Genomic DNA, 141333 nt, shown 5'->3' with positions numbered 1-141333 from the left:
AGTCCCCTCTACGGGTGTGTTTTGGATTGGATTTGGAGATTTTTTGGACCAAATTCGCCCTGCCCTTTTGTCGGGCTCATAACTCTGCCTAGGAAGCCCCCAGAGGCCCCAAACTTGGCCTAGTCTATTCATCAGAGTCCCCTCTGCGGGCGTGTTTTGGATTGGATTTGGAGATTTTTGGGACCAAATTCGCCCTCCCCTTTTGTCGGGCCCATAACTCTGCCTAGGAAGGCCCCAGAGGCCTCAAACTTGGCCTGGCATGTTCATCAGAGTCCCCTCTACGGGCGTGTTTTGGATTGGATTTGGAGATTTTTGGGACCAAATTCGCCCTCCCCTTTTGTCGGGCTCATAACTCTGCCTAGGAAGCCCCCAGAGGCCCCAAACTTGGCCTGGCCTGTTCATCAGAGTCCCCTCTACGTGCGTGTTTTGAATTGGATTTGGAGATTTTTTGGACCAAATTCGCCCTGCCCTTTTGTCGGGCCCATAACTCTGCTTAGGAAGTCCCAAACTTGGCCTGGCCTGTTCATCAGAGTCCCCTCTACGGGCGTGTTTTGGATTGGATTTGGAGATTTTTTGGACCAAATTCATCCTCCCCCTTTGTCGGGCCCATAACTCTGCTTAGGAAGCCCCCAGAGGCCCCAAACTTGGCCTGGCCTGTTCATCAGAGTCCCCTCTACGGGCGTGTTTTGGATTGGTTTGGAGATTTTTTGGACCAAATTCGCCCTGCCTTTTTGTCGGGCCCATAACTCTGCTTAGGAAGTCCCAAACTTGGCCTGGCCTGTTCATCAGAGTCCCCTCTAAGAGCATATTTTGAATTGGATTTTGAGATTTTTTGGACCAAATTCGCCCTGCCCTTTTGTCGGGCCCATAACTCTGCCTAGGAAGACCCCAGAGGCCCCAAACTTGGCCTGGCCTGTTCATCAGAGTCCCCTCTAGGGGCGTGTTTTGGATTGGTTTGGAGATTTTTTGGACCAAATTCGCCCTGCCCTTTTGTCGGGCCCATAACTCTGCCTAGGAAGCCCCCAGAGGCCCCAAACTTGGCCTGACTTGTTCGTTAGAGTCCCCTCTACGTGCATGTTTTGAATTGGATTTTGAGATTTTTTGGACCAAATTCGCCCTGCCCTTTTGTCGGGCCCATAACTCTGCCTAGGAAGACCCCAGAGGCCCCAAACTTGGCCTGGCCTGTTCATCAGAGTCCCCTCTATGGGCGTAATTTGGATAGGATTTGGAGATTTTTTGGACCAAATTCACCCTGCCGTTTTGTTGGGCCCATAACTCTGCCTAGGAAGCCCCCAGAGGCCCCAAACTTGGCCTGGTCTATTCATCAGAGTCCCCTCTACGGGCATGTTTTGGACTGGATTTTGAGATTTCTTGGACCAAATTCGCCCTCCCCTTTTGTCGGGCCCATTACTCTGCCTAGGAAGCCCCCAGAGGCCCCAAACTTGACCTGGCCTGTTCATAACAGTCCCCTCTACGGGCGTGTTTTGGATTGCATTTTGAGATTTTTTGGACCAAATTCGCCCTGCCCTTTTGTCGGGCCCATTACTCTGCTTAGGAAGCCCCTAGAAGCCCCAAACTTGACCTGGCCTGTTCATCAGAGTCCCCTCTACGGGCGTGTTTTGGATTGCATTTTGAGATTTTTTGGACCAAATTCGCCCTGCCCTTTTGTCGGGCCCATAACTCTGCTTAGGAAGCCCCTAGAAGCCCCAAACTTGGCCTGGCCTGTTCATCAGAGTCCCCTCTACGGGCATGTTTTGGATTGCATTTTGAGATTTTTTGGACCAAATTCGCCCTGCCCTTTTGTCTGGCTCATAACTCTGCCTAGGAAGCCCCCAGAGGCCCCAAACTTGGCCTGGCCTGTTCATCAGAGTCCCCTCTACGGGCGTGTTTTGGATTGCATTTTGAGATTTTTTGGACCAAATTCGCCCTGCCCTTTTGTCGGGCCCATAACTCTGCCTAGGAAGCCCCCAGAGGCCCCAAACTTGGCCTGACTTGTTCGTTAGAGTCCCCTCTGCGGGCGTGTTTTGGACTGGATTTGGAGATTTTTTTGACCAAATTCACCCTGCCCTTTTGTCGGGCCCATAACTCTGCCTAGAAAGACCCCAGAGGCCCCAAACTTGGCCTGGCCTGTTCATTAGAGTCCCCTCTACGTGCGTGTTTTGAATTGGATTTTGAGATTTTTTGGACCAAATTCGCCCTGCCCTTTTGTCGGGCCCATAACTCTGCTTAGGAAGTCCCAAACTTGGCCTGGCCTGTTCATCAGAGTCCCCTCTACAGGTGTGTTTTGGATTGGATTTGGAGATTTTTGGGACCAAATTCGCCCTCCCCTTTTGTCGGGCTCATAACTCTGCCTAGGAAGCCCCCAGAGGCCCCAAACTTGGCCTGGCCTATTCATCAGAGTCCCCTCTACGTGCGTGTTTTGAATTGGATTTGGAGATTTTTTGGACCAAATTCACCCTGCCGTTTTGTTGGGCCCATAACTCTGCCTAGGAAGGCCCCAGAGGCCCCAAACTTGGCCTGGCCTGTTCATCAGAGTCCCCTCTACGGGCGTGTTTTGGATTGGTTTGGAGATTTTTTGGACCAAATTCGCCCTGCCCTTTTGTCGGGCCCATAACTCTGCTTAGGAAGTCCCAAACTTGGCCTGGCCTGTTCATCAGAGTCCCCTCTAAGAGCATATTTTGAATTGGATTTTGAGATTTTTTGGACCAAATTCGCCCTGCCCTTTTGTCGGGCCCATAACTCTGCCTAGGAAGACCCCAGAGGCCCCAAACTTGGCCTGGCCTGTTCATCAGAGTCCCCTCTAGGGGCGTGTTTTGGATTGGTTTGGAGATTTTTTGGACCAAATTCGCCCTCCCCTTTTGTCGGGCCCATTACTCTGCCTAGGAAGCCCCCAGAGGCCCCAAACTTGACCTGGCCTGTTCATAACAGTCCCCTCTACGGGCGTGTTTTGGATTGCATTTTGAGATTTTTTGGACCAAATTCGCCCTGCCCTTTTGTCGGGCCCATTACTCTGCTTAGGAAGCCCCTAGAAGCCCCAAACTTGACCTGGCCTGTTCATCAGAGTCCCCTCTACGGGCGTGTTTTGGATTGCATTTTGAGATTTTTTGGACCAAATTCGCCCTGCCCTTTTGTCGGGCCCATAACTCTGCTTAGGAAGCCCCTAGAAGCCCCAAACTTGGCCTGGCCTGTTCATCAGAGTCCCCTCTACGGGCATGTTTTGGATTGCATTTTGAGATTTTTTGGACCAAATTCGCCCTGCCCTTTTGTCTGGCTCATAACTCTGCCTAGGAAGCCCCCAGAGGCCCCAAACTTGGCCTGGCCTGTTCATCAGAGTCCCCTCTACGGGCGTGTTTTGGATTGCATTTTGAGATTTTTTGGACCAAATTCGCCCTGCCCTTTTGTCGGGCCCATAACTCTGCCTAGGAAGCCCCCAGAGGCCCCAAACTTGGCCTGACTTGTTCGTTAGAGTCCCCTCTGCGGGCGTGTTTTGGACTGGATTTGGAGATGTTTTTGACCAAATTCACCCTGCCCTTTTGTCGGGCCCATAACTCTGCCTAGAAAGACCCCAGAGGCCCCAAACTTGGCCTGGCCTGTTCATTAGAGTCCCCTCTACGTGCGTGTTTTGAATTGGATTTTGAGATTTTTTGGACCAAATTCGCCCTGCCCTTTTGTCGGGCCCATAACTCTGCTTAGGAAGTCCCAAACTTGGCCTGGCCTGTTCATCAGAGTCCCCTCTACGGGTGTGTTTTGGATTGGATTTGGAGATTTTTGGGACCAAATTCGCCCTCCCCTTTTGTCGGGCTCATAACTCTGCCTAGGAAGCCCCCAGAGGCCCCAAACTTGGCCTGGCCTGTTCATCAGAGTCCCCTCTACGTGCGTGTTTTGAATTGGATTTGGAGATTTTTTGGACCAAATTCGCCCTGCCCTTTTGTCGGGCCCATAACTCTGCTTAGGAAGTCCCAAACTTGGCCTGGCCTGTTCATCAGAGTCCCCTCTACGGGCGTGTTTTGGATTGGATTTGGAGATTTTTTGGACCAAATTCATCCTCCCCCTTTGTCGGGCCCATAACTCTGCTTAGGAAGCCCCCAGAGGCCCCAAACTTGGCCTGGCCTGTTCATCAGAGTCCCCTCTACGGGCGTGTTTTGGATTGGTTTGGAGATTTTTTGGACCAAATTCGCCCTGCCCTTTTGTCGGGCCCATAACTCTGCTTAGGAAGTCCCAAACTTGGCCTGGCCTGTTCATCAGAGTCCCCTCTAAGAGCATATTTTGAATTGGATTTTGAGATTTTTTGGACCAAATTCGCCCTGCCCTTTTGTCGGGCCCATAACTCTGCCTAGGAAGACCCCAGAGGCCCCAAACTTGGCCTGGCCTGTTCATCAGAGTCCCCTCTACGGGCGTGTTTTGGATTGGTTTGGAGATTTTTTGGACCAAATTCATCCTCCCCCTTTGTCGGGCCCATAACTCTGCTTAGGATGCCCCCAGAGGCCCCAAACTTGGCCTGGCCTATTCATCAGAGTCCCCTCTACGTGCGTGTTTTGAATTGGATTTGGAGATTTTTTGGACCAAATTCGCCCTGCCCTTTTGTCGGGCCCATAACTCTGCCTAGGAAGACCCCAGAGGCCCCAAACTTGGCCTGGCCTGTTCATCAGAGTCCCCTCTACGGGCGTGTTTTGGATTGGTTTGGAGATTTTTTGGACCAAATTCGCCCTGCCCTTTTGTCGGGCCCATAACTCTGCTTAGGAAGTCCCAAACTTGGCCTGGCCTGTTCATCAGAGTCCCCTCTAAGAGCATATTTTGAATTGGATTTTGAGATTTTTTGGACCAAATTCGCCCTGCCCTTTTGTCGGGCCCATAACTCTGCCTAGGAAGACCCCAGAGGCCCCAAACTTGGCCTGGCCTGTTCATCAGAGTCCCCTCTACGGGCGTGTTTTGGATTGGATTTTGAGATTTTTTTGACCAAATTCACCCTGCCCTTTTGTCGGGCCCATAACTCTGCCTAGAAAGACCCCAGAGGCCCCAAACTTGGCCTGGCCTATTCATCAGAGTCCCCTCTACGTGCGTGTTTTGAATTGGATTTGGAGATTTTTTGGACCAAATTCGCCCTGCCCTTTTGTCGGGCCCATAACTCTGCCTAGGAAGACCCCAGAGGCCCCAAACTTGGCCTGACTTGTTCGTTAGAGTCCCCTCTACGGGCGTGTTTTGGATTGGTTTGGAGATTTTTTGGACCAAATTCGCCCTGCCCTTTTGTCGGGCCCATAACTCTGCCTAGGAAGACCCCAGAGGCCCCAAACTTGGCCTGGCCTGTTCATCAGAGTCCCCTCTATGGGCGTAATTTGGATAGGATTTGGAGATTTTTTGGACCAAATTCACCCTGCCGTTTTGTTGGGCCCATAACTCTGCCTAGGAAGGCCCCAGAGGCCCCAAACTTGGCCTGGCCTGTTCATCAGAGTCCCCTCTACGGGCGTGTTTTGGACTGGATTTGAAGATTTTTTGGACCAAATTCGCCCTGCCCTTTTGTCGGGCCCATAACTCTGCCTAGGAAGACCCCAGAGGCCCCAAACTTGGCCTGGCCTGTTCATCAGAGTCCCCTCTACGGGCGTGTTTTGGATTGGTTTGGAGATTTTTTGGACCAAATTCGCCCTGCCCTTTTGTCGGGCCCATAACTCTGCTTAGGAAGTCCCAAACTTGGCCTGGCCTGTTCATCAGAGTCCCCTCTAAGAGCATATTTTGAATTGGATTTTGAGATTTTTTGGACCAAATTCGCCCTGCCCTTTTGTCGGGCCCATAACTCTGCCTAGGAAGCCCCCAGAGGCCCCAAACTTGGCCTGGCCTGTTCATCAGAGTCCCCTCTACGGGCGTGTTTTGGATTGGTTTGGAGATTTTTTGGACCAAATTCATCCTCCCCCTTTGTCGGGCCCATAACTCTGCTTAGGATGCCCCCAGAGGCCCCAAACTTGGCCTGGCCTATTCATCAGAGTCCCCTCTACGTGCGTGTTTTGAATTGGATTTGGAGATTTTTTGGACCAAATTCGCCCTGCCCTTTTGTCGGGCCCATAACTCTGCCTAGGAAGACCCCAGAGGCCCCAAACTTGGCCTGGCCTGTTCATCAGAGTCCCCTCTACGGGCGTGTTTTGGATTGGTTTGGAGATTTTTTGGACCAAATTCGCCCTGCCCTTTTGTCGGGCCCATAACTCTGCTTAGGAAGTCCCAAACTTGGCCTGGCCTGTTCATCAGAGTCCCCTCTAAGAGCATATTTTGAATTGGATTTTGAGATTTTTTGGACCAAATTCGCCCTGCCCTTTTGTCGGGCCCATAACTCTGCCTAGGAAGACCCCAGAGGCCCCAAACTTGGCCTGGCCTGTTCATCAGAGTCCCCTCTACGGGCGTGTTTTGGATTGGTTTGGAGATTTTTTGGACCAAATTCATCCTCCCCCTTTGTCGGGCCCATAACTCTGCTTAGGATGCCCCCAGAGGCCCCAAACTTGGCCTGGCCTGTTCATCAGAGTCCCCTCTACGGGCGTGTTTTGGATTGGATTTTGAGATTTTTTTGACCAAATTCACCCTGCCCTTTTGTCGGGCCCATAACTCTGCCTAGAAAGACCCCAGAGGCCCCAAACTTGGCCTGGCCTATTCATCAGAGTCCCCTCTACGTGCGTGTTTTGAATTGGATTTGGAGATTTTTTGGACCAAATTCGCCCTGCCCTTTTGTCGGGCCCATAACTCTGCCTAGGAAGACCCCAGAGGCCCCAAACTTGGCCTGACTTGTTCGTTAGAGTCCCCTCTACGGGCGTGTTTTGGATTGGTTTGGAGATTTTTTGGACCAAATTCGCCCTGCCCTTTTGTCGGGCCCATAACTCTGCCTAGGAAGACCCCAGAGGCCCCAAACTTGGCCTGGCCTGTTCATCAGAGTCCCCTCTATGGGCGTAATTTGGATAGGATTTGGAGATTTTTTGGACCAAATTCACCCTGCCGTTTTGTTGGGCCCATAACTCTGCCTAGGAAGGCCCCAGAGGCCCCAAACTTGGCCTGGCCTGTTCATCAGAGTCCCCTCTACGGGCGTGTTTTGGACTGGATTTGAAGATTTTTTGGACCAAATTTTTCTTGCCCTTTTGTCGGGCCCATAACTCTGCCTAGGAAGCCCCCAGAGGCCCCAAACTTGGCCTGGTCTATTCATCAGAGTCCCCTCTACGGGCATGTTTTGGACTGGATTTTGAGATTTCTTGGACCAAATTCGCCCTCCCCTTTTGTCGGGCCCATTACTCTGCTTAGGAAGTCCCAAACTTGGCCTGGCCTGTTCATCAGAGTCCCCTCTAAGAGCATATTTTGAATTGGATTTTGAGATTTTTTGGACCAAATTCGCCCTGCCCTTTTGTCGGGCCCATAACTCTGCCTAGGAAGACCCCAGAGGCCCCAAACTTGGCCTGGCCTGTTCATCAGAGTCCCCTCTACGGGCGTGTTTTGGATTGGTTTGGAGATTTTTTGGACCAAATTCATCCTCCCCCTTTGTCGGGCCCATAACTCTGCTTAGGATGCCCCCAGAGGCCCCAAACTTGGCCTGGCCTGTTCATCAGAGTCCCCTCTACGGGCGTGTTTTGGATTGGATTTTGAGATTTTTTTGACCAAATTCACCCTGCCCTTTTGTCGGGCCCATAACTCTGCCTAGAAAGACCCCAGAGGCCCCAAACTTGGCCTGGCCTATTCATCAGAGTCCCCTCTACGTGCGTGTTTTGAATTGGATTTGGAGATTTTTTGGACCAAATTCACCCTGCCGTTTTGTTGGGCCCATAACTCTGCCTAGGAAGGCCCCAGAGGCCCCAAACTTGGCCTGGCCTGTTCATCAGAGTCCCCTCTACGGGCGTGTTTTGGACTGGATTTGAAGATTTTTTGGACCAAATTCGCCCTGCCCTTTTGTCGGGCCCATAACTCTGCCTAGGAAGACCCCAGAGGCCCCAAACTTGGCCTGGCCTGTTCATCAGAGTCCCCTCTACGGGCGTGTTTTGGATTGGTTTGGAGATTTTTTGGACCAAATTCGCCCTGCCCTTTTGTCGGGCCCATAACTCTGCTTAGGAAGTCCCAAACTTGGCCTGGCCTGTTCATCAGAGTCCCCTCTAAGAGCATATTTTGAATTGGATTTTGAGATTTTTTGGACCAAATTCGCCCTGCCCTTTTGTCGGGCCCATAACTCTGCCTAGGAAGACCCCAGAGGCCCCAAACTTGGCCTGGCCTGTTCATCAGAGTCCCCTCTACGGGCGTGTTTTGGATTGGTTTGGAGATTTTTTGGACCAAATTCATCCTCCCCCTTTGTCGGGCCCATAACTCTGCTTAGGATGCCCCCAGAGGCCCCAAACTTGGCCTGGCCTATTCATCAGAGTCCCCTCTACGTGCGTGTTTTGAATTGGATTTGGAGATTTTTTGGACCAATTTCGCCCTGCCCTTTTGTCGGGCCCATAACTCTGCTTAGGATGCCCCTAGAAGCCCCAAACTTGGCCTGGCCTGTTCATCAGAGTCCCCTCTACGGGCGTGTTTTGGATTGGATTTGGAGATTTTTTGGACCAAATTCATCCTCCCCCTTTGTCGGGCCCATAACTCTGCTTAGGAAGCCCCCAGAGGCCCCAAACTTGGCCTGGCCTGTTCATCAGAGTCCCCTCTACGGGCGTGTTTTGGATTGGTTTGGAGATTTTTTGGACCAAATTCGCCCTGCCCTTTTGTCGGGCCCATAACTCTGCTTAGGAAGTCCCAAACTTGGCCTGGCCTGTTCATCAGAGTCCCCTCTAAGAGCATATTTTGAATTGGATTTTGAGATTTTTTGGACCAAATTCGCCCTGCCCTTTTGTCGGGCCCATAACTCTGCCTAGGAAGCCCCCAGAGGCCCCAAACTCGGCCTGGCCTGTTCATCAGAGTCCCCTCTACGGGCGTGTTTTGGATTGGTTTGGAGATTTTTTGGACCAAATTCATCCTCCCCCTTTGTCGGGCCCATAACTCTGCTTAGGATGCCCCCAGAGGCCCCAAACTTGGCCTGGCCTGTTCATCAGAGTCCCCTCTACGGGCGTGTTTTGGATTGGATTTTGAGATTTTTTTGACCAAATTCACCCTGCCCTTTTGTCGGGCCCATAACTCTGCCTAGAAAGACCCCAGAGGCCCCAAACTTGGCCTGGCCTATTCATCAGAGTCCCCTCTACGTGCGTGTTTTGAATTGGATTTGGAGATTTTTTGGACCAAATTCGCCCTGCCCTTTTGTCGGGCCCATAACTCTGCCTAGGAAGACCCCAGAGGCCCCAAACTTGGCCTGACTTGTTCGTTAGAGTCCCCTCTACGGGCGTGTTTTGGATTGGTTTGGAGATTTTTTGGACCAAATTCGCCCTGCCCTTTTGTCGGGCCCATAACTCTGCCTAGGAAGACCCCAGAGGCCCCAAACTTGGCCTGGCCTGTTCATCAGAGTCCCCTCTATGGGCGTAATTTGGATAGGATTTGGAGATTTTTTGGACCAAATTCACCCTGCCGTTTTGTTGGGCCCATAACTCTGCCTAGGAAGGCCCCAGAGGCCCCAAACTTGGCCTGGCCTGTTCATCAGAGTCCCCTCTACGGGCGTGTTTTGGACTGGATTTGAAGATTTTTTGGACCAAATTTTTCTTGCCCTTTTGTCGGGCCCATAACTCTGCCTAGGAAGCCCCCAGAGGCCCCAAACTTGGCCTGGTCTATTCATCAGAGTCCCCTCTACGGGCATGTTTTGGACTGGATTTTGAGATTTCTTGGACCAAATTCGCCCTCCCCTTTTGTCGGGCCCATTACTCTGCTTAGGAAGTCCCAAACTTGGCCTGGCCTGTTCATCAGAGTCCCCTCTAAGAGCATATTTTGAATTGGATTTTGAGATTTTTTGGACCAAATTCGCCCTGCCCTTTTGTCGGGCCCATAACTCTGCCTAGGAAGACCCCAGAGGCCCCAAACTTGGCCTGGCCTGTTCATCAGAGTCCCCTCTACGGGCGTGTTTTGGATTGGTTTGGAGATTTTTTGGACCAAATTCATCCTCCCCCTTTGTCGGGCCCATAACTCTGCTTAGGATGCCCCCAGAGGCCCCAAACTTGGCCTGGCCTGTTCATCAGAGTCCCCTCTACGGGCGTGTTTTGGATTGGATTTTGAGATTTTTTTGACCAAATTCACCCTGCCCTTTTGTCGGGCCCATAACTCTGCCTAGAAAGACCCCAGAGGCCCCAAACTTGGCCTGGCCTATTCATCAGAGTCCCCTCTACGTGCGTGTTTTGAATTGGATTTGGAGATTTTTTGGACCAAATTCGCCCTGCCCTTTTGTCGGGCCCATAACTCTGCCTAGGAAGACCCCAGAGGCCCCAAACTTGGCCTGACTTGTTCGTTAGAGTCCCCTCTACGGGCGTGTTTTGGATTGGTTTGGAGATTTTTTGGACCAAATTCGCCCTGCCCTTTTGTCGGGCCCATAACTCTGCCTAGGAAGCCCCCAGAGGCCCCAAACTTGGCCTGGTCTATTCATCAGAGTCCCCTCTACGGGCATGTTTTGGACTGGATTTTGAGATTTCTTGGACCAAATTCGCCCTCCCCTTTTGTCGGGCCCATTACTCTGCTTAGGAAGTCCCAAACTTGGCCTGGCCTGTTCATCAGAGTCCCCTCTAAGAGCATATTTTGAATTGCATTTTGAGATTTTTTGGACCAAATTCGCCCTGCCCTTTTGTCGGGCCCATTACTCTGCTTAGGAAGCCCCTAGAAGCCCCAAACTTGGCCTGGCCTGTTCATAACAGTCCCCTCTACGGGCGTGTTTTGGATTGCATTTTGAGATTTTTTGGACCAAATTCGCCCTGCCCTTTTGTCGGGCCCATTACTCTGCTTAGGAAGCCCCTAGAAGCCCCAAACTTGACCTGGCCTGTTCATCAGAGTCCCCTCTACGGGCGTGTTTTGGATTGCATTTTGAGATTTTTTGGACCAAATTCGCCCTGCCCTTTTGTCGGGCCCATAACTCTGCCTAGGAAGCCCCCAGAGGCCCCAAACTTGGCCTGACTTGTTCGTTAGAGTCCCCTCTGCGGGCGTGTTTTGGACTGGATTTGGAGATTTTTTTGACCAAATTCACCCTGCCCTTTTGTCGGGCCCATAACTCTGCTTAGGAAGCCCCTAGAAGCCCCAAACTTGGCCTGGCCTGTTCATCAGAGTCCCCTCTACGGGCGTGTTTTGGATTGCATTTTGAGATTTTTTGGACCAAATTCGCCCTGCCCTTTTGTCGGGCCCATAACTCTGCCTAGGAAGCCCCCAGAGGCCCCAAACTTGGCCTGACTTGTTTGTTAGAGTCCCCTCTACGGGCGTGTTTTGGACTGGATTTGGAGATTTTTTTGACCAAATTCACCCTGCCCTTTTGTCGGGCCCATAACTCTGCCTAGAAAGACCCCAGAGGCCCCAAACTTGGCCTGGCCTGTTCATCAGAGTCCCCTCTACGTGCGTGTTTTGAATTGGATTTGGAGATTTTTTGGACCAAATTCGCCCTGCCCTTTTGTCGGGCCCATAACTCTGCCTAGAAAGACCCCAGAGGCCCCAAACTTGGCCTGGCCTGTTCATCAGAGTCCCCTCTACGTGCGTGTTTTGAATTGGATTTGGAGGTTTTTGGACCAAATTCGCCCTGCCCTTTTGTCGGGCCCATAACTCTGCTTAGGAAGTCCCAAACTTGGCCTGGCCTGTTCATCAGAGTCCCCTCTAAGAGCATGTTTTGAATTGGATTTTGAGATTTTTTGGACCAAATTCGCCCTGCCCTTTTGTCGGGCCCATCACTCTGCCTAGAAAGACCCCAGAGGCCCCAAACTTGGCCTGGCCTGTTCACCAGAGTCCCCTCTACGTGCGTGTTTTGAATTGGATTTGGAGATTTTTTGGACCAAATTCGCCCTGCCCTTTTGTCGGGCCCATAACTCTGCTTAGGAAGTCCCAAACTTGGCCTGGCCTGTTCATCAGAGTCCCCTCTACGGGCGTGTTTTGAATTGGATTTGGAGATTTTTTGGACCAAATTCATCCTCCCCCTTTGTCGGGCCCATAACTCTGCTTAGGAAGCCCCCAGAGGCCCCAAACTTGGCCTGGCCTGTTCATCAGAGTCCCCTCTACGGGCGTGTTTTGGATTGGTTTGGAGATTTTTTGGACCAAATTCGCCCTGCCCTTTTGTCGGGCCCATAACTCTGCTTAGGAAGTCCCAAACTTGGCCTGGCCTGTTCATCAGAGTCCCCTCTAAGAGCATATTTTGAATTGGATTTTGAGATTTTTTGGACCAAATTCGCCCTGCCCTTTTGTCGGGCCCATAACTCTGTCTAGAAAGACCCCAGAGGCCCCAAACTTGGCCTGGCCTATTCATCAGAGTCCCCTCTACGTGGGTGTTTTGAATTGGATTTGGAGATTTTTTGGACCAAATTCATCCTCCCCCTTTGTCGGGCCCATAACTCTGCTTAGGAAGCCCCTAGAAGCCCCAAACTTGGCCTGGCCTGTTCATCAGAGTCCCCTCTACGGGCGTGTTTTGGATTGGTTTGGAGATTTTTTGGACCAAATTCATCCTCCCCCTTTGTCGGGCCCATAACTCTGCTTAGGATGCCCCCAGAGGCCCCAAACTTGGCCTGGCCTGTTCATCAGAGTCCCCTCTACGGGCGTGTTTTGGATTGGATTTTGAGATTTTTTTGACCAAATTCACCCTGCCCTTTTGTCGGGCCCATAACTCTGCCTAGAAAGACCCCAGAGGCCCCAAACTTGGCCTGGCCTATTCATCAGAGTCCCCTCTACGTGCGTGTTTTGAATTGGATTTGGAGATTTTTTGGACCAAATTCGCCCTGCCCTTTTGTCGGGCCCATAACTCTGCTTAGGAAGCCCCTAGAAGCCCCAAACTTGGCCTGGCCTGTTCATCAGAGTCCCCTCTACGGGCGTGTTTTGGATTGCATTTTGAGATTTTTTGGACCAAATTCGCCCTGCCCTTTTGTCTGGCTCATAACTCTGCCTAGGAAGCCCCCAGAGGCCCCAAACTTGGCCTGGCCTGTTCATCAGAGTCCCCTCTACGGGCGTGTTTTGGATTGCATTTTGAGATTTTTTGGACCAAATTCGCCCTGCCCTTTTGTCGGGCCCATAACTCTGCCTAGGAAGCCCCCAGAGGCCCCAAACTTGGCCTGACTTGTTCGTTAGAGTCCCCTCTACGGGCGTGTTTTGGACTGGATTTGGAGATTTTTTGGACCAAATTCGCCCTGCCCTTTTGTCGGGCCCATTACTCTGCTTAGGAAGCCCCTAGAAGCCCCAAACTTGACCTGGCCTGTTCATCAGAGTCCCCTCTACGGGCGTGTTTTGGATTGCATTTTGAGATTTTTTGGACCAAATTCGCCCTGCCCTTTTGTCGGGCCCATAACTCTGCCTAGGAAGCCCCCAGAGGCCCCAAACTTGGCCTGACTTGTTCGTTAGAGTCCCCTCTACGGGCGTGTTTTGGACTGGATTTGGAGATTTTTTTGACCAAATTCACCCTGCCCTTTTGTCGGGCCCATAACTCTGCTTAGGAAGTCCCAAACTTGGCCTGGCCTGTTCATCAGAGTCCCCTCTAAGAGCATGTTTTGAATTGGATTTTGAGATTTTTTGGACCAAATTCGCCCTGCCCTTTTGTCGGGCCCATCACTCTGCCTAGAAAGACCCCAGAGGCCCCAAACTTGGCCTGGCCTGTTCACCAGAGTCCCCTCTACGTGCGTGTTTTGAATTGGATTTGGAGATTTTTTGGACCAAATTCGCCCTGCCCTTTTGTCGGGCCCATAACTCTGCTTAGGAAGTCCCAAACTTGGCCTGGCCTGTTCATCAGAGTCCCCTCTACGGGCGTGTTTTGGATTGGATTTGGAGATTTTTTGGACCAAATTCATCCTCCCCCTTTGTCGGGCCCATAACTCTGCTTAGGAAGCCCCCAGAGGCCCCAAACTTGGCCTGGCCTGTTCATCAGAGTCCCCTCTACGGGCGTGTTTTGGATTGGTTTGGAGATTTTTTGGACCAAATTCGCCCTGCCCTTTTGTCGGGCCCATAACTCTGCTTAGGAAGTCCCAAACTTGGCCTGGCCTGTTCATCAGAGTCCCCTCTAAGAGCATATTTTGAATTGGATTTTGAGATTTTTTGGACCAAATTCGCCCTGCCCTTTTGTCGGGCCCATAACTCTGTCTAGAAAGACCCCAGAGGCCCCAAACTTGGCCTGGCCTGTTCATCAGAGTCCCCTCTACGTGCGTGTTTTGAATTGGATTTGGAGATTTTTTGGACCAAATTCATCCTCCCCCTTTGTCGGGCCCATAACTCTGCCTAGGAAGCCCCCAGAGGCCCCAAACTTGGCCTGGCCTGTTCATCAGAGTCCCCTCTACGGGCGTGTTTTGGATTTTATTTTGAGATTTTTTGGACCAAATTCGCCCTGCCCTTTTGTCTGGCTCATAACTCTGCCTAGGAAGCCCCCAGAGGCCCCAAACTTGGCCTGGCCTGTTCATCAGAGTCCCCTCTACGGGCGTGTTTTGGATTGCATTTTGAGATTTTTTGGACCAAATTCGCCCTGCCCTTTTGTCGGGCCCATAACTCTGCCTAGGAAGCCCCCAGAGGCCCCAAACTTGGCCTGACTTGTTCGTTAGAGTCCCCTCTACGGGCGTGTTTTGGATTGGTTTGGAGATTTTTTGGACCAAATTCGCCCTGCCCTTTTGTCGGGCCCATAACTCTGCTTAGGAAGTCCCAAACTTGGCCTGGCCTGTTCATCAGAGTCCCCTCTAAGAGCATATTTTGAATTGGATTTTGAGATTTTTTGGACCAAATTCGCCCTGCCCTTTTGTCTGGCTCATAACTCTGCCTAGGAAGCCCCCAGAGGCCCCAAACTTGGCCTGGCCTGTTCATCAGAGTCCCCTCTACGGGCGTGTTTTGGATTGCATTTTGAGATTTTTTGGACCAAATTCGCCCTGCCCTTTTGTCGGGCCCATAACTCTGCCTAGGAAGACCCCAGAGGCCCCAAACTTGGCCTGGCCTGTTCATCAGAGTCCCTTCTACGGGCGTGTTTTGGATTGGTTTGGAGATTTTTTGGACCAAATTCATCCTCCCCCTTTGTCGGGCCCATAACTCTGCTTAGGATGCCCCCAGAGGCCCCAAACTTGGCCTGGCCTGTTCATCAGAGTCCCCTCTACGGGCGTGTTTTGGATTGGATTTTGAGATTTTTTTGACCAAATTCACCCTGCCCTTTTGTCGGGCCCATAACTCTGCCTAGAAAGACCCCAGAGGCCCCAAACTTGGCCTGGCCTATTCATCAGAGTCCCCTCTACGTGCGTGTTTTGAATTGGATTTGGAGATTTTTTGGACCAAATTCGCCCTGCCCTTTTGTCGGGCCTATAACTCTGCCTAGGAAGACCCCAGAGGCCCCAAACTTGGCCTGGCCTGTTCATCAGAGTCCCTTCTACGGGCGTGTTTTGGATTGGTTTGGAGATTTTTTGGACCAAATTCATCCTCCCCCTTTGTCGGGCCCATAACTCTGCTTAGGATGCCCCCAGAGGCCCCAAACTTGGCCTGGCCTGTTCATCAGAGTCCCCTCTACGGGCGTGTTTTGGATTGGATTTGGAGATTTTTTGGACCAAATTCACCCTGCCCTTTTCTCCGGCCCATAACTCTGCCTAGGAAGCCCCCAGAGGCCCCAAACTTGGCCTGGCCTGTTCATCAGAGTCCCCTCTATGGGCGTGTTTTGGATAGGATTTGGAGATTTTTTGGACCAAATTCACCCTGCCCTTTTCTCCGGCCCATAACTCTGCTTAGGAAGCCCCCAGAGGCCCCAAACTTGGCCTGGCCTGTTCATCAGAGTCCCCTCTACGTGCGTGTTTTGGATTGGTTTGGAGATTTTTTGGACCAAATTCATCGTCCCCCTTTGTCGGGCCCATAACTCTGCTTAGGAAGCCCCCAGAGGCCCCAAACTTGGCCTGGCCTGTTCATCAGAGTCCCCTCTACGTGCGTGTTTTGAATTGGATTTTGAGATTTTTTGGACCAAATTCGCCCTGCCCTTTTGTCGGGCCCATAACTCTGCCTAGGAAGCCCCCAGAGGCCCCAAACTTGGCCTGGCCTGTTCATCAGAGTCCCCTCTACGGGCGTGTTTTGGATTGCATTTTGAGATTTTTTGGACCAAATTCGCCCTGCCCTTTTGTCGGGCCCATAACTCTGCCTAGGAAGCCCCCAGAGGCCCCAAACTTGGCCTGGCCTGTTCATCAGAGTCCCCTCTACGGGCGTGTTTTGGATTGGTTTGGAGATTTTTTGGACCAAATTCATCCTCCCCCTTTGTCGGGCCCATAACTCTGCTTAGGATGCCCCCAGAGGCCCCAAACTTGGCCTGGCCTGTTCATCAGAGTCCCCTCTACGGGCGTGTTTTGGATTGGATTTTGAGATTTTTTTGACCAAATTCACCCTGCCCTTTTGTCGGGCCCATAACTCTGCCTACAAAGACCCCAGAGGCCCCAAACTTGGCCTGGCCTATTCATCAGAGTCCCCTCTACGTGCGTGTTTTGAATTGGATTTGGAGATTTTTTGGACCAAATTCGCCCTGCCCTTTTGTCGGGCCCATAACTCTGCTTAGGAAGCCCCTAGAAGCCCCAAACTTGGCCTGGCCTGTTCATCAGAGTCCCCTCTACGGGCGTGTTTTGGATAGGATTTGGAGATTTTTTGGACCAAATTCACCCTGCCCTTTTCTCCGGCCCATAACTCTGCCTAGGAAGCCCCCAGAGGCCCCAAACTTGGCCTGGCCTGTTCATCAGAGTCCCCTCTATGGGCGTGTTTTGGATAGGATTTGGAGATTTTTTGGACCAAATTCACCCTGCCCTTTTCTCCGGCCCATAACTCTGCTTAGGAAGCCCCCAGAGGCCCCAAACTTGGCCTGGCCTGTTCATCAGAGTCCCCTCTACGTGCGTGTTTTGGATTGGTTTGGAGATTTTTTGGACCAAATTCATCGTCCCCCTTTGTCGGGCCCATAACTCTGCTTAGGAAGCCCCCAGAGGCCCCAAACTTGGCCTGGCCTGTTCATCAGAGTCCCCTCTACGTGCGTGTTTTGAATTGGATTTTGAGATTTTTTGGACCAAATTCGCCCTGCCCTTTTGTCGGGCCCATAACTCTGCCTAGGAAGCCCCCAGAGGCCCCAAACTTGGCCTGGCCTGTTCATCAGAGTCCCCTCTACGGGCGTGTTTTGGATTGCATTTTGAGATTTTTTGGACCAAATTCGCCCTGCCCTTTTGTCGGGCCCATAACTCTGCCTAGGAAGCCCCCAGAGGCCCCAAACTTGGCCTGGCCTGTTCATCAGAGTCCCCTCTACGGGCGTGTTTTGGATTGGTTTGGAGATTTTTTGGACCAAATTCATCCTCCCCCTTTGTCGGGCCCATAACTCTGCTTAGGATGCCCCCAGAGGCCCCAAACTTGGCCTGGCCTGTTCATCAGAGTCCCCTCTACGGGCGTGTTTTGGATTGGATTTTGAGATTTTTTTGACCAAATTCACCCTGCCCTTTTGTCGGGCCCATAACTCTGCCTACAAAGACCCCAGAGGCCCCAAACTTGGCCTGGCCTGTTCATCAGAGTCCCCTCTACGTGCGTGTTTTGGATTGGTTTGGAGATTTTTTGGACCAAATTCATCGTCCCCCTTTGTCGGGCCCATAACTCTGCTTAGGAAGCCCCCAGAGGCCCCAAACTTGGCCTGGCCTGTTCATCAGAGTCCCCTCTACGGGCGTGTTTTGGATTGCATTTTCAGATTTTTTGGACCAAATTCGCCCTGCCCTTTTGTCGGGCCCATAACTCTGCCTAGGAAGACCCCAGAGGCCCCAAACTTGGCCTGGCCTGTTCATCAGAGTCCCCTCTACGGGCGTGTTTTGGATTGGTTTGGAGATTTTTTGGACCAAATTCATCCTCCCCCTTTGTCGGGCCCATAACTCTGCTTAGGATGCCCCCAGAGGCCCCAAACTTGGCCTGGCCTGTTCATCAGAGTCCCCTCTACGGGCGTGTTTTGGATTGGATTTTGAGATTTTTTTGACCAAATTCACCCTGCCCTTTTGTCGGGCCCATAACTCTGCCTACAAAGACCCCAGAGGCCCCAAACTTGGCCTGGCCTATTCATCAGAGTCCCCTCTACGTGCGTGTTTTGAATTGGATTTGGAGATTTTTTGGACCAAATTCGCCCTGCCCTTTTGTCGGGCCCATAACTCTGCTTAGGAAGCCCCTAGAAGCCCCAAACTTGGCCTGGCCTGTTCATCAGAGTCCCCTCTACGGGCGTGTTTTGGATAGGATTTGGAGATTTTTTGGACCAAATTCACCCTGCCCTTTTCTCCGGCCCATAACTCTGCCTAGGAAGCCCCCAGAGGCCCCAAACTTGGCCTGGCCTGTTCATCAGAGTCCCCTCTATGGGCGTGTTTTGGATAGGATTTGGAGATTTTTTGGACCAAATTCACCCTGCCCTTTTCTCCGGCCCATAACTCTGCTTAGGAAGCCCCCAGAGGCCCCAAACTTGGCCTGGCCTGTTCATCAGAGTCCCCTCTACGTGCGTGTTTTGGATTGGTTTGGAGATTTTTTGGACCAAATTCATCGTCCCCCTTTGTCGGGCCCATAACTCTGCTTAGGAAGCCCCCAGAGGCCCCAAACTTGGCCTGGCCTGTTCATCAGAGTCCCCTCTACGTGCGTGTTTTGAATTGGATTTTGAGATTTTTTGGACCAAATTCGCCCTGCCCTTTTGTCGGGCCCATAACTCTGCCTAGGAAGCCCCCAGAGGCCCCAAACTTGGCCTGGCCTGTTCATCAGAGTCCCCTCTATGGGCGTGTTTTGGATAGGATTTGGAGATTTTTTGGACCAAATTCACCCTGCCCTTTTCTCCGGCCCATAACTCTGCTTAGGAAGCCCCCAGAGGCCCCAAACTTGGCCTGGCCTGTTCATCAGAGTCCCCTCTACGTGCGTGTTTTGGATTGGTTTGGAGATTTTTTGGACCAAATTCATCGTCCCCCTTTGTCGGGCCCATAACTCTGCTTAGGATGCCCCCAGAGGCCCCAAACTTGGCCTGGCCTGTTCATCAGAGTCCCCTCTACGGGCGTGTTTTGGATTGCATTTTGAGATTTTTTGGACCAAATTCGCCCTGCCCTTTTGTCGGGCCCATAACTCTGCCTAGGAAGCCCCCAGAGGCCCCAAACTTGGCCTGACTTGTTCGTTAGAGTCCCCTCTACGGGCGTGTTTTGGATTGGTTTGGAGATTTTTTGGACCAAATTCGCCCTGCCCTTTTGTCGGGCCCATAACTCTGCTTAGGAAGTCCCAAACTTGGCCTGGCCTGTTCATCAGAGTCCCCTCTAAGAGCATATTTTGAATTGGATTTTGAGATTTTTTGGACCAAATTCGCCCTGCCCTTTTGTCTGGCTCATAACTCTGCCTAGGAAGCCCCCAGAGGCCCCAAACTTGGCCTGGCCTGTTCATCAGAGTCCCCTCTACGGGCGTGTTTTGGATTGCATTTTGAGATTTTTTGGACCAAATTCGCCCTGCCCTTTTGTCGGGCCCATAACTCTGCCTAGGAAGCCCCCAGAGGCCCCAAACTTGGCCTGACTTGTTCGTTAGAGTCCCCTCTACGGGCGTGTTTTGGATTGGTTTGGAGATTTTTTGGACCAAATTCGCCCTGCCCTTTTGTCGGGCCCATAACTCTGCTTAGGAAGTCCCAAACTTGGCCTGGCCTGTTCATCAGAGTCCCCTCTAAGAGCATATTTTGAATTGGATTTTGAGATTTTTTGGACCAAATTCGCCCTGCCCTTTTGTCGGGCCCATAACTCTGCCTAGGAAGACCCCAGAGGCCCCAAACTTGGCCTGGCCTGTTCATCAGAGTCCCCTCTACGGGCGTGTTTTGGATTGGTTTGGAGATTTTTTGGACCAAATTCATCCTCCCCCTTTGTCGGGCCCATAACTCTGCTTAGGATGCCCCCAGAGGCCCCAAACTTGGCCTGGCCTGTTCATCAGAGTCCCCTCTACGGGCGTGTTTTGGATTGGATTTTGAGATTTTTTTGACCAAATTCACCCTGCCCTTTTGTCGGGCCCATAACTCTGCCTAGAAAGACCCCAGAGGCCCCAAACTTGGCCTGGCCTGTTCATCAGAGTCCCCTCTACGTGCGTGTTTTGGATTGGTTTGGAGATTTTTTGGACCAAATTCATCGTCCCCCTTTGTCGGGCCCATAATTCTGCTTAGGAAGCCCCTAGAAGCCCCAAACTTGGCCTGGCCTGTTCATCAGAGTCCCCTCTACGGGCGTGTTTTGGATAGGATTTTGAGATTTTTTTGACCAAATTCACCCTGCCCTTTTGTCGGGCCCATAACTCTGCCTAGAAAGACCCCAGAGGCCCCAAACTTGGCCTGGCCTGTTCATCAGAGTCCCCTCTACGTGCGTGTTTTGGATTGGTTTGGAGATTTTTTGGACCAAATTCATCGTCCCCCTTTGTCGGGCCCATAATTCTGCTTAGGAAGCCCCTAGAAGCCCCAAACTTGGCCTGGCCTGTTCATCAGAGTCCCCTCTACGGGCGTGTTTTGGATAGGATTTGGAGATTTTTTGGACCAAATTCACCCTGCCCTTTTCTCCGGCCCATAACTCTGCCTAGGAAGCCCCCAGAGGCCCCAAACTTGGCCTGGCCTGTTCATCAGAGTCCCCTCTATGGGCGTGTTTTGGATAGGATTTTGAGATTTTTTGGACCAAATTCACCCTGCCCTTTTCTCCGGCCCATAACTCTGCTTAGGAAGCCCCCAGAGGCCCCAAACTTGGCCTGGCCTGTTCATCAGAGTCCCCTCTACGTGCGTGTTTTGAATTGGATTTTGAGATTTTTTGGACCAAATTCGCCCTGCCCTTTTGTCGGGCCCATAACTCTGTCTAGGAAGCCCCCAGAGGCCCCAAACTTGGCCTGGCCTGTTCATCAGAGTCCCCTCTATGGGCGTGTTTTGGATTGCATTTTGAGATTTTTTGGACCAAATTCGCCCTGCCCTTTTGTCGGGCCCATAACTCTGCCTAGGAAGCCCCCAGAGGCCCCAAACTTGGCCTGACTTGTTCGTTAGAGTCCCCTCTACGGGCGTGTTTTGGATTGGTTTGGAGATTTTTTGGACCAAATTCGCCCTGCCCTTTTGTCGGGCCCATAACTCTGCTTAGGAAGTCCCAAACTTGGCCTGGCCTGTTCATCAGAGTCCCCTCTAAGAGCATATTTTGAATTGGATTTTGAGATTTTTTGGACCAAATTCGCCCTGCCCTTTTGTCTGGCTCATAACTCTGCCTAGGAAGCCCCCAGAGGCCCCAAACTTGGCCTGGCCTGTTCATCAGAGTCCCCTCTACGGGCGTGTTTTGGATTGCATTTTGAGATTTTTTGGACCAAATTCGCCCTGCCCTTTTGTCGGGCCCATAACTCTGCCTAGGAAGCCCCCAGAGGCCCCAAACTTGGCCTGACTTGTTCGTTAGAGTCCCCTCTACGGGCGTGTTTTGGATTGGTTTGGAGATTTTTTGGACCAAATTCGCCCTGCCCTTTTGTCGGGCCCATAACTCTGCTTAGGAAGTCCCAAACTTGGCCTGGCCTGTTCATCAGAGTCCCCTCTAAGAGCATATTTTGAATTGGATTTGGAGATTTTTTGGACCAAATTCGCCCTGCCCTTTTGTCGGGCCCATAACTCTGCCTAGGAAGACCCCAGAGGCCCCAAACTTGGCCTGGCCTGTTCATCAGAGTCCCCTCTACGTGCGTGTTTTGGATTGGTTTGGAGATTTTTTGGACCAAATTCATCGTCCCCCTTTGTCGGGCCCATAACTCTGCTTAGGAAGCCCCTAGAAGCCCCAAACTTGGCCTGGCCTGTTCATCAGAGTCCCCTCTACGGGCGTGTTTTGGATAGGATTTGGAGATTTTTTGGACCAAATTCACCCTGCCCTTTTCTCCGGCCCATAACTCTGCCTAGGAAGCCCCCAGAGGCCCCAAACTTGGCCTGGCCTGTTCATCAGAGTCCCCTCTATGGGCGTGTTTTGGATAGGATTTGGAGATTTTTTGGACCAAATTCACCCTGCCCTTTTCTCCGGCCCATAACTCTGCTTAGGAAGCCCCCAGAGGCCCCAAACTTGGCCTGGCCTGTTCATCAGAGTCCCCTCTACGTGCGTGTTTTGGATTGGTTTGGAGATTTTTTGGACCAAATTCATCGTCCCCCTTTGTCGGGCCCATAACTCTGCTTAGGATGCCCCCAGAGGCCCCAAACTTGGCCTGGCCTGTTCATCAGAGTCCCCTCTACGGGCGTGTTTTGGATTGCATTTTGAGATTTTTTGGACCAAATTCGCCCTGCCCTTTTGTCGGGCCCATAACTCTGCCTAGGAAGCCCCCAGAGGCCCCAAACTTGGCCTGACTTGTTCGTTAGAGTCCCCTCTACGGGCGTGTTTTGGATTGGTTTGGAGATTTTTTGGACCAAATTCGCCCTGCCCTTTTGTCGGGCCCATAACTCTGCTTAGGAAGTCCCAAACTTGGCCTGGCCTGTTCATCAGAGTCCCCTCTAAGAGCATATTTTGAATTGGATTTTGAGATTTTTTGGACCAAATTCGCCCTGCCCTTTTGTCTGGCTCATAACTCTGCCTAGGAAGCCCCCAGAGGCCCCAAACTTGGCCTGGCCTGTTCATCAGAGTCCCCTCTACGGGCATGTTTTGGATAGCATTTTGAGATTTTTTGGACCAAATTCGCCCTGCCCTTTTGTCGGGCCCATAACTCTGCCTAGGAAGCCCCCAGAGGCCCCAAACTTGGCCTGACTTGTTCGTTAGAGTCCCCTCTACGGGCGTGTTTTGGATTGGTTTGGAGATTTTTTGGACCAAATTCGCCCTGCCCTTTTGTCGGGCCCATAACTCTGCTTAGGAAGTCCCAAACTTGGCCTGGCCTGTTCATCAGAGTCCCCTCTAAGAGCATATTTTGAATTGGATTTTGAGATTTTTTGGACCAAATTCGCCCTGCCCTTTTGTCGGGCCCATAACTCTGCCTAGGAAGACCCCAGAGGCCCCAAACTTGGCCTGGCCTGTTCATCAGAGTCCCCTCTACGTGCGTGTTTTGGATTGGTTTGGAGATTTTTTGGACCAAATTCATCGTCCCCCTTTGTCGGGCCCATAACTCTGCTTAGGAAGCCCCTAGAAGCCCCAAACTTGGCCTGGCCTGTTCATCAGAGTCCCCTCTACGGGCGTGTTTTGGATAGGATTTGGAGATTTTTTGGACCAAATTCACCCTGCCCTTTTCTCCGGCCCATAACTCTGCCTAGGAAGCCCCCAGAGGCCCCAAACTTGGCCTGGCCTGTTCATCAGAGTCCCCTCTATGGGCGTGTTTTGGATAGGATTTGGAGATTTTTTGGACCAAATTCACCCTGCCCTTTTCTCCGGCCCATAACTCTGCTTAGGAAGCCCCCAGAGGCCCCAAACTTGGCCTGGCCTGTTCATCAGAGTCCCCTCTACGTGCGTGTTTTGGATTGGTTTGGAGATTTTTTGGACCAAATTCATCGTCCCCCTTTGTCGGGCCCATAACTCTGCTTAGGAAGCCCCCAGAGGCCCCAAACTTGGCCTGGCCTGTTCATCAGAGTCCCCTCTACGTGCGTGTTTTGAATTGGATTTTGAGATTTTTTGGACCAAATTCGCCCTGCCCTTTTGTCGGGCCCATAACTCTGCCTAGGAAGCCCCCAGAGGCCCCAAACTTGGCCTGGCCTGTTCATCAGAGTCCCCTCTACGGGCGTGTTTTGGATTGCATTTTGAGATTTTTTGGACCAAATTCGCCCTGCCCTTTTGTCGGGCCCATAACTCTGCCTAGGAAGCCCCCAGAGGCCCCAAACTTGGCCTGACTTGTTCGTTAGAGTCCCCTCTACGGGCGTGTTTTGGATTGGTTTGGAGATTTTTTGGACCAAATTCGCCCTGCCCTTTTGTCGGGCCCATAACTCTGCTTAGGAAGTCCCAAACTTGGCCTGGCCTGTTCATCAGAGTCCCCTCTAAGAGCATATTTTGAATTGGATTTTGAGATTTTTTGGACCAAATTCGCCCTGCCCTTTTGTCGGGCCCATAACTCTGCCTAGGAAGACCCCAGAGGCCCCAAACTTGGCCTGGCCTGTTCATCAGAGTCCCCTCTACGGGCGTGTTTTGGATTGGTTAGGAGATTTTTTGGACCAAATTCATCCTCCCCCTTTGTCGGGCCCATAACTCTGCTTAGGATGCCCCCAGAGGCCCCAAACTTGGCCTGGCCTGTTCATCAGAGTCCCCTCTACGGGCGTGTTTTGGATTGGATTTTGAGATTTTTTTGACCAAATTCACCCTGCCCTTTTGTCGGGCCCATAACTCTGCCTAGAAAGACCCCAGAGGCCCCAAACTTGGCCTGGCCTGTTCATCAGAGTCCCCTCTACGTGCGTGTTTTGGATTGGTTTGGAGATTTTTTGGACCAAATTCATCGTCCCCCTTTGTCGGGCCCATAATTCTGCTTAGGAAGCCCCTAGAAGCCCCAAACTTGGCCTGGCCTGTTCATCAGAGTCCCCTCTACGGGCGTGTTTTGGATAGGATTTGGAGATTTTTTGGACCAAATTCACCCTGCCCTTTTCTCCGGCCCATAACTCTGCCTAGGAAGCCCCCAGAGGCCCCAAACTTGGCCTGGCCTGTTCATCAGAGTCCCCTCTACGGGCGTGTTTTGGATTGGTTAGGAGATTTTTTGGACCAAATTCATCCTCCCCCTTTGTCGGGCCCATAACTCTGCTTAGGATGCCCCCAGAGGCCCCAAACTTGGCCTGGCCTGTTCATCAGAGTCCCCTCTATGGGCGTGTTTTGGATAGGATTTGGAGATTTTTTGGACCAAATTCACCCTGCCCTTTTCTCCGGCCCATAACTCTGCTTAGGAAGCCCCCAGAGGCCCCAAACTTGGCCTGGCCTGTTCATCAGAGTCCCCTCTACGTGCGTGTTTTGGATTGGTTTGGAGATTTTTTGGACCAAATTCATCGTCCCCCTTTGTCGGGCCCATAACTCTGCTTAGGAAGCCCCTAGAAGCCCCAAACTTGGCCTGGCCTGTTCATCAGAGTCCCCTCTACGGGCGTGTTTTGGATAGGATTTGGAGATTTTTTGGACCAAATTCACCCTGCCCTTTTCTCCGGCCCATAACTCTGCCTAGGAAGCCCCCAGAGGCCCCAAACTTGGCCTGGCCTGTTCATCAGAGTCCCCTCTATGGGCGTGTTTTGGATAGGATTTGGAGATTTTTTGGACCAAATTCACCCTGCCCTTTTCTCCGGCCCATAACTCTGCTTAGGAAGCCCCCAGAGGCCCCAAACTTGGCCTGGCCTGTTCATCAGAGTCCCCTCTACGTGCGTGTTTTGGATTGGTTTGGAGATTTTTTGGACCAAATTCATCGTCCCCCTTTGTCGGGCCCATAACTCTGCTTAGGAAGCCCCCAGAGGCCCCAAACTTGGCCTGGCCTGTTCATCAGAGTCCCCTCTACGTGCGTGTTTTGAATTGGATTTTGAGATTTTTTGGACCAAATTCGCCCTGCCCTTTTGTCGGGCCCATAACTCTGCCTAGGAAGCCCCCAGAGGCCCCAAACTTGGCCTGGCCTGTTCATCAGAGTCCCCTCTATGGGCGTGTTTTGGATAGGATTTGGAGATTTTTTGGACCAAATTCACCCTGCCCTTTTCTCCGGCCCATAACTCTGCTTAGGAAGCCCCCAGAGGCCCCAAACTTGGCCTGGCCTGTTCATCAGAGTCCCCTCTACGTGCGTGTTTTGGATTGGTTTGGAGATTTTGTGGACCAAATTCATCGTCCTCTTTGTCGGGCCCATAACTCTGCTTAGGATGCCCCCAGAGGCCCCAAACTTGGCCTGGCCTGTTCATCAGAGTCCCCTCTACGGGCGTGTTTTGGATTAGATTTTGAGATTTTTTTGACCAAATTCACCCTGCCCTTTTGTCGGGCCCATAACTCTGCCTAGAAAGACCCCAGAGGCCCCAAACTTGGCCTGGCCTATTCATCAGAGTCCCCTCTACGTGCGTGTTTTGAATTGGATTTGGAGATTTTTTGGACCAAATTCGCCCTGCCCTTTTGTCGGGCCCATAACTCTGCTTAGGAAGCCCCTAGAAGCCCCAAACTTGGCCTGGCCTGTTCATCAGAGTCCCCTCTACGTGCGTGTTTTGAATTGGATTTTGAGATTTTTTGGACCAAATTCGCCCTGCCCTTTTGTCGGGCCCATAACTCTGCCTAGAAAGACCCCAGAGGCCCCAAACTTGGCCTGGCCTGTTCATCAGAGTCCCCTCTACGTGCGTGTTTTGAATTGGATTTGGAGATTTTTTGGACCAAATTCGCCCTGCCCTTTTGTCGGGCCCATAACTCTGCTTAGGAAGCCCCTAGAAGCCCCAAACTTGGCCTGGCCTGTTCATCAGAGTCCCCTCTACGGGCGTGTTTTGGATTGCATTTTGAGATTTTTTGGACCAAATTCGCCCTGCCCTTTTGTCTGGCTCATAACTCTGCCTAGGAAGCCCCCAGAGGCCCCAAACTTGGCCTGGCCTGTTCATCAGAGTCCCCTCTACGGGCGTGTTTTGGATTGCATTTTGAGATTTTTTGGACCAAATTCGCCCTGCCCTTTTGTCGGGCCCATAACTCTGCCTAGGAAGACCCCAGAGGCCCCAAACTTGGCCTGGCCTGTTCATCAGAGTCCCCTCTACGGGCGTGTTTTGGATTGGTTTGGAGATTTTTTGGACCAAATTCATCCTCCCCCTTTGTCGGGCCCATAACTCTGCTTAGGATGCCCCCAGAGGCCCCAAACTTGGCCTGGCCTGTTCATCAGAGTCCCCTCTACGGGCGTGTTTTGGATTGGATTTTGAGATTTTTTTGACCAAATTCACCCTGCCCTTTTGTCGGGCCCATAACTCTGCCTAGAAAGACCCCAGAGGCCCCAAACTTGGCCTGGCCTATTCATCAGAGTCCCCTCTACGTGCGTGTTTTGAATTGGATTTGGAGATTTTTTGGACCAAATTCGCCCTGCCCTTTTGTCGGGCCCATAACTCTGCTTAGGAAGCCCCCAGAGGCCCCAAACTTGGCCTGGCCTGTTCATCAGAGTCCCCTCTACGTGCGTGTTTTGGATTGGTTTGGAGATTTTTTGGACCAAATTCATCGTCCCCCTTTGTCGGGCCCATAACTCTGCTTAGGAAGCCCCTAGAAGCCCCAAACTTGGCCTGGCCTGTTCATCAGAGTCCCCTCTACGGGCGTGTTTTGGATAGGATTTGGAGATTTTTTGGACCAAATTCACCCTGCCCTTTTCTCCGGCCCATAACTCTGCCTAGGAAGCCCCCAGAGGCCCCAAACTTGGCCTGGCCTGTTCATCAGAGTCCCCTCTATGGGCGTGTTTTGGATAGGATTTGGAGATTTTTTGGACCAAATTCACCCTGCCCTTTTCTCCGGCCCATAACTCTGCTTAGGAAGCCCCCAGAGGCCCCAAACTTGGCCTGGCCTGTTCATCAGAGTCCCCTCTACGTGCGTGTTTTGGATTGGTTTGGAGATTTTTTGGACCAAATTCATCGTCCCCCTTTGTCGGGCCCATAACTCTGCTTAGGAAGCCCCCAGAGGCCCCAAACTTGGCCTGGCCTGTTCATCAGAGTCCCCTCTACGTGCGTGTTTTGAATTGGATTTTGAGATTTTTTGGACCAAATTCGCCCTGCCCTTTTGTCGGGCCCATAACTCTGCCTAGGAAGCCCCCAGAGGCCCCAAACTTGGCCTGGCCTGTTCATCAGAGTCCCCTCTATGGGCGTGTTTTGGATAGGATTTGGAGATTTTTTGGACCAAATTCACCCTGCCCTTTTCTCCGGCCCATAACTCTGCTTAGGAAGCCCCCAGAGGCCCCAAACTTGGCCTGGCCTGTTCATCAGAGTCCCCTCTACGTGCGTGTTTTGGATTGGTTTGGAGATTTTGTGGACCAAATTCATCGTCCCCCTTTGTCGGGCCCATAACTCTGCTTAGGATGCCCCCAGAGGCCCCAAACTTGGCCTGGCATGTTCATCAGAGTCCCCTCTACGGGCGTGTTTTGGATTGCATTTTGAGATTTTTTGGACCAAATTCGCCCTGCCCTTTTGTCGGGCCCATAACTCTGCCTAGGAAGCCCCCAGAGGCCACAAACTTGGCCTGACTTGTTCGTTAGAGTCCCCTCTACGGGCGTGTTTTGGATTGGTTTGGAGATTTTTTGGACCAAATTCGCCCTGCCCTTTTGTCGGGCCCATAACTCTGCTTAGGAAGTCCCAAACTTGGCCTGGCCTGTTCATCAGAGTCCCCTCTAAGAGCATATTTTGAATTGGATTTTGAGATTTTTTGGACCAAATTCGCCCTGCCCTTTTGTCTGGCTCATAACTCTGCCTAGGAAGCCCCCAGAGGCCCCAAACTTGGCCTGGCCTGTTCATCAGAGTCCCCTCTACGGGCGTGTTTTGGATAGGATTTGGAGATTTTTTGGACCAAATTCACCCTGCCCTTTTCTCCGGCCCATAACTCTGCCTAGGAAGCCCCCAGAGGCCCCAAACTTGGCCTGGCCTGTTCATCAGAGTCCCCTCTACGTGCGTGTTTTGAATTGGATTTTGAGATTTTTGGGACCAAATTCGCCCTGCCCTTTTGTCGGGCCCATAACTCTGCCTAGAAAGACCCCAGAGGCCCCAAACTTGGCCTGGCCTGTTCATCAGAGTCCCCTCTACGTGCGTGTTTTGAATTGGATTTGGAGATTTTTTGGACCAAATTCGCCCTGCCCTTTTGTCGGGCCCATAACTCTGCTTAGGAAGCCCCTAGAAGCCCCAAACTTGGCCTGGCCTGTTCATCAGAGTCCCCTCTACGGGCGTGTTTTGGATTGCATTTTGAGATTTTTTGGACCAAATTCGCCCTGCCCTTTTGTCTGGCTCATAACTCTGCCTAGGAAGCCCCCAGAGGCCCCAAACTTGGCCTGGCCTGTTCATCAGAGTCCCCTCTACGTGCGTGTTTTGGATTGGTTTGGAGATTTTTTGGACCAAATTCATCGTCCCCCTTTGTCGGGCCCATAACTCTGCTTAGGAAGCCCCCAGAGGCCCCAAACTTGGCCTGGCCTGTTCATCAGAGTCCCCTCTACGTGCGTGTTTTGAATTGGATTTTGAGATTTTTTGGACCAAATTCGCCCTGCCCTTTTGTCGGGCCCATAACTCTGCCTAGGAAGCCCCCAGAGGCCCCAAACTTGGCCTGGCCTGTTCATCAGAGTCCCCTCTATGGGCGTGTTTTGGATAGGATTTGGAGATTTTTTGGACCAAATTCACCCTGCCCTTTTCTCCGGCCCATAACTCTGCTTAGGAAGCCCCCAGAGGCCCCAAACTTGGCCTGGCCTGTTCATCAGAGTCCCCTCTACGTGCGTGTTTTGGATTGGTTTGGAGATTTTGTGGACCAAATTCATCGTCCTCTTTGTCGGGCCCATAACTCTGCTTAGGATGCCCCCAGAGGCCCCAAACTTGGCCTGGCCTGTTCATCAGAGTCCCCTCTACGGGCGTGTTTTGGATTAGATTTTGAGATTTTTTTGACCAAATTCACCCTGCCCTTTTGTCGGGCCCATAACTCTGCCTAGAAAGACCCCAGAGGCCCCAAACTTGGCCTGGCCTATTCATCAGAGTCCCCTCTACGTGCGTGTTTTGAATTGGATTTGGAGATTTTTTGGACCAAATTCGCCCTGCCCTTTTGTCGGGCCCATAACTCTGCTTAGGAAGCCCCTAGAAGCCCCAAACTTGGCCTGGCCTGTTCATCAGAGTCCCCTCTACGTGCGTGTTTTGAATTGGATTTTGAGATTTTTTGGACCAAATTCGCCCTGCCCTTTTGTCGGGCCCATAACTCTGCCTAGAAAGACCCCAGAGGCCCCAAACTTGGCCTGGCCTGTTCATCAGAGTCCCCTCTACGTGCGTGTTTTGAATTGGATTTGGAGATTTTTTGGACCAAATTCGCCCTGCCCTTTTGTCGGGCCCATAACTCTGCTTAGGAAGCCCCTAGAAGCCCCAAACTTGGCCTGGCCTGTTCATCAGAGTCCCCTCTACGGGCGTGTTTTGGATTGCATTTTGAGATTTTTTGGACCAAATTCGCCCTGCCCTTTTGTCTGGCTCATAACTCTGCCTAGGAAGCCCCCAGAGGCCCCAAACTTGGCCTGGCCTGTTCATCAGAGTCCCCTCTACGGGCGTGTTTTGGATTGCATTTTGAGATTTTTTGGACCAAATTCGCCCTGCCCTTTTGTCGGGCCCATAACTCTGCCTAGGAAATCCCCAGAGGCCCCAAACTTGGCCTGGCCTGTTCATCAGAGTCCCCTCTACGGGCGTGTTTTGGATTGGTTTGGAGATTTTTTGGACCAAATTCATCCTCCCCCTTTGTCGGGCCCATAACTCTGCTTAGGATGCCCCCAGAGGCCCCAAACTTGGCCTGGCCTGTTCATCAGAGTCCCCTCTACGGGCGTGTTTTGGATTGGATTTTGAGATTTTTTTGACCAAATTCACCCTGCCCTTTTGTCGGGCCCATAACTCTGCCTAGAAAGACCCCAGAGGCCCCAAACTTGGCCTGGCCTATTCATCAGAGTCCCCTCTACGTGCGTGTTTTGAATTGGATTTGGAGATTTTTTGGACCAAATTCGCCCTGCCCTTTTGTCGGGCCCATAACTCTGCTTAGGAAGCCCCCAGAGGCCCCAAACTTGGCCTGGCCTGTTCATCAGAGTCCCCTCTACGTGCGTGTTTTGGATTGGTTTGGAGATTTTTTGGACCAAATTCATCGTCCCCCTTTGTCGGGCCCATAACTCTGCTTAGGAAGCCCCTAGAAGCCCCAAACTTGGCCTGGCCTGTTCATCAGAGTCCCCTCTACGGGCGTGTTTTGGATAGGATTTGGAGATTTTTTGGACCAAATTCACCCTGCCCTTTTCTCCGGCCCATAACTCTGCCTAGGAAGCCCCCAGAGGCCCCAAACTTGGCCTGGCCTGTTCATCAGAGTCCCCTCTATGGGCGTGTTTTGGATAGGATTTGGAGATTTTTTGGACCAAATTCACCCTGCCCTTTTCTCCGGCCCATAACTCTGCTTAGGAAGCCCCCAGAGGCCCCAAACTTGGCCTGGCCTGTTCATCAGAGTCCCCTCTACGTGCGTGTTTTGGATTGGTTTGGAGATTTTTTGGACCAAATTCATCGTCCCCCTTTGTCGGGCCCATAACTCTGCTTAGGAAGCCCCCAGAGGCCCCAAACTTGGCCTGGCCTGTTCATCAGAGTCCCCTCTACGTGCGTGTTTTGAATTGGATTTTGAGATTTTTTGGACCAAATTCGCCCTGCCCTTTTGTCGGGCCCATAACTCTGCCTAGGAAGCCCCCAGAGGCCCCAAACTTGGCCTGGCCTGTTCATCAGAGTCCCCTCTATGGGCGTGTTTTGGATAGGATTTTGAGATTTTTTGGACCAAATTCACCCTGCCCTTTTCTCCGGCCCATAACTCTGCTTAGGAAGCCCCCAGAGGCCCCAAACTTGGCCTGGCCTGTTCATCAGAGTCCCCTCTACGTGCGTGTTTTGGATTGGTTTGGAGATTTTGTGGACCAAATTCATCGTCCCCCTTTGTCGGGCCCATAACTCTGCTTAGGATGCCCCAGAGGCCCCAAACTTGGCCTGGCATGTTCATCAGAGTCCCCTCTACGGGCGTGTTTTGGATTGCATTTTGAGATTTTTTGGACCAAATTCGCCCTGCCCTTTTGTCGGGCCCATAACTCTGCCTAGGAAGCCCCCAGAGGCCACAAACTTGGCCTGACTTGTTCGTTAGAGTCCCCTCTACGGGCGTGTTTTGGATTGGTTTGGAGATTTTTTGGACCAAATTCGCCCTGCCCTTTTGTCGGGCCCATAACTCTGCTTAGGAAGTCCCAAACTTGGCCTGGCCTGTTCATCAGAGTCCCCTCTAAGAGCATATTTTGAATTGGATTTTGAGATTTTTTGGACCAAATTCGCCCTGCCCTTTTGTCTGGCTCATAACTCTGCCTAGGAAGCCCCCAGAGGCCCCAAACTTGGCCTGGCCTGTTCATCAGAGTCCCCTCTACGGGCGTGTTTTGGATAGGATTTGGAGATTTTTTGGACCAAATTCACCCTGCCCTTTTCTCCGGCCCATAACTCTGCCTAGGAAGCCCCCAGAGGCCCCAAACTTGGCCTGGCCTGTTCATCAGAGTCCCCTCTATGGGCGTGTTTTGGATAGGATTTGGAGATTTTTTGGACCAAATTCACCCTGCCCTTTTCTCCGGCCCATAACTCTGCTTAGGAAGCCCCCAGAGGCCCCAAACTTGGCCTGGCCTGTTCATCAGAGTCCCCTCTACGTGCGTGTTTTGAATTGGATTTTGAGATTTTTTGGACCAAATTCGCCCTGCCCTTTTGTCGGGCCCATAACTCTGCCTAGGAATCCCCCAGAGGCCCCAAACTTGGCCTGGCCTGTTCATCAGAGTCCCCTCTATGGGCGTGTTTTGGATAGGATTTGGAGATTTTTTGGACCAAATTCACCCTGCCCTTTTCTCCGGCCCATAACTCTGCTTAGGAAGCCCCCAGAGGCCCCAAACTTGGCCTGGCCTGTTCATCAGAGTCCCCTCTACGTGCGTGTTTTGGATTGGTTTGGAGATTTTTTGGACCAAATTCATCGTCCCCCTTTGTCGGGCCCATAACTCTGCTTAGGATGCCCCCAGAGGCCCCAAACTTGGCCTGGCCTGTTCATCAGAGTCCCCTCTACGGGCGTGTTTTGGATTGCATTTTGAGATTTTTTGGACCAAATTCGCCCTGCCCTTTTGTCGGGCCCATAACTCTGCCTAGGAAGCCCCCAGAGGCCCCAAACTTGGCCTGACTTGTTCGTTAGAGTCCCCTCTACGGGCGTGTTTTGGATTGGTTTGGAGATTTTTTGGACCAAATTCGCCCTGCCCTTTTGTCGGGCCCATAACTCTGCTTAGGAAGTCCCAAACTTGGCCTGGCCTGTTCATCAGAGTCCCCTCTAAGAGCATATTTTGAATTGGATTTTGAGATTTTTTGGACCAAATTCGCCCTGCCCTTTTGTCTGGCTCATAACTCTGCCTAGGAAGCCCCCAGAGGCCCCAAACTTGGCCTGGCCTGTTCATCAGAGTCCCCTCTACGGGCGTGTTTTGGATTGCATTTTGAGATTTTTTGGACCAAATTCGCCCTGCCCTTTTGTCGGGCCCATAACTCTGCCTAGGAAGCCCCCAGAGGCCCCAAACTTGGCCTGACTTGTTCGTTAGAGTCCCCTCTACGGGCGTGTTTTGGATTGGTTTGGAGATTTTTTGGACCAAATTCGCCCTGCCCTTTTGTCGGGCCCATAACTCTGCTTAGGAAGTCCCAAACTTGGCCTGGCCTGTTCATCAGAGTCCCCTCTAAGAGCATATTTTGAATTGGATTTTGAGATTTTTTGGACCAAATTCGCCCTGCCCTTTTGTCGGGCCCATAACTCTGCCTAGGAAGACCCCAGAGGCCCCAAACTTGGCCTGGCCTGTTCATCAGAGTCCCCTCTACGTGCGTGTTTTGGATTGGTTTGGAGATTTTTTGGACCAAATTCATCGTCCCCCTTTGTCGGGCCCATAACTCTGCTTAGGAAGCCCCTAGAAGCCCCAAACTTGGCCTGGCCTGTTCATCAGAGTCCCCTCTACGGGCGTGTTTTGGATAGGATTTGGAGATTTTTTGGACCAAATTCACCCTGCCCTTTTCTCCGGCCCATAACTCTGCCTAGAAAGACCCCAGAGGCCCCAAACTTGGCCTGGCCTATTCATCAGAGTCCCCTCTACGTGCGTGTTTTGAATTGGATTTGGAGATTTTTTGGACCAAATTCGCCCTGCCCTTTTGTCGGGCCCATAACTCTGCTTAGGAAGCCCCTAGAAGCCCCAAACTTGGCCTGGCCTGTTCATCAGAGTCCCCTCTACGTGCGTGTTTTGAATTGGATTTTGAGATTTTTGGGACCAAATTCGCCCTGCCCTTTTGTCGGGCCCATAACTCTGCCTAGAAAGACCCCAGAGGCCCCAAACTTGGCCTGGCCTGTTCATCAGAGTCCCCTCTACGTGCGTGTTTTGAATTGGATTTGGAGATTTTTTGGACCAAATTCGCCCTGCCCTTTTGTCGGGCCCATAACTCTGCTTAGGAAGCCCCTAGAAGCCCCAAACTTGGCCTGGCCTGTTCATCAGAGTCCCCTCTACGGGCGTGTTTTGGATTGCATTTTGAGATTTTTTGGACCAAATTCGCCCTGCCCTTTTGTCTGGCTCATAACTCTGCCTAGGAAGCCCCCAGAGGCCCCAAACTTGGCCTGGCCTGTTCATCAGAGTCCCCTCTACGGGCGTGTTTTGGATTGCATTTTGAGATTTTTTGGACCAAATTCGCCCTGCCCTTTTGTCGGGCCCATAACTCTGCCTAGGAAGACCCCAGAGGCCCCAAACTTGGCCTGGCCTGTTCATCAGAGTCCCCTCTACGGGCGTGTTTTGGATTGGTTTGGAGATTTTTTGGACCAAATTCATCCTCCCCCTTTGTCGGGCCCATAACTCTGCTTAGGATGCCCCCAGAGGCCCCAAACTTGGCCTGGCCTGTTCATCAGAGTCCCCTCTACGGGCGTGTTTTGGATTGGATTTTGAGATTTTTTTGACCAAATTCACCCTGCCCTTTTGTCGGGCCCATAACTCTGCCTAGAAAGACCCCAGAGGCCCCAAACTTGGCCTGGCCTATTCATCAGAGTCCCCTCTACGTGCGTGTTTTGAATTGGATTTGGAGATTTTTTGGACCAAATTCGCCCTGCCCTTTTGTCGGGCCCATAACTCTGCTTAGGAAGCCCCCAGAGGCCCCAAACTTGGCCTGGCCTGTTCATCAGAGTCCCCTCTACGTGCGTGTTTTGGATTGGTTTGGAGATTTTTTGGACCAAATTCATCGTCCCCCTTTGTCGGGCCCATAATTCTGCTTAGGAAGCCCCTAGAAGCCCCAAACTTGGCCTGGCCTGTTCATCAGAGTCCCCTCTACGGGCGTGTTTTGGATAGGATTTGGAGATTTTTTGGACCAAATTCACCCTGCCCTTTTCTCCGGCCCATAACTCTGCCTAGGAAGCCCCCAGAGGCCCCAAACTTGGCCTGGCCTGTTCATCAGAGTCCCCTCTATGGGCGTGTTTTGGATAGGATTTGGAGATTTTTTGGACCAAATTCACCCTGCCCTTTTCTCCGGCCCATAACTCTGCTTAGGAAGCCCCCAGAGGCCCCAAACTTGGCCTGGCCTGTTCATCAGAGTCCCCTCTACGTGCGTGTTTTGAATTGGATTTTGAGATTTTTTGGACCAAATTCGCCCTGCCCTTTTGTCGGGCCCATAACTCTGCCTAGGAATCCCCCAGAGGCCCCAAACTTGGCCTGGCCTGTTCATCAGAGTCCCCTCTATGGGCGTGTTTTGGATAGGATTTGGAGATTTTTTGGACCAAATTCACCCTGCCCTTTTCTCCGGCCCATAACTCTGCTTAGGAAGCCCCCAGAGGCCCCAAACTTGGCCTGGCCTGTTCATCAGAGTCCCCTCTACGTGCGTGTTTTGGATTGGTTTGGAGATTTTTTGGACCAAATTCATCGTCCCCCTTTGTCGGGCCCATAACTCTGCTTAGGATGCCCCCAGAGGCCCCAAACTTGGCCTGGCCTGTTCATCAGAGTCCCCTCTACGGGCGTGTTTTGGATTACATTTTGAGATTTTTTGGACCAAATTCGCCCTGCCCTTTTGTCGGGCCCATAACTCTGCCTAGGAAGCCCCCAGAGGCCCCAAACTTGGCCTGACTTGTTCGTTAGAGTCCCCTCTACGGGCGTGTTTTGGATTGGTTTGGAGATTTTTTGGACCAAATTCGCCCTGCCCTTTTGTCGGGCCCATAACTCTGCTTAGGAAGTCCCAAACTTGGCCTGGCCTGTTCATCAGAGTCCCCTCTAAGAGCATATTTTGAATTGGATTTTGAGATTTTTGGGACCAAATTCGCCCTGCCCTTTTGTCTGGCTCATAACTCTGCCTAGGAAGCCCCCAGAGGCCCCAAACTTGGCCTGGCCTGTTCATCAGAGTCCCCTCTACGGGCGTGTTTTGGATTGCATTTTGAGATTTTTTGGACCAAATTCGCCCTGCCCTTTTGTCGGGCCCATAACTCTGCCTAGGAAGCCCCCAGAGGCCCCAAACTTGGCCTGACTTGTTCGTTAGAGTCCCCTCTACGGGCGTGTTTTGGATTGGTTTGGAGATTTTTTGGACCAAATTCGCCCTGCCCTTTTGTCGGGCCCATAACTCTGCTTAGGAAGTCCCAAACTTGGCCTGGCCTGTTCATCAGAGTCCCCTCTAAGAGCATATTTTGAATTGGATTTTGAGATTTTTTGGACCAAATTCGCCCTGCCCTTTTGTCGGGCCCATAACTCTGCCTAGGAAGACCCCAGAGGCCCCAAACTTGGCCTGGCCTGTTCATCAGAGTCCCCTCTACGTGCGTGTTTTGGATTGGTTTGGAGATTTTTTGGACCAAATTCATCGTCCCCCTTTGTCGGGCCCATAACTCTGCTTAGGAAGCCCCTAGAAGCCCCAAACTTGGCCTGGCCTGTTCATCAGAGTCCCCTCTACGGGCGTGTTTTGGATAGGATTTGGAGATTTTTTGGACCAAATTCACCCTGCCCTTTTGTCGGGCCCATAACTCTGCTTAGGAAGCCCCTAGAAGCCCCAAACTTGGCCTGGCCTGTTCATCAGAGTCCCCTCTACGGGCGTGTTTTGGATTGCATTTTGAGATTTTTTGGACCAAATTCGCCCTGCCCTTTTGTCTGGCTCATAACTCTGCCTAGGAAGCCCCCAGAGGCCCCAAACTTGGCCTGGCCTGTTCATCAGAGTCCCCTCTACGGGCGTGTTTTGGATTGCATTTTGAGATTTTTTGGACCAAATTCGCCCTGCCCTTTTGTCGGGCCCATAACTCTGCCTAGGAAGACCCCAGAGGCCCCAAACTTGGCCTGGCCTGTTCATCAGAGTCCCCCCTACGGGCGTGTTTTGGATTGGTTTGGAGATTTTTTGGACCAAATTCATCCTCCCCCTTTGTCGGGCCCATAACTCTGCTTAGGATGCCCCCAGAGGCCCCAAACTTGGCCTGGCCTGTTCATCAGAGTCCCCTCTACGGGCGTGTTTTGGATTGGATTTTGAGATTTTTTTGACCAAATTCACCCTGCCCTTTTGTCGGGCCCATAACTCTGCCTAGAAAGACCCCAGAGGCCCCAAACTTGGCCTGGCCTGTTCATCAGAGTCCCCTCTACGGGCGTGTTTTGGATTGGTTTGGAGATTTTTTGGACCAAATTCGCCCTGCCCTTTTGTCGGGCCCATAACTCTGCTTAGGAAGTCCCAAACTTGGCCTGGCCTGTTCATCAGAGTCCCCTCTAAGAGCATATTTTGAATTGGATTTTGAGATTTTTTGGACCAAATTCGCCCTGCCCTTTTGTCGGGCCCATAACTCTGCCTAGGAAGACCCCAGAGGCCCCAAACTTGGCCTGGCCTGTTCATCAGAGTCCCCTCTACGTGCGTGTTTTGGATTGGTTTGGAGATTTTTTGGACCAAATTCATCGTCCCCCTTTGTCGGGCCCATAACTCTGCTTAGGAAGCCCCTAGAAGCCCCAAACTTGGCCTGGCCTGTTCATCAGAGTCCCCTCTACGGGCGTGTTTTGGATAGGATTTGGAGATTTTTTGGACCAAATTCACCCTGCCCTTTTGTCGGGCCCATAACTCTGCTTAGGAAGCCCCTAGAAGCCCCAAACTTGGCCTGGCCTGTTCATCAGAGTCCCCTCTACGGGCGTGTTTTGGATTGCATTTTGAGATTTTTTGGACCAAATTCGCCCTGCCCTTTTGTCTGGCTCATAACTCTGCCTAGGAAGCCCCCAGAGGCCCCAAACTTGGCCTGGCCTGTTCATCAGAGTCCCCTCTACGGGCGTGTTTTGGATTGCATTTTGAGATTTTTTGGACCAAATTCGCCCTGCCCTTTTGTCGGGCCCATAACTCTGCCTAGGAAGACCCCAGAGGCCCCAAACTTGGCCTGGCCTGTTCATCAGAGTCCCCCCTACGGGCGTGTTTTGGATTGGTTTGGAGATTTTTTGGACCAAATTCATCCTCCCCCTTTGTCGGGCCCATAACTCTGCTTAGGATGCCCCCAGAGGCCCCAAACTTGGCCTGGCCTGTTCATCAGAGTCCCCTCTACGGGCGTGTTTTGGATTGGATTTTGAGATTTTTTTGACCAAATTCACCCTGCCCTTTTGTCGGGCCCATAACTCTGCCTAGAAAGACCCCAGAGGCCCCAAACTTGGCCTGGCCTATTCATCAGAGTCCCCTCTACGTGCGTGTTTTGAATTGGATTTGGAGATTTTTTGGACCAAATTCGCCCTGCCCTTTTGTCGGGCCCATAACTCTGCTTAGGAAGCCCCCAGAGGCCCCAAACTTGGCCTGGCCTGTTCATCAGAGTCCCCTCTACGTGCGTGTTTTGGATTGGTTTGGAGATTTTTTGGACCAAATTCATCGTCCCCCTTTGTCGGGCCCATAATTCTGCTTAGGAAGCCCCTAGAAGCCCCAAACTTGGCCTGGCCTGTTCATCAGAGTCCCCTCTACGGGCGTGTTTTGGATAGGATTTGGAGATTTTTTGGACCAAATTCACCCTGCCCTTTTCTCCGGCCCATAACTCTGCCTAGGAAGCCCCCAGAGGCCCCAAACTTGGCCTGGCCTGTTCATCAGAGTCCCCTCTATGGGCGTGTTTTGGATAGGATTTGGAGATTTTTTGGACCAAATTCACCCTGCCCTTTTCTCCGGCCCATAACTCTGCTTAGGAAGCCCCCAGAGGCCCCAAACTTGGCCTGGCCTGTTCATCAGAGTCCCCTCTACGTGCGTGTTTTGAATTGGATTTTGAGATTTTTTGGACCAAATTCGCCCTGCCCTTTTGTCGGGCCCATAACTCTGCCTAGGAATCCCCCAGAGGCCCCAAACTTGGCCTGGCCTGTTCATCAGAGTCCCCTCTATGGGCGTGTTTTGGATAGGATTTGGAGATTTTTTGGACCAAATTCACCCTGCCCTTTTCTCCGGCCCATAACTCTGCTTAGGAAGCCCCCAGAGGCCCCAAACTTGGCCTGGCCTGTTCATCAGAGTCCCCTCTACGTGCGTGTTTTGGATTGGTTTGGAGATTTTTTGGACCAAATTCATCGTCCCCCTTTGTCGGGCCCATAACTCTGCTTAGGATGCCCCCAGAGGCCCCAAACTTGGCCTGGCCTGTTCATCAGAGTCCCCTCTACGGGCGTGTTTTGGATTGCATTTTGAGATTTTTTGGACCAAATTCGCCCTGCCCTTTTGTCGGGCCCATAACTCTGCCTAGGAAGCCCCCAGAGGCCCCAAACTTGGCCTGACTTGTTCGTTAGAGTCCCCTCTACGGGCGTGTTTTGGATTGGTTTGGAGATTTTTTGGACCAAATTCGCCCTGCCCTTTTGTCGGGCCCATAACTCTGCTTAGGAAGTCCCAAACTTGGCCTGGCCTGTTCATCAGAGTCCCCTCTAAGAGCATATTTTGAATTGGATTTTGAGATTTTTGGGACCAAATTCGCCCTGCCCTTTTGTCTGGCTCATAACTCTGCCTAGGAAGCCCCCAGAGGCCCCAAACTTGGCCTGGCCTGTTCATCAGAGTCCCCTCTACGGGCGTGTTTTGGATTGCATTTTGAGATTTTTTGGACCAAATTCGCCCTGCCCTTTTGTCGGGCCCATAACTCTGCCTAGGAAGCCCCCAGAGGCCCCAAACTTGGCCTGACTTGTTCGTTAGAGTCCCCTCTACGGGCGTGTTTTGGATTGGTTTGGAGATTTTTTGGACCAAATTCGCCCTGCCCTTTTGTCGGGCCCATAACTCTGCTTAGGAAGTCCCAAACTTGGCCTGGCCTGTTCATCAGAGTCCCCTCTAAGAGCATATTTTGAATTGGATTTTGAGATTTTTTGGACCAAATTCGCCCTGCCCTTTTGTCGGGCCCATAACTCTGCCTAGGAAGACCCCAGAGGCCCCAAACTTGGCCTGGCCTGTTCATCAGAGTCCCCTCTACGTGCGTGTTTTGGATTGGTTTGGAGATTTTTTGGACCAAATTCATCGTCCCCCTTTGTCGGGCCCATAACTCTGCTTAGGAAGCCCCTAGAAGCCCCAAACTTGGCCTGGCCTGTTCATCAGAGTCCCCTCTACGGGCGTGTTTTGGATAGGATTTGGAGATTTTTTGGACCAAATTCACCCTGCCCTTTTGTCGGGCCCATAACTCTGCTTAGGAAGCCCCTAGAAGCCCCAAACTTGGCCTGGCCTGTTCATCAGAGTCCCCTCTACGGGCGTGTTTTGGATTGCATTTTGAGATTTTTTGGACCAAATTCGCCCTGCCCTTTTGTCTGGCTCATAACTCTGCCTAGGAAGCCCCCAGAGGCCCCAAACTTGGCCTGGCCTGTTCATCAGAGTCCCCTCTACGGGCGTGTTTTGGATTGCATTTTGAGATTTTTTGGACCAAATTCGCCCTGCCCTTTTGTCGGGCCCATAACTCTGCCTAGGAAGACCCCAGAGGCCCCAAACTTGGCCTGGCCTGTTCATCAGAGTCCCCCCTACGGGCGTGTTTTGGATTGGTTTGGAGATTTTTTGGACCAAATTCATCCTCCCCCTTTGTCGGGCCCATAACTCTGCTTAGGATGCCCCCAGAGGCCCCAAACTTGGCCTGGCCTGTTCATCAGAGTCCCCTCTACGGGCGTGTTTTGGATTGGATTTTGAGATTTTTTTGACCAAATTCACCCTGCCCTTTTGTCGGGCCCATAACTCTGCCTAGAAAGACCCCAGAGGCCCCAAACTTGGCCTGGCCTATTCATCAGAGTCCCCTCTACGTGCGTGTTTTGAATTGGATTTGGAGATTTTTTGGACCAAATTCGCCCTGCCCTTTTGTCGGGCCCATAACTCTGCTTAGGAAGCCCCTAGAAGCCCCAAACTTGGCCTGGCCTGTTCATCAGAGTCCCCTCTACGGGCGTGTTTTGGATAGGATTTGGAGATTTTTTGGACCAAATTCACCCTGCCCTTTTCTCCGGCCCATAACTCTGCCTAGGAAGCCCCCAGAGGCCCCAAACTTGGCCTGGCCAGTTCATCAGAGTCCCCTCTATGGGCGTGTTTTGGATAGGATTTGGAGATTTTTTGGACCAAATTCACCCTGCCCTTTTCTCCGGCCCATAACTCTGCTTAGGAAGCCCCCAGAGGCCCCAAACTTGGCCTGGCCTGTTCATCAGAGTCCCCTCTACGTGCGTGTTTTGGATTGGTTTGGAGATTTTTTGGACCAAATTCATCGTCCCCCTTTGTCGGGCCCATAACTCTGCTTAGGAAGCCCCCAGAGGCCCCAAACTTGGCCTGGCCTGTTCATCAGAGTCCCCTCTACGTGCGTGTTTTGAATTGGATTTTGAGATTTTTTGGACCAAATTCACCCTGCCCTTTTGTCGGGCCCATAACTCTGCCTAGGAAGCCCCCAGAGGCCCCAAACTTGGCCTGGCCTGTTCATCAGAGTCCCCTCTATGGGCGTGTTTTGGATAGGATTTGGAGATTTTTTGGACCAAATTCACCCTGCCCTTTTCTCCGGCCCATAACTCTGCTTAGGAAGCCCCCAGAGGCCCCAAACTTGGCCTGGCCTGTTCATCAGAGTCCCCTCTACGTGCGTGTTTTGGATTGGTTTGGAGATTTTGTGGACCAAATTCATCGTCCCCCTTTGTCGGGCCCATAACTCTGCTTAGGATGCCCCCAGAGGCCCCAAACTTGGCCTGGCCTGTTCATCAGAGTCCCCTCTACGTGCGTGTTTTGAATTGGATTTTGAGATTTTTTGGACCAAATTCGCCCTGCCCTTTTGTCGGGCCCATAACTCTGCCTAGAAAGACCCCAGAGGCCCCAAACTTGGCCTGGCCTGTTCATCAGAGTCCCCTCTACGTGCGTGTTTTGAATTGGATTTGGAGATTTTTTGGACCAAATTCGCCCTGCCCTTTTGTCGGGCCCATAACTCTGCTTAGGAAGCCCCTAGAAGCCCCAAACTTGGCCTGGCCTGTTCATCAGAGTCCCCTCTACGGGCGTGTTTTGGATTGCATTTTGAGATTTTTTGGACCAAATTCGCCCTGCCCTTTTGTCTGGCTCATAACTCTGCCTAGGAAGCCCCCAGAGGCCCCAAACTTGGCCTGGCCTGTTCATCAGAGTCCCCTCTACGGGCGTGTTTTGGATTGCATTTTGAGATTTTTTGGACCAAATTCGCCCTGCCCTTTTGTCGGGCCCATAACTCTGCCTAGGAAGACCCCAGAGGCCCCAAACTTGGCCTGGCCTGTTCATCAGAGTCCCCTCTACGGGCGTGTTTTGGATTGGTTTGGAGATTTTTTGGACCAAATTCATCCTCCCCCTTTGTCGGGCCCATAACTCTGCTTAGGATGCCCCCAGAGGCCCCAAACTTGGCCTGGCCTGTTCATCAGAGTCCCCTCTACGGGCGTGTTTTGGATTGGATTTTGAGATTTTTTTGACCAAATTCGCCCTGCCCTTTTGTCGGGCCCATAACTCTGCCTAGAAAGACCCCAGAGGCCCCAAACTTGGCCTGGCCTATTCATCAGAGTCCCCTCTACGTGCGTGTTTTGAATTGGATTTGGAGATTTTTTGGACCAAATTCATCGTCCCCCTTTGTCGGGCCCATAACTCTGCTTAGGAAGCCCCCAGAGGCCCCAAACTTGGCCTGGCCTGTTCATCAGAGTCCCCTCTATGGGCGTGTTTTGGATAGGATTTGGAGATTTTTTGGACCAAATTCACCCTGCCCTTTTCTCCGGCCCATAACTCTGCTTAGGAAGCCCCCAGAGGCCCCAAACTTGGCCTGGCCTGTTCATCAGAGTCCCCTCTACGTGCGTGTTTTGGATTGGTTTGGAGATTTTGTGGACCAAATTCATCGTCCCCCTTTGTCGGGCCCATAACTCTGCTTAGGATGCCCCCAGAGGCCCCAAACTTGGCCTGGCCTGTTCATCAGAGTCCCCTCTACGGGCGTGTTTTGGATTGGATTTTGAGATTTTTTTGACCAAATTCACCCTGCCCTTTTGTCGGGCCCATAACTCTGCCTAGAAAGACCCCAGAGGCCCCAAACTTGGCCTGGCCTATTCATCAGAGTCCCCTCTACGTGCGTGTTTTGAATTGGATTTTGAGATTTTTTGGACCAAATTCGCCCTGCCCTTTTGTCGGGCCCATAACTCTGCCTAGAAAGACCCCAGAGGCCCCAAACTTGGCCTGGCCTGTTCATCAGAGTCCCCTCTACGTGCGTGTTTTGAATTGGATTTGGAGATTTTTTGGACCAAATTCGCCCTGCCCTTTTGTCGGGCCCATAACTCTGCTTAGGAAGCCCCTAGAAGCCCCAAACTTGGCCTGGCCTGTTCATCAGAGTCCCCTCTACGGGCGTGTTTTGGATTGCATTTTGAGATTTTTTGGACCAAATTCGCCCTGCCCTTTTGTCTGGCTCATAACTCTGCCTAGGAAGCCCCCAGAGGCCCCAAACTTGGCCTGGCCTGTTCATCAGAGTCCCCTCTACGGGCGTGTTTTGGATAGGATTTGGAGATTTTTTGGACCAAATTCACCCTGCCCTTTTCTCCGGCCCATAACTCTGCTTAGGAAGCCCCCAGAGGCCCCAAACTTGGCCTGGCCTGTTCATCAGAGTCCCCTCTACGTGCGTGTTTTGGATTGGTTTGGAGATTTTTTGGACCAAATTCATCGTCCCCCTTTGTCGGGCCCATAACTCTGCTTAGGATGCCCCCAGAGGCCCCAAACTTGGCCTGGCCTGTTCATCAGAGTCCCCTCTACGGGCGTGTTTTGGATTGCATTTTGAGATTTTTGGGACCAAATTCGCCCTGCCCTTTTGTCGGGCCCATAACTCTGCCTAGGAAGCCCCCAGAGGCCCCAAACTTGGCCTGACTTGTTCGTTAGAGTCCCCTCTACGGGCGTGTTTTGGATTGGTTTGGAGATTTTTTGGACCAAATTCGCCCTGCCCTTTTGTCGGGCCCATAACTCTGCTTAGGAAGTCCCAAACTTGGCCTGGCCTGTTCATCAGAGTCCCCTCTAAGAGCATATTTTGAATTGGATTTTGAGATTTTTTGGACCAAATTCGCCCTGCCCTTTTGTCGGGCCCATAACTCTGCCTAGGAAGACCCCAGAGGCCCCAAACTTGGCCTGGCCTGTTCATCAGAGTCCCCTCTACGGGCGTGTTTTGGATTGGTTTGGAGATTTTTTGGACCAAATTCATCCTCCCCCTTTGTCGGGCCCATAACTCTGCTTAGGATGCCCCCAGAGGCCCCAAACTTGGCCTGGCCTGTTCATCAGAGTCCCCTCTACGTGCGTGTTTTGGATTGCATTTTGAGATTTTTTGGACCAAATTCGCCCTGCCCTTTTGTCGGGCCCATAACTCTGCCTAGGAAGCCCCCAGAGGCCCCAAACTTGGCCTGACTTGTTCGTTAGAGTCCCCTCTACGGGCGTGTTTTGGACTGGATTTGGAGATTTTTTGGACCAAATTCGCCCTGCCCTTTTGTCGGGCCCATTACTCTGCTTAGGAAGCCCCTAGAAGCCCCAAACTTGACCTGGCCTGTTCATCAGAGTCCCCTCTACGGGCGTGTTTTGGATTGCATTTTGAGATTTTTTGGACCAAATTCGCCCTGCCCTTTTGTCGGGCCCATAACTCTGACTAGGAAGCCCCCAGAGGCCCCAAACTTGGCCTGACTTGTTCGTTAGAGTCCCCTCTACGGGCGTGTTTTGGACTGGATTTGGAGATTTTTTTGACCAAATTCACCCTGCCCTTTTGTCGGGCCCATAACTCTGCCTAGAAAGACCCCAGAGGCCCCAAACTTGGCCTGGCCTATTCATCAGAGTCCCCTCTACGTGCGTGTTTTGAATTGGATTTGGAGATTTTTTGGACCAAATTCGCCCTGCCCTTTTGTCGGGCCCATAACTCTGCTTAGGAAGCCCCTAGAAGCCCCAAACTTGGCCTGGCCTGTTCATCAGAGTCCCCTCTACGGGCGTGTTTTGGATAGGATTTGGAGATTTTTTGGACCAAATTCACCCTGCCCTTTTCTCCGGCCCATAACTCTGCCTAGGAAGCCCCCAGAGGCCCCAAACTTGGCCTGGCCTGTTCATCAGAGTCCCCTCTATGGGCGTGTTTTGGATAGGATTTGGAGATTTTTTGGACCAAATTCACCCTGCCCTTTTCTCCGGCCCATAACTCTGCTTAGGAAGCCCCCAGAGGCCCCAAACTTGGCCTGGCCTGTTCATCAGAGTCCCCTCTACGTGCGTGTTTTGGATTGGTTTGGAGATTTTTTGGACCAAATTCATCGTCCCCCTTTGTCGGGCCCATAACTCTGCTTAGGAAGCCCCCAGAGGCCCCAAACTTGGCCTGGCCTGTTCATCAGAGTCCCCTCTACGTGCGTGTTTTGAATTGGATTTTGAGATTTTTTGGACCTAATTCGCCCTGCCCTTTTGTCGGGCCCATAACTCTGCCTAGGAAGCCCCCAGAGGCCCCAAACTTGGCCTGGCCTGTTCATCAGAGTCCCCTCTATGGGCGTGTTTTGGATAGGATTTGGAGATTTTTTGGACCAAATTCACCCTGCCCTTTTCTCCGGCCCATAACTCTGCTTAGGAAGCCCCCAGAGGCCCCAAACTTGGCCTGGCCTGTTCATCAGAGTCCCCTCTACGTGCGTGTTTTGGATTGGTTTGGAGATTTTTTGGACCAAATTCGCCCTGCCCTTTTGTCGGGCCCATAACTCTGCTTAGGAAGCCCCTAGAAGCCCCAAACTTGGCCTGGCCTGTTCATCAGAGTCCCCTCTACGGGCGTGTTTTGGATAGGATTTGGAGATTTTTTGGACCAAATTCACCCTGCCCTTTTCTCCGGCCCATAACTCTGCCTAGGAAGCCCCCAGAGGCCCCAAACTTGGCCTGGCCTGTTCATCAGAGTCCCCTCTATGGGCGTGTTTTGGATAGGATTTGGAGATTTTTTGGACCAAATTCACCCTGCCCTTTTCTCCGGCCCATAACTCTGCTTAGGAAGCCCCCAGAGGCCCCAAACTTGGCCTGGCCTGTTCATCAGAGTCCCCTCTACGTGCGTGTTTTGGATTGGTTTGGAGATTTTTTGGACCAAATTCATCGTCCCCCTTTGTCGGGCCCATAACTCTGCTTAGGAAGCCCCCAGAGGCCCCAAACTTGGCCTGGCCTGTTCATCAGAGTCCCCTCTACGTGCGTGTTTTGAATTGGATTTTGAGATTTTTTGGACCAAATTCGCCCTGCCCTTTTGTCGGGCCCATAACTCTGCCTAGGAAGCCCCCAGAGGCCCCAAACTTGGCCTGGCCTGTTCATCAGAGTCCCCTCTATGGGCGTGTTTTGGATAGGATTTGGAGATTTTTTGGACCAAATTCACCCTGCCCTTTTCTCCGGCCCATAACTCTGCTTAGGAAGCCCCCAGAGGCCCCAAACTTGGCCTGGCCTATTCATCAGAGTCCCCTCTACGTGCGTGTTTTGGATTGGTTTGGAGATTTTTTGGACCAAATTCACCCTGCCCTTTTGTCGGGCCCATAACTCTGCCTAGAAAGACCCCAGAGGCCCCAAACTTGGCCTGGCCTATTCATCAGAGTCCCCTCTACGTGCGTGTTTTGAATTGGATTTGGAGATTTTTTGGACCAAATTCGCCCTGCCCTTTTGTCGGGCCCATAACTCTGCCTAGGAAGCCCCCAGAGGCCCCAAACTTGGCCTGACTTGTTCGTTAGAGTCCCCTCTACGGGCGTGTTTTGGATTGGTTTGGAGATTTTTTGGACCAAATTCGCCCTGCCCTTTTGTCGGGCCCATAACTCTACTTAGGAAGTCCCAAACTTGGCCTGGCCTGTTCATCAGAGTCCCCTCTAAGAGCATATTTTGAATTGGATTTGGAGATTTTTTGGACCAAATTCGCCCTGCCCTTTTGTCGGGCCCATAACTCTGCCTAGGAAGACCCCAGAGGCCCCAAACTTGGCCTGGCCTGTTCATCAGAGTCCCCTCTACGGGCGTGTTTTGGATTGGTTTGGAGATTTTTTGGACCAAATTCATCCTCCCCCTTTGTCGGGCCCATAACTCTGCTTAGGATGCCCCCAGAGGCCCCAAACTTGGCCTGGCCTGTTCATCAGAGTCCCCTCTACGGGCGTGTTTTGGATTGGATTTTGAGATTTTTTTGACCAAATTCACCCTGCCCTTTTGTCGGGCCCATAACTCTGCCTAGAAAGACCCCAGAGGCCCCAAACTTGGCCTGGCCTATTCATCAGAGTCCCCTCTACGTGCGTGTTTTGAATTGGATTTGGAGATTTTTTGGACCAAATTCGCCCTGCCCTTTTGTCGGGCCCATAACTCTGCTTAGGAAGCCCCTAGAAGCCCCAAACTTGGCCTGGCCTGTTCATCAGAGTCCCCTCTACGGGCGTGTTTTGGATTGCATTTTGAGATTTTTTGGACCAAATTCGCCCTGCCCTTTTGTCGGGCCCATAACTCTGCCTAGGAAGCCGCCAGAGGCCCCAAACTTGGCCTGGCCTGTTCATCAGAGTCCCCTCTACGTGCGTGTTTTGGATTGGTTTGGAGATTTTTTGGACCAAATTCATCGTCCCCCTTTGTCGGGCCCATAACTCTGCTTAGGAAGCCCCCAGAGGCCCCAAACTTGGCCTGGCCTGTTCATCAGAGTCCCCTCTATGGGCGTGTTTTGGATAGGATTTGGAGATTTTTTGGACCAAATTCACCCTGCCCTTTTCTCCGGCCCATAACTCTGCTTAGGAAGCCCCCAGAGGCCCCAAACTTGGCCTGGCCTGTTCATCAGAGTCCCCTCTACGTGCGTGTTTTGGATTGGTTTGGAGATTTTTTGGACCAAATTCGCCCTGCCCTTTTGTCGGGCCCATAACTCTGCTTAGGAAGCCCCTAGAAGCCCCAAACTTGGCCTGGCCTGTTCATCAGAGTCCCCTCTACGGGCGTGTTTTGGATAGGATTTGGAGATTTTTTGGACCAAATTCACCCTGCCCTTTTCTCCGGCCCATAACTCTGCCTAGGAAGCCCCCAGAGGCCCCAAACTTGGCCTGGCCTGTTCATCAGAGTCCCCTCTATGGGCGTGTTTTGGATAGGATTTGGAGATTTTTTGGACCAAATTCACCCTGCCCTTTTCTCCGGCCCATAACTCTGCTTAGGAAGCCCCCAGAGGCCCCAAACTTGGCCTGGCCTGTTCATCAGAGTCCCCTCTACGTGCGTGTTTTGGATTGGTTTGGAGATTTTTTGGACCAAATTCATCGTCCCCCTTTGTCGGGCCCATAACTCTGCTTAGGAAGCCCCCAGAGGCCCCAAACTTGGCCTGGCCTGTTCATCAGAGTCCCCTCTACGTGCGTGTTTTGAATTGGATTTTGAGATTTTTTGGACCAAATTCGCCCTGCCCTTTTGTCGGGCCCATAACTCTGCCTAGGAAGCCCCCAGAGGCCCCAAACTTGGCCTGGCCTGTTCATCAGAGTCCCCTCTATGGGCGTGTTTTGGATAGGATTTGGAGATTTTTTGGACCAAATTCACCCTGCCCTTTTCTCCGGCCCATAACTCTGCTTAGGAAGCCCCCAGAGGCCCCAAACTTGGCCTGGCCTGTTCATCAGAGTCCCCTCTACGTGCGTGTTTTGGATTGGTTTGGAGATTTTTTGGACCAAATTCACCCTGCCCTTTTGTCGGGCCCATAACTCTGCCTAGAAAGACCCCAGAGGCCCCAAACTTGGCCTGGCCTATTCATCAGAGTCCCCTCTACGTGCGTGTTTTGAATTGGATTTGGAGATTTTTTGGACCAAATTCGCCCTGCCCTTTTGTCGGGCCCATAACTCTGCCTAGGAAGCCCCCAGAGGCCCCAAACTTGGCCTGACTTGTTCGTTAGAGTCCCCTCTACGGGCGTGTTTTGGATTGGTTTGGAGATTTTTTGGACCAAATTCGCCCTGCCCTTTTGTCGGGCCCATAACTCTACTTAGGAAGTCCCAAACTTGGCCTGGCCTGTTCATCAGAGTCCCCTCTACGGGCGTGTTTTGGATTGGTTTGGAGATTTTTTGGACCAAATTCATCCTCCCCCTTTGTCGGGCCCATAACTCTGCTTAGGATGCCCCCAGAGGCCCCAAACTTGGCCTGGCCTGTTCATCAGAGTCCCCTCTACGGGCGTGTTTTGGATTGGATTTTGAGATTTTTTTGACCAAATTCACCCTGCCCTTTTGTCGGGCCCATAACTCTGCCTAGAAAGACCCCAGAGGCCCCAAACTTGGCCTGGCCTATTCATCAGAGTCCCCTCTACGTGCGTGTTTTGAATTGGATTTGGAGATTTTTTGGACCAAATTCGCCCTGCCCTTTTGTCGGGCCCATAACTCTGCTTAGGAAGCCCCTAGAAGCCCCAAACTTGGCCTGGCCTGTTCATCAGAGTCCCCTCTACGGGCGTGTTTTGGATTGCATTTTGAGATTTTTTGGACCAAATTCGCCCTGCCCTTTTGTCGGGCCCATAACTCTGCCTAGGAAGCCCCCAGAGGCCCCAAACTTGGCCTGACTTGTTCGTTAGAGTCCCCTCTACGGGCGTGTTTTGGACTGGATTTGGAGATTTTTTTGACCAAATTCACCCTGCCCTTTTGTCGGGCCCATAACTCTGCCTAGAAAGACCCCAGAGGCCCCAAACTTGGCCTGGCCTGTTCATCAGAGTCCCCTCTACGTGCGTGTTTTGAATTGGATTTGGAGATTTTTTGGACCAAATTCGCCCTGCCCTTTTGTCGGGCCCATAACTCTGCCTAGAAAGACCCCAGAGGCCCCAAACTTGGCCTGGCCTATTCATCAGAGTCCCCTCTACGTGCGTGTTTTGAATTGGATTTGGAGATTTTTTGGACCAAATTCGCCCTGCCCTTTTGTCGGGCCCATAACTCTGCTTAGGAAGCCCCTAGAAGCCCCAAACTTGGCCTGGCCTGTTCATCAGAGTCCCCTCTACGGGCGTGTTTTGGATAGGATTTGGAGATTTTTTGGACCAAATTCACCCTGCCCTTTTCTCCGGCCCATAACTCTGCCTAGGAAGCCCCCAGAGGCCCCAAACTTGGCCTGGCCTGTTCATCAGAGTCCCCTCTATGGGCGTGTTTTGGATAGGATTTGGAGATTTTTTGGACCAAATTCACCCTGCCCTTTTCTCCGGCCCATAACTCTGCTTAGGAAGCCCCCAGAGGCCCCAAACTTGGCCTGGCCTGTTCATCAGAGTCCCCTCTACGTGCGTGTTTTGGATTGGTTTGGAGATTTTTTGGACCAAATTCATCGTCCCCCTTTGTCGGGCCCATAACTCTGCTTAGGAAGCCCCCAGAGGCCCCAAACTTGGCCTGGCCTGTTCATCAGAGTCCCCTCTACGTGCGTGTTTTGAATTGGATTTTGAGATTTTTTGGACCAAATTTGCCCTGCCCTTTTGTCGGGCCCATAACTCTGCCTAGGAAGCCCCCAGAGGCCCCAAACTTGGCCTGGCCTGTTCATCAGAGTCCCCTCTATGGGCGTGTTTTGGATAGGATTTGGAGATTTTTTGGACCAAATTCACCCTGCCCTTTTCTCCGGCCCATAACTCTGCTTAGGAAGCCCCCAGAGGCCCCAAACTTGGCCTGGCCTGTTCATCAGAGTCCCCTCTACGTGCGTGTTTTGGATTGGTTTGGAGATTTTTTGGACCAAATTCATCGTCCCCCTTTGTCGGGCCCATAACTCTGCTTAGGAAGCCCCCAGAGGCCCCAAACTTGGCCTGGCCTGTTCATCAGAGTCCCCTCTACGTGCGTGTTTTGAATTGGATTTTGAGATTTTTTGGACCAAATTCGCCCTGCCCTTTTGTCGGGCCCATAACTCTGCCTAGGAAGACCCCAGAGGCCCCAAACTTGGCCTGGCCTGTTCATCAGAGTCCCCTCTAAGAGCATGTTTTGAATTGGATTTTGAGATTTTTTGGACCAAATTCGCCCTGCCCTTTTGTCGGGCCCATAACTCTGCCTAGGAAGACCCCAGAGGCCCCAAACTTGGCCTGGCTTGTTCATTAGAGTCCCCTCTACGGGCGTGTTTTGGACTGGATTTTGAGATTTTTTGGACCAAATTCACCCTGCCCTTTTGTCGGGCCCATAACTCTGCTTAGGAAGCCCCAAACTTGGCCTGGCCTGTTCATCAGAGTCCCCTCTAAGAGCATGTTTTAAATTGGATTTGGAGATTTTTTGGACCAAATTCGCCCTGCCCTTTTGTCGGGCCCATAACTCTGCTTAGGAAGCCCCCAGAGGCCCCAAACTTGGCCTGGCCTGTTCATCAGAATCCCCTCTAAGGGCGTGTTTTTGGATTGGATTTGGAGATTTTTTGCACCATATTCGCCCTGCCCTTTTTTCGGGTTAGGAGCAATGTATGCCAAAATTGTTAACAGAGGCAGAGGCAGAGTCAGAGGAGTGAGAGTAAGAGGAGGAGGACAGGGCGGATGGGGAGGATTAGGACGGCCATAACCAGGTCTACTGCATATCAATATAGTACTCAATGAGTGCAGTAGTACAGTATGGCCTGTCGGCTGTTCTGTAGGTTTGTAAAAAAATATAAGTATTTGGGAAATGTATTCCTACTTTGTATACCTACCTAGTAATTACAGTATTCTACTATTTGTTTGGCAGAACTGAAAGATTACCAACGCAAGGTGGTCGGGAACGTCTTCTGTGTCCTGAACAAGAAACTGCAATCATAAACATGGTCCTAGTCCACAATGCCATGACTTTACGGCAAATACAAAGCAAAACTAGAGAGGGCACAATTCTGGGGAAATTGTAGGGTGTGCTTGCTTGCTTCAGTTGCAGGTGGGTCCATTTTCCCTTTTAGTGATTTTTTCAAGCATTTAGCCTACTCTTATGCATAATTCATTAAGAACACTCTTTGAAACAAGGAACCCCCTTTGAAACAAGCTACTGTAACAACGTTGTGTGTTGTTGGCAGTATTGGCCAACAACTGGCAGTATTTCAGCAGTATTACAGTATTTCAGGCAGTATTTCAGATGGAATTGAGATTCAAATAGTACCGTCTGCTAACTGAAAATAAGCCCCCCAAAACGTAAATAAGTTGATATTAATTAAGGGGGACATGGCTAATTCAAAAGCAGTTTGCTAGAGGCAAGCTAGCTGCCGTTGCTATCCACACTCCACTGATTGTTTGAAAGCGCAGGAAATTAGAATGTTTCTTTTGTAAGGGATAATGTATATTATAAAACAATTGGGTTTTTTCAACTTAAATAGCTGTTTCTGATTGGACGGGAGACGTTCCATAAGTTGAATTATCTGACAACAACCCACTCTGACTTTTCACTCCAATAAAAAATCACTCCGCGATGAAACATTTGCGTTGATACAAAGAAGTAACCATAACAACGGGGACGAGTCAAAGCCTCCATTTACAATTTTGAAAGACTTTAAGAAGCTAACTTGTATTTACAACAATGAGAGACTTAAATATTTATTTTAACCTATTTGAAAAATGTTTCCTTTCAGAATGTACTGTGTCAGTGTCACGTAACTGCTCATCTCACATTCCATTCGCTATTCACCTCGCTAGTCAATCTAGCTACTTCAGACGGGCTGCGGCCAACACGACAGTAGCAGTAGCTAACTCTACACATGGCCAATTATTTTCTTCTTAAAAATCTTGGAGCTTTATTTATGAATAAATAAATATGATAGAGGAGGTGAGGATGGACTCAATGATGGCTGTGTAGAAGTGCACCATCATTGTGTTTGGCAGGTTTACTTTCTTCAGCTGCCGCGGGAAGTACATCCCTGGTTGTGCCTTCTTCGTGAGGGAGCTGATGTTTAGTTCCCACTTGAGGTCCTCGGAGATGATAGCGTCCAGAGGCCTGTTCCATAAAGCGAGTTTACCGAATAAGCCAGGCTTATGTCAGTTAGTCAGACTAATTTCTTGTTCATTTGGTTCCATAAAGCCAGCTCAACGTAGTTCAAACTCAGTGACTATGGCAACGTATGCTTCTAAACTAGGCTGATCCGGGGCAGGCTAACTGTCAGGCTTAGCCCATGTTGTTGTTTAATCAGATTTTCCTGTAACACTGACCCAATGGGAAAACGATGATTTACCACAGACATTGTCATTTTCTCAGTCTCCCTTAATTCAATATGTGGCTACATTTATAGAAAATCAACTTAAATACATAGGCTACAACATTTAGCCTAATGCAAAAAAACAATGATGAACAATGATTTAATAAATACCATAGCCTACATTAAACGTATGGCTATATGCTAGTTTGTGATTTCAAATGTTTAGTCATGCATAGGCCTATATCTCAATCTAAATTATCTGAGTATAATCATCATAGATACATCATTGTTAACAGTAGCCTACAATAGCAAAACAAACCTAAATCTATACATCTATCCTCCATTTTCTCAACACAAAAACCATGTTAAAAATCTATGCTACTGGATAATGTATTGATTAATAGTAGGCTATTTATTTAAAACAATGTCAAAAGAGTCAATTTAGATGTGTTTAGAGGGTGTCTGTTTTTTATCAATGAATTAAAGGTCTATAAAAAAGGACCTCGACCTATGTAGCCTATCGTTCATGTCAATCATAGCATGTCATTTTATTTTTACGAAGTGTTCGTCTGTTTTTTCCAGGTCCAGTCATCTATTCCCCTTCTTCACTCCCTCCCGGTAACTCACCTCACCTGCGGCCCATTCCCTCATCAACACCACAGCTCTTAAACCCTGGATTGTCACCCACTACTCGCCCGTTTGTTGAATCACCGACCCCACGTCTGTATTCCTGGCTTTCCGTATTTTTTGGGACCAGTCTATGCCTGTTTTTTGTGCTGACCTTTGTTCTTGTTCCACCATCAGATCACAGCTTCCAGTCCTACCGGTACCCCGCTCCACCATCCATCAGTACCCCCAACCGTTCTCTCTCAATAAAAGTTCTGCGCACATCTAGAACTTTGTGTCGTGCGTTTGGGTCCTAAGTAAAGCTTTGACAATAGTGTCTAGTGATAGGGTTGAGTGGCATTGTTTGTTTTACAAATGTTTTCTGGACTGAAGAGTTGTTAGTGCCAAGCCTAAAGCCTGTCTGGTATGCTGTCTGTGTAGTGAAAACAATGGGTTTATTTATTCAAGCTTCCTTACCAAGACAAGATTACAGAGAAATGAGGCTCAACTGTTGGTATGCCTTCATAACCTAGATCATTATCAATTGTTGACAAACTGTTTGGCTTAAGTATCAACTAACTAATAAACATGTATGTAATTATCATTAAAAAGTTTGGAAATTGATTAAATTATTTATTTTAAGTGTTACCAAATGATGATATGTAAATTATAAATGGAATATTTTTCTTCTATCTTAAGGTAACGTATTCTACAGTCAATCATACTTTTAAAGAAAATGTTCCGTTAACAGGGAAATTCTTGCACTGATGTATTTTATTCAGATCTCAGTTTTGCAGAGTATATTGCTATTTGCAGTTAAACAGAGATGTAACACTGTAACAACAAGACCAAATCTTGAGGGTGAGTAACAACTTTAAATATATTCAAATTAATTTCCTAATAACAATGTTCACAGCCATTTCCAATGAAGTGGGGGTACCTTCCTTTCTCACTGCCTTATCTGTGCTGGCCATTCACTGAAAGATTTCCAAAAGAAGGGAAGAGGAACATCAATGTCCATCTTTTTACTGCTCACTCTGACATACGGCGCTGTGTTCTGTGTTGCCTGCCTTGTTAGGTCAATCATTCCATGGATCATCCCAAAGAACTGCGATTGGTAGACACCAATGAAGTAATTAAGGTCATTATTGACACGGTCCAATGTCATGCCATTATAGACTTCCTGTACTTTCAGTTTGGCAAGATCTTTATACTCGGCTGCATTTTTCCTAGCTTTTTCCAGTTGATACTCTGTAGAGTGCAGAGTGTTGTGAATTTCTGCAGAGACGTTGTCGATGTGAGACACAAACTCCCAATTTTCAGCCCTGAAAGAGGCAATAACCTCCTCTGTCTTTTGAATGCAAAGGTGTAAGAAATCAGTTAATTTCTGGAAGAGCCCCTCTAAGGTCATGTTGTCCCTGAGATCCTGAATGGCACCCATTGTATAGCTAACTTTTTCCAGGATCAACTTTCCACTAACAAATAAATTTAAGCCGGGGACTGTAAACTCAGTATCTCCAATTCCACTTCTAGTGGTTTCAGTTATCGCCTCCACGAGGTTTGATAGCCTTTGGCCAGCCCTGTCAGTGGCTGTAGATAAAGATTGACTGACACTCTGGTAGATTTCCTGTCCAGAAATTTTCTCATTAAATCCAGGAAGACTGAATTTAGTTTCACTCAGAAACTTACTCACGGCATCCAACAGAATTCTAATGTTCTGCTCACAGTGTTGTAGAACTTGCTTCGCTCTCATGAGAAAATAGTCTTTAAAGTCTTCTATTTTTACAGTGGGTATGTTGTCAAGAGTCTTCATGTACATATCTCTACTCTGGTCACTGAATTGATCACTGAGCTGTTGGATTGAAATCTTTACTCTATCAAAAGTCATTGGGACTTCATGATAAGATCTCTCTATGACATTAGAGATGGAGTTCTTCAGCTTCATGAATGCTCGGCTGACATCATAACCAAAGTGAGCTGTGTGATACTTGTTCATGAATTTGAGCAGTGCCTCAGTCACGGCAGGAATCCTCTCTTTAGACCCTTCAATCATTTGATGTAGGCCATCCAGGTTCCAAGCGGTCTGAAGGCTCAACTTCTCAGAGTTTCTTAGAGTGGCTTTGACACTCAGAATATCAGTATCCTTGTCAGGTGTAGACTGAAAGAAGAGCAATAAGTTAGAGGGGGTCAATTCTTGCATTGGCAGAAATAATGCACTGACATATAAAAGTAAGTTATCAGCCAAAAAAGCATACAGTCTATAAATCCAAATGAACCTTATAATATTTTCTAACATTACATTTGTATGTAGCTTGTTTTGTGTCAGCTCTTAGCTCTCCCTCTCTCTCTTTCAAAAAACTCAAATAAATGCAGGAAATGTGATTCAAACTTGGATGCCCAAAAACGAGTTGGATTCCCAATTTCTAGCAATGTTCAAACCTCTCAGAACTTGACTAGAAGGACATGTTGGAGTACTAATGAAAGTAGAAGTTGCTATATTCTTCAATGGGGTAATGCTTCTTTAGCTGTTGTTAGACACAATAATAGACAACCACATTTTTATAAATCTAAGGGAAATTTGTTTTACTTCTCTCGATGGGCTCTGCAAAACATACTTTTTTGTATTTGGGAACAAGTGTGGGGAGTCAGATGGCTGAGCGGTAAGGGAGTCAGGCTGGTAATCAGAAGGTTCCTGGATCAATCACCCTACTTGCCTCGGGGAGAATGTCCCTGTGCTTACTATAAGTTGCTCTGGATAAGAGTGTCTGCTAAATGACTAAATGTATTTAAGTTCTTAATGGCACTCACTCTACAGCCCCTGACCTCCCCGATCATTCTTTCTACTGCCATGGCAACTAACTCTGACAGTTGTTCATTCAGAATGTTCCTCTCTTGTTCATTGAATTTCAAGTTGGCTCTTCAGCCAACAGGTGTCACATGGGAGTATGAAGTAGCATGAGGCCAACTATAAGTGCTGCGGTTCTCCTACCCTCTTGTAGTCAGCTGTAGCATGGATGAAGTGACGTTGTTCTAACCAACTTGTGTGATTGCATAGCCAATATCTGTTATATCTGTAAGATAAGGTATATCTCACACCAGCCTGTCATCACACCAGCCTGCTGCTACACCAACCTGTCATCACACCAGCCTGCTATCACACCAGCCTGTTATCACAGCAGCTTGTTATCATACTAGCCTGTTTTCCTCACTTCTTTACTTACTGTTAGCATGGTGATGTTAATTCAATCTACAGCACCACCACTTCTAATCATGGAAATATACAGGATGTACAGTGCGGCATTTATATTACATACCAGATAACGGCTGAATATTTTTCCATAGACCTGTGATGGTGATCTCCGCTGAAAAAGGAATCCAAGGAAACCAGATGATGGTGAAGACACAGAGGCAGTGATGCCGTCCTTGCGAGATGCATAGCGGAAGTTGACATCAACAAAGGTGGGACTAGTAAGGTCTATTTCCAGAGTATGACGGGAGACACTGAAAGAAAAGAAAAAGCCCTGGGCTAGTATATTTAACAAATCATTGACTGCCAATATGATTTACAGAAATACTATTTCTAATTAGACAATAGGGTGTATTTTCTATTTGAGATCTTGTTGTAGTTGTTTTGTACAAAATGTTTTCTGATATTTTGTTTTAGATGATGTTGTTGAACAGTTGTATCATCATAATTATGTAATACTTCTTGTTAAACTACAGACAGTTCATTATAACTAACCACTAAAATACGGTTTGAACTGTGGACTTGTTTGTCACCTGCAATACAGTACTTGCTACATGCACTATTTGTATGTTGCTTTGGATAAAGAGTCTGCTAAATTAGTGAAATGTAACACATGATAAACCTGTGTGATCTGCTTAACCCTTGTGCTGCCTTTGGGTCATTGTGAACCTTCGGGTCATTGAGACCCATCGTCGTGTTGCAACAACTTTAGCTAATACTAAAACAAATTATTTTGTTTTAACCTTTGCGCTGTGGGGGTCTGACACAGAGCGACGGTTAAAACAAAATGCTTCACTTTATTTTTTATTACAATCATGACTCCTTCCCTTAAATGGCAGTGGAAATACTTACACAACATCAGGAGAAGTTTGACGTTTCATCCTGAAAGGCAATGAGGAAGTGAACAGTTCTATTAACGCTTGATTTAACTCCACTAAACATGAAAACTCACTGCTGAGTAATATGCAGATGAGACCACCCCAGTTATGTCTTGTTTTATGGGACTTGTTTTACGGTGTCACTTCTTAATTTCACTTAAAAAACGAAATCAAAGAAGACTAAATTGTTGTGATTGAAATAAGTGATCTAGTATGCCATCAATCAATCTCTAGATCTGACCATTTTGCAATGAAACTAACTGGCAAAATGATGAAGCAAATAACACTTATTAAATTATAGGTTATTAAATGCAAAAAGTACCAATTAAATGAATTAACATAGCATGTCATGCAGTGGCGCAAATTGACATTTTTAATACCTTAAGTTTTGTGCAAAAACATGCTGCCAGTCAACGTTTACATCACTGTGAATCAAGTTGCACTTCCCATTTAGACTGATCACTCCATTCTCAAACTCGAGGGTTGTTGTGGCTGCAGGGACAGATGCAGAATATATTATTCTTCAAAATAACATTATTGAATGAAGCTGAAATTGATCAAAAGAACAAAATACTATTGTTATTTGATAATAATAGTAATAATTCTTACCATCCAGATCATACTCCACAAAAATCATAGTGGATGTGCAGGTGGACTTAAGTGAGGTGACAAGGCTGGAATCCTTCTTTTCCAGCTTTGCAGTTGATGTAATATTGTAAATTGGGGAGGAAACCTTAACTGTAGTGGAGAGTGTGCCAAAGGCAGGGATAAAAACACTCACAGGCAGGTTTAGAGTGATTTCAGGGATTTCCATGTTTTGCTCAGGGATGGTAATAGTTGGTATTTCAAAGTTGGAAATGTAATTTGTTATATCATCCAGGTGGATTGTATGCTCCCCAATGGTCAAGGATTTAGGAAAGGTGAGAGAGGAGATGGTAATGTCATACTGTGGTATCTTCACTGACAGAAAAGACATTTTGTTTTGAAGATACTCTGTGTTAATATCAAAACTGGGGACCTCCATTTTTAGCAGATAAGGGAGCATGATGTCAAAGGCTGTGGTGGTTATTACTTTAGGTATTTCTAAATTCTTCAAATCAATTGTAAAGGCTGCCACATGGAGAGTAGTGAAGGGTACATCAAAAGGTGGAAAAAAGATGACTGGTGGTACAGGGACTTGATCAGGCAAATTAACATTTTCAAATCGCATGTCAATCTTCCTAATGATCTGTGGTATTTCTTTAATCCAAGTAGGAACAGGAAATGTATATTCTGAAATACTAAAGATGACTCCATCTTCAAATAATTTTGCTGGTAAGGCAAACGTTATTCCATCCATGTTCTTTGCATAAACTACAGATGATGACACATTAAGGAACTGCAGTTTATCTATGCTGGTAGCCTGATCAAACTTGAGTATGTCCCAGACCGTCTTCTGGTAGACAGGGAGCTTAATAGACTTAAGAAAAGCCAAGTGCGCTTCCAAAGAGCCAGTCGTTTCCAGACGCACCTCAGCCTCGTCATTTGTCAGCTGTAACTCACAAGCATGAATAACTGAAATGATCTGTTCCTTGCTGCTCCAGCTGAAGGTTTGCTTCTCTGAGGTGATGGCAAGGTCAATGTGTTGAATGATTACAGCATCCCCAAAACTGCATGGCTGGGTGAAGTCGATTTCCACTTGTGCTGTTAAGGTAGTTAATGGTACAAAATCTAGGGTTGCTTTAGCAAAGTGCTTTCCTTTTGAGCTGAAAGGTCCAATGTTTGCATTGTTATTGCTGGTGTAATTGTATGTTGCATACACACGTCGTAGAGATGCCTCAAGAGCAAGATTTTCATTTACATCCAATGACAAAATGTTTTCAGTTTTGTGATCAATGTTTGACCTTACATCCGTCTTCACTGTTGTTCGCAGGCCATTTGTATTGAGGTACAAGTTACCGTCATTGTCTATTCGTCCAGCAACATTGCAACTATCCATCACTGTTATATCAATCATTCCTTTGGTGGTGGTTTCCAATGAGAGGTAAGATGACAATCCCTCCAATGCCAAGTTATGATCAATGATCCCCTTGCCTACAGCCTCGATTAGTGGAATGTTAAACATGTATTTCAGTTTAATCTTGGAGGCTGCATTAGGTTTGGCCTTGGTGTTCCCAAATAGTTCCTGATTTAATTCCAGAGTCATGAATGGCAAATTAACTTTTGCAACATTTGCCATAGAAGCTTCAATACCCCGCCTTGAGAGGCTGATAGTGCAGTCATGGCTTCCCTCCATGTTCTTGTGCTCCAGGGTCACAGCAGTAGCCAGTTTTATACCCCTCTTTTTTGACAGACTGGTGGTTCCACTAATCTTCCCATTCAAAATGTCAAATACAGAAGTTGAGGTTGCTCCAAATTTGGCCACCATGTCAGACTGATTGTAAAGGCCTGCATTCGTGGTCATGGTGATCACAGTTGATTTGAATGAGAAATCATAGGTAATGTTTCCCATGGCTGGAAGCATGATATTGTTTTTAATGGCAGGTAGTGTGAAAGTGGGAAGAGTCAACTCACTCAGTGTCTCAGGAACGTGAAGGACAGGCAGCTCCAGAGATGGCAACACTAAAGTATAGGATGGCACAGAAAATCCCATTGTTGGAACCTTAAAGCTTGGGGTACTAACCTCCTTGGGGATGACAAAGCTAAATGCAGGTAACTCTGCCCTGAAAGCAGATACCTCAATATTCAGCATGGGGATTTTGTAACCAGGGACAGTGAAGATTCTAGGAGGATTCTTGGCGGTGGAAATCTTGTATTTATCTAACTGTTTCTTGGCTTTGTTGTAAGAATTTGTAAGAAGGTCTACTAATGTATCTCGACCTAATTCAAAGTGTGCCCGAAGAACATCTGCATTTCCATGAATTGCATTGTAGATAGGTTCCAGATCAAAATAAATAGCATGCATGTCTGGATTCTTCTGATACTGAACCTTGAGGTTCATGTCAAATGACTGCCGTGGAGTGGTTAGCAGAATCTTTAGACCAGCATGTTCCCAAAGAGACATATCTTTAATTGCAGGTGTTTGTATTTCAAGATAAGGCATTGTCATCTCTGGAATGGTGAGGGGAACTGTCAAAAACTCCAAATTTGCTTCCCCACTCATTGTTGCATGGATGGTTATGTCTTCAGGATTGTTGCCTAGGCTGAAGTTGTGATTGTACTTATATTGATTAAATCGTGCAAGACCAGCCCAGCAGACACGCTGCACCTCAGAATTAAGAATGACCCCATAATCTTGTTGGAGATCAACTTTTCCAGTAAGTTTCAAGGGGAAGATGGTCTTCGAATGTACTTTGTTTCTGTAATCCAGCACAATCTCAAAAGGCTTCACCAAAAGTTCCAAAGAGTTGGAAAGATTTCCACTTATTCTTCCAATGACCTCTGCATTGTGGGAGGCAGTCAGTGCAATTTTCAAATCCCCTACATGAGCCTCTCCATTTAAAATCATGATGCTGCTTTTGATAAAAGGAAGCTCTGTCTCAGCTCTTCCTTCAACAGTAATATGGCTGAAGATGACAGATTCTGCAGTCACAGTTTGCTTCATGTTAACAGCCTTGCTGTTAGTTTCTCCACCAAAAATGAACTTTGCAGTGCCAAAATTTATATTGAACTCAATATCACTTTTGTGCGTGCCCTCATCAGAGTAATCCTGAAAGGACCACTTCCCACTTCCTATGTTTCCAACAGTCACAGAAATAGTTCCTGACTCGAGACTGGCAGCTGCAGTTTGAGTCATGGTGACTTGGCTTGAGATGTCATTAGTTGGGATATTCAAATTGTGGTTATAGGTAGTGTCCATGGATGCAGATATTCCACTCTTCAAGGAAAATCCAAAGTTAGTGACTGCATCTGCTGCATACATATTTGTAGTGGCTTTAGCAGTGGTCTTTGCTGATGCCTCTGCTGATGGGCCACTGAGAGTTAATGATCCCTCATGATCAACAGTGAAGGTCATATGTGTAGCTTTAACACTTTCAGTGAACACCAATTTTTTCATCCTTGGAGCTTCAAGACGAGCGGTCGCATCAAAGGAGTAGTCAAGGAACTCAATGGTTGATTTGGCCTGAGAAGTGAGGGTAGCTGTGAACTGTGGGGTTTTTGGTGTAAGTGTTGAATTCTCTATAGCTGCTGCTGTCACAAGAGTGTAATGAGGAGAGTTTATTCTTAGTTCACCATAGAGCTTGCCAAAACCTGGTATTTGAACTTCACTAGGGACCTCTGGCAACTTGATTTCTGAAATTGGAAGCATTGTGATTTCAAAGTTTTCAAGATTCAATTTAGGAATATGTATTGCTGGAAACCTTATCTCTGATAAAGTTATTATTGGGAATGTTAAGTCTGGGAGGCTAGGCATATACAATGCTTTTAAGTCTCCAAATATTTGATCAAGTTCTGGGATTGAGATATCAATTTCTCTGATGCGATCAATTAGTGCAATTATCTTTGCTTTAATTTCAGACAAATCTATGGTAAAGGCTGGGACAGTGTAAGTACCAACAATTGTGAACTCAGGGATTGAAATGTCAGCAGGGATATTAATATCCTGCAGTTTATTCAGGTTAATTTCAAAGGTGGGTATGACAAGGTCAGTAATGGGAATAACAAAAGATGGAATCTCAAGCTTTGCTGACTTTAGTGCATTGAGGACACCATCAACTGCCTGACTGATCTGGTTCAATATCTCTTGGTCTTTGGCCAGTTTCCGGATCTGTTCAATTACTTTGTTAAACTGGACAGAAATGTAAGCAATCATATTGCTGTAGGATTCACTTGCCCTTCCAAGATAGATATACATTTCCTCTCGGATGTCCATGTCAATGACTCTCTGCCTCATATCTTCAAGGATTTCCTCTGCCTTCATCTTTATATCATTGTAGGCTGTTGTGTCAATTAAATCCATCATCATTTTGACAATTTCTGCTATTTTAGTATCTTTCAGTTGTTCCAAGTAATTGAAGATATATCCCTGGATCTCTCTGACAAACTCTCTGGATGCCTCTATCTTTTGTGCAATTTCATACTCTTTGATTTGCTCATTTACATAGTTTGTTATGTCAATTATTTTCTGGTTTGCTTCATCAACAAACAAATTGTAGTCAAATGATTTAATGGCCTTAATTAATAAGGAGATGTGTTCATTTATCCCATCAATGCTTTGCTTGAAGTCAATTGCATTCAATTGTTGTATGAAACTATCCAGGAACTCCATAAACTTGTCATAGAATTCTTCTAAGTAAATAGTTTTAAAATTATCAACCAGTGTTTGCAATGTCTGTTCAATTCTGAATTCTTGAATAAGTACTACAACTTGTTGCAAGAGTGCCCCTATTTTCTCATCAACATCATACCTAAGAAATAGATCTCTGACATAAAAATAAACAGCATTGATTTTTTGCTCTATTGCGTATTCTTCAATCCAGTTGACAATTACATCTTTAGCGGACTCTAGAACTCTAGTCATCTCCTCAGATGAAATTTGAAAGTTAAGATGCTCACTATATTTAGAAAAATTAATTGAGAGAATATAATCCTTCAGATCCTGTAAAAACATGGTGACGTCAAAGGTGTCAATAACTTGTTTTAATCCGGACAGTTTCTCTTGAAGCTTGGCTAAAATTCTAAATTTAGCATCAAGATCTTGAAACCAGGCTACACTGCTATCTTGGAGCTTGCTGACATCCATTTGTCTGATTATATCTTCAGCTGCATCAATTGATCTGACAATAGTCTGTCTGAACTCATACCTGTCATCAAAGGACCTAAGTTCATCTCCAATCTGAGACAGGACATTTGAAACAGTGGTAGATAAATCACCATTGTCAATGTATTCCTTAACAGAAGTTATTATATTGGTTATTTGGGTTGCAACATTAATCAAAGTTTGTTCAAGGTTTATCCTTAGATTTTCCACAGAGTTCTCTAAATCATCCAGTGTTAAGGCATACTCTTGTGTCAGATAATTAAGTGTATTTTTGATCTCTTTCACCTTGCTCTCTAAGTCAATCTCATCCATGATGTCACTTACTTGGTGAGGCAGTTGGTTTAAATTGGACCTAAATTCACGTATTAATTGGTCAATGTTTAAACTTTTAATATATTGGTTCATGGATTCCAGGGCATTGACAATGGTTGTTTTAAACTGATCAAATGCAACAGGAAGGCTTTCAATAAAAGGAAGCTCAATTATATGTGAGTCACTGTTCTTATCATACTTCAAGAAGCCAGATACACTGAATTCTGCATTATCTTTCTCAGACCTTCTATCTCTACCTTCTCTGGTTTTGCTGAAAAAGTCTGTGGACATTAACCCAGAAAATTCTAGACCAAGTTTCTCAGGATTGTTGTAAGTGTTAATGTCTTGGTTGTAAGCATGGTTGTTAAGCTTGGATTTAGTCTTCCAGGTCAATGATTGTTCACTGGGTGTAACAACACTATCACACTTGTTATCCAGGTGTGTATCATATTTACTTCCTCCCAGTAGGTGTGAGGTTGAGGCCCTGCAATTATGTGAGTATGCTAGCGCCAGGGGCTCTGCTTTAACAAGTAACTTGCTATAGAGCTGCCCAGTGTGCTCCCCATAAAGATTAATCTCACTGTCACTGTTAATGATGGCATCAATGGTGAGGCTGAATGGCACTGCCAAGGTGCGAATAGTGCTGTCAAAACGAAGGGATTTTGAATCAATACGTGCCTCACAGTTAGACTTAGACGCAAGTCCTGCAAACTCAAGTTCACAGTTCTGACGATATTGTGCATCCATTATATTTCCAGTTGTGCTGCACTTTAGTGTGCCAGTGAGGTCTGCATAGTGGATTTCATAAGTGTGTCTGAGCTCCTGGTCCTCTCCGTAAGCTCCGCTGAAACTTCCTGACAGGTCCGTCTTGTACGGCTCAACTTTGACTTGGCCCTCATTGGTTAGAGTGACATCAAACAGCTTGAGATCATTTTTCATGTTCATGGAGGTGACAAAAGGCTTAATGTCAAGCATGATATTATGTTTGTAGGCAACATCCTCACAAATATAGTTGTCCACCTTCGAGCGGAGAGCTAGGGTCCAAAGGGTAAGAGTCAAAGTATGGGTGTTCTCAGTTTTAATTGTCTTCAAATGTCCCATCATATTGTTAGAGAACTTCAAAGCATGCCTGTCCATCTTAAGATCCACTGTGTTTCGTAGGCTTGCATCAGCAGCATTGCCTTTCAAGACGCTGTTAAAGGAAGCGGCAGCAGTTGAAACAGAACCCTCTATGGTGAACTCTCCTCTGCTTTCCTCAGCCATTCCTTTAGACGAGAATGACAGTGAGACTCCATTGCTATCCAAGCCCCCATTAAAGATGCTCTCAAATGTTATGGGACTGCACTGCAAGCTGGTGGTGCCACTGGTGACCATGCCATTTCTGTTAGCTGTTGCAGAGGCCTTGTGCAATCCACGGCCACCTGTGAAGGTAAGGGAGCCTTCAGAATTTACTTCAAGCCCATTGTAATTCAGAGTTCCGGTAATAAGAGAGTAAGCACGATTTTTTGCATCATCAGCTTGTGACTCAACTCTTAGAATGGCTACTTCACTGGACAGACCAAGCTCAACTTTGTGACGAAATGCTTTGTCGAAGGCAGTTGAAGCAGCATCACATTTAAGGGTTAGTTGTGCATTTTTGTATTTTAGCTCTGCCACATGCTTTAAAGCATCATTCTGAACATTTGTTTTAGACAATATGGACAACTCTGAATTTGAGTACACTCCTTGGATTATGTTGTGAGCCTGGATCAATGGTGAGTAAACACGCAGGTTTGACTCTCCTCTTCCTTCTCTTTCAAGGGGGCGAACAACATAATTATGACTGTAGGTTGAGTTGGTATAAAATGAGCCCACGCAAATGCTTCCATCCAGAGTGCCATCTCCTGTGACTTCCTCCGCAGTAGAAGCTGATTTAGCAGAATAGTACAGAGAAGTGTGTAGACCTAAAGGACTTGAGGCTTCCATTTTGTAGTTGGCCCTTGCCTTCACATTATCCGTCACACTTAAGGTTTCAAGGACACTAAAGCTGGCATCAAACAGGCTGTGGCTGAAGGAGCCATTTACAAGATATTTCAGATTATCTTCAACTGTCCCAGAGATCATTCCTGTTCCTTTAAATGAATAACAGAATGGGAGAAATTGAACCATTGTCAAAACAAGGAATAATTCTGAACAACATATTATGCAACAATGATACACTGAACATACATTTGTCTTCAGTGTGGATGAGTTCAGGTTAAGAAAAGTAGTACTACAATGGGATCATGCAGAGACACAGCTCATCACTTAACCTGCGTATTAGCAAAGTCTTGGACAGATTAGACCAGATGGCTCAGTGCATCAGAGGAAACACTTGGCAGTACACCTTACGTTTTCCACCTGTTTTATATCCTGGAAAGAATAGAGAATTTACCTTCAAGCTTGTAAGAGAGTGGGTTGACGGGAGATTGAGCCATGACTGTGTACTGAGCAACGTAGTTGGGAATATCTTTGGTGTTGTTGCCTCCAGAGATGGATCCCTCCCAGCTGTAGAAGTTACTGTTAATCTTGGTCGATACCTCAGCAAGGCCAATGAGAGGTAGTTTAAAATCAAAGGTGTGTGGTATGGTGAACGATGGAACTGGGTAGTCATTGGCAGGCATTTCAATGCCGATTAAAGGTACACGCATGAGTGGAATGGACAAAGTAGTGGGAATGTTCAGATCTTCAGATGAACTCCCTCCGAGTGGGACAGGAAGTGAGATGGTCATTGTGTTCTGATTAAACTGGTACCTGAAAAAGCTGTCACTGTTAAAAGAAAACAGATAAAAGGCTTTAAGTGTATTAGTTTGGGATTTTGAATGTCTCCATACTTTTGATCAACATTAAAAAGAGAAATTAGATGGCTACTCAGGTGTAAGAGGTAACTTTTTAATATCCTCCATAGTATATTAAAGTATAATCAATTACGACTACACTGTAAAAAAAAGATGAAATTACCGGACATTTTCTGTAAATTATAGGTGTTTTTTCTGTATTTCTGAATTACAGGATATACAGATCGAAAGACAATGGCAAACTGATAATTTATAATTTTACATAAAAATTATAGCCAAATGTTACTTAAAAATACACTAAAATGTTGTGTAACATTTTCACAAAAAAATTGTGAAAACACATACTTTCACTTTATCAAAACTAGCTATTTTAACAGTTATTTTGCAGATATTTACTTTCATCCCACGGAAAAACTACTTAATAACATAGTTTTGGTTTAGACATAGGAACCTTGCATTGTGAACTGAGTTTGGGTAGTTGACGTCATGCAATCCCAGCATGTACCAGTCAATATCAAAGACTACAAAAGCCTGCAAAGCGTTTTAGGGGCTATCTCGTTGTTTATGGTAATTTACCAATGCACTTTTAGTAAAGCTCACTATTGGATGTCGCTTTGGATAAAAGCGTTGCAATTAGTGCATTAGTTGCTGCACGTGCAATTAGCTTGACTACTTAAATCTGATTTGAATTAGTAGGATTGCGTGAGCTGAAATTGGCCTTTATGGAACCGCTTTAGCCCCGCTTGACTAATTAAACTAATTCAAGTCTGGTTTGGGACTTTTAAGTCCAGCTTTTTTGAGCGGTCTTTATGGAACAGGCCTCAGAGTAGGACGAAGGGAAGTTGATTAGATAGTTGTGTAGCAGCAACGCTCCTGTTACCCAGAATGCCCTGTGGCAAGCTGAAAAGCTATCATTTTAAAGGTTTAAGCTTAGTTAGATATGCATTGTTTGGAGTTTTGTTGTTGTGTTCATTCTGTTTTTATATGTGTGATGTGATGGTCTGTAGTTTGAATAAATTAAGTGTTCACCCTGAGTGTGAATGTTGTACAGATAAGATGGTGATCTAACCTGTCTTCTAAGACAATTGCACTGAGAGTATTATTCCTCTCCAATACGTACAGCTGGCCGGTGCTAGTTATACATATCTGAATACTGAGATGCTGTGAGTTGTGAACATGACTAGTTAAAAAAAATGTTAAATCGTGATATCTTGTTTTGACTGTATTTTTACACTGAAGTTTAATTAATAAAGTAGTATTTACTGGTAAAGAACGCCTGTAATGTAATATCACAGTTATAGATATAGATATAATGTAAATGTGCTACTGAAACGTGTCATAACATGGGTTTATAATGTGGAATAATACTCTCAGTGCATTTGTCTTAGAAGACAGATTAGATCGCCATCTAACTGGACAACATTCACACTCAGGGTGAACACTTAATGTATCCAAACTACAGACCATCACATTACACATATCTAAACAGAACGAACACAACAAAAAAACTCCAAACAAAGCTTATCTATCTAAGATTAAACCCAGCCTGACATTGTCATACTCATAATTCTAGTCAGAATATGAGTCTGATAACTCTCCGTTGGGCTGTGAGTATGGGGCTTGTTTCAACCGAACTTGTAAAACAAATGCCTCTTCGCTCAATTGGATAGACCTACAATCAGAGAAACGTAATATGTTTTTTGTTGAAAACAAATTCAACCCAATTGCTTTTTGGTGACGTGGTTGATTACGTTACTGTTGATCATCTGTCCATCATTGTATAAAGCCCGCACGTTTTTTTGTAGGCAAGGCTAAGTTGGGCTAGTAGCCAGGCTAGCTTAACTGTGTAGCTTTTCAGCTTGCTGAGGGGCATTCTGGGTAACAGGAGCGTTGCCGTTACACAACTATCTAATCAACTTCCCTTTGTCCTACTCTGAGGCCTGTTCCATAAAGGTCGCTGAAAAAAGCTGGACTTAAATGTCCCAAACCAGACTTGAATTAGTTTAATTAGTCAAGCGGTGCTAAAGCGCTTCCATAAAGGCCAATTTCAGCTCACGCAATCCTACTAATTCAAGTGAGATTTAAGTAGTCAAGCTAATTGCACGTGCAGCCTATTCTTAAACAGCCCGAAAGGTAAAACATGGATCATACAATCCACCACGGCAAAAGCAATGAACACGGCCTCGTGACTTCTTCTTGAAAGAACATTCCCTTTAAGCCGTGTACTATGACAGCTCCCTCATCCACCGCTTCATCAAACTAAAATTACACGTCATGATTGACATGAACGAGTGGCTACATAGGTCGAGGTCCTTTTTTAGACCTTTATTTCCTTAACTAAAAAACAGACACCCTCTAAACACATCTAAATGGACTTTTTTGACATTGTTTAAATAAATAGCCTTCTATTAATCAATACATTACCCAGCATCCTAACTTTTTTACACGGTTGTTGTGTCGAGAAAATGGAGGATAGATGTAGCCTAAAGATTTAGGTTGTGTCGCTATTGTAGGCTACTGTTATATCGCAATGATAATTATACTCTGATAATTTAGATTGAGATAGGCCTATGCCTGATGCCTAAACATTTGAAATCACAAACTACCATACAGTATAGCCATACGTTTAACATGGCTATATTGTGTATAAAATCATTGTTTATCATTGTTTAATGCATTAGGCTAAATGTTGTCGCTTATGTAGGCTATTTAAGATGATTTTCTATCTATGTAGCCTACATATTGAACTGATGAGAATTAGAAAATGATAATGTCCGTGGTAAATCATCGTTTTCCCGTTGGGTCAGTGTTACAGGAACGTCTGGTTAAGCAAGAACACGGTCTAAGCCTGACAATTAACCTGACCCGGACCAGGCTAGTTTCGAAGCATAAGTTACTATAGTAACTGAGTTCGAACTACGCTGAGCTAGTTTTATTAACCGAATGAACTACAGATGAGTCTGACTAACTGACATAAGTCTGGCTTATTCGGTAAACTTGCTTTATGGAACAGGCCTCTGGAGTTTTTACATTTTTCATTTAGCAGATGCTTTTATCCAAAGCAACTTCCAAAAGAGAGTTTTACTATGCACTGGTCAATGATCATAAACAACGAAATAGCCCCTAAAAGGCTTTTGCAGGCTTTTGTAGTCTTTGATATTGACTGGTGCATGCTGGGATTGCATGACATCAACTACCCGAGCTCAGTTCACAATTCAAGGTCTTGTGTCTAAACCAAAAATTATGTTATTAAGTTGTTTGTCTGTGGGATGAAAGTAAATATCTGCAAAATAACTGTTAAAATAGCTAGTTTTGATAAAGTGAAATATGTGTAAAAATGTTAGTGTATTTTTAAGTAAAAATATTTGGCTGTCATTTTTATGTAAAATTATAAATTTACAGTTTGGCCTTGTCTTTCAATCTGTATTTCCTGTAATTCAGAAATACAGAAAAAAACACCTATAATTTACAGAAAAAGTGCGAAAATGTTTTTTACAAAGCAGTTATGGTAGCTAGTTTAACCGAAATGTAACACATTACTACATAGCAGTTCATATGTGACTACATGTTGTTACTGTAGGTATTCCTATGCAGTTACATGCTAGTTAATGTAACCTCAATGTAAAAAAAAAGCTGCAACAGTGTTGTCCAAAGCAGCAACAGTCTTCAAAGCACAAAATAAGGCACTCACCATTGCAGAAACAGCATCTCAGGCAGCTTTGGTAGAGTGAACTCAGCAATGTCCCTCTTGTTTCGGAGGATGTCAACATATGGGACACCAAATTTATCTAGCCAAATCTTGCCTGCCTAAAAACAATGAAAAATGATCAATATCATAACAATTATCAATATCATAACAATATAATATATACAATTAATGGCTAATTCGTGAATAACAACCCTATTTGAAAAGGGAAGCATCCAGTGTGTTTGTGTAGTGGATATCAGCTCTGCATACTAGAAATAAAATGGAACTGGGATATTCCTTAGGAATTTCCTTAGGAATTTCCTTGATTGTCATTTAAAAGAATATAATATAATAAAATGGTATATTCCACAGCAATATTGAAACTTGATGTATTGTTAGTTGATAAGTTAAATCCATTAAATTATTAAAAGAGGTGAAATTATTGATCATGGTTGAGCTGGGTTCTACATTCCATTGACAATAGTGTAGCTGTTCAGCTATTTCCACTTACCTCAATGCCTTTAGAAACGATATGACGCAATTTCATATCTGTCTTTGCCACCTTCTGGTCTAGGATGTTGTCTATGAGCTCTTGCAGCTGCCTCTGGTAGTTGTCAGTGTTTGGGATGAGTTTTTGGATATCTGATTTTATATCAGACATCATCTCAACCTCAAACTTATAGTTATCTGTTAAGTAGAAAAACACACTCCAGTATTCACACAGAATGTGAAGTTTCCCCAATGTTAATAAAAGTTTGCAAAGTGGTCAGTCCCCCAATCCTAAGGATAGTTACCATATCTGACTATAACGTTTTGCAGGGAAGTGGACTGTGGCATATTGATGGCCGTGCTAAATTGCATCACAAGACCTTCAGAGTTCTTCAGGACTGCTGTAGCAGAGGCTTCCGTACTCAGACTGGGGATAGCCATTTGGATTTGCAGCATGCCATCATCCATTGTCTCTAGTCTGATGAAAGAAACATTACTTTATTCATACTTTTGTGGGTTATGCATATTTATATGTTTTTTTCAAACATTTAACGCTTTTTTTTACCTGACACGTCCAATCAGGGTGAACTGTGGAATATTCTTGTTAGTGACATCTACTGTGATGCCACGCATCTTTGTTCCTTTGACCATACTGTCTTTGACCGCAAGCTTAATCCCGGCCTCCAAGTCAAAATCAGGGATATTAATTGCGGTGTCAAGAGTGTTTCTGTTGTACTTCAGTGTTGCACTTGCCTCTGTGGGTTCAGCCCCTGATATTTGTGCACATAAGTGTTGTATTTGTGAATCATTTGACAGCCTCAATAGTCCTACAGCATGAATGAAACATTATGATTGTGAAATGGTTTTGAGCAACAGAGAAACCCTCTGTATTTTAGTGTTTCAGTATGTGTAAAACAAAAGTAAGATTTACTTGAGATGCACAGTTGTCATGTGTGTGTTTCTTGTGTGTTCTGGTTAAGCTGTGAAATATTAAAAGGATATGAATTGCATCTCTTTGTACATGTGTATTTCTTCAACACAAATACCTTCAGCCTTTAAGGTCAGCTTCAGAGTTTCCATTTCCCGACGTCCTTCCCCGTCTCTTAGAGTTTCAGAGGTAATGACAGCTGAATATTCTGAAACCTCGCCTGTGGGTTGGATCCCAACTGCAAACCTGTCAAACATCCAACTGTTTTACAGGAAACTGTCTACAAAGTAAAAATAAATTTATTCAAAAAATATATAAAAAACATTGCTCACATGGTCTCTCCTGTCAGAGGGTAGTAAGGAGCATCATTGGTTGAGCTGGCATTGGAGTACCGCAGTATTGTGCAGTATTTCAAACCGGTAAAGAGTGGCTGACATTCAGAGGAATCTGTTCTGTCTTCCACCATAGATGGTACTATTTTGGTCTGGCTGGCGACTGATAACAGTTGGTTGCTTTATCATTAAAGCAGTAAAAAAAAAGGCAACATTTAAGCTTAGTTCAACATGGGGTGTGCACTGTAGTGTGTGTTGACACCCAAGTAAGAGAAACACAGAACACACACCAAGTTGGTGGTGCATATACATCATTATAAACAGGAAGATTATAGTGGAAACTTGATTTCCCTCAGCAGAATACCCATTTTTTCTTTCCTCAAATATTGGCATTAGAGAAGGATATTTGATCATACACAATGTGGACAAGAAGTTCAAGTTAAGTGTAACTGGTCTTGAAATATAGAACTAAATCAAATCTTAATGAACAGCACAAAACAAAAACTAGGACACTTTCGGTTGGTTTTTGCTGAAATGTTTTGCATGTCTCTATATTTTATATGTATTATAGTAAAATATATATTTTTCTCTATGGCATACCCTGCTTAAATAACGGTTAAGCCAAAACAACTTCAGAAACCCACCTGACACTGAGGAGCTGTGTGTGTCCTTTGGGGGCAGGAATGGACAGCTTGATCTGGTTGCTGCTGACAGTGATCTTGGAATTCACAGCACTCTCGTGATACACATTGGTGTGCATCTCAACCCCAGATACCACAAATTCAGGAACGTGTATACCCATTTGTGTAATGAATTCCACACCAACAGATGGCATGAAAGACAGTTGCTACAATTACAAAAAAACTGCATATTACACATCGGAAACATTAGAAAGTTGTCTACACCTTTGGGATATTCAATTAATATTTATATAATATGGTGAGAACCTATTTACGTTTTAAAACACTTTGTTGTATTAAAAGTACAAGGTGATTTATGATGGCCCCATATTGTTATGACAATTAAACACATGAAGTGGATGTATTGTGCTATTCTGATACACTTGTGGCAAAGTATTCTATAATTTTTCAAATAAACGAATTAGGAGTAAAACACAGGGCTTCAGTAGCTAAATTAATTATGAGTTAGCATTTGCTAGATGAATGGTCAAATGAAGATATACTACACTGCTAAAACTCCTATCAGTCTAAAATCAATATGCTGTGTGTACATTCCTTCAGCTGTTCAGGAATAATCAGGTTTCACTATCATTCCTACAGGCCATTACATTCTTCATTTAAAACCATGATATGTTGAACTTTAAATTCTTAATAAAACAAAGATGTAACTTTAAGGTGACAATCATGACATTTATTGTAGCATGCTATTAAGTTCATAGCTGCCTAAAAGTTATATGAATGAAAAGTAATCTGTTTTGAGATTTTTAGTGGCATTAAAACTACAGGCTTAAAAACTTAGTGTTGTGAAGCATTTGTAAGATGGATGTGCAAAGAAAATAGATTTACACCTGAAATATAAGTAAATAATGTTGAGAATTGTCTCCATGTCTATGTGTAAAAAAATATAAATGAACTATGCACTAATGACATTACTTCACTGACGCTACCCCATTAGCTGTTCAACCTACTCTGTGGTAAAATGTTTGTTGGGTGTAACCTGTCTTGACATACATTTCCCAGTACCTTACCATGCCAGGGGAGAAGCTGAAGCCTCCTTTGGCGCCGGCAGCAAAAACACCAGTCAAGGAAAATTTCAGAGGAAGGCCAGATGCCGACGGCAGGGAAAAGGCATTTTCCAAGAAGATATATTGAGCATACAGCTCACTGTCAGTGCTAGACAGAAGTGCGGCCATGGCCTGCGCAAAGTTTGATTTAAAATGTATTTCAAGAACAATAGCATGACTAATTCATAAGATCTTAGTTGGGTTTTTTATGTTCCCTCAGAACCAGATAAATATTCAGTGTTTACCTTGGTTGGCAGGACTCTGAAGAAAGCATTGTAGTACGTGGAAAGAGAATGGGCCATTTCCTGCATTTCACTGGACTTGATATATCCTAATTCATTTCCCAGAAACCTTAGGTAGGCCATAGCTTCCGGGGAATTTTTAGAGCTCAAGTCCACAACAAGCTTCTGGAAGTTTTCGCCAAGGTAATGGAAAAGGTCCTGTGGAGCCTGTGATGATTATATAAAACAACACTGTTATTCTGTAACAGCTGCGTAAAGCTCTTTGGCTGTAGCCATCATATTTTTGGTTGCAATTATGGAAACTCACTTTTAATCACAAAGTGACAGTATTCTTAACCATTCTGTTTTCATGCATACATTTCAGCGTTACATTCATTCTGTAAGCTTAAATAGAACAATATTTCCTTCTTCATTTTGTATGTCATAAGCCATATTCATAGTAAAGGGTTTAGAAAATTGTAGATCAACCAGTCTGTGAGATGGCGATGCCCCTTGAAATCATTGTGCTCTATACTGCACAGTAGTGGTGTAGCTCCCTCTCAAACCCCAAACAGACTTGGCCTTTTACCTGTCTTTTCATTCTCTCACTCTGAGTTGGAGCAATCCAATTTTCCAGAACCTCTTTTAGTGAGCCTGGAATTTTTTCATTGGTCCAGTAAATGGCCTTGGAAGCAGAATTAGGAAAGAAACCTCTTTTCCCAAACAGGGCTTCAAGACTTGGTTCAAATCCATTTCCTTCAATACCAACCTTGATAGGTGAGGAGAAAATACTTTAGAAAATGTATTTACATCCCTGCCAAATACATTTATGACAAATAGATTTACCTCTAAAATGTCTACATTGAACCCAAATGCTTTCAGAGTGGTCTTCAGCATGACTTCTTTTGGCATAGACTCATTGGAATCGAAGACAATGTTTCCCTGTGTGGACAATAGGGGGTTGTCCATCCTGTAGTTGCTGGACCCAGTGAAGAAGCCCATGCTGGCTGGTGATACATGGTTTTGTAAAGCTTCTGTAATGTACTGTCTTGTACTTTGGGATGCAATATAAGGACAGATTTAATCATATAAACAAAATTCATTCATTGCTCACTTTCCAAACACAGCAACGATGACAATGTAAAATGTCTGAGTAATTTTCATTGTAGAATTCTAATGGAGTATAGAAATGATCCCTCACTCCAGAATGTTGGGATCCTCAGAGCGAAAGATGTTGTCTAGGTGGGAAGCCACAAAGTTCCTGAGGTGTGGCTCCTGCTCAAGTTTCAGTGTATTGACCACCTCTGTAACAAGTGCTTGGTCTGGACTCTTCATCAGCATCAGGTAAGCTGCCACACGTTTCTGCACTGAGCTTCCTGCATCCTGGTATACCTCCAAGAGTGCACTTTTAACCTGTTCAGCAAAATAATGATTAGATAAATAAAGATGTTTTGTATTCCTAAACCATTATAAAAATAATGATATCTAGAAAAGTATCCCTTTATGAAACTGGCACAGGTACATAAGGGGACAGGTATGCACCACCATACTCATTTACTAAGTTATTTATAATGCTGAACAAAAAATAATTAAGATGTTGGAACTTGAAATTGATATTTGTTCTTGACATATGAGGGAAATGTGCACAAAAAAAAAAAGTTTGAAGGGTTACATAACTTATTACATAACATTTACATTTACATTTCTGCATTTAGCAGACGCGAGAGAGTTTTACAAAAGTGCATAGGTCACTGATCATAACAACGAGATAGCCCCAAACGTTGCGGGTAGCCAAACATGAAGCATACATTGTGAAACTTGTGTGAATATTACATGATATCTATCGCCTAAAATCACTTAAATTAACAATACTAAATTATTGATACATCTTGTATATCTGTGATACCAGTGAACGGTATCATGGCAAAGTTTGGTTAGCAAACCTTGTGTTGTGCATACTCACATCTTCATCAATGCTCATCAGTCTGAAAGCCTGAATTGCTGCCTTTTGGACAGACACAGAAGTAGCTGACTGCCGCATGCACATGAGGAGTGGTGATTTTATTGATGGGTCGACATCCTGCATGGCTTTACCCATAACACCAATAACCTAAAATGTAAATAATTATATTAAATATGCAGCCTAGTTTAATATTGAGAGTTACTCAGTCAAAATGTTTTTGTTTGAAGTGAATCAATGGTCAGCCTTAACCCCCAGGTGGAGAACAATATACATAAGTATTACGTCATACAGCTTCTTTGGGTTCTACATTATCTCCCAGAACAGACCCTTAGTGTCAGGAACGTCATATCTTGATCCTCCAAGCAGTCTCCTAGCATGTATTTCATGAACATGGCCACCTCAGTGACCTCTGGAGTGACCTGCCCATCATGAAACCTGCAGAGAATTACAAACTTGATCAGTTCTTAATAATAAAATTGTGTTGGGCAGCAAGTATTCAAAAATGTCATAGTCATATTCCAAAGGACTGATATGTTCCTGTATTATCAGATGCAATGGAGGAAAATGGGGTCAGATTGCTGAGCGGTTAGGGAATCGGGCTACTAATCAGAAGGTTGCCGGTTCAATTCCTGGCTACGCAAATGACGTTGTGTCCTTGGGCAAGGCACTTCCCCCTACTTGCCTCGGGGGGAATGTCCCTGTACTTACTGTAAGTTTCTCTGGATAAGAGCATCTGCTTATTGTAAATGTGTAATTTTGGTCCTGATGATAGACCAGCAAGGCATGTGACTCACCTCCTGACAGTGCTTGCCAGAGCATACATGATGGCCTTGCTCTGCTTGTACTCTGCCATACTGAGCATGTCCCTGACACGGTGGGAGTCTGGGTGGGACTGGAGACCAAGGGCATAGACCAACGCATCCCGCTCCAGAGCCACACCATCCTTGGCTCTGATGACTTGGAGGATGGCGCTGGTGCATTCAGGCGTTCCACACTGAGCCAGAGCCTGCCAGCTGAGTATGCTAGACACCTCTATCATGTCATCCACAGTCTGGCTGAGGGTCTCGTTCCTCAGGGTGCGAAGACCTGACACCAGCTTGTGGAACAGGCTGGCCCTCCTCTGGCCCTGGTCAGTGTTGGACAGACCTTTCAGGTCTTGCAGAGTGCTGATTGTAGCATCTTTGGTCTGAACAGGGGCCTTGTCTTCCGGTTGCTCCATGTAGAGAGGTTTACTGTGACGGGGGTCAACCTCTATTTACAGAAAATTGGCAATTATGAATTGCCATTATTGTCATCTCAAACTGCTCATTATTTATATTGTTACTTGATTGTTCAAAGTCACATGATGTCAGAATAATAATATTGTATCAATTATGAATTTATGTGTTTTGTGTTAGGGTTAGGGTTATTAGGCTAACCCTAATAAATCCTTACCAAAATATTTGTTGTTGATCTTTGCTGAGTCTTGCAAGGTCAGAGTCTGTGTGACCACAGTGGAAATGCCATTATTCCTGTAGATAGCAAACAAGATAACTGATCAATTAAATCATATTGCATTTCATATTATTTTTATTGAAGAGCCTATAAAACTGTGCAGATAGGCAGACATACACACATACACATGCATAAAACATATTGAAAGAAAATATTAACTCATGTGAGAAGGGAAGGTAAAGGTGTTTTTCCGTGCATTCAGCAGTAGTCATGTGTTTTCTCCTGTTATCAAACTGATAGTTGCAATCTTGCGAACTAGTGATGAGCCTAGACATTGGCACATTCTGAAAAAATAATAATACACTTTATTGAATAGCTGAAAAACATTCTCACATTGCTAATCATCTTATCATAGTCTAATCGCAACACATATTGTGGTAAATATTTGAACTGAGAGCAATGTGTCTAGATTGAGGGTCTGTATAGGTGAAAGGTTACTGTGGTAGCAGACTGAGGGTATAATGTCACTATGGTAACAGACGGTGGTGTAAGGTTACAGTGGATCAGAGATCTTACCCAGCCTTGGAGAAGTGCAAGTGGACTGTGTGGCAACCTCCTGCTGTGGAAGTGGTCACACTCTGAAAGATCTCTCAACACGGTCACATCTGTGACAATGTCTTTTCTAGCATTGACCATTAATTTACTCTTGCAGAGGCCGTGCACTGTGTTCTAAAATAAAGGTGAAAGATTTCACATGACAAGGGTATAAAAACACAATGTTTGACCATTTTCACTGAAATCCTTCATTTTTTTTCTGAAGTACAAATCTTCCAAATTGAGCAAAAAATACAATCCTGAATTTAGAGGGTAAAGCACCTCCAATTAGTTAGATCATCATAGCATCATTTTATTTTACAATGTAAAAGTTGTATTCATGGTTTCCTATACCAATATTATTTCTAGATATTACAGTTTCTGTATGTCATACTTGTGAGAGTATGTTGTTCTGGGGAGATACCTACCATGTATGAGTAGTGCTCATCCTCTTGAACTGGGACCATGAGGGCAGAAATTATACCCCTCTTGATGTTCACAATGTTTACAGGCTCATCTAGTTCTGGGAAGAGTTTCACATCAGTGGGCTCTTTCACTGTGAATTTTAAAGAGTTCCTGCAAAGAGATGGGTCTGAGAAACAAGACTATCAAACATTCAATATTCTCACAATGCATATTAAAATGATAAACCCTCTGTAAATGCACACCTTTTTATCATACATGTTTCCTTTCTTCTCTAATACAACACAGTTAATTTGTGACTCGAATTCATATGACATGCTAGTGATCAGGCACAGAATAACCACACCACTGATTTTTATGAGACAAAACCTTTGTTAGTATAGTATGAAATAGATTATGTTAGTCTAGTATTAAACTGGTTATGTTAGTATGGTATAAAACTGATTATTGTATTAAAGAATAAAACAGTTTGCAACATCATCTATGGTATTGTATGTATATATGATGGTTATACAAACATTTCCATAGCAGCCTGAAAGGCCTCTGCCCCATTAGCCTGTCGGTAGACTGGCTGACCCTGAGGGTCTATGACTGACACCTCGCTGAGAACACAGTCCCTGGTGTGCATGAGGAAGCTGCATGTCTGTGGGACTTCGATCTCCACCTGAGGTAACATGATCATGGTAAAAGACACAGAAGTCAATCATACAACACAATCATGGTAAAAGACACCTGAAGTCGATCATACAACATGATCATGGTAAAAGACACCTGAAGTCGATCATACAACATGATCATGGTAAAAGACACCTGAAGTCGATCATACAACATGATCATGGTAAAAGACACCTGAAGTCGATCATACAACATGATCAGTGAAACTGACGGAGGGGGATTCACAATCACACCTACGTACCTGACAAGTGACTTTGGGACCATTTCTGAGGTTGGCTGTGCCGGTCACCCCATTTTGACTTTCTGTTGTATACTGGTAGACATATTTCTTGAAGGTCCTAAACCTTGTTGCCACTAGAGATACAAACATAAAAAGACCAACATAATATGACATGAACCTAGTTTAACTCTCAAGTTTCACATTTGTACTGATCGGTTGATGCCCACAGGCTGTGGTAATTGTTTTCTCACATTCTGGGTCCACAGTCAAACATCCACATCATCACAGGAGACCTTTGGAGCCTTACTAACACTGGCAATGTGCTCAGTCAATAACATCAATTCCACTGAATCATGCTGAACACCATGGAGCAAGGGTCCAAATCTGTTATCTCTCAAAAGCAGGTCATGACCAGATGTCATTGATCCATTCTGAGGTCAACGAACTAACAGTGCATACTTGCAACAAACTTTGATATGCTTGACATGGACATAAATTGCCACTGGAATTGCAACTGATACCAAAATAAACTCCCACTTGAATTTATTCTTTACAAAATGCAACCAATGCAAGTCTTGAGTGGTGCATCTGTTTCCTGAAGGCTTGCACTTAATAAATGGCTGGATAATAACTGTCAGTTAGCCTGCTTTTATTCTATTTTATACTTGTTTTTTTTACTATTAGAACTAGGCACTTCTGATCCTTCGATATTCTGTTGTACTTTCTGTATTATTTGCAAGTACTTTTGGATTATTAATTAATTACATTTAAAAACATTAAAATAATTGCTCTTTCCCTTTAATTTTCACTGATCTGCAGATTCCCATCACACATGGTCTACACGTATTAGAAGTATAAGACCATGGTATGTCTTATAACCTAAACTATAACACCATGGAATTGCATAACAGTTCCTATATAAATACATAGTTTTCAATATTTGTTTTGCTAAAAGTATTGCAAAGTGTTACTAAAGATTTTGTATCTCCTGTCAGTAGGATAATGAGACAAACTTACACAGGCATGTTGGTGTCTGGTCATCAACATTGTCAGTTTGTTCTGCAAAGTGAATAGAGAATGGTGCAGAAAGAAGTGATATAAAATAATTTAAACATTAAGAAAGACATGTACAACAAAGAACATTCATTGTTATCATAACAATTGTCAGAAAAAACTACAATAAAAAAATGAAATCCTAATAAAAATACATGGTACACAGGAACTTAATGCACACTCAGAGAAGAAACAAGAAAACACACTTACGAGCCCAGGAGTAACTGCTCACCAGTAGTAACAGACAGAGTTTAATGTCACCCATGGTGGGAGGCAAAAAGGCACTTTAGCCTTTAACAGTATTGTTGAGCTCTCTCAACTTAACTTCATGTAAATATATCAGTTTTTGGACTCTCTCTTTTATAAGTATACCTTACTTTAAATCTAGCTCCTCCCACAGTAGTCCCAAATATAGATAAAGAGCAATCAATGTTGTAAAGCCAATCCAAAGTTCATGAGTTACTGTATACCCAAGTTATACCATCATCCCATCACTATCAGTGTAGTGTCAGTTTTCCTTTATTTATTCTAATGAACACAGTCAGGGTCTGCTACTGTTGCTGGGAGATACAAAAAATACTATATAATTACTAAAAATGATTTAGTGGTTCCAGGTTCAAGCCTCAGATATGCCATTTCTTCATATTTAAATATTTACATTTACATGTATTCATTAATATTCAATTTTTTTTAAAATAAAGTTATTTAAAATGACACTACACTGACACTAAATTTAAAAACCATTTAAAATGGTAAATGACATAATGTGTTTTGTAATAACAAATTAATTATTGTAAAAATGGTAATGCATTATATTATATCTAGGCTATTTTATTTGTTTCAGACATTTTCAATCAAAGAGACAAATAGTGCAGGAAGTACAGCAGCAACATTAAGGACCAGAGTTCCAGCAGTAGTTTAGTGGTTAGAGCCACTATGAATGAATACATGTAGAGCCAAGGAATGGTCATCTTTTACCAGCCACAGTACAGAATCATGTCAACTACAACATTTGTATTCATTGATTGATCTATGGGGATCAAAGGCACCATCACTACCAGCAGATTTACTTTGGTTTAGTGGAGACCAGCTAATTCAACATTGATACACAGCAGGTATATTGGAACTTTAAAGACTTTGCAAGTGGTGAATCTCTTACAGATCGAAATTGAAGAATCTGCCACCTTTACCATTTCGCATGAGTAAATCGATTCACATGCACGCGGATTGAAACTAAACAGTGGACACATTTAAAGACTGGCATTCAAGGGGCGTGGCACAAGTGGCATATGTTTTTCTTTTAAGGCAATTCAAGTAATTTAAGTTAACTTATCGAAAGTACAATTACAAAAGCCAAGACGCGTCTATGACAGCCATCGAACACGTAGTTACCTCTTTATTAGGTGCGTTCGACTTCATGCAGCGCCGGTGTCGCCTGCAGCCGCCTGCAGCCCGGCTGATGTGAAGCAGCCAATGGCATTCTCAGCTTCAAGGCAGCCGACTGCAGCCGACTGTCGGCGCCGCCGTCGCTGCGTGAAGTCGAACGCGCCTATTGTTTCACGTGATTTGCAGCAGCGGAGGAAAAGGGAAAGAGAGGCTACAAAACTCTGTTGAACGTTTTTCATGTGTTGTCTCGTTTTTAATTAAGAACATACAGTTTGGACGATGTCTGGCGGACTTGTGACTAAAAGGTATGTAAAAGAAACAGCTCAGTAGTAGGCCTACCAATCCCAGGAGATACCATGTTGTAAGTGGGCTAGAGCTAACTATATAGATGTTATTTTTTTCAGTTGCTGTAAGAAAGACTGGTGGTTCCAGGTGGTTAGAAACTGAAAAAAATCACATCCATATAGTTAGCTAGATCAGCCATTCACGACCTTTTCCACTTTGCCGTACACTTGCATGGCTCTAATATTGTTTCGGCCGCCCAACACATGCATGTTCACTTAAAGGCAGGGTAGGCAACGTTGTTGAGAAGCACACCTCATATTTCCTGAAAGTAACCTCACATCTTGATAGCAACCAATCAGGGGGGAACTGTCAGGGCCCTCTATATTCTAAAAATATATATTTTAAAAGTAATCTGTTCTAATTGTATTTCATAAATTCATAATTTGACTATCTTAAGACAATGTTTCTGAAATAAACCCTTCAATCCTGCCTATCGAGTTTGTGTTGGAATGTGAAAAGTTTAATGAAAAATCCCCTTGTGTCACCCTATCAGAATTTTGCTGCCTCCATTGTTGGGAGGAAATTGCAATGCAACTCTGTGATTGGTGGTCCAGCTATGAATTTACAGATGGCCAATTAATAGTAATTCAATGAAAAACTCATTTCCATTGACAGTAAAATTGACCAATCATATCGCCCTCTTAATGGGTGGGCTTTGTTATCGCTAACTTTATGACATGTTCCGCCCGCTGTGGGGAACGCAATCACAAGCGAATAAACTAGCTAAAGTCAGCTTGTTCGTTCACTTCACAATAGAAGCCGCTAGTATCGTTCCCACTAGTGAAGAGGACATTGTTTCACATTTGTTATATACACCGTTGTCGAGGTTAACGTTTAATGAGAAGTTGGAGTTAAAGGTCACATGACATGAAAACTTCCCTTTAGGAGGTTATTTAACATTAATAAGAGTTCCCCTAGCCTGCCTTTGGTCCCCCAGTGGCTAGAATTTCCGATAGGTGTAAACCAAGCCCTGGGTGTTCTTCTCCGCCTTAGGAAAATGAAGGCTCAAACGCTTGGTTTGAAAATCTTGTCGTCACAAGGAGCCAGGCTACTGCCCTTCTCTCTGCTTTGCCCGCCCAGATAATCTGGCCCGCCAGATTATCTTGTTTCTTGTAACGTAGCAACTGTTGGTCATGGTAAACATTTCTAGGTTTGACAATTTCAAGATGGAAGAGCAACTCATTGTATGTGTGTCTACTCACTCAGTCTTGTTTTATACGCCTCTGTACGATTAAAGAGACGTTAACAAAAAATGTATACCTGGCGCAGGGTTGCCGAGGTTGTTGGTGTCCCTGGTGTGTTAAATTCAGTCTCGTCACTTTAGCTAGCTACAGTACGTAACCTAGCTCTAACTTTCTTCTGTGCTAGCTGCATACTGTACTAGTTTAGCTACACTAGTCTAGTCTACCCGGCACATGATTGACATTCAACATTGAAATGCTGGTTGGCAGTCACTCGCTAGCCATACAGTAAATGTGTAGTGGCCATAACCTAGCTAATGTTACTGAAAAAATGTTTGAAGTGCTGTACAGTACTGTAGCCTATAGCCTAGTTGACAAGATCATGCAACATCTAGTCAGCATATCTGATTCCTTGCATCATGCCGTGTAAAAGCTGTATTTTGATCAAGACAGCACCTATATATCAATAATGATCACTATTGTAAATACATGAACCCAAGTCTGCACACTTGTCCATGACACCGTTTTACACAAACTACAATAGTGACCTTAGAGAACTACAACTCTGTGTTAACTTTAACACGCCCCCGAGCGTGGTGCACTGTGGGAAGGCCAGCGGTGCAGAGCGGTAAAAAAACGCAGCAGTGTGAACGCACCATTACGATTGGCTGATGCTCAGTCATGCATCCGTGTGGTGACCTACTCACAGCTCAATGCGGATCCGTAATGCCCTCCAACGAAAATTTCAAAATGAGCGAAAGCGATCTGTCTGAGTTTTACTATCCGTATAACTTGGGTTTCGGCGAATCAACCTCGTTAAAGCTCGGTCGATACGTTAAAGCCTCAGTTTGATATTTCCCGGCTTGACCTCACTCTCAGTTAGTAAGTAGTTAGCCTTCACTAGTCATCCTAGATCAAGAATGTTAGCAACGCCACCAGTGTAATTTTACAACAATAATTTTACAGCACGAGACATAACTTGAACAACAAATCGAATTGGCTACCTGCAGAATGGGTCCTCAAATATATAATGAATTAGCATCGGCATGAATGTGGTCCGCTTAAACAAAATTCCACATCGAAAATTCCGTCAGACCAACGCAAATGTGCTTCAAGGTCAAATGAAAATAGCAAATCAAATAAAAGTTCAACTACAATTCTAAATATCGCAATAATGCGATTTATATGATGGCTTACATACAATACAACAACCAGACATTTAATTGACTCGTGTAATACAAAAATATAGTATAACCGTATACTGCGGTTGAAACGGTATAGCCAAATCTCTCCCGCTAGACACATTTCTACCGTCATACCGCCCAGCCCTAGCACACGGTATATAAAAGATCACCATAGTCCAACACAGGTAAAAAAAAGTAGCAGCAGTTTATCGCTTTTTTACATTAAATGAAAAGAACAGCTTATTTCGAAAATAAAAACCCAGTTTTAACCTCAACTTTTTCACCAGGTACTGCACATGTGGCTTAAAAGTAAGGGAGTCATCAATCAAAATACCCAGATAAATATGAGTCAACAAACTCTATTTCACATCCTTTTAGAGTGACCACCGAGGGGATATTCTGTGGCCCTCTCTGAGACTTTGAAAAAAACATAAGTTTTGTCTTACGTGTATTCAGAACAAGTTTCAGTTGGAAAAGGGTATTTTCAACAACATTAAAAGCATTTTGCAAGAGATCAATTGCCTGCACAAGAGTTGACGCACAGCAAAATATTACAGTGTCATAAGCATAGAAATGAAACTTAGCGTCAGCGTCCAACACATTTTGACCCAGATTATTTATATAAATAGTTAATAGAAGTGGACCTAATACCGAGCCTTGTGGCACACCTTTGCAGACAGAGCATAGGCCATCATATCGTGGATAGGTAATGGTGTGGTTCATAGCTCAAGAGGACTAATGTTATTCACTGTATATGGAGTATTTAACTGAACAGCTACCTGAAATTGAGTAAATTGCATGGTTTGCACAACATAGTGAAACTCATAGTGAAAGTGATTTGTCATTCTAAAATTCATTTCTTGAAATTGTGTCCTGTCCGCATCATAATAAATACTCCTCTATTTTTAATCCCAGATCATTGCAGAATGAGGTAACTGGCATAGACCTTCAGGTCCCTCTTTACAATGAGGTCCGGGGAACTATGATGACAGGCCATGTTGAATACCAGATCATTGTGGTGACACGGTTGGCTGCCTTCAAGTCTCCACAACATAAACAAGAAGATACTATTCAGCTGCTGGTGGGTAATTAGTTCTTCTGAGTGATTTTGATTATTATTTTCATCATGCACAGTCTTAATATAATTCAGCATTGCTTAGATAAGCAGTGCCAAAGCCTTGTGGGATGGGATGCAAATTAGGATTGCAAAGAAAGCTTCTTTCATTAGCACATTTTAACAGGGCATGAGCCACCCACTTGAATGCCTATCCTATGCCACCCTGTACTTGAATTATGCATTTAACTGTAAGATTAATATATCATACGGTAAATCCCTATAAATTATTTTGTTAATGGAGTATATAATTCAGCCAATATGTTTTGCAGGTTTCAAAGAAGTACAGTGAATTCAATGAATTTTACAACCGAATTTATGCCCAATATTCAAGGATCTCCTTGCCTGCAATGCCTCGGAAAGTTCTATTTGTCAGTGAGGCAGACATCCGTGAACGCAGGTTGGCCTTTGATGCGCTGGTCAAGTTCATCTCCAAGAACTCAACACTTGCTGCATGTCCAGAGCTACTGGAGTTCTTAGGTGATGTAAAACAGCACCCCAAAAAAGTATATTTTTTACATTTCATGTAAAAATTCCTTTTACATGCAGCTGTTGATTGCCTTGGGTTAGGGTTAGGCAAACCCTGGTATACCACTGCCATGTTGTAATAAAATCATTTAAAATAGATTTCAAGCATTCATTCAAACAGTGTATTGAATACAAATTATAATACATTTTGGCTCAAGCGCCAAAAGAGGTTTGCTATGAGCTCATGTGTGTTTACTCCCTGACTAATGGTGTATACTGTACATGTGTAACGATGAATGTAATGATACATCGCAAGATGGTTAAATTGTCACATATGTGCTGATACACACACAAATCTCATCATGAACCCTAGATCATGAAATGTGTTGAATCACGAGTTGAGTGCATTGTTACATCCATATGTGTAAAACAGTGATAGTGAGCATTCCTGTACGCCTATATTTGTGCATGTCAGCTGGCAACTGCCAATAACATTCAAGCATTGCCTTGATTTACTGGCCTATTTCCAATACTGAAAATACCAGAACGAACATTCAAAATTAGCTGTACATTGCATTCTCTAACATTTTACTAAACAAATGTTTTGTGTTTAACTCTTTCACAAAATGTAACACTGCACTTTTCTTGTAGGTGCCAAAATGAATGGAAATTATTTTAGTAGCAAGAATGTTGCTATCGAGGAAGACTCAGGAAACAATGAGGTCAGTTTCTTTCAAAAAGAAGAATCCTCCACTGGTATTCCGAGAGAAGATAGAAGTGAGATGAAGCTTATTAATGGGGATGAACAAGACTCCACAGAGCAGGGGAATGTCAAGTAAGACTTAAATAGGAAAATACATTTTAAAAAGATTAAAACAATAAAAAAAATGTAAGAGAGGGATGTCTTGAAGGATTGGGTGTGGTATTAGGAAATTCATTGTAATATGTCCAAAGACAACAGCCTATGCAATCATCTAATCAATTATTGAATGAATGCCAAACCAAGAAAAAAATCTGTTCACAGTAAAATGTATCTCTTTAATGAATGCTATCTTTATAAAAACGAAATATTGTAGATTCTTGTAAAGCAATCTGATGGAGGATAATTAAATTACTTCTCCAGGGACCTTAGCCAGAAGAACTTGCTTCCAGAAGGAAACAGCAGTGAGTACTTCACTTGTTCGTTAAATTTACATCACAAGGAATATCATAAATTGCAAAAACATACAATACTTGTTATATATATCTTAACTGTAAAACATTTTGAACATTGGAATTCTCAGTAAGTGGCACTTTTATTTATCATCAGTAGAGAAAAAAGCGAATTAATTGACTTGTAGAAACCATATTGTTCGAGATACTGTCCTTGTTTATATCAATGTTATATATATATATATATATATATATATATATATATATATATATATATATATATATATATATATATATATATATATATATATATATATATATATATATATATATATTCATATAGTATGAACTGTTCATACAGACACTGTTTATATATGTTAAAGGCAAGAATTGCTCATGATAGTTGGGTATACCCCTGCTATAGTCACTGTTGTTATCACTTAACTAAATATTTGAAATATAACATATTGCGTATTATTGTAGGTGATGTGAAGCTGCTTGAGGAGCCAGAGCTGGGGGCTTCTCTGCTGCCCCCAGCAGGGGCATCTCTGCTGCCCCCAGCAGGGGCATCTGCTGGTTGTGGTGCAGATGATGATGATGCAAATGAACTATTCAGGTAAATATACCAGCTGTATTGACAAAGGACAACAGTTACGAAAATTGGTTTATGTTAATAATGCATCCCACTAAAACTGCTCAAATGGCATTTCCTTCCAGTTGCCTCATTGTGTGCTAAATTATAATGTCATTTATGCCCCAAATAATATTATGACAATTACTATTGTGCAATTACACAATATATGGAAGTATCATGGAGGTGGTGTTACACATAGTATTCCATTTTGACAAAGAAACACGTTAATACTTAATTTACCTCAACATCATTACTGTGTGTATTTTCCAGGATAGAGGATGACTTTGACAAACTTCTCCAAATCAAGAAATGTATCAAAAATGATTTAACCTCAGTACCAAAGACAAATCCAAAACCAGCACTGCTTAAGAAGCCAGAAACTTCTGTCTCTAGTGGAGGTCAATCTCTGATTGTAGATCAGTTAAAGGATCAAATGGACGTTTTAAAATACATCCAAGAGAATGAGTCGACTGCTGCTAATCATCTGGAACTGTTTTAATATCTGTTTTAATGTTCAATATTAACTGGCTATGCTGATTGGAGCTGTTGTATTGATTGACAGTGGCAAGATCAATACTCATGGATATTTTTATATTTATATTACATTACATTACATTATATTTACCTCCAATGTGAGTTTCCGCAGTTGCGCATTCCAGACATTAAAGCTCCTAAATGTATTAGGAAGGAATTTCCCAGAATGCTTCACCATTTAATAATATATGATATGATAATAATATACTGTATGGATGCTTCACCATTTAATAATATATATTAAAATACCTTACCTATTGTTTTCAGAAATGGCTGCCACAGTGTTGTTCTCAATTTCCTAATGGTGTTCTTGTTTTCATAATAGTTGTCCCAGCTCTGAACTAAGTGTCTTCAGTGGGGATCTGCGCTCGTCATATGGACTGGACTAGATGTCAAGTCTGTATGGGGTCCTCTTATGGTCTTCCATATAGAAAATAGCAGCATTAAGTCAATAAGATGAACATGGGCGTAAAGTGGAAGGCTCTTCATTCAATTAGAGACTGTTGATGGTTCTATGTGCCTATTTGCAAGCATGATTAAACTGAAGACACTGATTTGTGAGCTTTTAGTAGAGAAATTCCCGCCACGGGGGTCTAAAATGCATCCCCACATTAACCTAAATATAGATATATTTTACATTTTAATTATCTTCATAATTGTTGTCGTAACCTGATGTAAACTGGTCATCTGAAGTTTCCCTGCCTATGAAATGAATAGTCAATACCATATCAATACATTTATATTTAGCCATGACAAGTGGGCTAACAGCTGTGCTAAGTGTGGTTTAATTCCACATTGGTTTCGTATCCTAGTGATAAGAAATCAGCTGAGTATTTTCCAAAGCAGTCACACATGCTCTAGTGTTGCCATGGGGTAATAGTTTTAATAGGCTAAAATAATTATACCGCACTCCGATTTATAGTAACTATTATAACTATTTGCAAACCATCTTTAAACATGAGTTGATGGAAGATAGTGCAGGCCCAATCTCACGATTGTTTAGTAAAAGCTATAAATAATGAGTAGAAGAAAACACAGAAACGCCACGTCCCAGGACATGAAGGCTGGCCAGAGAAAGAGATAGCAGCAGGGAGGATCACTGATGTTGAGTTATCACATCAGCAACCTGTAAAGGTGGTTCTTAAACTGCAGACCATTAACCTATGTAGTATACTGCTATGTTTAATGTAATGAAATGTTCCTTGTGGCAGAGTCGCTGGTGCATTTCAGCCTCAAGTGGGAGTAAAGCTGTTCATATGCCCTTTTGAAAATTAAGAACATTAGTTGGTAAACTTAATTTCATTTTGTCTGGTCTAAACAAATTCCAAAAGAATAATTAACCTTTTATCAAGTAACATCTATAATAACTGATTGGTCTGCCAAAGTTTTTATTGTGCATGAGATCATAGAACAAATTAGTTTTTCTCAAATGCTAAAACACATTTCACAAACGTTTCCTCCTTGTTCCCCAATGTCTAAACACAACACCCTTTTCTAAAGCTACATAAACACAACCACAATTTCTTACTTCAAAACTCAAACTTTCACACCAAAAGAGCAGCTCGAAGCTTTCAAAAATGTAAACACTACACACCATTACACACTACAGCAAAACAATTGTAAAAAACACTATGCTCAATTTGTGTGAAAGTTCTTTGTTTCATAACTGCCAATGCACATTTTAGACATAACTTTACATAACTTTACAGTAATGGAACTTCTTAGATTTCTGCAGAGGATTAGGCATTGAGATTTGTGAGTTTCATATGAAGAGTATAAATCTATAGTAAATTCTGCATGTACACTACTGTAACACAACTCAATGCAAAAACAGAATCTATTGCACACAACAGTACTCTTGAAAACAAGGTGTGAAGTTTTTTTTATTTACTTAAATCACACCACACAAACACCACAATCACTGTGTGGCATCATGTCGCTGAGCTGCATTGGGCCACATCACCTCATCCACATCGCAGGCTATATTGTCTCTTATCAGGCACGACGGGGAAAAATGCCCTGGAATGGCGAATCTATCCTTGGAAGGCCTCCACTGGGATGTCAATACAGGCCAGCTCCATTGCCCTTAGGAGGTTCTCTCTAGTGTATGTTTGTCTGTCATAAACCTTCCATCTCAACGATGAGAAGAACTCCTCTATAGGGTTCAGGAAAGGGGAGCAGGGTGGCAGACAGACATTTAAAGAGTGGTTACTGTTGGTGGTGAACCACTCTCTAATTTGGTTTGTTCTGTGGAAGCGTACATTGTCCCAAATGATCACATAAATGTGATGTGCGGGCCCAGGATGGTGTTGTTGGCGGTCCAGGAGAATGTCTTTAAGCTCCTCTAGGAAGGTGAGGAGACATTGGGTGTTGCAAGACCCAAGGACAGCATGCCGGTGTACAAGCCCCTCCAAACCCATGGCCTCACAGTAACATTACCCCCCGTTGGCCAGGAACCTCAGTGATGGCTCTTTGGCCAATGATATTACGGCCTCTTTGCCTTCGTTTCTGTAGGTTGAAGCCAGCCTCATCCAGGAAGAGGTACTTATGAGGTCTGGCCATCGCGTCCAACTGTAATATCCTCTGTGAAAATGTGAAAGTGCACAGATGTTCAGAACAGTCAATCAGGTAGTACAGTATTGTCCAGAAGTAATGTAGGCCTCTGAGCAACACAGTATGTCCACTGTACTGTGAACATGGACGTATACTTACTTGCACATACTCGTAACGTAGGTCTTTATGTCGCGCAGAGTTGCGCTCAAAGGGAACCCTATAGACCTGTTTCATCCGAATCTTTTGGCACCGGAGAACTCGGTCTATTGTTGCCAAGCTGACATCATCAATGCTCTCAAAGTTGACATTATCGGCAATGACTGTCTCTGATCTCCCGGAGTCTGATGAACTATATCCACAATGAGGGTTTCTTGTGCCGCTGTAAATATGGCAACCGTCCCACCTCTGTGGCATTCTTTCAACTCTAAAGAAAGAAACGTGTTGTCAATTGACGTGTTTTACAATACAGTAACAACTCATTTGAAACCAAGAGACTACTTTCACAGGCATGTAAAATTGTATTGTGACAAAGAAAGCAAAAGAGTACAATACCTGTTGTGTTGTCTGAATTTCCTGATAATGGTGGCCACGGTGAACTTACTCAGGTTTGGACGGACTCTTAGTCCTGCTTCAGCCATTGTCATGTCATGGACAATGACATGGTTAATGACTGTTGCTCCCATCTTGTCCATAATGATGGTGCGAGGTTGTCTTGCTCTCCCTTCTGGACCTTCTCCTCTCCCTTGTTGGCCTCCTCTCCCTTGTTGGCCTCCTCCTCTTCCTCGTTGGCCTCCTCCTCTTCCTCCTCTGATTTGAACTCCTCTTCCTCGTTCGCCTGCTCCTCTTCTTCCATGACCAGCTCTTCTCCCTCCTCTGGCTCGAATTCCTCTCACTCTCCTAACTCTGCCTTCATCCATTGTGTTTGTTTGGAATCTTTAGCAAACTGTGCACTCTGAACTTGCTTTTATATATGTGGTCACAGTTTTAGCAACAAGTGTCTTCGATTATGAGTCGTTGTGTGTAATGAATGACGCCAGGTGTGTTCACTGTATTCAAATATTGCTGACTGTGGCAAGCATTTTCATCACATGAACTTTCCTTTGATATGAGCAGAGTTATTTTGCAACTTGTGTATTAACAAGGAAAAATGTGTTAAGATTTATGAGAACGGAGGATTGTGTTTTGTGAATTGTCTTCATTTGAAATGTGTTTATATTGGAAAATGGTTAGATTTAGTAAATGTGTTTCGACAACTGGTCATTTGGTTTAGAAGATTGGCTTTTGTGTTTTATCATTTGTGAAAAACTAACGTTCTCTTAACTGATTATGATGCAGCAAGGCAGAAATGTCATTCAATGTCTCTTCATTACAAACAGCACTAGCTTGTCAAGGATTACATTCAGCTTTTGGATGTAGTAATTTATTATTTCTTTAATCAGTTTAATTGGTATTTGTTATAGTGTATAAAGTCATCTTGTTGACTGTAACATTGTTAAAGCACTACCTTTCCTAACGATCATAATAAATACTGTGATCTGTCATATCATATCCATGACGATACTGTGCTTTCCTGTCTTTACCATGTGCATGTGAAATTCTCAACACCAAACATGATTTGTTTGTTATATATTTTTACTTTTCAAAAACGTAATTTTGGTTAAATTATTTGCCATCTTTTTAATGCCTGTTGCACCTCATTTCAGCTATTTCCAATGCAGCATACTTTTTTCACAAAACCCCAAAATAAGTCATGATTGTGTCTAAATCATCTGAAAAGGCACCTGCAATATGCAATGCATTAATATCAATCATATCACAGATCAATTGAAATAACTAACAATGAGAAACAATTTAAAGTGTGTTTTTTATTTTTCCACCACTGAAAAGTGTCTTCAATTCCACAAGGTCTGAGACTAAAGCATGTCTCTGGAGTTGGGGCTGAGGGTGTCCCGCACCATGTTGGAATACACAGATCTGTACACACTCAACACGTCCGAGGCAGAGGGCCGGCCCTGAGGGTTTCTCCTCTTACACTCTCCGTGAATGTGAAAGAGATGAAAGTGGACTACATCCCCCCCAGGTACCCTGCCCATTAAATAACGTGTCACATCAGGAATTTTCCAAATATCAGTTCTTTCATCATACCCTGGCATGAGCTCATCTGTAAATGGCTGCCCATTGCCATGGGGCCACAGCTGCTCTGGAGCCACGAAGTCCCCCATGAGCTCTCTATGACCACATTTCACCAGTAGGCCCCTTTCCTTGTCTGCCAGAGGCAAGGCATCTAAATCATTGACCACAAGGTGAAAGTCACTGGTAAGCAGGAACTGTGACAGTGTTTTCTCCAGAGTGTTTGAATCGCACATGACGCGTGTCCCCGCAGGACTGGTATGAAGGAAGTGTAGGATGGAAACATAGTCCAGAGCCAGCTGCAGCCGGATCTGCCAGGTGTCCAGACTGCGATGCCTGGCCAGTACGGTGTCCAGGTTGAGTAGGGAGCCCAGTGGGTGGTATTCTGTGACAAGGCTGAACTCCTCAGGGCACAGCCCCACCAGCTGGACCACCTGGGGCCCCTGCAGGGCTTGTAGCATGGCGAGGCCGTGCAGAAGGTCCTGCTGGAACTCAGTGGACGAGAGCCGGGAGAGGGCAACCTTGTTACCTTTCCACTCAGAGAGATAAATCTGCAAAAAAAAGTGAAACAAGGTTCTAGATATTCAAGTGTATGTCTTTAAGTAATGTTGGCTAACAGTCCCACATTCACTACAATGCCACTGGTCAGAACCCTCAAAAGAATAGGTACAACTTTAACAGTTTAACTTTCTTCAAGTGGTTGAAAGACACAAACCCTACCGTGCAAAATGTTGTAACTGGAACCTGTGCTGTCCTTTGAGGTGGCTTACCTTCTTTACAGCCCCCTGGCCAATCAGCTTTAACTTGCGAACTTCTGTGCTAATTTGTTGACACAGCAACCATGGGGAGCAGTTCTTCATAGATGAAATCTTGAAGTGGCGAGGCAGGCAAGGGCCATGGGACTGCATTGGATGGTTGCCAGTTTGGTGCAGTGAGTCAATGTACAGGTAGATTAACACATTCCCAAAGAGCAGAGCACCGAGGCACAGCAACACCACTGGTACACTGCGGACTGGGCTGCTGCGGCCCATCGCGACCGGCACCTACATCAACAGAGAGAGTACTGTTACATTAGGTCACATATTATCAAGTGTATGTATTATGTATGTATGTATGTATGTATGTGTATGTATTATCAAGTGTATGTACTATAACGGTTATAGGTTTCAAACGCTTGATGGAGTTTGCGCTATTTGAGGAGAGAATCTTTATTATTCCCAAGAATCACTTTCTTGTAATGGGTTAGGGTTAGTAACTATAGTAAATACTTAAGTAGCTATGCAAATTTTACTGTGAATTATATAATGTAAAATTACTAAAGTTCAAACACTGTTGATTCATGACCAGACCGTAGGCCTCTCACAAGTGCACTGATGACAACTTGTTCACATCACAAAAGTGCAGGGAACAGTTACGATAGGCAAATGTTACAGATTTGGGGCTGTATTCACAAAACATCTTAAGTAGCAACTAACTTGCCGATTTAGGAGAAACGCATAAAAAATTATGGGCGTGTCAATCCTGATTTTAAGACGTTTTAGCTCTAAAACCAGCTCCTAAATCTGTGAAAAGTTATAGGGCAAGAGGAATCCTAAAATGTCTGTTGCTGGCAATCCACCTGGGAACATAAACATTTTAGAAACATTTCACGATAATGAGCTTTTGAAAAGGTATCCTTGGATATCATTATTGTAGTAGAGTTATCAGGGATGCAGTCAATTAAATAAACAACCCAACACCGGAGATCAAGGTTGACAACGCAACGGTACTTGGCCACAGGGTCTGCAGCTATGCAGCACAGACGAACAAGGTAGGCTATCTCAGCCATCCGTCAGTAGAACACATAAGGTTTTAGGAGGAATTCAGTGATACAGATGGGTCACTGTTTTTATAATACCGATGAATGCATGCAATGTTAAGCAGAGTACCAGTCACGAGGCCCATCCGCTGATACCTGAAACTTTCTGGGATTCTAATGATCGTCGCCTCTACTTTTGCAGACAGTATTTGAACATTTTAATTCAATAGGCCATCACCTCATTTGGGAGTCATGGCTCATGCACCGTTTTATGCTGTCAATGATGTCGTCAATGAACGGTCTGCTATGAAGTCAATGCAGTGGAGGATCTAGAACATTTTACATGGGGTGGCAACAGTGGCGGCGTTAAGCATCTGGGGGCCGTTTCAACAACTAATATGGGGCCTTACCCGCATAAAACACAATAGATCAGAAAAAGCAAGGATTCCTGTTGGTTTGCATCAATGGTATATTATTTCATTACGTGCACTTTCAGCTTCATGAGCAGGAAGCTCAACATGGAAATAATCCAACCTGATTAAAACAATATACAATTATACAGCATTTTACGTTGGAATAAGCCTCGCCCTTTCAGACACGGCAACTTCACTGCTTAATTGATTAGCGCAGTATATTTTCAGCTGTCTGGGCTGACTTAAAAAAACCCAGCTCAAACATCCCATCAACTTGAATTATTTAACAAAAGCAAAGAAAAAAATGTGTGACTGACACTGAACCGAACTTATCATAAATACAACGATGGGCTCTGCGTTATTTCAGCACCGTGGACATCCAGCTCACCGGGCACAGCGCTGCTGGCGCCGGTAGGGTTAGCTCTACAGATGGAGGACCAAAAAAATAGGTCACTTTTGGTAGACTGAATAAAGCTTTTCTTTTGTTGTCCGATATCTTTCGTTTTTCAGCACCACTGGCATATGTACCTTTAATTTATTTTCCTGCTCAAACTAACATTTTAACCTTCACTTAAGCTGGTCGCGGGGCGGTAAATGTCACCATGGTAACCGCGAGTTTGACCAATCAGAGATATCAGTCAGTGTTGTTTTGCTTAGGATTGTGGGTAGTGTAGTATTTCAACAGAAGATCTCAAATAACATGGTTGATTTCATACGGACTTGTGGCTTTTATAGGAGCAGAAACTTTCATTTCACAACTTCGTAGCCAGTCTACCTTGGATGGTTTAGACATTATGGCTGACAATCAATATCTTTCGGAGAAAAATAATGGGATTTTTGCTGTTCTGTTGGGGCCCCATGGAGGGCGGGGCACGTTTCAATTGAAACGGGTGAAACATAGGTAAGGCTGTCTGGGTGGCAACAGGTGTTGTCAGGGTGGCATGGGTAAACGGTACGTGGGAATCCCTATATTTGAATGGCTTTAACAAAACAAACACAAAAATACTTTTACTATGGTAGTTATTGTTTAATCATGCCCTTACACACTACAAGCGTTTTTAATTCACAACAAGAATAAGCTCAGTCAGGGCCTGAGTGGGAGCCATTTTTTGCCCGGGAGTGTAATGGCCAAAACAAGCCCATCCCCACCAGGGGCGTGACATACATTTAACATTTGGGGCTTACATTTACATTAAGTCATTTAGCAGACGCTCTTATCCAGAGTGACTTACAATAAGCTCAGGGACATTCCCCCCAAGGCAAGTAGGGTGAAGTGCCTTGCCCAAGGACACAACGTCATTTGGCACGGCGGGGAATCGATCCGGCAACCTTCTGATTACGAGCCTTCTGACTCCCTCACCGCTCAGCCATCTGACTCCCTTTAACCCAAACCTAGGACCTATTGTCAAAGTTTTGATGTGAGGTGAAATTGGAAATTTACATTATTGCTAACACAAGACTTTTTGCATGAATTTCAGCGCAATTTTTTTTTTTTGATTTTTATGTAATAGAAACATTACTTTGGACTCATATTGTTATATTTTCTGGAAATTACAACACCATTTTTTTACTGAAAGATTAGGGGCTTTTGAGAAAACATATTTTTCCCACCCTTGCAGTAACCTAGATTTAAGAAGTGACAGATCTTTATTTACCTGGCTTTTTCAGTTCTTCTTGGCATCTTTTTCCCATCCATTTTACTCTTTTTGCATCAGCTTAATCTTGCTAACTCCCTCCACAACAATAAATGATGGTTTAGGGTTGTCTCCATGGCAACAACATTGGTACACTCACTTGTGTTTGAGAAAGAGAGCATGCGCGACACGTAAAAACTGCACTTTTTATTGCAGTCTGATCATGTGCTTATTTAAAATCAGTGTAGCCTGTTAGCTTACTTATCAGTCACACAGTAACTTAAACTTTTTATTCGGTGTGTGAATAAACAAAGAGAAAGCAGGCGATCTGCCAGCCCAATTTATGAATTCTCCCGATGGCCACTCCGGGCCGGAGCCCAGCTCAATTAAAATTCAAAGTACAATAATGTGTCCGAGATGCAGTGGACTACAAGTATAAAACAGCAGACAATACTCAGGTACCTATAATTAAAAACGTATAATTAGCTACAGTCCACAAATGACCCATGATCACCGATCTTTTTTAGGAAAGCTTAAGGCGACAGTTATTGTTTTTCAGCAAAACGTTTTACAAATGATATGAGAGTATATGGATTTTATAGGACTGCTTATAATCATATCAAAATGATCGATCTCCAAACTGGCACTGTATTGTGTGTGTAACGCAACATCTGCGAAACAGCGACCATCAGTAAACGTTATGGTAACAAACAAGATTGTATAGGCTATTTTATATTAAAGTTGTTATTGTCTTTACTAAAATCCAAACTAACCAAAGGGCAGAGTGCTCTTACAAATCTCGAGGGAGCGATTTGACTTTTGACTAAAGTAGTTAATAGACTTGATGTTTTTGCTGATGCTGAATCGTTTTTTAGCATAAGCTACATTACATTTATTCCAAATGTAACTTTAAGTGAAACGTATGTTTAAACTTGACCTGGGGAAACTGACTTCACCTTCAGAGGCTCAGGGGCAGCTCAGTTGCTCCAGTCTGTGTCGGGATGCAGTGCCACCACACTGCAGCAGACTCGCTGTGTGCGAGCCAGACTGTGTGAACACCGCTAAGTATTTGAGCAAGAGGCTAAGAATACAAAAATACAAAATTAAAAATTTATTCGTTCACTTTCGGTAAATGTATTGTTCAGTTCAATGTTTTAAAAGAAAATGCTTCACTATGTTTTTGTATACGGTAAAGTTGTTGCAAACGACGGTGGGTAACAATGACTGATGGGTCAGTATGAAACTTGTGGACATAGGGGCGGTTTGTTTTTGTTTAAGTACAGTTTTTGGATCACCAAAGTTTGGGGAGCAGCTGGGGGGCCAAGGCTCTAAAGTGGGGCAGCTGACCCCCCTTGCCCCCCTGTAGATCCGCCCATGAGTCAATGGCTACTAGCAAGCATGTGGCTTCTTACCTTTACGGCTAAATTTGTTTAAATCCAGCCATAGGTACATTATAACAACCATTTTGCACACCATTATGACGTGACAAAACTACTTCAGTCTAGGTTAAATCAGAGCCGTCTTTGGAGAGCCTGTACACTCCCTATTAAACCCCATTGTACCAAATTTGGTTGCAGTTCCACCAGAGTTCCACAGGGGGTGATCACTGGCATGAGGCAATGAGTGCAAAATGAATGGGAGTCTATGGAGCTAGACGGCTAAATGTGTCTCTTTTGCCTGATTGTCGTTGAGAAATCTCAGATTTGATAGTAGTTTTTGCAAGTTCAACATGGATTATAGGTCGAAAGTTGAATGAACGAGTGCTTAAGTCCTTTCAATTTCTTACAGGGTGAGTCGTTGTTGCCCATAACACGCAAGCATTTTGCTAATGAATGCTGATTGGTTAGTGAAGGACTGACTACGACCAGAGATCCAGCTTGATGGCATCCAAAGCGGAACCAGAATATCAGAGCATTAACAACAACATTAGCAAGCCAAACCTCATTCTAGCATGTGTATTGACAGGGAGAGCCTAACCTGTCAGCTGTATAGTCGATACTTTGAGAGAAAAAAGGAAGTAACCAGAGCTTGCCGTAAAGCAGTATCTCTGGTCGTACAATGTGTATGACGTCATTGACATTTTTAAAGTATTTTTAAGACAACAAGGTTACTTTTAAAAGACTTAACACCCAGCAGTGTGTATTTTCTTTGCCTCCTCTTTTGAATGCAACATTCAAATTACTAACCAAAAATGTTTTTCTTGAGAAAGGTGAATTTGGAGGGGTATAGCTCCATAGACCTCCATTCATTCTGCACTCACTGGTGAGCGCCCTCATATGAAACCAGAGTGGAACTGCAACCAGCTCAGAACCCGGAAGTTTCCCGAGAGTGGCAGTTCTTCCCGTATTAGACATTCTCTGGTTAAATTTAACGCAATGTCAATGTTAGTTTACTATATTCACATAGAAAAAACTGACACAATTCCATCATTTTAAATTGGGAAACTTCCAAAAGACAGCTTTTTTTATTTTACTTACATTCAAATTAGGTGTGTATGACCACAGGAAGTAGTTTAAAGAGCCGTTTACACAAGGTACAGCTTTTTTGTCTCTTCGCGCTCCACGCCGACACTGTCGCTGTATAGAAAATACAATGTATTTCTTTAAAAAGTTGCATTTTGGATTAATATTAATTGCCATTAAAACACTATGTCATAAAAATGGATGTATTTGTGTATTTATGATGCAGGTTGACTCTAGACCTACTTTGGTGTCAACTAGTTTCAATGGAGTTGGGGTGGGGAGCAATAATAGCGTCCATGTACTTATATTACATTTGCTTTGAATGACCAAAACTGCATCACTGTGTTTTAAACCTTGTGTGAAATGTAAATTAGCACCATCGAAATAACTTAAATGGATGGCTACGCAACATTCACAGCTTTGTGTAGCATTTTTACAAAAAACCCACAATATCATGACAGGGGGCAATTAAGGTAAAAATGCAGAGATTTTCTTTCACTTAACTTTAAATATTCATTAAATACAATACTTTATACATTCATTCATACAATATTGTAATTCACTCTGACTTTCATTCCCTTTAATGTTTGATTTAAAAGGTTTCATTACCCAGACAAGAGGCTAGAATTGTCTTTCTTTTCGGGTACAGCAGTATGGTATACAGCAATCAGTGTCAGATCCTCCGGGATATCTGGTGCTGTGACCTGGGCATAATAAAAGACATGTAGTTTGGAAGTGCAGATATACAAAAACAAGACACATACATACTCGCACATCAGCACACACATCCATACTCGCACATCAGCACACACATACATACTCGCACATCAGCACACACATTTCACATTGAATCTGCAGACCATTTGCACTTGAGAAGCTACCACTAACAATGCTATGGCAGTCCAATACATGCTATTACAATGCAAAGGAGTGTATTATGTCACAAAAACTCTCCCATTTCCATGTTTCTGCCCTGATGTTGCCCATGACTTTGAGGGACACCAGTTTACATGGAGATCTCTTGTGCTTATCTTAGCTTTACGAACTTGGATCACAGAACAAGATTCAAAAGAAGTTTCCAAAGACACGTTTTTTTTTTGAGCATTCTCCAGAATTGAGTTTCTTCAAAAGGTGATAAGGCATTAACTTGCTGTGAAGCAGAAGCATACACACGTGGTACAGAGGTGTGCCGCACTAAAAAGTGTAAAATACAAATACAGTAACAGGGTTAGGGTTGTATGGTTCCCCATCTGGATGCCTGGCATGGAGGACTTGTCACTACTTGAGCCACATAATACAGTGTATTAGGGACACAGCAAACCTTCTTGCGACGGCAGGTATGGATGTGCCATCCTCGAAGAGCTGGACTACCTGTTCAACCTGAATCTGCTGCATTTACCGCCTCATGCTACCAGTAGTGAAAAGGGCGCTAGCAAAACGTAAACCTACAGGAGAATTAGCCAGGAAGGATAAGGAGAGAGCAATTGTCTGTGGCGACCACCTGCAAAACTATTACCTTTTGTTCCCTAGATGTAATTTTCGCTGGGTCAACCAGCTAGGCTACTTGAGAACACCGATCTAACTTTTCACGAGAGGAGGCGTCTTTGTTTATTCTAAAAAGGCTCGTTGGCTCGGGTTTACAGCTATATTGTCAGATTTGTAATTGTATTCTTCCTCCATTGAACGATCGTGGAAAACGGTACCTTCAACTTAACCAATGGCGACTCCTGTAGTCGTTGGAGTGAGCCTGTATCACGCGATGCACCCCATAAACGTTGGTTGCTATTTTTCCTAAACTCAACAGATAGAAGGCTATACAGGTTCAGGGTTAGACGCCAGTTCAAGTAGCTCGACGCAGTCAGCTTTTTGCCTGACGTAATGAAGCTTTGTTTGGATAATCACGTGTTTTTTTCCCCAATCGAAGCGAGGCGTTGATAAGCTCCATTTGTATTGGTACATTCACATAATTGCATAGGAATCTCGGAATACCGCAGTTGTGGTGGTTATTATATAGATTTGTGTGTTATTTCTAAAACTTGGCACATAAAAGTTAGTTTTTTGATTCTGTAACTAGATTACACTGCACTTTCCGGAAACATTTATCACGTGATCTTTGTCTCGAGAGTTTTCACTTGCTGACTGTGGCCATCTCGCAACCACCCAAGGAACATTTTAACTTCATCAACGTGTGAACCTTTGTACGAAGTAAACAGTAAAAGATACAGTCAAATGTATTTAGTCTATCATTATTTTAGATAAGGTTTTGGGGGGATCTGTGGAGTTGAGCAAGCTAATATCCGACTAGCTACCCAGCTAGCATAACTGTTGACAACAGTTCTAGCTAGCTACCCACGAAACTAGATAGTGCAGCTAGGCTGGCTAATTGTTTAAAACGAAGGACATTTTATGCATGTTTAATAGAATAAATAGCTTAAAACAACTAGCTCAGCTTTTCCACATTTTTCTCAGCTAGCAACGGACGGCGAAGAAACCCAAACATGGCTTTGGCTGATGTAAGTAGTATTGAATTCATTATCTTTGACATGATTTAATATTGAATATTTAGCTCTACTAAGATTCAATATGTTTATTGTATGTTAACTGTATGCACCTGCCCACCTCAGCAAATTCCTTGTTTATGAACAATTGGCGAATAAACACAATTCTGATTCTGATTAAAGTATTAGAGTATTTGGGCACTTGTACAAGCTAGCTCAAGCTGATGTACGCTATCGCTAAATTTGCGTTTTCATTAGACAACTTTGACGTTCTTAAGGCTTTACTGCCATATGTAAACATTTTTTAACGTACATTTGTTGCAGGATTTGAAGAGATACCTGTACAAACAGTTACCAAGGTTTGTTACTAAAGTCTTGCATGCTTACCCAATTATATGTCAAACAGAACAACGTTTACTGTCATGGTATTCGTGTCTAATGCAGATTCAAAGTATGTATTAAACCAAAAATGTCCCCAAAAGTGTGGGTATTGTAAACATTGGTTCAGAAAATGTAATTATTCTGTCCACTCATCGACGCGGCTCTTTTAATGCCACTGGCATAGTCGGACATTCCACTGCTGCTTGTTTGCATTATAATAATCAGTAATCAGATTAAATGAAGCAAGTTAGTGAACACTGGGGTTGGAGTGAACCAGATGGTACTGTAGCTCTTCAATAATTTTTGTGTGTTAAATTAGACAATTCCAATACGGTTGAGTTAACCAAATCCCCCTGTCAAATGTACTGTTTTCCATTTAGCACTGTGACAACTGAGAAACCCTCTTGTGTTTTTCCATTCAGTGTGGAAGGTCTTCATGCGATCGTGGTGACAGACAGGGATGGTGTCCCAGTTATTAAAGGTAATATGTCTTGTGTTGCACGAATAATTCAGTAGAGCACTGGTCAATTACTATGCTTTTCTCAGTATATTTAAAATACAGACGGCCTTAAATATGTCACCATGCTGAATTCTTTGCTCAGTATAACTGAATGTCCATTACAAATACATTTTTTTAATTGTGTTGGGCAGTGGAGCAGATCAACAACTTGAGAAGCTGTCATTAACAAACATTGATGTGTGTCTGGCAGTTGCAAATGACAACGCTCCGGAATACGCGCTCCGGCCCGGGTTTCTCTCCACATTTGCCCTGGCCACTGATCAGGGTAGCAAGCTGGGCCTCTCCAAAAACAAGAGCATCATCTGCTACTACAGCACATATCAGGTGAGGTCCCCTCTCTTGGACACACAATTCTGCTACTTTACTATTTAACATGGTTTTGTGGCTAGTGCCCACATTAATCAAATACATTTTGCAATTTTGTTGTTTTCTCTCAGATTGTGCAGTTCAATCGCCTACCACTGGTTATCAGTTTCATTGCATGTAGTAGTGCCAACACAGGTGAGATCAAACTTCACGAGAACCTTTTTGTTGTAACTTGCAGGTGTGTGTGAGAGAGCGCACTCAGTACTCTGGTGACTGATCTGTGGCTGGGAGGCATGAATGTCTATCTGTGATTATACACATACCGAAATGACAAGCCATTAACCTGGATATTTCCTACTGCTTTTTCAGTCAGCAGAGCAGGGTGAAATGTAACATTTAATTGTAACCTAGTATAAAAACTTGCCTGATGTATCATTGATAGATTGTATTTGCTTCTGAAGCACTGTAGGGTTTGAGCTTCTGTACAAAATAATTGTATATATATTTTTAGGCGTTATGGCATTGTCCCAGCAGCTGAAACAGAGATGAAGTATTAACAACATCAGTACATGACTGCTCTGGATTGATTTGAGAGGAACATGGCTGGGGATGCAACATTTGAACTTTTACATCTTTGATGCAGGTTTGATAATCACCCTGGAGAATGACCTTGTGCCACTCATTGAGGAGTTGAGACAAGTAGTGGAAGTTGCTTAAGGTCACCATTGTAATCGCCCATCACAGAATCAAGACTGGAGTACATCATGAATAATATTCCTGAAACTCTGTTCCACACCCAACACAAACACCCAAAAGAAAGACTGCGGAACAGGGCTTTTCTCTCTTAAAATGCTGTATTATTATTATAGTTTAATTTCCTTCATCTTTTATGTATGAAAGATGCTCCTCTCTTGCTATTAATTTTAGATTAATAAATGTTGTGATTATACATGTATTCATTCAAACAATATTCAGAAAACAGAAATGTCATCATTTAATTATTGTATTAAAATAACACAGCCAAGTACTAAGACAAGTGCAAGGTTACTTAGAAACCGTAAAATATTAAATTTATGCTAGCTCTGCAAAACAGTCCTCAGTGTCCTGCTGAATGTCTGTTCTAGTCATGGTGTAGTCACATTTAATGATATACTAATACAATTAATAATGTCACAATACCAGCCAAATTAACTATTAATATGGCCTGAAGTCAAGTTGCTATCTTCAATTTCAAACTTGCAGTACAGGAATATTCTGCGTCTCTTCCCACTGTCATCGTCCTTTTCTAATCTGTGACTGAAAACAAATGGTAATAGATTGCTTTATAAGCCATTTTGTTTGTTATGGTAATGGTTTATTTGTCACCATACGAATGTAAGTACAATTAAGGAGACAACACCAGATGATGTGCTTGCATTGTAGCCAGTCTACAGATTATGAGGCACTCCGGTCTACAGATTATGAGGCACTCACCAGTTTCCATTGTAATATCTTGATCCATTCATCTGCCTCCACACCAGTCTTGGCACACAGATAAAATATCCTTTCTGGGAACACTAGACTAAGAAGACACAGTATTAGTACTGAATGGCAACTAACCCATTTCAGCAACCCAGAACTGGGAATACAAATATCAGATGAGTTGCTGGTGTAGTAAGAAGGCTTGAGGCAATCAAGTAATTGTGTAGGCATAAATTAACTGTAGCAATGTCATCCAGGCAATTCCAAACGTTTTAACAGTTCTTGGTTTGCATTGCACGTGGCATTAAATTAGAAAAAAGCATGCAAGTGGACTGGGTAAACATACTCTTACTTAAACCCTATGTTATAAGCTTTAATTATTGCACCGGTAGCTTAAATAACAAATTATTGTTATAGCAAAAAGCATCTAGGAAGAGTAGGGCGTTTGTTTATTTGATCTGTTAGTGATACTTCTTTTTTCTGCCACTGTGTCAATATTTCATCTTGTTCCCAGAGGAAGTGAAACCAACTGGCTTGTGTAGAAAGCTGCTTCATATAAAAACAGTCTTAAACCTAATTATAATAATTGGATGTACCGTACACAGAATCTGTTGACAATAGTCAGACTATTGTTCCTTGTCACTTTGTTTAAAATGGTTGGTTTCCATTTATTAAGCCTTTATTACTTAATTATTTTAAGTCTCTATTAAAGGCCTTAAACTGAATGTTTACCATGATATCAAAAGGTTGCTTTCTGATATTATTTGGGACCCAAGTGACACTTTGAAACACCTCACCCACCCCCCCCCCCCATCCACAGTGTTTATAGCTCTTTTATACATTGTGTTTAGAAACAAAACCAGTTATAGAAAACTTCTAGTATTGTTTGTTTTGTTAACTATACCAGGTACAGGTGTTTTCTTGTATACATTGTAAACAGTGCCTTCAAACTCCCTGCTCTTAGTGTTGTTAAATGTACATTTTGCACCAAATTGGCCAAAAAACCTGAAGATGTTTTCAAGGTATACAAGACATGTATGCATTTACATTTATGCACAAGACACTACAGAGGTTTTCAAGTCTCATGACAAATTGTTTTGATACAGGTTCAACTGGTTACATTTGGTGAACGCCTAACACTGCATAGATCAACATCCCTTCAGAGAACAATGGTGGCAGATAGGCTCCAACACACCTGATTCAAATGAATGGTTGTTAAAAGGCTTCTGCAGAGCTGATTAACGACCCATTCATTTGAATCAGGTGTGTTGGAGCAGGGAAACATCTAAAACATGCAGGACAGGGGGTCCCGAGGACCAGGGTTGGGAACCACTGGGCTAGATGAGTAGAATGGTAGGAGCACAATGCTGTAAGATCGAAAGGCATAACTGCTTTATAAAATTGAGTGTCACATGGTAGACAAGCCCTCTTCCTGGGAAGGAACAACACAGGCAAATAATGCTAGATCTACAAATCCAGGTCTTCAATGCTGATTAAAACCGACCCCAATGTAATCACCTTTGGAAATGTATTGCCAATGTTCTAGACCAGTGGTTCTCAACCCTGTCCTCAGGGACCCCCTGTCCTGCATGTTTTAGATGTTTCCCTGCTCCAAAACACCTGATTCAAATAAAAGGGTCGTTATCTAGCTCTGTAGAAGCCTGATAACGAACATGCATTTGAATCAGGTGTGTTGGAGCAGGGAAAAATCTAAAACAAGCAGGATAGGGGGTCCCTGAGGACAGGGTTGAGAACCACTGTTCTAGACCAATATGGAACTAGGGAAACATTCAATCATTCTAGTTATTTAAATCTCACCAGTTAACACAGAACCTATTAAGCTCTTCCCACTCACCAAAAGCAGTTCACTCTGTCCTGTGTGTAGTCAAACTGGACCGCAGAGCAGGCTGTAAGGTCCAGGGTTCGAATGGGCTCGTCCAACTACAGGAAGACACCCACATCAGAGAGACAGCTGTTATTAGTTGTAAACATTTTAAATACAATAATGTACCAACCCCAGTGTGTCTTGGGTTAGGGTTACAGTACAGCATTTACGTTAGTGTTATTGATCCATGGTCACACACCGTCTGGTGTTTAGTAGCATTATTGATATCACCGAATATCACTACATTGACTATGGCAATGATAACAATGTGCAATTCAGAGACTAAAATTGTAGACACGAACAGCAGTACTGGAGGGTGTTGCTGAGAAACTGGCAAGACTCACCATTTTGTCTTTGAAGTATTTAAGTTCATATCTGTTTAGTGTAAACCATCTCTGTTTCCAATTCTGTTGAAAATGAACATGCTCTCAACCACGCAATACACATTATCTACCTGTGTGCTCAATAATTCCACCGTGTCAAATTTTCGTTCACATGGAATAAGGATTAACTAAAATCCCTTCTCACTTACTCACCTTTATGATGGCTCCTTGCTTCACCAAATAGCCTTCCTTGGTGCCAAGCTGTGGAATGTTCCACTGCATTACTATAAAGGTCACTCACCCGTGGGGTCAGCTGATGCGAGGATTTAGTTTGTAAAAAGCGTTTTGCAGTTTGTAAAGAGCCGAGCAGTCATACCGATGGAGCGTTTGCCACCAGGTCTTTTTCTGTCCTCCCTGTCTGCATGGCAGTATGAACCCGCACAGACTCATAGATGGACGGCTCTTCCACTCGCAATGGATATGGGACTTTAAGGACAATGAGTGTACCTGGGTCAAAAAGAGGTAAGACAGAAGTTTTGTGGTATTTTATAATGACGATAAGTACAAGACTATCCCAAAGGCCGAGAATGTCTTTTGAAGAAAAACATATAATAAAATGTCACACATTTCGACGTGAGTAAGTGATTCCAAATACACCTGTATCACTGCCCAGCAGTGGTTGGTTGGCAAAATGTTTGACAAAATCTTGGAGAGATGGGAATTCATTGAATCCAAAGGTGTAACCATTGCTTGTTCGTGTCACATGGAAATGTTTAACTGAGTCTTTAGCCCTGTAAATGAGGTCAAAACAGAATCAAAGGCAACGTAAAACGGCATATTAGACGGTGGTGGGGGATAAAGTAGGGGGCTCAAGTTTGAAGGATGGGAGCATCAACCTGACAGATAGAGCGAAGCAACCAGGACCATCATTGCTGTTCCTCAGGAGGTAGCTGCCATCCGTGCCATTGGACAACAGGAGAGCTTCAGCCGTGTGGCGGGACAGGCCCAAGTGGTACCACCTGGGAGGTGTAAAACATGTCACTAGCAGCAGCATGCTAGGTTGTTCAGACCAGGGCATCCGTTCAGATCCTTTTTTTGTGCGAGTCTTATGCACAGATATTTAGTATGTACACATTCACCACAATACCAACACACTCCAATTTGTTGTGAAAGTCATTCCTTCTAACCCAAAACACCTCTGAAATAAAGTTAATTTGCCATCTGTAAAAATGTATATTGGAATGATTGGATTCAGATTCCATTACTGTGATTGTGTTGACTCTAGTACTGATAAGTCGTAAAGCAATTTCGGAATGAGTGATTGATTGGATTTAAATAAAATAAGTAGCCTTATTTCCAATATCAATCTAAAACTATCAAATACTACAATAGTGTGGTTGGTTTCATGGACACAGATTCAATGTGGTTGAGGCATGTTTGTCTGTACTGTGTTTTAGGTCAGCAGAGGAAAACAAGCTGCAGATGCAAGAGGCATTGATAGGGATGTGAAAGTTGTGCTATTTGCATTGCTGAGTGCTGTTAAAGCAAATAAGCTATTTTTGATACGTGCCTTGCCGAGTATAATGTAGGTTTATATGCTATCTATCTAGGTTTGTTTACCTACATATAAATAAGTAATGTGAAAGGGTGTCATGTAATTGACTTTCTGGTTCTGACTTGCACTAATTTACAGGGTTCATGCCACATAAAGTTTCAGGAAATAAGTGCGACGTTAAAAGTAATAACAGATTTTTTAGTATTTTCATGTTGCAACCACCAACCTCTTTTCTCAAGTTGCTTTATAAACGTTTGAAAATCTATTTCTCAAGAAGTACCAGCTGACTAGTGTCAACATGGGGCATGACAAAGAAAACACATCAGCTGATGCTCATCAAGATGTTATGGTTGCATAATATTTAGGGGATTTAGATGACTATATAGTCTTCTTTATTTTGATTCACCACGTCAGGTGTGATTACTTTGCTATATGACTAGGAAATACAGACTATTCCTTGACTCTGACCACCGAAACACTGTGGTCTGATCCTTGATCTTCTGCTGCACAATTTAATGTAAAAAAGTATCAATTGTAGGCTATAGTTTAACCTCAACCAGCAGGGCATGATAGTATGGCACGTATCCAAATATGAAGCCGAGAGCGTAGCCTTTAAATCACTTTCTCCCCTTCCACGGTCGCACCAAGATTACAATTATACTGTACCTTGTACTCCAATACATTATTTCAATCTGTATCTAATATTACACACGGCTCTTCATTTCCTCTTACCCCAATGTCTCCAGTTCATCGTCCATATCCACAACACTAGGCCTAATTCTAGAAGCTAGAGGTGGATCAATACCGGCGAAATGCACCTGTTTTAGAACTACCGTTAAGGCTCTAACACAGCCGGCAGTGTATAAAACAAGGTTTCAGCAGCGTGAGGACACGCCCGCACGCCCGCACAATGAATAGGTAACTGTAAATATGTTATACATAATCGTTTCAATGCGTTGCGACAGTTCGTGCCGTATCGTTCCTTAGTCTGAAATCAGTATCCTCCTCCTACGTCATTGTTCTTACCTCTCACTAGGCTACTTTACATGTTTACATTGTTATAGTAACCCCATACAAATTAGCTGACTTGTGCCAAGTCAATTTTCTGTATTCGTATCGTGTAGCCTAGTAGCAATTTTCAACTGACATTTGGAGGTATGGTTCTAGGCTGGAATGGTCGTTAAACCGGTAATCATGTAGCATAGGCCTACTCCTCTGGGTAAGAGATGATATTAAGGTGATGATACTTGCTGCTTTAGTAGTAGATTTAGAAACTGTTTAATGTCATCACACCACTGTCAACTTGACAATACTGTTCTTGTACAGATGTTTTTTTCTTTCAGCATAGTGCACATAAAATGCATAATAGTACAGTTCAGCAAATTTAGATGCAATATTGTGGAAAAAAAATTGAAAGCTATATTCATGACAACTTGTACAGCAAGTAAAAACATTGTACACATTTCAACAAATGTAAACACTTTGCAAACAATGCAACATGTTCATAACTGTGCAAATTAAATGTATAAGAAGACCCCCTCCCCAGTCTGTTAGAATATCTTTCATAAATGGCCTATGGAGTTAACACAGCTCTTTATGGAGTTGTATTTCTTCATGTCATACCAGTCAATACAAGTGTCAGTGTTTTCCCCAATTATATTACAATTTGGACACCCGATTACATCTGAATACAGTAAAAACAAATGACAAATTTCATAAAAATGTATTGCTTTAAGTGATCCTTTGTAACTTCAGTATAATTAACAGCATCTGTGATTATTTATGATTTAACAGGCACCAGTAACTGTCTTTAAGCCCAGCAGTGGAGAATTCCATGAACAGCCAACTGCAGGAAGTGACTGGGAGAAGGTGGAGTGCTATTATGTTGCTTCCATGGCCAGCCACAGATTATTTCAAACGAGTTAAATTCAACACAAATTTTTACACAGCAACCAATCTGGAGAGAAAAAAAAAACTCGGTACTTAACAAAATATTCAGATATTGCATGAGTGTCTCTGTTGAGCTTCTCTGAGTTAGCCTCTACATGTTCTCCCACACTCACAAGCCTCTCATCCCAGCTGGCATCCAAGGCCTTGTACCTAAGCCTTTGGTAACTGGTACCCATCCAAGGCCTTGTACCTAAGCCTTTGGTAACTGGTACCCATCCAAGGCCTTGTACCTAAGCCTTTGGTAACTGGTACCCACCCAAGGCCTTGTACCTAAGCCTTTGGTAACTGGTACCCACCCAAGGCCTTGTACCCAAGCCTTTGATAACTGGTACCCAAAACTGATTAGAGAATATCCGATACAGTGCAGCTTAAGGGACCTTTTTGAGACAGGGGAGAAGAGGAGAAGGGAGGTTTGAGACATGGACACATTGAAACACAGTATATAATCAATGTGCTTTCACAGTGAGAACAAACAGAACAATCTTAGAGAAAGGACAATTTTAATGTCTGAAATGTAGAGGCTTTGCACTCCTTGCCAAAGGCAAATACATCAAGAGACAACTGGCCCAGTATTTGTGTTGCACTCTTGAAGATCCTGGGTAATGAGTTCCGCATCAGGGTTCTGAAGGACCAGGTCGTCCACATGAAGGCGTCTGGCCTCGGCCTGGGTGTGGTTCCAGTGCTGCATCCTTTTCCAGTATTCTTCTGGGTTCAGTTTGTCCATCTGAGCAGCAGCCAGTGCACTGGAGGGAGTTATTGTGTTGTGCAAGGCATGGAACAACATTCTAAAGCAGAGAGGGAGAACAAACCAGTAAGAAACATGGAGATATTCAATTGCTCACTCACTTTGGGAAGTTCAAAAGAAATACAGCCACCTGCTAACCAGCACTCCATTAACACCAGGGGCCTCATGTATAAGGGATTGCGCAGCTTTCATACCAGAAGATGGCGTACGGCCAAAACTCAAAAAGTACCTACGCACAGAAATATTCACATGTATAAAACCGGTCGTACGCCAGATCCTGCGCACCTTTCCTTTATAAATCACAATCAACGTGAAATTGACTGCACGTGAACGAGCCACTGACCCCGCCTTGCCTCCTCCCATAAATTAATATGCAGATGGACTATAAATGCGCTCCTGAGGTCATTTATTTATCTGAATTACCGTATTTCTTCGAATAAACGCCTTCCTCGAAGAAACGCCGGACCAAAAATGAACGTTAAACGCTGCACCGTTTATTCGAAGAAATACGGGGACTGTGAGATCGAGGTTCTGACAGAGGTGGAGGCGAGAAAATGTGTCCTGTTTGGCGGCCTGTCATCGGGTATTAGTGACAAAAGAAAGTCGGCAGAGTGGAAAACTGTCACTATTTGCGCCCTTACTTGTTTTTAACCTGCAACACTTTGAGATTTAGCTAAATATAAAGTGCATTACAAATCAAATTATCATTATTATTATAGGGCCATCAATGCTGTGGGTTCAGAGAACTGGCCCATGACAGAAATTTAGAAGAAATGGTCCGATATAAAACTTTAAATGAAGAAACGAGTGGTGGCGCATCGTAACAGCATGGCAGCTATAGGGTTAGCGTGACATGCATTTCCTGAGTGATTTTGTTGTTCGTTTGACAGCCTCAAGTTTAACAGAAGTTATTAATTGGTGGCGGATTAAACAGAAGGCTATATAGCATTTCCCGTTTTGGCATTTTGATGTGATCATCCACATTAATGATCAAACTTTTATTTTTATGTATTTTGAATAGTCAACGTCCTAAACGTAGTAGTGGAAACTTTATTTTGTAATGTTTGGTGAGTTTCAGCACTTTTCAGTTAGAATTTGCCATGTTACAGAGCCAGACAAGACTTTGCGGACGGTCCGCACATTCTCACGTCTGCTCAAAAGTTTCTGTGACGGCCCGCACATTCTCACGTCAAGTAAATCTTTATACATCACAAAGTGTGTGTGAAAACCAGCGTACGCAAGCTTTTCGTGCGTACGCAACGTTTATAAATGAGGCCCCAGATGTGTATAGTCATTTGACCGCAGTGGGGGAAAGACCAAAAAAAATACAGGACCCTCCTTTAATGACTTTTTCTCCATTTGGGAGTTTTATAACCCAGTATCCTTACATTTTCAAAATCCCACAAGGATGAGTTAGTTTAAAGCAATGTTGCACCTATTTCTGTGAAACTGCTGCCAACCTCACATTAGGCAATTATTTTCCTGCCTTCCAAGTTTGTGATTCTCTTTTCTCTCAGCAGATGTCACAAAAGGCTCCCTCCCTCACACAAGTTTTCTGTCATTCAGATGTGTACAGGATTCAGGCTATATTTGAAGCAAAGCTTATGTATAGCATGTATAAATACCATTTAACAATTATTTTATTGAATAAACTATGACACACATTTTTGTTTCATATGGGCTACATGTTGTGCGGTATGCTCAATTGTCAAATAATGTCATTACATTATTTTTGCACGGCAACAATAGGATAATTTACAATGGTATAAAGCATATATGTTTTGTAAAGCAGATAAACACAATCATCTGGGGGCAAGTGACAGGTGAAAAGCTGACAGGTAATAAAAGGAGATGCGGGGATGAATGGGCACTGTTTTCACCACAGTGTTTCTGAGAGCTATAAATTAGCCCACAGTGTAGTTAAGCAGTTCAAGTTAAAACTGGCAGATGACAAACTAAAAGTACTTTGGTAAGTGTCATTTTTTAATAGGTATTACAGGGGGAAAAATGAATGAATTTGATGACTGGTCATGGATTTGGGACATTCTATTATTAAATATTGGAGAAGATATTTGTTTTTGTATCAGAGATATTGTAAAGAATTTTGAAAAACATTCTTGCTTTTTACATGCCTGGTGGGAACATAGGCCCAACTGTTTACAGTGTAAAATAAATTGAAATATGTGGTCAAAAATTCTGGGTAGCCTCTGATGTGCATCAGACAGGTGCTCTGGAATGCGGCCATGCCTAGTTTGTCCTGCTGGGTGTTTGTATTACCCTCACCAGGTAATAACCCTGCCTAACCCTGGTATATGTGTGTGAGAGAAGTGAGTGTCATACCTTGGTAGCAGTGCAAGGACTGTGGTGAGGGTGCACACAGCATAAAAAAGGGGTTGGGACATTTGCAGCGTTTCGACTCCCAGGGGGTTGGTTGGTGGACTGCATGTCACACACAGGCAGCTAAAGACCAAGGTGAAGCCGAAATAGAAGAGACCACTGCCCAATAGCACCACCCCATGTAACCATGTCTGGGGAAAGAGCAAATATGAAAACAGTTCTGAAACAAAACAAACACTAAATGCACACACAAAATACCAGGTTAGCAGACACACAGAATGGTAAGACATTGTGCAGTAAATAAATCTTGAAAGATATGAGTAGGAAATACTTGTTTGTCTCACAGCCACATCCAAACAACAAACCTCACAAACACCTATAACAGGAATAGGCCCACTACACATCTCCCAGGTGCCTCCAAGTCTTTTTGTCAAATTCACTCATTAGCAAAGAATTGTCTTGTAACATAATTTAATTTGAGTAAGTTTGTGTATTACCAGTGTGTGGCTCTCGAGTACTTGATGCAGCAAGATGATGAGGAGGGCAGAGGCATTGATGGGAGATCCAAAGGAAAGGATGTCTACATCTGACCCTGAATATGCCTGTCCAAAAACAACACATCATAACCAGGCTAGAGGTTTAGTTTTTTGTAAGTGTTTTCTATATTTAAAGAGATTACAAATATCATGGCTTAAAGACCCATAGCCATGTACCGTCTTAGAGCATATATTTTTGCTTATTTGGAAAAGTGATAAAAGTCCTAAACACAAGTCCAGATACCTTACTAATAGAAACGTTCCCTTCAATGTCAATCTACTTACAAAGTAAGGCACAAAGAAGCAAACAAGGCTTTGGTAGAAAGCATCCAGGATTGTGAGCCAGAAGGTAGAAGACTGGTAGGCCTAGAGAGAAACAACATTCATACAGAAACATATTCAATGGACAAATGTTTTATGTTACTCACATTTTATGTTGATGTTATTTTCACTTTAATACACACCATGGAATTATTTCCCAACTTGTAAAGTTGTGGTAACTTGATGAGGGTGCTGGCAGTCACATCCCTGTCCAGGATGCCGTACAGCAGTGGAGGGGCTGAGGTGAAGAGGAGGTTGAAGAAGATGAGGACCCAGGAGTTGGTCATGACACTTCCAGAAAAGCCGCAGAAGAATTGGTAGTAGAACAGCAAGTTGACGTACATCTAGACAAGAGTGGAGGGAAAAATATGAGAGAAAGTGTCATACCTACGGCAGATCTTCATGATGGTCCTAAATCCTGGACAGACTGAAAGGGAAAACTTACCACATTCTTATAGAAGAAGTAAAGGACCATGTTGGCCAGGCGTGTGTAGCACCAGTGGCCATGAACCAGCATCAGTTTACGAAGGTGCTTGAACCTGGAGATCGCAAAGTCACTGGACATAACAGCCTGGAAGGCGAGAAGGTGAAGTATTTCAGTAAGAGACAGTGAGAAAATAATAAATTATGTTGGTAAATTCATGTCGGGTTACAAGAAAAATATCAACAGAGCAGGGCGTGTTGAAAAAGCTGTATTACAAAGTTAGGTGCATCTAGGCTACATAGCCTAGTTCTTTAGCCTGACGTTGTCATACTCATAATTCTAGTCAGAATACGAGTCTGAAAACTCTCCGTTGGGCTTTGAGTACGGAGCGTGTTTCAACCGAACTCGTAAAACAAATACCTCTACGCTCAATTGGATAGACCTACAATCAGAGAAACGTAATATGTTTTTTGTTGAAAACAAATTCAACCCAATTGCTTTTTGGTGACGTTGTTGATTACGTTACTGTTGATCATCTGTCCATCATCGTATAAAGCCCGCCCAGACAATTTCATTGGTCCGTCCCGATTCTGGGTTTTCTGTAGTTGTCCCCCAATACGAGACCCTCCAGACCCAACTTCCCGAACAATTTTTTTTGTGGGCGGGAGAAGTTGGGCTGGCAGCCAGGCTACTAGTTCTTGACAAGTTGCTTAATTCGCATTACTTAGAATAACTTCATAATGGGTTTATGGGAGTTTCCAGAAATAAATTATAGCACATAACATTTAACTATTTTTTTTTTTGAACTTTTAAACTGATTGGTTAATAATCAGCCCACCATCACAAGGAGGAATGTACCTGCATATTATCCCTATCTCTGTACCTGCATGCCCTCCTGGCCAGATATTCCAACACCCACATCTGCCACCTGGATCATGCTGACATCATTGGCTCCATCACCTGGTTAAGAAAAGGATCCACTTGAATCTATCTAAACACCCAGTCTAGTTGTAATATGAGCTTCCAGTTCTTAAGACACGAGGAAGCAGACTTTACCAGATCAAAGCAAAGATACAACTAAAATATCTGTAGATAGATCAGGGTAGATAATCCAGTTTCTTAAACACAAGAGATCACAATGATAAATCAAGGCAAAAAAGAAAGTGTTAAGTATACAAACAATTGTTATACTGTACCTCCTGTAATATGTACCTATGGCTAGGCCCTGTACCCCCTATAATATTTACCTATGGCTAGGGTCATGACACCCAGCTGGTCCCTCACAAGTTGTACCACCTGACTCTTCTGCAAGGGGGTGGAGCGGCAACAGATGACAGCCTTGCAATGCCTACTGAGTTCCAGGAATTCCTCTTTTAGCTTGCCCTGCAGAACCAAATCTAGAGTGTACCCATTGATGACCAATGTGAAGCCAGTCGCCTCTGATGTCAGCTGATTGTGTTCAACCTCCGCAAGCAATTCTTGAAACAAGGCCTCACATGCCTCCTGGAAAATATTTAGTGATAGATTAAATTAATTAGTTAACAGTCAAATATGTATATTCATTACTATGGCTTCAATACCATTACAGGGGGAGGGATGATAATGCACTTCCCTTTTAGGTTTAACTAAAAATCTTTATTGCCATATACAGTAGAGTAACTATTTGAATGGGATGAATTTTTTCACACTTTCCAAACTTACTTTACTACCACAGTTAGCTATCAGCAGTTGGTCGCTGGGCCTCAACAGTTTGCAGGCGCAAGCAATATTTATAGCAGTCTCTTGTTTGTCCCCTGTGAGGACCCATATTCTGACCCCTGCCTTCTGAAGTGCCTCAATGGTCTCTGGGACCTCTTCCTGGAGTCTGTCCACAATTCCAGTTGCCCCTGGATACAGAAAGAATACATTACATTTTTACATTTAGCAGACACTCTTATCCAGAGCAATTTACAGTAAGTACAGGGACATTCCCTGTGCCTTGCCCAAGGACACAACATCATTTGGCACAGCCGGGAATCGATCTGGCAACCTTCAGATTACTGGTATTACAGATCACCTGACTGAATAAGCACACTCAACCATCTGCATGTCCATCTGTATATCTTCTCCAAAGACCAATATTGGATAACAGTTTCAACATGTCAGTACAATAATCAATATACTGATCCAATGCAATTAGAAACAAGTAGTATCTACCCAAAAGTGTGAGTTTGCATTCCAGTCTCTGGGCAGATTCCAGTAATAGTTCCTCTCTGTTCTCTATGCTAGTCTCTGCAAAACGCTGATGCTTTAACCAATTATCATACTCCTCTTCCTCCAGAACCTAATGAAAAAATGCTCTGGTTATCTTTTCAGTACATTTGATACACGTTCAATGAATTTTTTTACAAATCCACACACCATCCAACATGTTAACATTCTTATTAGGAAAAAAAATGAATAAAATCTGTTTCTGACAAAGCACATTTTATGCTAAATGATCCTTTGAGAAGTGTCACCAGAAACAGCTAACTATTTTAAGCATTAAATTGTTGTCACCCTTTTTGCAATGCAGAGTGTGCGGAGTCCTTCTCTTGCATAGCTGTCCAGGTGCTTTTGAGTTTGATCTCTGATGTGGCCCTGATTGCTGTCTGCATCTGCACGAGAGATGGAAGAGGGTGACATGAAGGTGGCACTGGGATAGAGGATCAAATATCCTATTAGGTCCGGGAAATAAGAATGCTGTTAGACTATCCCTGCTATGGAAGTAAAAAGTTGTAAACTCATGGCAACACCAATTTGTATAATACGAATTATATGTATAATAAAAAATAAAAAAGGTGAAATAAGTTAAGTGGTAACACACAATATGAAGAATTTGTAAAGAAGTAGGTAGGTTACTTTATATTTTATAAAACTATTTAATACGATAAAAGATGACAAAATCAAATGTAAACATTATGCTATGCATTGATACAGTTTAGAAAATTAATTTTGGATTAATAGGTTCATCAAGGTGTTGAATGAACCTGGATTTACATACTTACATGCTATAAATTGTTAACTGGACCTTAATGATGGTTACATTTACATTACATTTTATCATTTAGCAGACGCTTTTATCCAGAGCGACTTAGAGTAAGTACCAAGTAGGGTGAAGTGCCTTGCCCAAGGACACAACGTCATTTGGCAAGGCCGAGAATCGAACCAGCGACCTTCTGACTACTAGACCATTTCCCTAACTACTCAGCCACCTGACTCTTAAGTATTTTAATAGTAACAAACCAATTGTAAAGTGGTTAACCAAGAAATGTTTTAAATATGTATCAAGATTTTTTTATATATATATATATTATATATTTTTTTACAAATGCTCCATTTTGTTTAGTTATTATAGTGTTACCGTTGTTGAATATGAGTATATTTGAATGTATGCGAGTGTATATGAATGTACACAATTAACACACTTTCTTTGACAAAAAGTTATTTAAAGCTCAGTAATCTTCTGTCAGCTAGTAGTCGAACTAACCCTTACCCTAACCACACTCACACCAGGATGGAATTGATGTCATTTATCATTCTTATATTTCTTATTTGTCGGCAATTGTTTTTGTTCAATGTTATTTAGGAAGCTATCAGCTCAAGTTACTACAATAAAACAAGCTATTTAACAGCAACACAATCCACTACATTACATTCACCTGTAGTCAACTCAGCCAGGTCCATGATGACAGAGTCAGCTCCTTTAGTATAGACCACTACCTGGCCTGTGAGTGGGTGCTGGACCACCACTGACATCCTCTTGCGTGTGGAATCAAAGGGCAGGATGTGGAGCAGATGCACATCTAAACTACCCACCCCCGGCAGCTCCACCAGGAGGCGCTCTAGAGAGCGTCCCTGCAGGGTACAGCGGTAGGCTCTGGCAGCGTGCACCAGCGCAGCCTCATCCGGACTCTCGGCCTCGTACACTAAAGTGTTGTCATCAACGCCATGCTCTTTGGGTTGATTTTGACCTTCGGTGCAGCCTTCCAGACTGTCCCTTCCCTCTCCCCGGTTTACCAACAAGTCATTGTACACCATTGATAATTCCTGTTCACCTTCCTTGGTCTCTTTGTTCCCATCACCTTCCTCCTCCTCCTCCTCCTCTCCAGAGGCTCTATCCACCCCTGGCTTGTGTCCCAGTAGGTCTGGCTCCTGATCTGGGTTGCTGTCTTCTCTTGGAGTGGACCCAGCCTTGCCCCTGGCAAACAGCCTGCTGGCCAGGCCGCGGGGGCTACCTGAGGCCTGGGGAGATGAGGCAGTAGAAAAGTGGGAACGACCAAAGCGCTGAAACATGAGCTTGATGTCCTCCAGAGATGTGAGTGGGGTGTGGGATATTTCAGGTACCCGCACCTGTGAATAGATTCTCATTACAAATGACATAAATTCTACTGTGAGAAAACAGCAGTTTGAAATATTCTGGCAGTCCCCAAGGCGCAGGGGGAAGGGGGGGGATTAGAAGACTGTAGCTATTATAAACTGTATGTGGATCATTACAGACTGGACCACAATTGAGTTCAAGCAGAATATCAATGGTTAGGGTTTAGGTAGCTCTTTAACATCTTTAGCACAAACATGTATTTTCTTGCATAGCTTTACTCACCATATGGCGTGGTTGAGTGGGAGAAGACACCACAACAGTGTTGCAGATAGCCAGAGCCAGGAAGAAATCCACGATGTAGGTGAGCTCTTGGCTGGGGGATGAGCCATCTCTCAGGGGGGACACGGACAGGCAGTTAAGCTTCTGAACGAGCAGAGGGTCTGGGATCACATCTTTTGCCTGAGTCACAAAGAGTCAGAATAAAGTGTCCACTCAATATTGTGTCTTACTATTTCAAAACCTACCGCTAAAGGTTCATCCACACAGAGAAAGAAATAACATGATGTATGCGAGAGAGACTGACCATACGACTACTGAAGGCACTGTGGCAGGGCATGGTGGGGCTGGGGGGCTGGTCCATACCCTCCTCTTCAGCGTGGCCTGTGATCTTGCAGCTGAGAGAGCGCCGGCTCAGAGACTTTGCACTGCTGCAGGACTTCAGAGTGAGCAAGTGGCCCACCTCACCCTCTTCTGGCTCATACAACTCCAATCTCTTTGCTGGCAGAGATGGAGGGGAGGAGCAGAGATGAGGGGGGCAGAGATGATGGGGAAGAATAGAGATGGGGGGGCAGAGATGGATGTGGGGTGAGCAGTTATGGAGGTAGGGGGAGAGGGGCAGAGATTAGGTGGGGGAGGCAGAGAAACAAAGAGGAAAACAGTCAACAACAAAATCAACAGCTCACCTCAACATAAAGCAAAGCCCTCCGTCTTGAAATGCATTTTCAAATCAAATATTGTACAATGTCAGTAAGGTAAGAAAGTTTCAGTAAAAAAATAGTCCTCTTGTATCTCACCATTTTCTTCATGGGGGTACTCTACTCCAAAGATGGTGCAACGGCGGAACACCATCTTGTTCTCAGTCAGCGTTCCAGTCTTATCAGAGAACACATACTGGACCTGTCCCAAGTCCTCTGTGATGTTCAGGGCTCGGCACTGGATTCTTGAGTCCAGATGGTCATTGTAGAAATCCATGTCATTCTGGATGAAGAAAACCTGGCCCAGTTTGACAATCTCAATGGACACATACAATGAGATGGGGATCAGCACCTGTCATTAAGGAAATGGGACATGTATGTATTCATTAAGCAGACGCTTTTATCCAGTGATGTATAGTGGGGGTTTTGAACCTGCAAGCTCTTGATGTACAGTCTAATGCTCCACTGAGCTATACCCTAAAACCCTTCCCCTTCTAACTTACTTCCAATGAACGATGTGTTGTATTTTGTAAGTCTTTAAAATGCAGCAATGTGTGTTGTGAACTATCCAAGGAATATTGACAAATTGTTTTATTTAAATTAGGGCTGTCAAAGTTAACGCAATCTCACTTTAACATGATTTTTTTAAATAGTGTAGTTAATGCAGGTTTCTTTTTGACCCTGGGAATCACCTGTCCTCATAAGACTTCGACTGAATGATAATGAATGACGGAGAGAGGGATTTTAAATGGGAAATTTCATTTTAAAAAGTTGCCGGACGGCTCGGTTGACAAAACCAAGGTTGTTTGTATTGATTGTCAGGCTGAGTTAAGTTATCACCGGCTGGAGTACTTCTAGGCAATGTTAGACAAAAATCAATGCACGCGTCAACCTCCGGGTCTCATATGGTACTGATGTGGCAGGTGTTGCCAAGTACTTGCGGGCAAGGCAGGCTAACTTGTTGTGTGCCCCAGCATGTTTGGACCACCACTAAGGGACAATCCTCCATGCTGTTGACAGGCTTGGCTCTATAGATTTTTCAATACAGTCCTCCTCCTCATCAGATTCAGAATTACAAATAGCTAAGAGAGCTGCTTTCTTTTGTGGAGGTTCAGACGTTGCTGTTTGCACTGGTTGCTGTGGGGGCATCTGTGGGGGGGGGGTCAGATGGCTGAGTGGTTAGGGAATTGGGCTATTAATCAGAAGGTTCCTGGTTCGATTACCGGCCATGCGAAATTATGTTGTGTGCTTGGGCAAGGCATTTCACCCTACTTGCCTCGGGGAAATGTCCCTGTACTTACTGTAAATCACTCTGTATAAGAGTGTCTGCTAAATGACTAGATGTAAATGTAATGTAAATCTCCTCCTTCAGAATGCCAGCAAGCAATGCCCACACCTTATTTACAGTTTTTAAGTACACCCTTTTAATGTTATTTCACCAAAACATATTTTATTGGGGTAAAATGTGAACATATTAAATAAATGTAATACATTTATGATTAATCACAATTAATCATATGAAATAATGCGATTAATCGCGATAACATATTTTAATCGATTGACAGCCCTAATTTAAATATAATTTGTACTACCTGTAGCACTATAATCAATGTCCAGAAGAGGTAAAAACCAGCCAAGGCTGGAGAGGTATGGTCAGGGATCAAGTAAGGAGAATCCTTCAAGTTTTGGAGCCAAAGACCATGACCTGAAGGCACAAGAGTGTTCTTTTAACAATCTACTGAAGTCCAAACAATTAAATAAACAAAGAGCCTGAGTAGGCTGCCAAACTCCTGTAAATTAATGAGTGTGTATGAATGCAGATGCATGGCCACACATTACAGGATACAGTGGTTAAAAGTAGAGGAAAAAACATTGTTGTGCAATTGACTTTGTACTTTAAGTTAACTCTAACCCAGTAAAACAGACCACGTATGTTTGTTCCCACACAGGGATATCCTTGCTTGGTGTGGAAAATCCCCGCACACGTCAGTACACGACAAAGTCATTTCCTTCTGTCAAGACCTAAACAAATCTTTTTTTGTATACAATCTCAATAAAGCTATCTGGTTATTGGTGACTAAGTTATCATTTGTAGGATATTGCTGGTAATGTTCACAAGGGGAAGACTGGTAGCCCCTGTAAAACAACAGTGTGTTTGTCCACATGTGTGGTCAAGTGGCATGACCCAGCATGAAGCCATTGTGCTGGATAGATAAAACTGCATTTGTCACAAAATTATCAGATACATTTTGAGATACGTACCTACAGCCCCAGTTACGCACATAACAATGAGGAGCAGGACACACCACATCACATCCACATTAAGTCTCCGCTCCAGTTTACTACGCTTGTACCGCGGGCCGCTGTTATTCATCATGGCTTTAGTCTCGTGCCCTGTTTGGAAACATAACGTAAAACAATACCTAGTAAAGGACCTACTGAGTTTGCGAGCATTGGCAACGTAGCTGATGATTGCAAGTGATAGTGTGAACATGCTTTGACCCATCTCATTAAACTAAATTGCTTTACCTGCGCAAAAAAAAACAACAAAAAAAAACGCCATAATGTCAAACAATTGTGGTTTACCAATTACGACATAAATGTTACAGGCCTAGTTACACTAACATTAATAGCACCTCAAAAAGACATTTCATGTTAAAAGAAGATAATGCAGACATAATGCACCCAAAAATATGTTAAAGACACAAAAAAAACATTTCCTTTAGCAGCAAATCAGGTCAGATTTAATAGTTTAAATTCCCTGACTGACCAAACAAGTTTGTTCTGTAATGATTTTAGTAATAACAAAGCAAACAGGAAGTAGGGGAGGTGTAAACCGGTATATGATCGTACAGATGAGCAATAGGTCATTGGTGTTACACACACCTTAGCAACTACCTGGAGTTGATGGTATCAACTTTGCATTGGAACCAGGTCACACATACCAAAAAAAACAAAAGGAGCCCTAACCACCTCCATACACACTCAAACAGACCCTGCTTTTTGCCATAAACAATAAACAGACCAGGGGCTGTTCCATAAAACGCGCTAAGAAAAGTGAGGATTAAAGTTGAAAACCTGACTTGACTGAACCTAACAAATCAGTAGGGGCTAACAAGGTCGAATTATAGTTCTAGATCCATTCAATTTCACGCAATCAGACTTATTCAAGACAGGTTCTTGTACTGTAGTCAAGATATTTGCTCGGCATGCTGTTCATAACCAGCCCAAGAGGTCGAATATGGATCAAATCAATCACAGTACAGAGAGAGCAGCAATGTTCCCGGCCACGTGAAAAAATGGGTCAAAAAACAGAATCAGACATACAAGTTTAGATACAATATTACACAACCATTTACGTAGCTATTATCATTCTATTGGGATATTTTAGATAGATTTTATGTCGCATAAGCCTAAACGTTTAATATCAAGCCATGGTATGATCGTGTAAAAAGGCACTTTCACATTAAATACACTACATATGAATGGTAAACCAATTTACACAACTGTAGACAACAGGTAAACCAGAGAGTATGATGGATAATTATATGACCTTACCTGCATAGACCACAATGCCAACCACAGTCTCTGTATTGCGAATGGTGCAGCTTCGCAGGAGAAGGTTGCTATTGTGCAAGCCCACCCGAGCCTTATTAGGCAGCTCCCTTTGGAACAACAAAGTCAGCTACTAAACATCAAACAGAATTCCATCAAATGTAAGTAAAACACACCTTGCTTGGGTTTTTAGTAACAACAAACTGAACTGTTTTTGTAAACATTGTTCTTGTTAGTATCAATGAGTACACAGCTCCAGAAGTATAGCTTTAGTTGGATGTTAATTAATGTTGTGGATTATTGATTAATGGGGCAGAGTGAAAGGCTTGTGTGGTACATAGGGAAAAAGGAGAAGGCCTACAGTCTTAAACTGTAGTAAGAACAGTACAGAAAGGAATGCTGTTGAAGGAGAAAGGGAGGCTGGGGTGAAAGAGTGTTATCTAGGACTGTTGTGGATTGTATGGACTCTAAAGGAGTTGCTGTGAGGCTAAGAGTGAATAACATCGGTTCAGTGACAGAGAAACATGGAAGCTTTTGAGGGTTAGCAACTGGGAAGACTTGAATCTGGGATCAATGAAGCCCCATAAGGAGGGAATAGGAGGCGAGAGTGTCAGGTCAAGGTGACTTAACCAGGAAAGTGGTGAGAGAAGGATGTGGGTCTCCTTAAGGAGGACGTGGGTTGATCAGGAAGTATAGGGTGAACTTGGGTCTCAGGACAAATGGGAACAGAGAGGGGAGGTTCTGACGGGACATTAGAGATAGTGAGTGTGCATGCATGTTGGGGCTATCAAGGACAGGATGGCCTTAGCCAAAACATGGGAAAAACCTTCTAAAGGGTTGTGAAATCGCAGTGTGCAGGGCGGGGGATTTTCCTCAATTAGACAATATAGGGGGATGTCCAAGATATGTGATTGCTTTTTTCTGTCTTATTGTACTGGTGCCGCATTGCTGAGTAAACACATCAAGCTCCCTTGATTTTGAAAGAAATCCTTTTAAAACTAATTCTACAACACTAACATACAGGCAGCAGTGCCACACATAATTTCAACACTATCACAGGTACAATATGTTACGTAGGGTACAAGAGCCTCACATGTAACCTCGGAACCTGCCAAGGTTGTTGTTGGGAATTTCACACTCGATACGGCTGTTGAAACTCTCTGGAGCCAACTTGGATCCCTACAAACAAAAAGTCAACAGTGCATTGCTACAACTGCACTTTGCAATGCCTTCTCATCCCGAACCCTTCAGGTGTTCCAGTTTACTGTGTCATATACTTCATACACACTTTACTCTACAAAGATGAATGACATGTCATTTGTTGGTCTAGATAAGGGTCCACATTGATTCCACTGAAAAACAACACTGAATTGATGTTGATATTAAAATGCCATCACACCTGTTGCAGGAGATCTCTGACCACCTGCCTTTGCTTAAGGTTTGTCTCCCCGTCCAGGTTAGCAGTCTCGATGTAGCACACCCCATGGGGATCCGATGAGTATAGGAGCAGCATGTCAGCAGGGATGATCTCGTTACAAGACAGATGGACAAAGTCACCCACACGAACATCCTGCCATCGTTGGTCTACATATGCCTGTTTCCTCCTTAAGCACAAAAAAAACAACATTGAGTACATGTAACCAACAGTTCAGGCAAAGGCATTTAGCAATCCAGCAAATGCAATAGGTATTAGGGGACGGGGACAAAATGGATTCACATTTGAATTGCGATTCAGTCTTCTAGCAATTCACAAATGTAAAAAATAATAATATTTTTTTATAAAAAAAGAAAAAATCAATTTTTTATTGCTTCGTGACCCCACCCACCGATTCGAATTGTGAGGGACCAAAAGATTCCCACCCCTAATAGGTATAGTTTAATTCTTTAGTCCATGCACATTTGAGGCTAGTGGTATCTGGCTATGAGAGGACAGCATGAATAACAATGTTCTTCTCTAAGGAGGTCCTTACAGACGTCGGAGCTTGATAATCTGGAGAATTGCATAGGCATGCTACAACCTGTGTTTACATCAAGATTAAATAAAGATGGGAACCGTTTTGCTACATGTTTAATTCTTGAATGAAATAACCTAATAAACTCAATCCAGAAAACCCAATACTATTTAGAATTGAGACCGTATGCATGCAAAAGTGTTTTATCCACATCTTGGCGTAATTGTGCATTGTGACAGATGAGGGTTAATCTTTTCTGCATGATCATGTATGCATAGGTATTGTGTCTGTGATAGTCCGTGTACATACAAGGCGACATACGAGCTGTGGAGGGGATTTGATGCTGCATTACATTGGAATGGCACAGATGTAAAACTTCAGAGCTTTTCAAAATGTAGGCGTAACAAACTAGGCTAGGACACAGATACCATAAATATGAAATACAGTGAACCAGATGCAGAAGGTATGTGCAAGTATTTCATAAACCAACCCCTAATGTTTCTCATGTTAGGGAGGGAAGGACTCAATTACATGAACGTTAACACAAACATTTTTCTGACAGTCAATACACACTTGAAAGCTTTACACCACACAGAGTGAATACAACAGCTAGTTAATTATTCAACCTTTCCTGGGAATGACTGAGAGCCAAAAAGTATTGTAAAACACATGACTAAGAAGAATAAATGTACATAGACCCAGGACAATTTACTTTCCATAATGATTTTCTACAATGACATATTAATGAAAGAGTGAATAGTCTAAGGTTTTCAATACAATGACAAGTTACTGCGCCAACTTACTGTGCCAAGTCAACATGTACATATACACAACTAGAAACTGCCACAACTCATTATGAGAGGGGCTATCACTAGGGCAATACCATAACTTTATTTCCAAAAGCCTGCTGGCAAATTATCTTGAGTCCCCTCCTATACTCATAAAACAAGAACAAAAGATAAACCTACGTCAGACACATTGGCAACGCACAGCCAGAGAGAGAATTTCTTTCAATGGACAAAACCAAGTAGACACAAACATGGGTGAATAGGCATAACTATTTAGCACAATGAAAATATTACAATCCAAAAAAAAAGGGCACTACCCACTTTAAATTCCGCTGCCTTCAATATAGCCTTAGTATACACACTATTGTAGACACACAAATTCACCAGCGAACTGTAACTAACAGTTACAGTAACTAACCCTAACCCTAACCTGTAACATAGTATCCACAAATAGAGGTGTGACATTGTTCAGCCAAATGCCACACATATTCCTCCCTATAGGAAATTATTGTCAGCATTTGACACACAAATATTCAAGAAAAAAATGCTGTTTCAGAATGTGTACCTGCTGTAAACGTCACAGATGAGTCCATTGATTATATTGTCTGACTTGAGTCTTCGGTAGTCTTCAAAGAGGTCCTTCATCGCATTAGCCGCCAACACCAAGACAATGGGAATCACACTGATTTCTGCCTGGAAGGCATTGACCACAGGCACAAAGTTCAAAGCCGCTAAGAAAATGAAATAAATGTTGGCAAATCTGTGAAGTTGCTCAAACAGATTCTTAGGGATGAAGGAGAACAGAGAGTACTTGGTGGTTGAGATTTTGTTGTCGCTGTAGGACTCAAGGAGTTCCTTCAGTTCTTTGTCCTCTGTACAGGAAGCAACAACTGTCCTCCTCCTCATCCCCAGTCCATATTTGGGGGAAGACCAGGGGAAGAGTTTTAATTTGTTCATTGGTCCAGAAAACCAGTATGTTCAGTATATGTGCCTGTTTGTGTCTTCACGGTTATGTTGTTGGTAGGAGGTTGTTACCGACCACTACAGTTTGTTGTAATTCAACCCTTGTATTCCTCTGTAGGCCACTCCAAGCTTTACTTCCAAGATACATGTTGATTTTCTTCTAGCGTCTTAGTCCATTTTGATGTTCAGTTGCCAAATTAATCCCAGTAGAATAAATCATCCTTAAGTCGTAGTGCTTCGAAGAACTCTTCTCTAGCGCTACATCTAGTTACATTAGAGACAGAATGTGAAGCCACTCCTTTGAATGGTCACACTCCCTCAAGTCATAAACAAACTTGAACTTTACAACTTCCTTCAAAAACGTATTGCAACATTGAGGAGAGGCCAACCGGGATGGTCAATAAGAAGCTGGATATTTGCGCCACCATCCGTTTGGCTTGGTGGTTGGTGTTCTTGCATAAGATCTATAGGAGTACTACTGTAGTCCCATTATCTCCAAGCCCCTGCTAGTCCATTCCTGCGTAATGCCCAATAAGTGCTACCTACAGTTGACTAATCAATGACAAAGGCTTCGGCATTTATAGGACAGATCAAAGTCAAAACAAACTAAAATGTGACTTTGAACTAATTTCAAATATGTAATTTAATAACTGTAGACATTTGTAGTTTTGAATAGGGAACGTTGTGAGCAGTAGCGGACTGGCCATCGGGAGCACAGGGAGAATTCCCTGTAGGCCGAAACACTTCTGGGCTGGAGGGCCGCTTGCCTTTTTAAACTTTTTTTAACTACAAATAAAAATGTTGGCAGAAGATAGAGCCACACGGTTGGCCGGACCCCCTTTCCCTCAGGCCGGTTGGTCTATTTCAAATGAACGTCTATGTGGCCCTTAGCCCCGCCCCCTTTGTCTCGCTTACACACAACAGTGACACTGACAGATTGAAAGCTAGCTAGTAACGATGGAAAACCAGGCTAAGAAACGTAAGAGTGGGGCAAAAAAATTAAGAGATAAAGACATCACCTCAGACAAGGTTTTACTAATTGAAAAACTGCTATGTTTATTTTACATAGAGCTCAAAAACCTATTTTGCACTCAAATAAAAGCCCAAAAATGTTGCTCGAGCGCTGTGCACGCTCACATTTTGTGTGGAAATCCCGAACAAGCATCACATTAAATACAGAATGTGCATGCATTGGCAGGGCAGCTGTGTTGGCATATACGGGGGCCGGATCTGGTGGGCCGGTCTAGATCAAAGTCCAGGGCCAATTTTTACTCCCAGTCCGTCCCTGGTTGTGAGCGTATGCAATTTGTGGAAGAAAATCTGTATACTAGAAACTTATCATAGTGAATCAAATATTTACTATTTTCCTAGACAATTTCTTGATATAGACACAGCATTCATATAACTCACCCACTGTAGACGCTGACAATGTTGTTGTTGACCATCTTATCAAAGCGGTAGCGTCTGTAGTCCTCCAGGGCGTCTTTGAATGCGATGACAATAAGGACCACCGCCAGGGGGATCATGGTGATCTCCTTCTGAAAGGCCTCCACCACCGGTATCCAGTTCAGCATCACTAAGAACAGGAAGTACAGGTTTGCTGCCCTAAGACAGAAGACAGGGAGGAAGAGATCTTGGTATTGGACTTCTTCTCCTTTCATTTAGTTAATCTGTGAACATGACTGAGTACGTTAATGTGTCATTCGTTTTCAATGGGACTGCCAGGACAACCTCAATGTGGCAGTATGGATAGCAATCTGAGTTACTAATTAGCTGTATGTTTGGATTGTCAATGGTGTGCCACTGCCAACCAAACAATTACTAAGAAAATAGCAATAATATTACTATAAAATTGTACATTCTCCCATGATACAACTGCTGCTATGAAATAGGCAAGGACTGAAAATTGAGCTGACAAATCAAAAAGAATGTTTTGGCAAAAGATGCATTATTGGGTAGGTATGGTTGTTATATGCAATGACAATCTTGACAATATCAAACATAATTTCCTCGCACCTGTGGAACTGTTGGAACAAATTCATAGGAATAAAACTCAGCAAGTTGTACTTGGTAGTACGGATGCCGTTGCCCTTGCATCCCTTGGAAATTATTTTGTATTCCGACTGAAGAGGTCCGTGACGGGCAACAACCACTCTGCGTTTACCAGTGAAACGATTGTGTGTCAGCATGTGGGCTTCAGGAGAGCTCTTGGTCCGCACAGCTTCAGGGGAAGAGTACCAGCCTCGCCCAGAATCAGCAGAAACCAGCTGCTGCCAGCGGTGTCTGACCCAGTGGATCTGCTCCATTACCACAGTGAGCAGCTACAGGAGCAGCCGACACCAAGCACAGGGACTGGCAGGGGTGTATCTGTCTCCCCTGGCCTCCGCCTGCACGCTGGCAAGATGCTGCTCCGGTGCCCTGTGTTGCTCCTCACTGGTCCATCATCCTGCTGAGAAATAAATATGTTGGTACAAGAAGGAAGTACTGGAGTACAACACATAGATATCATCAGAACAACTATTCCTTATTTACTTCCTGTTTGTAGAGCCAGAGTCACTACATTTTAATTCACCATGTGAAAAGCCATGCTCCCATCTACACTAAGACCAATCTAATATTATTTAATCACTTCAAAATATAAACAACATGTAGTGTTTGTTCTATGTTTCATAATAAGTGATGCATGACAACCAGGACAACCAGAAAACACCTAAGGGGTTAACATGACTAACTAGTTTTCTAATAAAAGATAGATCCAGCTGTACGTTTAGTGACATCATTTACTTTTGTTGAAAGAAGTCTGAAAAATGAGCCTAAACAAAAGGTGAATTGAGAACTAGACTTTGCTTATCAGCCAGCAGTCATGAACAAAGGCTTTGTTGAAACAACAATATTAGTCTCTCTGTGTTCATACCAGGATCTTTCTAAAAGGAACATGTTACACATCACATGTTAAAAATAGGGATTTACATTATACACTTGTACCATAAATGTTCGGGCCATGTATAAAAACTAAAGCAAAACTGAAAAGACTAAGGCAGACAGTGACTAAGACAACTTCCTCGATTTTCCTTTTCTGCCCAGAACCCTTCTTATACTCATGAAAAAGAGGAACAGAATGTATTAATTTCTCCTGTGGAAGTAAATAATATTGGTTTATGTCACTATAAATACACAAATATTAAGCTATTAACAGAGACTTGTCAGAAGCCCAAACTCCCTTAAACACTTCGGCAACCTGGTACGATGTTGCGCTCATCTGATGTGTCTGTGCGCGTTGACATTCAACGCTTAATGAATTTGCTCAGCATTTACGAGGCAATCATAGACCCATGAGTGAATTGACAGACGCTCTTCAAAGTGCCAAGCAATTGTTTGCTGTAAAAGACAACATATGAGAACATTTAGCATCGGGGTTGCCCCGGAAATGTCAGGGAAGTAGCCTAGCTAAACGTAAATTGTTTAGAGTTAGACTAGCCTACACCTAGCTAAATAATGAACGTTGCACACTTTGTGTTTTACATGTGCAGCTACGTGTGGTTGCCCTTGCCATCTAGCTAGGAGTTTGTTTGACATGTCGAGTACTGTACTACAGATTCTACTCCTATAACGTATAGTTAGCTAGCCAACTAGCTGCGAAGCATCTCATAAAATCAGTCAGCAGCCAACTTACTCTTCTAATAAGAGAAGGCATATATGCTTTCTATAGTAGGCTATAGCCGGTCCAAACAAACAATAACATACCTTGCAGTATTTTTCCTGTGTTTAAGTCTTGAGAATGGTGAACGATCCAGAGCTGCCTCACCCGTTGCATCACCTGCAATAAAGCTAGCCAGCTAGCTAACTAACTACTGCACAGAGACACGACCAAAACGCACAAGGCGCTTGCGATGCATATGGTATCCAGCTAAAGTCGGATCCAGTACAACACTCACGAGCCTCTGTAGGTCATATGACATAGACTACCTTTTCACACTTTTTCTCATTATAACCTATATCCCATGTCTCCCGGAAGTTCCGGGAGTCTCCCGCATTTCAATAGCGGCACCCTGACGCCGAGATGACCGCAAATGCTATACAATCTCTACAATTTATCTTGTTTATTATGTTTACTGTATGCACCTGCCCACCAAAGTAAATTCCTTGTTTGTGACAACTTGCTTGGCGATTAAACACTATTCTGATTCTGATTCACAACTATTTAGGAATACATCACTGACAATAATATCGCTGTTCAAATTAAAAGCCCCAAGCAAAATGCCAGTTTAAGATGGTAGAATGTTGTTGAGAAGCAGTTTTTTTAGGCTATTTTACAAGATACATTTCACATCTTGATAGCAACCAATACATCTAAAGGTTTGATATAATATGATTTGATGTAATATGAAATTTGATGTAATATGAAATCAATCAGACATAGGCCTATATGTTGGAGTCGCAGGCCTGTAATAAACAGGTGAAATAATTAAGACCGTTCCGAGACTAATGATTGGACAGGCTACCTTTCTGTCTGTCTGTCTGTCTGTCTGTGGGCACTCTGCCCCTGCACTCAATGTGCGTCACTGTAGTTTTAAACCAAGAGGATAGGCAGAGGTATTCTAAATAACTGGACAACAAATAGATGCACAAGAATGGTGGAGAAAGAGCAGGTAATAAATCCAGTTCCAGATTTCACAGTTAAAAGACAAATGGTTGGATTTAGCACATGCTAGCTTGAAAGTACTAACGTTATCAATGTTTAAGATCCTTATGATAGTGTAGTGTGTGTTCTTACATGTGAATGTGACATGGAATTCATGAAAGAAACTATGCTGAGAGAATCAGAATACAACAAGGAATTTATTGTGGCAGAGAAGTGCGTACAATAAACATATACGGATCTTAATTAGAAATTAGAAAATATACAATAGTCTAAATAGGTACGGCATGATAAAGAGTGGATGGCTGGGGAGTACAGATAAAGAGTGGATGGCTGGGGAGTACGGTGTGATCAAGAGTAAATTGTTGGGAAGTACGGTGATCAGGGGTGGATGGGTGTAAGTCATGTAAACTTTTCTTTCACATGAGCTTTGGCCTGGTTTGAGGTCTGTTCAGGTGTCCATAGTCTTACCATTGGTCTGGAATCAGAATATGTTTTAACCGCCAAGTAGTTTACACAACAAAGAATTGGTTAGTGGACATCAGAATGATCCCCTAGGTCTTGAAGTAGATTGGAAGCCTCCCCACTTGATATTTTGGCCCCCAGGGAGCTATTAATCAAGAAGGGTACCTTTCTTACCTGACTTCCTACCTTTTTTTTTAACCCCCAGCTAACTCTAACTAGGAAGGTGCCACATGCATGAAATGTACTCTGGTTATTCATAGTAGTCCCCTCAATTAACAGTAATAATCATTTGATGCTGGGATATATAGAAGAGAAATGACATGGGGGGGGGGCATTTTAGGGCAGGGCTGTAGTGTTGTGCCAAGAAATGCACCCCCTACTAATTGACTAGGAAAAAAAAGTTGATTGGTCCATAATTTATTACTGGGATTGTGACTGGATTGCGATTTTGCTCAAAATATCATTAGTAAAATTGGGTGCCACTTGTTGCGTTAGAACTCTGTATGGCAACTGATTGGCATCAGTTTGTGACCGAGCGTGACCCACCATTACGACTTGTCCATTACTACTATTATTATAGTATCTGTATAGATAGGTTGATATTTAGATAGAATGTGAGACACAGTAATACATATGACTTATCGAGCTTTTAAATGGAGCCATATGGTCCCTTGTTAATGTTTAAGGCCTAAAGAATTGACGGTAATGAGTCAGGCAATTTTTTAAAGTGTTGTTTACTTCTCAGAAAACAGGTGCAAGGGAGGTGAAAACTACATACCTCTTAAACAACAGCAATGAGGGTGGATTTTCCACAATAATATGTTATTATTAGGCACTGATCTACCCCCACAACACACACCCTTGGTACCCCCCTATGGGTAGTAATTGACAACAGCTATGCACTTTGTATTTGATGGCTACAAGAACTCACTAAAGACTAACAAGAGCAAATGGCAACATGTAAAAAGGTATTGTGCAGATCCTTTCCTCTGTGTGTGCCCACCACCAAGGGCAACTGGCAGCTGCACCTGGTGACTGGCAGGGGGATCTGATGGGTAATGCATCTGGGACTCCCTGAGGGTGGTGGAAACACAGAGAGCAGGATTCTGCATCACAAGACAGCAAGGAAGGCAATAAAAGGGTACACCAAGATTCTTACCATTTGCTTGTTTTTCATGTCTTTGGAGTTTAGATAAAGGATGAATATAATTCAAACAATAATTCATTAATTTTAGATATTCAGTGCAAAACATGAAAGATATTCGGAATGTTTGCTACACTAACGAAATGACCTCAGTAGCTTTTAAATACCTTGTATCAATTGTTTCAAAAAAAGCAGCTTGTTCATTTTGTTAACAAAATTTGCGGCTAACAGGAATGATGTCCCATTTTACATGAAATTTAGGCCTACATTTATTCATTTAGCAGACGCTTTTATCCAAAGTGACTTCCAAGAGAGAGCTTTACAAAGTGCATAGGTCACTGATAATAACAACAAGATAGCCCCAAAACATTGTGGGTAGCCAAAACATGAAGCACATATTGTGAACAACCAAAAATAAGTGCCAAAGGGAAGAACCATAAGGGCATGTAGTTAAGCAAGTTACAATTAAACAACATGAATCGCTATAAGTGCAAATGTACCTGTAGAAAAGCAAGCAACAGTAAAAAATACGATAAAATAAAATATTTTGCAGCGAGTAGAACAGTTTAAATCAGTTATCACTAACCAACAAGAGCAACAAGTCTCTAAGCAAGAGTCATTGTGATCCTTGAGGAAACTAGCATTGGGTCCAGCAAACCATTCCTAAGTACCGTTGTACTACCGGAACAGGTGTGTCTTGAGCCTTTTCTTCAAGGTGGAGAGACAGTCAGTGTCTCTGATGGAGGTGGGGAGTTGATTCCACCACTGGGGGGACAGGCAGGAGAAGAGCTTCTGTTTGGACCGGGCGGTCTTGAACGGTGGGACCACCAAGTGGTTGTCTGAAGAAGACCATAGGTGGCGGGTGGGGGTATAAGGCTGCAGGAGAGACTTGATGTAGGTGGTTGCAGTCCCGTTCACTGCTCGGAAGGTCAGTAGGTCAGGAGGGAGATAAAGAACGGGGTAACATGGGAGCGTCTGGGTAGATTGTAGACCAGGCGGGCCGCTGCGTTCTGAATCCTCTGAAGAGGGTGGGTTGCGCATGCTGGGAGACCTGCGAGCAGCGAGTTGCAGTAGTCCAACTTGGAGAGGACAAGTGCTTGGACAAGCAGCTGGGTGGAGTGCTCAGACAGGTATCTCCTGATCTTCCGGATTTGTTCATTGCACATATACTGTAGATATTTATAAATGTTTTCAAAAGATTAGCAATTGTTACAGTGACCAGACTGACAAACTGTGCAGGTGCAAACTTCAAATTTAAAAACTAATGCATCAATTTCATCAATAATTTCAAAAAGTTCCTTTTTTTCAGAATCAACTGCACACATGTAGTTGTATGATAACAAACAAATATATTGTCACGGTGTGTAGAGGGGTAGGACCCAAACGCAGGAGAGTCGGCAGGAGTTGCGAACAAAAGGGGTTTATTCTCAAAATGCTAAAAACATGAAACACACTGGGTACACGCAGGGACAAAGGGTAACGCCAAGACCAAAACTGGACACAAAACATGAACCTAAATACACAGAAACAAACAAGACACAGGTGGACACAATAAAACTAACGAGAACTGAACGAGACACAGGTGAAGCTACCTACTGCCACCCAGTGGCATGGAAGAGTATTTCTAAAACTCGTTGTTCCCATCCTTGATTGTGATTGGCTGTATCGCGTTCCATGCCGTTCTAAAATCCAGCATAACCTTACAGGTTGTCCTCATAACATTCTTTAACATTCCATATTGCTGCGCATTGAATATGTCAAATAAAAAAAGAAGGCAAAGGTGTCCATCTGGCTGTTGCGTGGCAACGATTTATGTAGGAACTATGTAGTAGCGGAAGAATTACGGTTTATTATTAAACTATTTAGTTTCTAATTGTTTTTATTTATGTAACAATATCGAATATTTGTAGTAACAGTTTTAGAAAAGCAATAAGCCCCGCGAGTCCGTGTTTTGCGCTGATTTTGGAACAGGTAAGGTGAATTGTTAGGCACGACGCAAGCGGAGGCCCCTCATTTGGGCCTTATTGCTTAATTATTTACCTATCCAGCCACTAAATTGCAGGCTCAGACGCTCAACAATGGCAAAATTATTTGTAGCAACTAAATAATATTTTTTGGAACCAATTAAGTGAAATTTGACATTTTCCCACGGCGCACCTGATGATCTCTCACGGCACACTGGTGCTGCGACACATTGGTTGAAAATCACTGCTGTAGTAATATACATTACATACAGTAGTAGGCTATAGCCTATATGTACTGTAGCCTATGCTGTAAAGGCGAGTTCACACCAAGGACGATAATGATAACTATAAAGATACAGTTTTAAGAATCGTTCTATAATCAAAACAACAGCAGATTCCACACAACGATAACGACAGGTAGTTGAGTTGCTTGTATTTGCGCAAACGTTAGGCTATGTTTTGACAGTTTAGCAGGGCCGACCCAAGTCTTTATGGGGCCTTAAGCAGAATTTATTTGGCCCCTTGGCGTCGCCAAGTAGCCTATTATTTTTTCTTTCTTAATTACCGTATTTCTTTGACTACATTGATTACACGTAATTTTTTCTATCATTTTTGGTACGCCGTTTATTCGAGGGCGGCGTTTAATCGAAGATTTAATAGGGCTACGGTATTCTAGGCTAGCTGCGCTAGCTAGCATGCTAACGTGTTAGTTTGCTACTTCAAATGTTCTTAGAACAGTATGGTCTTCTAGTTCACCGATTAAGCAACAAATAAATGTCAATGTTAGTTAGACTAGCTAGCTCTCTCATCTGCTTTTTATTAACACTGATTTACAAGGAATGCAAGAACAGCTAGATAGCGAAAACACCTAGACTACTTACTGTAGCCTGTAAACTAGTTTAGCTTGTTAACGCAAGAGCACCTGCTTCTCCAGTTCCTTCAATAGATAATCTAGACAGGTGTTAGCAATAGACTAGAGTGTAGACTGATATTTGTTTTCTGGCTATTTTTTTCGTAAGCTTCCCTTCTAATGCAGCCTAACAGCTATTCTCTAACTAGCTAGCTAGAGTAATTTGCTAAGTAAGCAGTGGCGTTTTATATGTAAAAAATTGGTGGGGCAAAAAACATTTCAAAATATAGGATACCAGTAAGCTACAAAAGTCCCTCTTGATGTGTTTATTTAACATGTCTACAAACAGCGTGGCTCCACACAACACTTTTAATGACAGAGCGGCTTGCTCCTACCAGGTGTTGTAGTACACAAACTGGAGAGGGAGAGAGACCTTCTTGTGTAATTGCTCTCCTCTTCTCTCACACACATGTTACCACAATTACCACTGTCATATTTACAAACCTAAATTAGGAATGCAACCAAGCTCAGAACCAATGTGCCTACAAGGCCATGCGCAAACAGCAATGAGCTCAACACAACAGGAAGGCCACAACGAAGCAGAAATACAACTTTTTAGGGATACAGATCCATTCTATGACAACAACCAGATAAGCATGGACACACTGACACGTCACCATCTTTATCTATCGATCCAGCCCCATAATATGACCAATGCACGGACCAGCGCCACAAAGGCAGGATGACAAAATATGCTTTCACTCACCAAGGCTGAGGGCTCACTTGAAGAGAAAGGTGCCTTCTTTTGTATGCTAAATGTAGACTAACCGTTTTTCTTTTTCTTCAAAAACCACTCCACGTTAAACCTGCGGTTACTTTTACCAGCAGTTTGAGCAATGACAATATTGTGGATGATGGGCATCACTTAAGCTGCTTTACTTCAACTTTATCCTCCAAATTAAGGGTTTATAGGGTATATAAAGGTATATAACCAGTGCTCAAGTATGAAATCCACTTTTTTTCATTTTCTCAAGTTATCTGGCGTTTGTGAAGCTAACAAGCTAGGTAAGACAATCTAGCTACATCTCCTCGTTCTTCTTGCCGACTAATGTTGGCGACAAGCAGCCAATCAGGTCTGAAATACGAAATGACGCTGTGGTGGGGCAACTGGCTCTCAGCCCCACTAGCATCAAATTTGTGTGATCTACTTTACATTACATTATATTCTGAGCATGCGTATTAATACTTTCCCACGTCCAATGTACATTGCATTGTGAGAGAGGGGCTAGCCCCACCAGAGCCCCACCTTCACGATTAGCCTATGCTCACTCGAATTGGCAGAACGCAGTGTGAAGCAACAAGGCAGGGTCCAATGAACATGAAATAAAATCTTAACACAAACGAATGAAATAAAACAATTTAAGAAGACGCTATATTCATAGATACTAAATTATTGGAAGGAAACGAAGAAAAAAAATGTTTGAGAAATTAAAAATAACAATTTTGTTGCAGTTCTTTCTGTTGATAACAGGTGGGGCACTGCAAAATGTATTATGCTAGCGAGCTGTGCCATGTGGCTAACGTTAGTTCTCCACAGACTTTAGCATAAATATATTTTATTTGCGTGTTTAGGAAGCTGTGGTGCGGGAAGAAAAGAGAAGAAAAAGGCAATTTGTTCCACGGTACATGCGCTATCCTTTGTTTGTTGTATATAACTCTAGATATCTCTGTAATCGATCAACTACGCTGTTGTATATAACTCTAGATATCTCTGTAATCGATCAACTACGCTGTTGTATATAACTCTAGATATCTCTGTAATCGATCAACTACGCTGTTGTATATAACTCTAGATATCTCTGTAATCGATCAACTACGCTGTTGTATATAACTCTAGATATCTCTGTAATCGATCAACTACGCTGTTGTATATAACTCTAGATATCTCTGTAATCGATCAACTACGCACACTAAAGGCCAAATTATACTTCTCTAACTCCGTTATGGACAGACGCATGCACGGAGTCGGACGGATTGGTTGAATTTATACTACTCCGACGGCCCTGCGTGCTGAAAGCAATTCACCGCCAGAACAGTAGATGGCGCTGCGATGCTAGCTAGGTCATCAAAAAGTCGGAGCAAATTTACAAATTAGCCGTTTCATCAATAACATTTGCACATTTTCAGCAACTACACTGCCCATTTCTCGTCACATTTTAATTCAAATGTTGATTTACATGTACTGTTTAGCTGAAAAATTAATTGTAAAGACTTACAACAATGGCGGTCAAAGGATTCTGTTCTCTTGTTGGTCACGGCAACCCCGCCCGTGACTCAAGTGGTTCTTAATACGGACCAATCACAGCCAAGGGGTATCCGTAAAATGACGGACTGACGGGCAGATAGTCAGGAAAATCAGGAGGTGCACGTAGAGCTCTCCGAGGGGCTCGGAGAAGGCATGGAGAGGGAGTTTCTTGACGGAGAGGGCGTTCCCTGTGTACGTGTTTGTAAAAACGTAGAAGTATAAATTGTTCTTAAGTTTGTAATGCTGAGGGAAGCTGTGGTGCAGGAAGAAAAAAGAAGAAAAAGGCAATTTGTTTGGCTACTTTTCACAAGGCAGACTCCCTACAATCATGTCTTAATTTGCTAGACAAGTGGATTCCCCTTCGTTCTTTTTGTGAGAAGTCTTATGAGCCCTATTTACACTGCGTCATGGAGCCGATCAGCTAAATACTTATTTAGCACTCGCGTTGCTACCTGCATATAAGTACAGCTGGCAGCTGTGCTTCGTTTTGCTCCTAGATTCAGACCTAGCTCCGGTAAATTGTATAGCTAAGTAACTTCTAGACTTCTGCTGTGTGGGAATCACATGAGCTAACCAGCCGAAGGGCATACAAAAATACAGGGTGTTAATATTCACAGCCTGGAAACATACCCATCTGCAACTGATGCAGGGACACACCACAATTTCCCTAGAAATTGATTCCATGACGCAGTGTAAAATTTCCCCAGAAATTGTACCCTCTAGTTGTTTAAGTTATCGTTCTTGGTGTGAACGGCCCTTAACATACAGTATGTATGCAGAAATGTGTTGTGTTTGTGAATTAATGCAAAAACTGTTCCAGCGTTTTGTGAAGGAAAGATAGTCGGTGTTCAGTGCAGCACTAACACCAATTGTTATTTTGCCTCTGGATATGACATGGCGATTCACACATGGTATAATAAGCGTTTCAAGATGTCTGAAAAAATCTATAAATTCCCTCTTAAATTGTTACTCGTCTCACTGTTGAGGTTACTAACTAAAACATGTACAACTGGTCATTCCCAGTGTAAACACTGTGTTTGGTAGGAACTCTTTCAACATTAGTCATTTTATGAGTTTTTTTTATACACCTCTCCAAACCCAGCTGCTGTTCACACTTTTGTACCCCATATATATTAGAAATGTAGTTATGATATATATATATCTGTTAATGCATAGATATTTAGTACGTAAAATTGTGAGGATGTTGATATACAAATTAATAATTACAGTCATATTTTCAATGACACCATGAGCAGTTATTTTTGCACCACAGCTACGGTCCTGGAAGAAGATAATCAGCATGTATGACGACTGTCAACTGTAGTTAATTAAAACCACCTTTGTTATTTTGTTTATGAAGGCAAGTGTGCAGTAAATTGACCCAGTAACTAGGCCTCTCTCCACATGAGGCCTCGTCTTAAAGAGTGTGGTGTGGTGTGCCGCTGTCACTGCCGTTGTTGTTGCTGGCCTACGTATTTTAATTTTACACACAGTGCAATAATACGTAAGTAATCAGTGATTCCCTCCATGTGCTGTCATCATGACAGCATATGTATTTTCAGCAGACAAGTTGATTTTTGTCTCAGTTTATTTGGAAAAACAAATGGCTTTTTCTTCATCCTGCTGACAAAATGTAGTGTAAGTGCTATTGTCATGTGAAAACCACTCATTGTCTTGTGACAAATGATCTACAATTACAGTAAATGCATTAAAGATTAATAATTGCCTTTCAGGGAACAATTGTGACATTAAATACAGACTGCCATAATTTAATCGTTAAATAAACCCCAGAGCTGTATGGTACAATTGGATACATTCACTCATGGTAGGAGACATTCATTCATGATAGGAGACATTCTGCATTGAACATCAAGACAGCAAAACCAAAAACAGCACACAAATGAATCTAATGGTTAGGGTTGCAGTCCTACTGACGTGAACAATATGTAAATTTAAAAGAAAGATCTGGAGGTCTATGACGGAAGATACATTTACATTTATTCATTTAGCAGACGCTTTTATCCAAAGCGACTTCCAAGAGAGAGCTTTACAAAGTGCATAGGTCACTGATAATCAGTGTTGGGTAACGTTACTTTTTAAAGTAACTAATTACAGTTACTAGTTACATTCCTTGTAAAGTATTACGTTACTTAGTTACTTGCTGTAGAGAGTAAGGCGTTAAGTTACTTTTGCGTTACATTAAGAAAAGTATTTTATTTCTAAGACAATTCACCTTGGTCACTCTTATGCCCAGAAGGCACATTTAATGGGTTGACCTCAGCAATAGCACATATTGTACTGAATATTCAGTGTCACTCGCATATAACATGATCAATCCTCATTATATAGCAAGACAGATCAAGGTAATAATCCACTATAATGAAAAGCAATATTTGCATGAAGTTCTTCAATTAAGAAACTCTTTAATCAATAATGTAAAATGTCAGGCAGAAGTCTAGTAGTTAGCTAGCTCTACAAGGGCTAGGTTTGAATCTAGGAGCAAAACGAAGCTAAGCTATAGCTAGGTATATGGTAGCAAAATGGTGTTCACTTATGTACTGAACCAGACTATTTTACTTACTGTAATATAATCCTAAACCGAAACCACTGCACGATACAGCAACACATCACACAAGCTTGAGTTCAATACATTATTTAATGTGACATTACGTAGGCCTGTACATGCAAGTCTTAAATAACTATTTAGCTGGTTGGCTCCATG

General features: G+C 44.2%; 6 protein-coding genes across 20 annotated transcripts; 2 read left to right on the top strand and 4 right to left on the bottom strand.

Moving 5' to 3' along the window:
• Nucleotides 1-54442: 54442 nt before the first annotated feature.
• Nucleotides 54443-80762, bottom strand: apoba (apolipoprotein Ba). Of its 2 annotated transcripts, XM_084682807.1 has the most exons (29): nucleotides 80654-80752; nucleotides 80408-80449; nucleotides 79412-79524; nucleotides 79014-79159; nucleotides 78501-78648; nucleotides 78055-78207; nucleotides 77698-77822; nucleotides 77479-77555; nucleotides 76839-77295; nucleotides 76371-76479; nucleotides 76045-76191; nucleotides 75283-75494; nucleotides 74928-75135; nucleotides 74671-74850; nucleotides 74106-74309; nucleotides 73825-73992; nucleotides 72761-72963; nucleotides 72117-72296; nucleotides 71903-72030; nucleotides 71422-71626; nucleotides 71162-71334; nucleotides 70879-71054; nucleotides 70371-70486; nucleotides 66277-66650; nucleotides 58421-65974; nucleotides 58192-58303; nucleotides 57786-57815; nucleotides 57001-57187; nucleotides 54443-55844 (listed from the first exon to the last, which is right to left on the bottom strand). In XM_084682807.1, the coding sequence occupies exons 1-29, from the start codon at nucleotides 80706-80708 to the stop codon at nucleotides 54636-54638; spliced, it is 13191 nt and encodes a 4396-aa protein (XP_084538933.1). In that variant the 5' UTR covers nucleotides 80709-80752; the 3' UTR covers nucleotides 54443-54635. The 2 variants fall into 2 exon arrangements, with proteins under 2 accessions (XP_084538933.1, XP_084538938.1); XM_084682812.1 differs by lacking the exons at nucleotides 54443-55844; nucleotides 57001-57187; nucleotides 57786-57815; ... (8 more) ...; nucleotides 72117-72296; nucleotides 72761-72963 and adding an exon at nucleotides 73521-73644 and having other exon boundaries at nucleotides 80654-80762.
• Nucleotides 80763-81987: 1225 nt separating this feature from the next.
• Nucleotides 81988-88743, top strand: hs1bp3 (HCLS1 binding protein 3). Of its 2 annotated transcripts, none has more exons than XM_084682733.1 (7): nucleotides 81988-82134; nucleotides 85455-85620; nucleotides 85926-86133; nucleotides 86773-86956; nucleotides 87245-87285; nucleotides 87757-87889; nucleotides 88178-88742. In XM_084682733.1, exons 1-7 carry the CDS (start codon nucleotides 82109-82111, stop codon nucleotides 88404-88406), a joined length of 987 nt encoding a protein of 328 aa, XP_084538859.1. In that variant the 5' UTR covers nucleotides 81988-82108; the 3' UTR covers nucleotides 88407-88742. The 2 variants fall into 2 exon arrangements, with proteins under 2 accessions (XP_084538859.1, XP_084538867.1); XM_084682741.1 differs by lacking the exon at nucleotides 81988-82134 and adding an exon at nucleotides 84066-84237 and having other exon boundaries at nucleotides 88178-88743.
• Nucleotides 88744-92839: 4096 nt separating this feature from the next.
• pomk (protein O-mannose kinase) lies at nucleotides 92840-101294 on the bottom strand. 5 transcript variants are annotated; one of them, XM_084682707.1, is made up of 6 exons: nucleotides 100948-101294; nucleotides 100041-100135; nucleotides 99447-99545; nucleotides 97926-98050; nucleotides 93895-94167; nucleotides 92840-93675 (listed from the first exon to the last, which is right to left on the bottom strand). In XM_084682707.1, the coding sequence occupies exons 5-6, from the start codon at nucleotides 94153-94155 to the stop codon at nucleotides 92908-92910; spliced, it is 1029 nt and encodes a 342-aa protein (XP_084538833.1). In that variant the 5' UTR covers nucleotides 94156-94167; nucleotides 97926-98050; nucleotides 99447-99545; nucleotides 100041-100135; nucleotides 100948-101294; the 3' UTR covers nucleotides 92840-92907. The 5 variants fall into 5 exon arrangements, with proteins under 5 accessions (XP_084538833.1, XP_084538817.1, XP_084538825.1 ...); XM_084682691.1 differs by lacking the exon at nucleotides 97926-98050 and having other exon boundaries at nucleotides 100948-101293; XM_084682699.1 differs by lacking the exon at nucleotides 97926-98050 and having other exon boundaries at nucleotides 101135-101291.
• A 98-nt stretch (nucleotides 101295-101392) lies between these two features.
• On the top strand, nucleotides 101393-104231 carry lamtor3 (late endosomal/lysosomal adaptor, MAPK and MTOR activator 3). 5 transcript variants are annotated; one of them, XM_084682786.1, is made up of 7 exons: nucleotides 101405-101629; nucleotides 101905-101944; nucleotides 102254-102288; nucleotides 102733-102791; nucleotides 103021-103154; nucleotides 103268-103331; nucleotides 103780-104231. In XM_084682786.1, the coding sequence occupies exons 2-7, from the start codon at nucleotides 101930-101932 to the stop codon at nucleotides 103851-103853; spliced, it is 381 nt and encodes a 126-aa protein (XP_084538912.1). In that variant the 5' UTR covers nucleotides 101405-101629; nucleotides 101905-101929; the 3' UTR covers nucleotides 103854-104231. The 5 variants fall into 5 exon arrangements, with proteins under 5 accessions (XP_084538925.1, XP_084538912.1, XP_084538895.1 ...); XM_084682769.1 differs by having other exon boundaries at nucleotides 101901-101944; XM_084682777.1 differs by having other exon boundaries at nucleotides 101405-101636; nucleotides 101901-101944.
• Nucleotides 104114-109340, bottom strand: dapp1 (dual adaptor of phosphotyrosine and 3-phosphoinositides). Its single transcript, XM_084682756.1, has 9 exons — nucleotides 109093-109340; nucleotides 107702-107824; nucleotides 107463-107596; nucleotides 107182-107312; nucleotides 107019-107066; nucleotides 106827-106889; nucleotides 106453-106538; nucleotides 104610-104697; nucleotides 104114-104432 (listed from the first exon to the last, which is right to left on the bottom strand). The coding sequence occupies exons 1-9, from the start codon at nucleotides 109116-109118 to the stop codon at nucleotides 104409-104411; spliced, it is 723 nt and encodes a 240-aa protein (XP_084538882.1). The 5' UTR covers nucleotides 109119-109340; the 3' UTR covers nucleotides 104114-104408.
• Nucleotides 109341-109756: 416 nt separating this feature from the next.
• On the bottom strand, nucleotides 109757-131296 carry atp10d (ATPase phospholipid transporting 10D). 5 transcript variants are annotated; one of them, XM_084682644.1, is made up of 23 exons: nucleotides 130989-131296; nucleotides 129261-129693; nucleotides 128655-128849; nucleotides 124941-125145; nucleotides 124635-124720; nucleotides 123545-123651; nucleotides 122249-122380; nucleotides 121579-121691; nucleotides 120086-120338; nucleotides 119596-119789; nucleotides 119295-119471; nucleotides 118354-119044; nucleotides 117212-117309; nucleotides 116870-116996; nucleotides 116375-116559; nucleotides 115921-116176; nucleotides 115557-115633; nucleotides 114695-114820; nucleotides 114393-114593; nucleotides 114214-114294; nucleotides 113890-113994; nucleotides 113396-113583; nucleotides 109757-111095 (listed from the first exon to the last, which is right to left on the bottom strand). In XM_084682644.1, the coding sequence occupies exons 2-23, from the start codon at nucleotides 129548-129550 to the stop codon at nucleotides 110861-110863; spliced, it is 4122 nt and encodes a 1373-aa protein (XP_084538770.1). In that variant the 5' UTR covers nucleotides 129551-129693; nucleotides 130989-131296; the 3' UTR covers nucleotides 109757-110860. The 5 variants fall into 5 exon arrangements, with proteins under 5 accessions (XP_084538770.1, XP_084538796.1, XP_084538789.1 ...); XM_084682670.1 differs by having other exon boundaries at nucleotides 118354-118936; XM_084682663.1 differs by having other exon boundaries at nucleotides 120086-120302.
• Between the last annotated feature and the right edge of the window lie 10037 nt (nucleotides 131297-141333).

The sequence above is a fragment of the Hypomesus nipponensis genome, chromosome 3, assembly GCF_054491055.1.
Source record: "Hypomesus nipponensis isolate SF chromosome 3, ASM5449105v1, whole genome shotgun sequence".
In the NCBI taxonomy this organism is placed as follows: Eukaryota; Metazoa; Chordata; class Actinopteri; order Osmeriformes; family Osmeridae; genus Hypomesus; species Hypomesus nipponensis.
The sequence above is the reverse complement of the archived record's forward strand: the minus strand, read 5'-3'. Positions and strand labels throughout refer to the sequence as shown.

Bases quoted from the DNA above. Each gene is read 5' to 3' on its own strand.
- apoba (XM_084682807.1), bottom strand. From the start codon at position 80,708: ATGGGTGACATTAAACTCTGTCTGTTACTACTGGTGAGCAGTTACTCC. The intron at 76,192-76,370 runs GTCTGTTCTGGG...TTTACATTTTAG, and splicing joins TGACGTTCCTGACACTAAGG to GTTATTGGTGTTATGGGTAA. The intron at 71,627-71,902 runs GTATTTGTGTTG...CACAAATATCAG, and splicing joins GCTGACCTTAAAGGCTGAAG to GGGCTGAACCCACAGAGGCA.
- hs1bp3 (XM_084682733.1), top strand. From the start codon at position 82,109: ATGTCTGGCGGACTTGTGACTAAAAG. The intron at 82,135-85,454 runs GTATGTAAAAGA...TTTTAATCCCAG, and splicing joins GGCGGACTTGTGACTAAAAG to ATCATTGCAGAATGAGGTAA. The intron at 87,286-87,756 runs GTGAGTACTTCA...GTATTATTGTAG, and splicing joins GCTTCCAGAAGGAAACAGCA to GTGATGTGAAGCTGCTTGAG.
- pomk (XM_084682707.1), bottom strand. From the start codon at position 94,155: ATGGGCCGCAGCAGCCCAGTCCGCAGTGTACCAGTGGTGTTGCTGTGC. The intron at 93,676-93,894 runs GTAAGCCACCTC...TTTTTTTTGCAG, and splicing joins GCCAGGGGGCTGTAAAGAAG to ATTTATCTCTCTGAGTGGAA.
- lamtor3 (XM_084682786.1), top strand. The intron at 102,289-102,732 runs GTTTGTTACTAA...TTTTCCATTCAG, and splicing joins CTGTACAAACAGTTACCAAG to TGTGGAAGGTCTTCATGCGA. The intron at 103,155-103,267 runs GTGAGGTCCCCT...GTTTTCTCTCAG, and splicing joins GCTACTACAGCACATATCAG to ATTGTGCAGTTCAATCGCCT.
- dapp1 (XM_084682756.1), bottom strand. From the start codon at position 109,118: ATGGACGATGAACTGGAGACATTGGG. The intron at 107,313-107,462 runs GTGTATTTGGAA...TTTTTGACCCAG, and splicing joins ACTGCTGGGCAGTGATACAG to GTACACTCATTGTCCTTAAA. The intron at 104,433-104,609 runs GTGAGTGCCTCA...ATTTGTTTTCAG, and splicing joins AGATATTACAATGGAAACTG to TCACAGATTAGAAAAGGACG.
- atp10d (XM_084682644.1), bottom strand. From the start codon at position 129,550: ATGGAGCAGATCCACTGGGTCAGACACCGCTGGCAGCAGCTGGTTTCT. The intron at 121,692-122,248 runs GTACGTATCTCA...TTGTGCCTTCAG, and splicing joins GTGCGTAACTGGGGCTGTAG to GTCATGGTCTTTGGCTCCAA. The intron at 111,096-113,395 runs GTATGACACTCA...TCTCTGCTTTAG, and splicing joins GTCCTTGCACTGCTACCAAG to AATGTTGTTCCATGCCTTGC.